The sequence below is a fragment of the Chanodichthys erythropterus genome, chromosome 20 (genome assembly GCF_024489055.1).
Source record: "Chanodichthys erythropterus isolate Z2021 chromosome 20, ASM2448905v1, whole genome shotgun sequence".
NCBI lineage: Eukaryota > Metazoa > Chordata > Actinopteri > Cypriniformes > Xenocyprididae > Chanodichthys > Chanodichthys erythropterus.
The window spans coordinates 19,027,941-19,136,679 of record NC_090240.1 but is presented as its reverse complement, the minus strand read 5'-3'; the positions used below and the strand labels follow the sequence as shown (position 1 = coordinate 19,136,679).

The 108,739-nt window shown below is 35.8% G+C and overlaps 6 protein-coding genes and 2 non-coding genes across 25 annotated transcripts; 4 read left to right on the top strand and 4 right to left on the bottom strand.

Annotated features, from left to right (window-relative positions):
- Positions 1 to 5,207: 5,207 nt before the first annotated feature.
- Positions 5,208 to 13,571, bottom strand: hmgn3 (high mobility group nucleosomal binding domain 3). Of its 2 annotated transcripts, none has more exons than XM_067372023.1 (6): positions 13,411 to 13,570; positions 10,457 to 10,507; positions 10,242 to 10,271; positions 9,878 to 9,925; positions 9,480 to 9,587; positions 5,208 to 5,926 (listed from the first exon to the last, which is right to left on the bottom strand). In XM_067372023.1, exons 1-6 carry the CDS (start codon positions 13,423 to 13,425, stop codon positions 5,888 to 5,890), a joined length of 291 nt encoding a protein of 96 aa, XP_067228124.1. In that variant the 5' UTR covers positions 13,426 to 13,570; the 3' UTR covers positions 5,208 to 5,887. The 2 variants fall into 2 exon arrangements, with proteins under 2 accessions (XP_067228124.1, XP_067228125.1); XM_067372024.1 differs by lacking the exon at positions 5,208 to 5,926 and adding an exon at positions 5,941 to 7,352 and having other exon boundaries at positions 13,411 to 13,571.
- Positions 13,572 to 14,756: 1,185 nt separating this feature from the next.
- On the bottom strand, positions 14,757 to 29,624 carry lca5 (lebercilin LCA5). The gene is made up of 8 exons (XM_067371254.1): positions 29,314 to 29,624; positions 27,242 to 27,589; positions 24,954 to 25,489; positions 24,018 to 24,155; positions 23,822 to 23,918; positions 23,369 to 23,502; positions 20,740 to 20,980; positions 14,757 to 17,731 (listed from the first exon to the last, which is right to left on the bottom strand). The coding sequence occupies exons 1-8, from the start codon at positions 29,342 to 29,344 to the stop codon at positions 16,941 to 16,943; spliced, it is 2,316 nt and encodes a 771-aa protein (XP_067227355.1). The 5' UTR covers positions 29,345 to 29,624; the 3' UTR covers positions 14,757 to 16,940.
- A 5,745-nt stretch (positions 29,625 to 35,369) lies between these two features.
- On the top strand, positions 35,370 to 48,875 carry sh3bgrl2 (SH3 domain binding glutamate-rich protein like 2). Its single transcript, XM_067370962.1, has 4 exons — positions 35,370 to 35,584; positions 44,626 to 44,811; positions 47,259 to 47,330; positions 47,520 to 48,875. Exons 1-4 carry the CDS (start codon positions 35,540 to 35,542, stop codon positions 47,532 to 47,534), a joined length of 318 nt encoding a protein of 105 aa, XP_067227063.1. The 5' UTR covers positions 35,370 to 35,539; the 3' UTR covers positions 47,535 to 48,875.
- Positions 48,876 to 48,922: 47 nt separating this feature from the next.
- Positions 48,923 to 53,502, bottom strand: zgc:153284 (uncharacterized protein LOC751696 homolog). 3 transcript variants are annotated; one of them, XM_067370851.1, is made up of 4 exons: positions 53,277 to 53,498; positions 52,709 to 52,876; positions 51,877 to 51,951; positions 49,860 to 49,906 (listed from the first exon to the last, which is right to left on the bottom strand). In XM_067370851.1, exons 1-3 carry the CDS (start codon positions 53,319 to 53,321, stop codon positions 51,913 to 51,915), a joined length of 252 nt encoding a protein of 83 aa, XP_067226952.1. In that variant the 5' UTR covers positions 53,322 to 53,498; the 3' UTR covers positions 49,860 to 49,906; positions 51,877 to 51,912. The 3 variants fall into 3 exon arrangements, with proteins under 3 accessions (XP_067226951.1, XP_067226950.1, XP_067226952.1); XM_067370850.1 differs by lacking the exon at positions 51,877 to 51,951 and having other exon boundaries at positions 48,923 to 49,906; positions 53,295 to 53,502; XM_067370849.1 differs by lacking the exon at positions 51,877 to 51,951 and having other exon boundaries at positions 48,946 to 49,906; positions 53,277 to 53,496.
- Positions 53,503 to 54,078: 576 nt separating this feature from the next.
- Positions 54,079 to 58,683, top strand: rps12 (ribosomal protein S12). The gene is made up of 5 exons (XM_067370848.1): positions 54,079 to 54,263; positions 55,207 to 55,323; positions 55,517 to 55,619; positions 58,067 to 58,168; positions 58,592 to 58,683. Exons 1-5 carry the CDS (start codon positions 54,250 to 54,252, stop codon positions 58,652 to 58,654), a joined length of 399 nt encoding a protein of 132 aa, XP_067226949.1. The 5' UTR covers positions 54,079 to 54,249; the 3' UTR covers positions 58,655 to 58,683.
- Positions 55,060 to 55,133, top strand: LOC137010343 (small nucleolar RNA SNORD101). Its single transcript, XR_010893363.1, has one exon. It is a non-coding gene; the product is annotated as a small nucleolar RNA SNORD101 (small nucleolar RNA).
- Positions 55,362 to 55,446, top strand: LOC137010348 (small nucleolar RNA SNORD100). The gene has a single exon (XR_010893368.1). It is a non-coding gene; the product is annotated as a small nucleolar RNA SNORD100 (small nucleolar RNA).
- A 2,880-nt stretch (positions 58,684 to 61,563) lies between the features above and the next one.
- Positions 61,564 to 108,426, bottom strand: eya4 (EYA transcriptional coactivator and phosphatase 4). Of its 15 annotated transcripts, none has more exons than XM_067371387.1 (20): positions 108,081 to 108,426; positions 104,348 to 104,419; positions 87,358 to 87,407; positions 84,415 to 84,590; positions 81,569 to 81,652; positions 81,278 to 81,355; positions 80,081 to 80,147; positions 79,802 to 79,944; positions 79,471 to 79,620; positions 77,714 to 77,790; positions 75,489 to 75,669; positions 74,606 to 74,742; positions 73,936 to 74,019; positions 71,424 to 71,513; positions 71,241 to 71,299; positions 70,908 to 71,068; positions 67,228 to 67,342; positions 66,993 to 67,114; positions 64,752 to 64,852; positions 61,564 to 62,414 (listed from the first exon to the last, which is right to left on the bottom strand). In XM_067371387.1, exons 2-20 carry the CDS (start codon positions 104,378 to 104,380, stop codon positions 62,334 to 62,336), a joined length of 1,989 nt encoding a protein of 662 aa, XP_067227488.1. In that variant the 5' UTR covers positions 104,381 to 104,419; positions 108,081 to 108,426; the 3' UTR covers positions 61,564 to 62,333. The 15 variants fall into 15 exon arrangements, with proteins under 15 accessions (XP_067227488.1, XP_067227487.1, XP_067227490.1 ...); XM_067371386.1 differs by lacking the exon at positions 64,752 to 64,852 and adding an exon at positions 64,595 to 64,695; XM_067371389.1 differs by lacking the exon at positions 64,752 to 64,852 and adding an exon at positions 64,595 to 64,695 and having other exon boundaries at positions 75,489 to 75,666.
- Positions 108,427 to 108,739: the final 313 nt, after the last annotated feature.

Genomic DNA, 108,739 nt, shown 5'->3' with positions numbered 1-108,739 from the left:
GTTTCACAGACAGGGCTTAGATTAAGCCAGGATTAGGCCTTAGTTTAATTAGGACATTTGAGTAGCTTTTATAAACGTGTCTTAGGAAAAAAACATTACCGGTGTGTATCTTGAGACAAAGCAATGACACTGACATATTTTAAGATATGCCAGTACAAGTTATTTTCAGTTAAAATAGCTCAAACGTGTATTTTAGTCTGGGACTAGGCTTAAGCCTTGTCTGTGAAACGGCGGAAATATCATAAAAAACTTTAATAGACTATTTTGTAAAAGCTTTTCTTTTCATAGTATTTTATAAATTTGTAATGTTTTATATATATATATATATATATATATATATATATATATATATATATATATATATATATATATATATATATATATATATATATATATATGCATCAAATGGGATGCATCAAAGTCAGGCATTAAACAAGGGAAGTGTTTGAGGTTTCTCTGAGCTAAAAAGGTGACTTTGATACAATCTTTGACTTTTCATTTATAAGGATGAGGCAAATTGTTATGTGCCCTTGCTAGGAAAATCCCTGTTCAACAGTTAGTCTTAACAGAATTTGGTGATGTAACACTTTCTAAACTACTGACACTAAGAGTAAACGTGGAGGAGAAAAGCAGTCAGATACTTGAGAAGTACATGAATATAGCAGCTTTAGCTTCGAGGCTACTTAAGCAGAACTGATGCAACTTATCACACTTTTGAGAAACGGTGGTGATCTGGTGAAGTGGCTGAGTAGGCACAAAACTTCATATGTAAGTTCAGACAAAAGCAAAAACCGCTGAAAGAATGACTCATCTTGATTCAGAATACTAAAAATAAAAATCTTAAACACCTTCTTAAAATATATTGGATTAAACATTATAAAATGGACACATTGTGTTATTTTGTGATCAGTGGTGTGCAGTATTTCTTCTTGCCACTGGAGGTCAGGACTAACATTTCAGATGATGAGTTCAGGGGCCAAACATGGGTCAAAGGTTATAAGGGTAAATAAATCAAGTTGGAGTTTTTCTGGATTCATCTGAACCTTCCAGATTGTTATACTTTTGCATAATAATTATTATTAACAAAAGCTTTATAATTTAAAAAGATTTCTGAAAGAGTAATCTCTAATAATAATCAGAAAAAAATAGGATACAATTGGCCTTATAAAAATATTTAAAGTGAGGAAGGCAACTCCTGAATGATGGGGAAAATGTATGTATTTGATATATAATATAATAATAATGTTAATAATGCATCAACAACTTAGAGATATATGTATTATAAACTAAATCACAGAATTAAAGGTGCTAAAGAGGATGTTTTGTTTTATATATTTTTGAAATATTACTTGAAACTGTCTTTACTAACTGATAAAAGACTATTTATTAGGTGCACTAAAAGGAATAATATTAATATACATCATCTGTGCACGAGGCAGGGCCTTAAAAACATCAGCCAATCGTTTGGCCCTCTGGCTTGTCAATCACTGCCATTACGTTCCTTGTGAGAGACGAGCACGGCTGCGTGCTCCAGTAACTTTCCACACTCCACAGGCGCCGTATGCAATGTTTTTGTCAGGAGACAGGAGTAACAACTGCAGATTATGAGTTACCTGCGGTGAGTCCGACATAATGAATCCACTAACACGACACAGCGAATGCTGGTGGTAAACACTCGTGTTCCAATACTCCTGCACGAATTTTGGGATGTGTTCCCTCGAAATGAGCTCTGAAGGAGGGGGGTTGTTCTTACGCATGCGCTCATTTCAAAAACTCACTAACAGTCTTTGGTTTTTCAGTCAACGAAAAGATCCTCTTTAGCACCTTTAAGGCCATATTTTTGATATAGAATCAGTGACAATTTGGACTCAAATGTATAAGAGTTTTCATGGTATTTACTTTAACTTATGCAATGTGGATAAATATAATAATAATAATGTGATCAGTTTCATGTTTCATTTTATTCAGACCTCATTTGGACTAATAATAACTAATGTCCACCATTCCTAACAAGTGTATTCTCTGAAAGTGTATTAAACTGTTTTATTACTATATGAGGCTTTTTATCTATTGGCTGGATCTCCAGAAAGACAGCAGGCCAGACCAACGAGGGTTGTCAGTCCATTCATTTCCTCTTCTCCGTTCCTGCCTCCCCGTGGCATTGCTGACCTTTCACTTTCTGACATCAGCAGTTGTATTTAGTGAGTGTATGCGTGTGTGTTTAGGGTCACATGTGTTTGTGTATAAAGAACTACACTGAAAAGCTTTTGTAGCTTTGGACTAAACACCCTGGACCCTCAAGAGTTTTCCACAAAGTTAACTCTTTATGGTACAGTGTTGTCATTATTTTTCTTCACTTACTCTCTAAATCAGAAAACAACAAGTTGCATTGTTGGAATTAAAAGTACAGTCTTCAAAGAAACCAATAATATGCTGTTTTAAGTCACGTGACATTTAATTTTCTCTCTAAAATGAAGACGTGCTGAAGTGCTCGATATTTCTTTTACATCTGTATTTTTAAAGCATAGAGATGTTAAATACATGTTTTTGTTCACAGATGTTTATCTAACATCAATTTTACAATAAATTGAGGAAACCTAAACCACAATAGAAAAATATTCATGTTATGACAATTGTGCATTTCCCTATTTTTTAATAGATAATAACATCAGTTGTTACAGAAATTATTTTATTTGCAAATGCGCTTAGTAATATAATTATGCATAAATAACACAATTATGATTTATATTTCATGTGTTAAAAAAACATTAATATTATACAGAAAAGCCAACTAAGGGTGAGCTATACCTTTATATTAAAGGATAAATTATAAGGCTTTATTAAATTCTAATTTCAAATGTAAAAATATATAAGTTTATGAAAGACATGGATACTAGTTTTTGTTCTGGTATTAATTTTTTGATTTTTCATTGTTGTACCAATATTTTATTTTATTATATATATGTATATTCTTCCCCAAAAACTTTAATCTGAGCTATATATATATATATATATATATATATATATATATATATATATATATATATATATATATATATATATATACACAGTGGGTACAGAAAGTATTCAGACCCCCTTAAATCTTTCACTCTTTGTTATATTGCAGCCATTTGCTAAAATTATTTAAGTTAATTTTTTTCCTCATTAATGTACACACAGCACCCCATATTGACAGAAAAACACAGAATTGTTGACATTTTTGCAGATTTATTTAAAAAAGAAAAACTGAAATATCACATGGTCCTAAGTATTCAGACCCTTTGCTCAGTATTTAGTAGAAGCACCCTTTTGATCTAATACAGCCATGAGTCTTTTTGGGAAAGATGCAACAAGTTTTTCACACCTGCATTTAGGGATCCTCTGCCATTCCTCCTTGCAGATCCTCTCCAGTTCTGTCAGGTTGGATGGTAAACGTTGGTGGACAGACATTTTTAGGTCTCTCCAGAGATGCTCAATTGGGTTTAAGTCAGGGCTCTGGCTGGGCCATTCAAGAACAGTCACGGAGTTGTTGTGAAGCCACTCCTTCGTTATTTTAGCTGTGTGCTTAGGGTCATTGTCTTGTTGGAAGGTAAACCTTCGGCCCAGTTTGAGGTCCAGAGCACTCTGGAGAAGGTTTTCGTCCAGGATATCCCTGTACTTGGCCGCATTCATCTTTCCCTCGATTGCAATCAGTCGTCCTGTCCCTGCAGCTGAAAAACACCCCCAACAGCATGATGCTGCCACCACCATGCTTCACTGTTGGGACTGTATTGGACAGGTGATGAGCAGTGCCTGGTTTTCTCCACACATACTGCTTAGAATTAGGGCCAAAAAGTTCTATCTTGGTCTCATCAGACCAGAGAATCTTATTTCTCATCATCTTGGCAAACTCCATGCGGGCTTTCATGTGTCTTGCACTGAGGAGAGGCTTCCGTCGGGCCACTCTGCCATAAAGCCCCGACTGGTGGAGGGCTGCAGTGGTGGTTGACTTTCTACAACTTTCTCCCATCTCCCGAGTGCATCTCTGGAGCTCAGCCGCAGTGATCTGGGTTCTTCTTTACTTCTCTCCAAGGCTCTTCTCCCCCGATAGCTCAGTTTGGCCGGACGGCCAGCTCTAGGAAGGGTTCTGGTCATCCCATTTTAATATTATGGAGGCCACTGTGCTCTTAGGAACCTTAAGTGCAGCAGAAATTTTTTTGCAACCTTGGCCAGATCTGTGCCTTGCCACAATTCTGTCTCTGAGCTCTTCAGGCAGTTCCTTTGACCTCATGATTCTCATTTGCTCTGACATGCACTGTGAGCTGTAAGGTCTTATATAGACAGGTGTGTGGCTTTCCTAATCAAGTCCAATCAGTATAATCAAACACAGCTGGACTCAAATGAAGGTGTAGAACCATCTCAAGGATGATCAGAAGAAATGGACAGCACCTGAGTTAAATATATGAGTGTCACAGCAAAGGGTCTGAATACTTGGGACCATTTCAGTTTTTCTTTTTTAATAAATTGCAAAAATGTCAACAATTCTGTGTTTTTCTGTCAATATGGGGTGCTGTGTGTACATTGAGGAAAAAAAATGAACAAATTATTTTAGCAAATGGCTGCAAAATAAATTTAAGGGGGTCTTAATACTTTCCGTACCCACTGATTATATATAGATATATATAAATATATATATATATATATATATATATATATATATATATAAAAAAATATACACACACACACACACAAAGGAACAATACAGTTGAATCACTTTCAGAACGATTTTTTTCCAGCTGATGAACGATAAAAACATTGACAGCCAATCAGAATCCATCCAACTTAAAAGAGCTCGAGCATTTTAAACGCTCTACGTCATAACTGCAGCGCGCGCTTTGAATAAACAGAAAGATCGTCTGCTGGTGTGGATGCTAATATAGTTATTCATTATAGTTATTGTTCTTGGTGTGAACGGGCCTTAGATTTTTGTATCTGTGAGAATAAAGACAACCCAGCACTTGTCAGAATCTATCCAACTTTAATGAGCTTGAGTATTTTAAATGCTTGACGCCATAACTGCAGCGCGTTCTAAACAAAACGATAATGTCCGCTGGTATGGACGCTAAAATAGTTATCGTTCTGGGTGTGAACGGGCCTTGAACTTTTGTATCTGTGAGAATAAAGACAACCCAGTTCTTGTGGAGCATTAAAGAAACAAGCACACAAGAGTCTACTGACCGTTTATTTATCTTTATTTGAAAACATTTTACAGAGGAGTATCTCAAACCAGTTCTGTGGACTTTTACATTTGTCTGAGATTCAGTTCTTGTAGAATTTTCCTAACCTTCTAGCACAAAGCACCACTTGTTTATTGCTATGGATATCTGCCACTGTTAAGGGTCATGTTTAATTCAGCAATTTTAAAAGAAAACACTTGAATCTTAAAATGCTACAAAGGAGATTAAAAAAAAGCTAAGGGTTACAACTCAAATCTCTCATCCCCATTTGCTCCCTCTCTTTGTATCTCTCATTTTTAAGATATTCAACCAATTAAATAACAAGACTCAAAGACAATACACACCAAAGACCTTAGTAACCAAATACATGGCTCTAAGGCTATGCACTCTGGTGGCAAAAGATGAACCAGGATGTGACATGTTCCAAGTGGCTGCATTTGGCAGGCGAGCTGCTGGTGAAATATTCAAGAATAATTGTTGCTTTTCCTCAGAATGAATCTATCCTTCTGTCGGATGAAAGAGAAGGAGACGGGTACGGTGCTTCAGCGGGGAGTGTGAGTCGACTTTTAGCTAAGGAAATCTAGTACGGTAAGTCTAAAAAAAGTTTGCATTTTACAAAATACTCAATAGGAATAAAAAATGTTCTTTGTTATTCCAGAAAACAACTTCAATCACTCGGCCTCAGCCTCGGTATTGGGCGTCTCAGTTTCCTATACAGAGAAAAAAGCACAAAAGAAAAAGGTATATGACTTTTAATATGTTGAGGACAGAGTATTGATATGATTTATGAAGTTTTTCCTAAACTGTTAGATGATCTTATGGGAAGTCAGACAGACACAACCAAAACCACTCAGTTAGTATGAGTTAGCCTACATACAAATGATGACCACAATTTACCCTTAAAAAACACATTTACGTCTCAAAGGAAATCAATGTAAATTTTAAATTCAGTGTGTAATTTTTAAAAAATACTTTCTTCTATCCCAACCTAATATTGATAGACTGATCAATGTGTTTATCTGACAAATGAATATTCAGCGAACCTACACTAGAAAAATGTTTTGTACCATTTGGTGAAGATAGTGGCTCTGAAATAACACTTCAAAATATTTTTGATGCAATTCCTAATATCAAATTTATTCAGGGGACCTGTTACCCCAACTTAAATAAATGCATGGTTGCAAGTTAAAAATTCTAATTTATTGGTTTAATTAAACCTTTTAAGTTGTAAACATTATTTTGTAGAGTTCTGTTGACATAGTAGTGTTGATCATTACATCATCTTAATATTGTCTGTAATTTAAACTCAAATTTCTGTGTTGGCTTTTTTTTTTTTTTTTAAATTAGGTCGTAGTAACTTAATGAAATTGTCTTGATAACTTCGGAAATTAGGCAGTGGATTTCTAGTTCCCAGAATACCTTGTATAGGACTGGATAAGGAGAATAAATGCTGAAATTAATTTTTAATTTATTTGTTTTTAGTGAATGGAAAAAACATGTTAGTGTTTAACACTGTTACATGTTTTTGTGGTTACTATTGTGCTGAAGAGTAGATACATGAAGGTAAACACTCTATAAGCAATGGTTGCGCTAAAGCCAGTGACAAGTAATATCTTACTTGTTCATTAAATATACATGTTAAATAAGTTATGTTAGCATGTGCTATGATAGCTGCTGAATTGAACTGAAATAGATAAGATTAATTGGTTCCAGGGCTACAACTTAAAAATCTGTGTTTATGCTACAAATTATTAAGTTCCTCTAACTCAATGTAGCTTGATGGTTGAACGTAAATTCACTCTAACTTGTCATACCTCAAATTGATGCAAACTGTTGTGTTATTTTTTTGTTGTTGTTGAGCCAACACATTATTTTTGGAGTGTATGTACTGAACATTCTGTTAACCTTGGTTACCAATCATTCACAATGTAATTAATTCAGCTTTTTTTTGTATAACATCAAGAGACGGTTGAATAAATCAAGACTGTACAGTGACGAGCACACAAGCACACACTGCACTCTTCAAACTCTCGTACCCTTTACTCTAACACTTTCACTCTGCCCTCGGATGGACAGGAAGGAGGGGGCAGAACTTCTCCATGATGACACACTGACAGATGAGCGTGAGACACAGATCTGTATGTGTATGTGTGTGTGTGTGTGTGTGTGTGTGAGAGAGAGGGTTCAGGCACATGCAGGTGTTTGAAAAGCCATTGAAAGGGATACAGGAAAAGATCATTAGATATTGGTCAGTATACTGTAATCCATGCTAGTACAGAGTGCTGAACAATAATGATCGGTCATGTTTCCTTAATCATTTTGTCACAAGAGGATTAGAAAAGCAAGAAGGAAAAAAGGACAAATTATATTAAGATGGAGATACAATGATCGTGACAATCCAACGAAATTGGCCATTATCTAAAAGGTCAGAGATTCATGACTAAGAGTACAAGCTGGTTTACAGTACTTCATTTGTTACAACAACATATTAAAAATAACAAAGAATATTACCCTTAAGTTGTATTATTTTTTAAAGCAGTATTATACTCATTGTCAGCGTCAGCCCTTCTAAACTTTTCATGAATGCCACCAATTCACACTCAGTCATTTTAGTGCAAACCGTACAGAATGCACATCACCACAACATGTTTGTAACTAGGTCATTCTTTCCCACCTCACATGTCTGCTCTTTCATTCTTGTTCACACAACAAATGTTCTAAGTAAACATTTTTTTGAATAATCTCAGAGCGTTTTGAGGAAGGAAAGACCACTCTAGTGACAAAATGCATGCAATTTGCTAACAATTTTTAAATAACTTCAATATTCTGCAGTTGTTGCACTGTATTTAATTTTAAATTTTACCTTAAACCATTTATTAAGGTCACATTATAAAGTGTTCACAGTTATTAATTTCACATCTCTATTATTCCTTATCAGCTCTTTGAATCAATAACGCTTTATTGAAACCTGTTGACTGAAAGTCCCATTGATATGTCTATGTATGAATTGCCTATAAAGCTAATGCTTTAAAAATTGCAAACAAAATGTGAAAGAGCAGGGTGTCAAGATGTGCTTCTAACTTCTAACTTGATATAAATGCAGCACGAGAAACTGAAAAAGCAGACGAGGCAAAACGGTCAAGACATCTGTTTGACTGTAACATATTATGTATGCATCGAAAAAAAACTTTGCTCTTTTTCCATCACCACTAGGCTAGGGTGAACAATGGGCAAGAATTAATATTAAAATATATATTACTTGACATTTTGGAGCTTTCAACAATATAGGGCTTAGCCACCAAAGTAGCTACTCACCAGTTGCAGATTACAAAAAGACAATACGTCTCTTGTTATCTTCTGAGCTATTCTGAGATGTGCCTGAAGTTCGTTGTCTTTGGCTTAATATTTAATAGCGATCCTTTATGATCGCAGTACCTGAGCGTGGCCTATTTGACTCCTCCCCCTATCAAGACCATTGTTAATAAATATAGGCCCATTAAAACATTTATTTAACCATAGAATTTTAATGAATTTTGTTTTTAATGAAAGTGCCAGGCATATAGCCCCAGCAAGCTTTGGGCCACCTCTGATGCCGGACTCAGAAGTAGACATAGACACCACTGTTTCAATTTTGGGGTCAGTAAAAATTTTTTTTTAAAGAATTTAATACTTTCATTCAGGAAGGATGAATTAAATTGGTCAAAAGTGACAGTAAAGACATTTAAAATGTTACAAAAGAAAAAAATGCTGTTCTTTTGAACTTTCTATCCATCAATGATTCCTGAAAAAAAGTATTATGATTTTTACATAAATATTAAGCAGCACAACTGTTTTCAACATTGATAATAAGAAATGTTTCTTGAGCACCAAATCAGCATATAATCTGATCATGTGAGACTGATAACTGAGTAATGATGCTGCAAATTCAGCTTTGCTATCACAGGAATAAATTGCATTTTGCAATATATTAAAATAAATAACATTTATTTTAAATTATATCACAATATTGCTGTATGTTTGATCAAATAAATGCAGCCTTTGTGAGCATAAGAGACTTTAAAAAACATTGAAAAACTTTACCAACCCCAAACTTTTGAATGGTAGTGTATATACATAGGTTTTTAGGAGTAAAGTATCATTATGATCATATTTTATTTGTGTTCTTTAATTAGCCATTTCACATTTTTGCCTCTATTAAGACCACATAGATGAGTACTGAAAATGCTAGACAATGGTATTAGCAACCAAAAAGAGTTAGCGCACCTCCTCTGGCTTGGTCTCTCCATTTGCAGTGGGTGCAGATTCTTTCTCCTCTTTCTTTCCTTTGGCTCCGCCCTTCTTCTCCTTTACAGCTTTGTCATTGGATGGCTTCTGTTCATAGAACACAAATGGAACAACGAAAATTAAATAATTCTGCACCGAACCAATTTAATTGCTCCAAAACACCAGATCACACCAGATCTACTGCAAAAATGCTACTAAATCGGCTTCAAAAAAAGTTAATACTGTCCATACAATACACAAACTCCACCAAATGTGCAAAATACTTTCATATATGGAGGAAAGAAATTACCTACAATGCAAAGTACATGCAAACATATGCTAAAAATGTAAAATGTCATAAAGACAGAGACGGATTGTAATAAAGAGAGAGCTGTTACCTTGGCAGCTGGTTTTTTGGCCTTTGGTTCAGGTTTAGGAGCTGGTTTCTGAGGGTTGAAAGAAAACAACAGGATGAAGGAAGTTAAAAATAGTGTCATAACACAAAGGCCACAATGAGTGGTAAATTATTTTCTTACAATAATATAGTAGTTTAAGAACAATTTTAATTAAACCAAACACATCTAAACTGTACAAGCAGATAATGCACTATCAATGTGTTTGTAGTTCAGGATACCCAGAGGGCCACAGCACTATATGTTTATGACAAACCCGTTCCTAAGACTGGTCTCTAATGCTCACTAACCCTTGTGGGGAATATGCAAGTGAGATCTGGGCATATGGAAAGAGGGCAAAGACACTTACTGAGGAAAGACGCTCTGACCTCCGAGTGGGCTATAAGAAGGAAAAACATTAAGGAAATGTACTTAAATGTGCTATAGCTAAACCATGTAAATTAAAAGGCAAGTTACTTTAATGGTATTAGGAATGTCGATCAAACCAAAATGTACATGAAATATTATTTCTACAACTGTGCTGTTAGCAGTTTTAGATTGGAAAAAGAAATGAATTTGAATTACCTCATGCTTAGTAACTTTGGTGGCGTCTTTGGCCTCCGCTCCCTCGGGTGACTGCATAGACACAACAAACATGCAAAATTTGTACAAACGGACATTTCTTCACACAAATACATTTCTTATTCAATGTGTGACAGGTACAGATTAAATACGATTTAAAAAAAAAAAAAAAAAAAAAAAAAAGAGTACTTCTGAGACAAAGTACTTTGAAGAGATATTTACTGACAGTGACACTTGCAAAGATCTGCTAATTCTTCTCAGTTCACACACAATGTTCATTATAAGTAGCTTTTGCTTGTCAGACTGCATTATAATCAGATACACTGCTGTGTTGGTCATAGGCCTATGGTGTATGTGGTAATTTAGCTCTGGTGGTTTGACTTCTTGTTTACTTGTGCTCTAGGCACAATTTAATATAACACATGTGCACACTGGTTGCCAGTTTAGATCTGTGTATAATGCATTTTATAGTATAATCAATGTACGTACATGTGAAAGCCTGAAAATGTTTTTTTAATCATTTTATGTCTAGCACTTTCCACAAATTGGTATTTTATTTAATTCTTTAAAAAAAATAGATGTGAAAACTACTAGATATGTTTTAAGAACCATTATTTAACAAAGTAGCTTGACTTCTGAGGTCTTGACCTTCTGTCTCCAACATTTACAATCATAAAACAATGTTGTTTTGACATCACCTGTTGATATTCAATTCATTGAAAGTCAAATATTTTTATGAGCTTATTATAAGTACAAAAACATACTATTTATCTATGTTCCATATTTTAGCTGCAAAACTGCTACACACAATCTTGAACAAAAAAAAAAAAAAGACGAAAAAACTGACACCCAAAAGGTAATATTTATAACACAGCCAAAAAACATTTAAATGATATCATTCAAATTTTTACACAAATTCAATCAGTGTAACTTAAAAAATGTATTTATTCTCTTTATGTAACTTATACAAGTTTATCAGCAACTAAAAACCAACATTTTGTCCCAAACTAGATAGCTATTAAAGGATTAGTTCACTTTAAAATGAAAATTAGCCAAAGCTTTACTCACTCTCAAGCCATCCTAGGTGTATATGACTTTCTTCTTTCTGATGAACACAATAATTGGAGTTATATTAATAAATATCATGACGCATCCGAGCTTTATAACGGCAGTGAACGGGGGCAATGAGTATGAAGCTCAAGAAAGTGCTTCCATCCATTATAAACGTACTCCACACAGCTCCGGGGGGTTAATAAAGGCCTTCTGAAGCAAAGCGATGCGTTTGTGTAAAAACAATAAATAAATAAATATCCAGCTTCTGCCAGACCGCCTTCTGTATTCAACTTAGGAAAAAAACAGAACTGGCGTCGCGTCAGTTACACTTGTTTTGTAAGTTGAATAGGGAAGGCGCATGACGTAGCATAAGCGCTTTGAACTGCAAGAGTTTTCGTAAGTTAAATACAGAAGGTGGTCTGGCCGAAGCTAGATATTTTAATTCATAACTTGTTAAATATCGCTAAACGCATCGCTTCGCTTCAAAAGGACTTTATTAACCCCCCCTCCCCGGAGCCATGTGGAGTACGTTTATGATGGATGGATGGATGTGGATGGAGGCACTTTCTTCAGCTCATACTCATTGCTCCTGTTCACTGCCATTATAAAGCTCGGATGCGTCAGAATATTTACTAATATAACTCCGATTGTTTTCATCAGGAACAAGATACACCTAGGATGGCTTGAGGGTGAATAAAGCTTGGGCTAATTTTCATTTTAAAGTGAAAGTATCCTTTAATAAGTTTTTTTTTTCCATTTAAATCAATTTCGACTTTCTATTTTGTTTATGTACGGTTCATAAATAGGAAAAATAAACATTTGACCATCTGTGGTTGAACATTTTCTGAAAAACAGGTACCTCAATTCACTGACACTGACCATTTATTGAAAAATTATTATTAGTTTTTTTTTTTTTTTTTACTTTGTGAAGTTCTGGACTCTATTCTTGGAAAGAGTCCATTGTTTGTTTAGCCTCACTAATTGAAGAGACACTCCCCCTAGAGAAACTCACGCTTCGGTGCCTCTATCATCAACATATCTGGCTGACAGGAGTGAAAATTCAATTATTTTTCATTCTGATAACAACAAACTTGGAAGAAAAAAAAAAAGGTTTAAACCCCTCATTGTTAGGCATTAGTGTACGCCCCCCACTGATGTTGGATAGCGAAGCTCGGTGGACTTTGAATCATTTATCGATAAAGCATCATTTCACGTGCAAACGTGCTGTTATATTAGTACTATTTTATTCATTCGGCCTTTTTTTTACCACAACGACCACAGTTTAGCAATGTTTTGCATTGTTTACCGTCACAAACGCCTCTAAATATGCGAGAAAGAGTTGTGTGACTGATATAGTGCGCTTTGTTACATACGGGTCTGCCGTTCCGCAATGGGGGTGGAGGAAGAGCCTGTCGGTTCAAACATGGCTATAGAAAAATAATGGGGACCTCTATCGATCGACGAAAGTGAGCCAATAAAAAAACGAACATCTTAAAATGGAGGTTAGCGAGTGTCAGACACATTCGGCGAGAGCAGAGCGCTCGGTTTTGAGTCTAACCGAGGGAGACTGAAGCATCACCGCAGAGTGACATTCAGCACAAGTGCGCACGGAGTGGCGAATTCACTGCGAAACAGACCTCGGGTTTTTAAACCGCCAACTATCATGGAGGAAATCAGCAAGTGTGACGATGATCGAACGCGAAGATGATCGAATGTTCCATTGCTTTTGCAGGATTCCATAATCCAGCCCGCGGATTAGAACAGAACGCGCTAAAAACTTGATCCTCGTCTTACCTGCTCGACGTTGCGTACGTTCTCATCGTTGAAACGCGAGCCGCTATTTCTTAAAAAAAATGGTGGAAAATCGAGGATAAGTGAGAAAATTAAAACATAAACCGACTTACCTTCCTCTTGGGCATTTTTTTAAAATTTCCTGTCACTTGTCTTTATTAAATTAGTAAAGCAGGTATGGACCTGTGAGATGGGGGAATGAGTTTAACTACCACCGAATACAGGATCAATATCTAAAACACCTCTGGTAATAACATGTTAATATTATGCAGACCTCAGACTCTACCCTCGTCTTCGCCCATTGGTCAGTTCGGTCCACACTTAACCGCCATTCCACAAACCATTGGACTGCGAAGCAAATATGTTAATATAACGCGCTCAGACATTGGTTTGAATTGAGGAAAGCTCTTCAGCACGTCGTCCTCATTGGTTACGCGCTCTCTGTATGCAAATCAGGGCGCTTTGTATTGGATGGGTTTAAAGGTCCGCGTGAGAGGGGGATAAAGTGACGACAAACCAATCCACGCTTGACACCACACGCTCGGCTGTATGGGAAACGTATGCGCGGCCTCTAAAGAAATGCAAGCGTACACTGAAAATGAGACATTTTCAAAATAAAGCGAATTACAAAATAATATTTACTCAGTTAATACATCTGTTAAATAAACATGAATGGATAAGAAATTAGATTATGAGGTGATACAATAAATCTCAAACATTTTACCTCAAAAACAAATGAAAAATTACTTAAACTGCAGTAAAAATGACTGTAATACGATTATTTCTTTATTTAAACCAGCATAAATTAAAAGTAGAACTACAAATGCTACTAAATGTTAATACATAAATATCATTTTAAATTCTAAATTGTCATGGGGGAAAAAAAAAAAGTTTGTCACAATAAAAATACCTTCATGATACTAAAATAGTTTTCATTATGGGTGAAATGGGACATTTTCCATTTTCTTGGCAGGTTTCATGAGATTCATGCTATAAAAGATTCCTCATTGATTTAGCTGATTTACGTGTGACAGTCGTGTGATTTCAGCATTCACCCACAATAGCCTCCCTCCACAATGACCTCACCTCTGCCATGACCTTACAATGGATGACATTCTATAGTAAGTTCACAATAGTTAACATTCTACCATGCTTCACAACACACATGCGTCTCTGGAAGCTTGCTGCACTCAAGAGAAGACAATCAGACATTTCCTGTTAATGATAGAGGATGTTCACATATATTTCTAGGCCACACATGTCTATGGATCCGATTCTGGAGATCACTCCGTACACAATGTCATGTGCTGACTAATGGTCTTGCATATTCCAGTGTGTATGATGTTTCTGACAGTGCTCTTTTTGAAAGCTTGTGAAAAGATGGAACCAAAACACTTGAACCATAGAAAAACTGTATTTGAATGATCATTGAGGATCACTATTTCAAATTCAACCTTACAATACTAAATCTGATTACAGAGACAGACAAATAAAATGAAGTAAAGCCACAGAAATCCACCTCATATCATTAAATAATAGATTTTTTTTTTTTCAAAATGAACCCTTTTTGTGCTATAGTAAGATGTTGCTGTGCTTTGGAAAAGATTAAATGTCAATCATAGATCTCAGTCAAGTTGCAGTGGGAATTATGGGAGAGAACAACAAAACTCGCCTACTTTTTTTAAATGCAAAGTGAGTACAAGATCCTTTTCAATCTATTGATTGATGTGTTCAGGTGGGTGCCGGATTGTGTTCTTTAAAAAAAAAAAGTAAATGTGGCCCTGAAGTGAAAACATCTTTTGTAATTAAAACATAGTTAAATATTTGATTTGTGTGCTTGTCTCATATTTAAATCTGTCTTTTCTTTGAGTCCACATATAAATTGTGTGACATCCCTCATTAAAAAGTCACAATAAGCAACAATATTAAGCACACTGTTTCTATTTCATAACAGATTTATCAGTAATTGAGATTGAAATGAACTCTGAAATGCTTTATAAATAAGGACCAAATCAGTAAAAATTGTATAGAGCTAGTAAAACATATCTGCCTATTACACACACACACACACACACACATTTTTTACACAACCACCTGACAAAATCTCACCCATGAGTGGTTTTACATTGATGAGCCTGTGTTTTATGAAACATCCAAAATGGCCAAGTAAACATTACCTACTTATTCATAAAAAAATAAAAACATCTCATTATGTGAAAGCAGGCAAATGAAGACACTGTATTAACTGTGAATTGAAGTAGAATTCAAATTATGTGTTTTATAACAAAAACATATACAGTGACCCCCCCAAAAATTTTTGTTCACTTATACCACACATAGAAATACAAGTATCACTGTGTTAAATAAAAAATTATCGAACCAAATGACATTTATCTGGTAGCACGAGTGCAATTTTCAAGAAAACATTTTAGATATAATCTATCGTTCACATTGGGATCAGTTAGTTTGATCTGAGAAAATTCCACTTGTGTGAAAAAAAAAAGAAAAAAAAAAGGTCCATATTTTTGGGTTGCCCTGTATAGAGATACAGTAATTTGAGTATTTGGCTCATAGTTTAATCTATAAACTTGACTATATCTTATAAACCAGACTCTCTCCTTTATAGCATAATAGACAATAACAGTTATCTAAAGTGAGGTGAAGGGGGAGAGACTAAAAGTGCTGTGTGGGAGGACTGGTTCAGAGAAGACACAGCCCAGACCTGAGTCAGCCAAGCCGCAGCGTGGCTCTCTGAGAGGGTAAAGCTGTCACAGTCATATCAGTACTGAAAGTGCAGAGCCGTTACCTTTCAGACGAACACATAAACTGAACCTTACAAAAGACTATCGGCTAATGCACACCACCCTCTATCTCTACTTATCACGCTCTTGTAAATTGGTAAGAAAATCTGAATACATCATTAACTATAACTACTTTCCAAGTGGTATGCAAGGGAGTTTCTCAGCGATAATAACAACACGCAGAGGTAGAGTCCAAAATGACCTTGTCTCCCATACGTAACAAAGGAGCATTGAGAGGATTTATTGTCCATAAATATTACTTTTCCGAATATGAAACTGATTAATGAATTTTTTTTATTAAAAACAAAATGCCTGAAGTTTTTCCCCTGTCAAAAAACTGAAAACACATTGTGACCTTGCTGATTATATTTTTGTTTTGGTGGCTGAAAATGAGACATATTCCACGTAAGTGGTGAAAACAAATCGTTTGGAAGATGTGCAAGTCTCAACAGTTTCCTCTACTAAGACAGATCGTATGTTCTTGATTTGAATCACTCACACTGATTACATCAGCGAGGGTCATATTATCATTATCATTATGCTGTGGTTCCTAAAAAAAGATACTGGCCAACAAGCAAGGTTTTTTTTCCACATTTGGTGCGTAGTGAGTGTTAATTTTAGTCCCTTTGCATACCTAACCATGAAAATAGTGTAACTGAGAAAGTCTTCCTCTCTGGTTTTGCTGGAAGTGTTAAAAAAGAAGCATGCTAGCAATCTAAGCATTGTTTAATCAGAGATGACTTCATAAGGGAGCACAAAACCAAATATCAGAGGTGTTTTAGATTCTCTCCTTCTGTTTGCAAGAAACAGATTCCTTCGTATTGACTATAAAAGTGCCCTACTCAGAGTGTGACTTCCTCTATGTCATCATCAAATGATGTAATGGCCCTGACCGTGGGTCGGCTCTCAGAGACTTGTAGAGTGCTTCTATTGTTGGGGAGAGAACTGATGTTTAGTCCATTTGGTGTGTCTGTGTCCCTCCTCCGTCCGCTCACTGAACCTGAAGGGAACTGGGTTGTTAGAGGGGGGCTTAGAATCTCCATCTTGCTGGATGGATCTGAAGGAGATGGAGTGGCAGTGGCACCAAAAAGCTGCTGCATGAGGTTGGACTTCCTCTCTTTGACCAGGCCACTCAGATCCAGCCCTTCATCTGGTCCTCGAGGTGACTGATTTGTGTTTCGTGTGCCCAAACCTGTACGGGGGGCAGATTTACCGAAAGAAGGGGCATAGCTGCCAAAAGCAAGATCAAGATCCTCACTAGGTCCTTGTGCTCTGTGACCACCTCCTCTTCTCCCAATCCCAAATGAGTTTGTGTTCTCTTCTGGCTCTGTGAACTTAAAAATACCGTTGTGGTTACGTTTCTCGGACAACCGCGGAGGAGAGCGGACACTTCCTGTGTCATCAGAGAAGAAGTCTGAGTCCTGACCCTGAGTCTGCATGTCGATCTCATGCATCTTAAGCAATAGCTGCTCTCTGCGCTGACGTTCCTCTTCCGCACACTCTTGATTGGGATGGATCTCCAGATTTCTGGCTTTATGTTGTAACTCTTCCGGTTCACGCTGCTTCCTGCTCTCCTCCTCCTTTGGAGATATAGACAGGCCATTCCTCCAATCTTCTTCCTCTCTGCCCAGGCCTATTTCATAAGAAACTGAAAGATTAATAACTGCAGTTGCAAACATGCATTTAAACAATTACACTACAGTTCAAAAGTTTGGGGTACGATTTTTTTTTTTTTTGGAAAGAAATTAATATTCTAATTCAGCAATTCAGCATTAAATTGTTTAAAAGCGACTACAGACTTTTCACATTGTTATTCAAACAATCCTGAAAAATGAATCACAGTTTCCATAATAATTAAAGGTGCCCTCGAATGAAAAATTGAATTTATATCGGCATAGTTAAATAACAAGAGTTCAGTACATGGAAATGACATACAGTGAGTCTCAAACTCCATTGTTTCCTCCTTCTTATATAAATCTCATTTGTTTAAAAGACCTCCGAAGAACAGGCGAATATCAACATAACACTGACTGTTACGTAACAGTTGGGATCATTAATATGTACGCCCCCAATATTTGCATATGCCAGCCCATGTTCCCAACATTATGAAAGGCATTACACAAGGGCAGCCAGTAATGTCTGGATGTGCACAGCTGAATCATCAAACTAGGTAAGCAAGCAAGAACAATAGTGAAAAATGGCAGATGGAGCGATAATAACTGACATGATCCATGATTACATGATACTTTTAGTGATATTTGTAAATTGTCTTTCCAAATGTTTCGTTAGCATGTTGCTAATGTACTGTTAAATGTGGTTAAAGTTCCCATCGTTTCTTACTGTATTCACAGAGACAAGAGCTGTTATTATCATTATTAAACACTTGCAGTCTGTATAATTCATAAACAACTTCATTCTTTATAAATCTCTCCAACAGTGTAGCATTAGCCGTTAGCCACGAATCACAGCCTCAAATTCATTCAGAATCAAATGTAAACAATATAACAGTATAGAATACTCACATAATCCGACGCATGCATGACGAACACTTTCTAAGGATCCATTTGAGGGTTATATTAGCAGTGTAAACTTTGTTTAGGCACTGTTTAACGCAAGCGCGAGCTCCGTGGGCGGAGAGCACGAGATTTAAAGGGGCCGCACAGCATAAATCTGCTCATATTTAATGATGCCCCAAAATAGGCAGTTAAAAAAATTTATTTAAAAAAATCTATGGGGTATTTTGAGCTGAAACTTCACAGACACATTCAGGGGACACCTTAGACTTTTATTACATCTTGTAAAAAAAACATTTCGATGGCACCTTTAATAATAATAAATAATTAAGCAGCACAACTGTTTTCAACATTGATTAAAATTAAGAAATGTTTCTTGAGCACTAAATCATGCCATCACAGGAATAAATTAAATTTTTAAAATATACTAAAATAAAAAACAAGTATTTTTGATCACATGAACCCAGCCTTGGTGAGCATTACAGACTTCAAAAACTTTTAAAAATCTTACCGATTACAATCTTTTGAACTGTAGTGTACATAAAATATGGGACAAACATCTATATACATCTGTACATGACTGAAAACTTTAGTTAATTGAGCTTCTGTTTTTAGCTATATAGAGTAGTGGAAGTATGACGCATTTTTGTAGGCCAAAACCCAAAAGCACGTTAGCATTTTAGCTCTTCCGGTTCCATCGTTCTAAAGTCAATATTTTTTTTCAATGGGTTTTTAGTTAAATGGCTGAAATAAGGTCAGTGGTGAACACAAGCTCAAGATAATTTCATGTTTTATTCTTCAACATAAAATACTTAAATATTAACCTACCAGTGATTTTTTTTTAGGCTGTTACATATCTTAAAAATGAAGGCTGCTAACAAGTGGCTAAATGGGACTACAGAGGCTGTCGGCAACAATAAATGTCATCACGCCGAACAGGCATAGGCGTAATTTGCGGGTGGGACGGGTGGGTCATGTCCCCACCACTTTTTGAAATGGTCGATATTGTCCCCACCACTTTTTGAAACATATCTCGACATCTCGCGGATATCTAATACAAAAGAAACACCTGTAGTTGATTATCAATTTGTGTTAATAATAGGCGATCTGGCGCTGGGATATGTTGTTTTTGAAATCATGTTGAGTGCTCGTTGTCGCTGTTATCAGAGGCGCAACAGTTTTCTCTTGGCGCTCGTGCACACTGCGCAGTGTTCACACGGACGAGCGCTTCAATCTAATGCTTAACTGTTGCAGAGACTCTCTATTCGTTACGTTGAATCACAAAGCAAAATACACATAAACGTGTCCCTGCTCTTGATATACAATCACTGACGAAAATATAAAAAAAAAATCATACATGGTTGGATTTGAACCCAGAATCTCTTGCATGCTAAACGAAAATGATCCACGTATTTATTAACTAATATACATACTCTCGAGACATATTGTATTATAGCAGATGTAAGGAAGAAACTATCATATTAGTTTTAATATCATATCATTATTATTGTAATAATACAATTACAATACCCCCCCCCCACACACACACACACATACACATTTCTGTCCCACCCACTTTTTAAAACAAAGTTACGCCACTGCGAACAGGTAAGCTCAGTCCGCTTTCACAGTCTAGTTATGCTTATAACTGCACTCTAACAAACTATTCTAATTCAAACTTTCAGGGAAAATGTCTTTAGATAAAGACTGAAAGAGTTGTCGGAAGCTTAGTGGTGGTGACGCTGAAATCATGCGAATGTGGTGTAGTTCGCTTATAGCCTACCTTGTGCTTTTTGCTTCTGGTGACTTCATTTAAGCTTCAAAATTCATAAAAGTTGTGTTCATCTATCGAAATGATCTTGATGGACAAAACATTTTAGTATCATAAGCTTTTTTTTGTCTATAAATCAAAAGCCTATGGGAAAATCCTATTGGGTTTTTGTCGAGGGAACCAGCGTGATGCTAACTGCTGATTGGCCTACAAAGTGACATCATAGTTCCACCACTCTATTAACAGTACTTAATTTACTCATGGAGTTTTCACTCAAATTCTTAATTCAGTTTTTGTATGTCTGTATGTCTTTAACGAAGACAACAATATGGCATCTATGACCGGTTACATTCCTACCTCTGTTTCCCTTTAAGTTCTTCTCACTTGAGCTGGGCTGTTGATCTAGTCTTTGCCTCTCCTTGACTTTCAGCAGCTCCGTTTCTCTTTCTCTGTCATGCAGCATCTCTTTTCCTCTCTCCCTCTCCCTTGTCTGTTCCATCACAGATTCCATGCCTCTTTCATTCTCCCTTTCTTTCCAAAACTCTTGGATCTTCCATTCCTTTGCTTCTCTCTGTCTCTGCTCTCTGCCTTGCTGATCCTGCTGATGCATTGTAGAAAAAGAAAATGGATGACAAACAAAGGACCAGAAGAGAGTAAAAAAAACAAAGTTCATAATTTCTTTTAGCCTTGCTCACTGAAATGTTAACTTATGTAAGGGATAGTCTGCACAAAATTATAATTGTCAGCATTTTCTCACCCTTGTGATATTTAAATTTGGCATTCACTTGGCATTTCTCAATTAGTTAAAAAATACACAAGAACTAATTACATTCGGCATCACTGACGTCAAACCTGACACCAAATATGTACGTCAATACATCAACAGCAGCTATTGTGGAGAATTTGTCTACATTTATGATGCTTTATGTGTTATTTTTTTGTCATTTTTAGAGCTTGACCACTCCTGAATCACAATTGAATTTAACTGTATGGGACAAGTTCCACAAAATAAAGAATGAGGGCGAGAAAATTCTGACAGAATTTTTTTGGATTAATTCGACCTTCAATCTTGTGTTTAAAACATCTCTACCATAGACAATAAATAAATATTCTCTCAGAAATTCTTTATTCAGACTATTTGGCAGAGGTTAAGAAGTCAGCATTTCATGCAGCAATGCAATGCTCAATTAAAGATGTGAAGATTTGCTTTGGGAGCCAGCATATGAACTACTATTCAATTGCATGCCGCATGCTGGTATACAGAAGGACAGACTTTCAAGGCCAACCTTTTTTACTTTGTGATTCACAGCAGGCTTTTGAACCTGAAAGTCAATAATTAAAAATTACTCTGAGATTAATTAACAAGGAAATTCATGGGTATGTAAGCTAACTAAAAGATCGATAAAACCAAATGAGAAGGAGAGACAGAGAGCACGAGCTAAATCAAACATCAACAAATAAATAACTGCAAACAAAGCAGAGTGTTAAATGAAAGAAAATGAAACAGAAACATGTATAAAGATAGATTTTCCTATGAGGAATCAAATTTTAGAGACATTGTATAATATGCTGAGGTTTCTAGCTCATTATGCAGCATTTATGTGCTCCGTTCCAAAATCTAGCGAGCTGTCGACAGAGGCGGCATTTTAAAGGTGCTAAAGAGGATGTTTTGTTTTATACATTTTTGCAATATTTCTTGAAACTGTCTTTACTAACTAATAAAAGACTATTTATTAGGTGCACTGAAAGGAATAATATTAATATACATCATCTGTGCACGAAGTAGGGCCTTAAAAACATCAGCCAACCGTTTACGCAATCATCACGTAAACGATTGGCCCTCTGGCTTGTCAATCACTGCCATGACGTTCCTTGTGAGAGACGTGCGTGGCTGCGCGCTCCAGTAACTTTCCACACTCCACAGGCGCTGCATGCAGTGTTTTTGTCAGGAGACAGGAGTAACAACTGCAGATTATGAGTTACCTGCGGTGAGTCCGACATAATGAATCCACTAACACGACACAGCGAATGTCGGTGGTACATACTCGTGCACGAGTGTTGGGAGGTGTTCCCTCGAAATGAGCTGTGAAGGAGGGGGGTGTTCTTACGCATGCACTCATTTCAAAAACTCATTAACAGTCTTTGGTTTCTCAGTCGACGAAAAGATCCTCTGTATCACCTTTAATGCCTTTACTTTCCAATGACAAAGCTGTTCCAAAAAGTTATTTCAGTCAAAAGTTATTTTAGGATGGCAGACAAAGACATATATGGTAAACATTAAATATGAAAATACTGAATTATTATTATTTACATTATATTTATTGTTTTAGTATTCATTCTGTAATGAAAACAATAAAAAAATAGTTCATTAGTAATAATAAATGTATTATTTTACCCAGTATCTGTGTGATGTATTTTCATGCTTATTAGAGTACTATTACTATTGCACTATTAGTTATATTAAACATAACATATTAAAACGATAGTTCACCCAAAAATGAAAATTCCATCATCATTTACTCAATTTAAAGTTGTTCTAAACCTGTATGAATTTCTATCTTCTGCTGAAGACAAAAAAATATTTTTTTTTTTCCATATTATGGAAGCCAATGGGGCCCATCAGCTGTTTGGTTAACCACATTCTACAAAATATCTTGACAAGAATTTTAATTTTTGGGTGAACTATCCCTTTAATGTGAAAATCTGAATGGGGTGCTATTTGTGAGTTGCTGACTAAGTAGAGCGTTACAAATCAGTTCCATGACAATTTGGATGATACCCATGTAAGCAAGAGACAACAAGGCAGCTCACTAGATTTTGAAACAAAGCCATAGTAAACACTGGTCTAATTAATGACATACAATAAACTGAAACTGTTTGCAGTTAAACACAATTTTATGAACTAGAGGGCTCTTATGTATAATAAATAAATAGGTTTAAATAGGCATCTAATTTATAAGTTCTTTATTAAGCAGACTGTACGTGCCTTCAGAGAGAGGTAGTCATCGGTCTGGTCGTCAGGTGGGAGTCCGTTGGTAAGAGCTGGAGGCGGCGATGGGAAGTCCGATGAGGACGTCTTGACATCTGTCTGTACTGCTTTAGTGCTGGTTGTATTGGAGCCTTCAACACATATACAAACACAAACTTGTTACAAAATACATAGATTACAGGCACAAATACACACATTAATTAATTAATACTGTTCCCTTTCAAGGCCCTTCAGTCGTTACAATATCTCTCATATCTAATTCATAGAACCACTGTAAAACACAGCAGAAGCACATGGGAATAAACAGTAATAATCACCATAGGAATATGTTTGTTATGGAATCATTACCTGTCTGCTAATAGACTGAATGTGTAAGTATCCTGGGAGGAAGGTGCATAGTACAGTTGTGTAACAAGACTTAGATGAGCCTATCAACAAGTGCTGATCTACCTTTTTGTTTGCTGCCATTCTCTATTTCTTTTCTGGAAGAAGCTTTAGGCATCCTGTTAGCGTAGATGTTCCGAGCATCCAGCTCCTTTTCTTTTTCCTAAAATTAGATGCAATAATTGAACATGGTGTGATGGGTTTATGATTTAACGCTTATAAACGCTTGTGGGTGTTCTAAGTGCACTATAGTATATGGTACCTTTAGTTTAGTGCAAAGTCTCTCCACTTCCTCCTGTAGTGCTTTAACTTCCTGTTGTGCATCGTGAGTTCTCCTCCTCTCATTAGCTAGCTGCCTTTGAAAGCTCCCGCTACTCAGCTCCATGTTCTTCTCCAATTCCTGATGACACATTATGCACACAAACTGACAGCGTGATCCTAGAGGATAAAGTCATTACAGCCATAACTCCTAAAAGGAATTAGTTTTCTTCTGGTAACAGCATTTATTTAATTCAAACTCATTTATCCTTCAGTTTCCATCAATATAAGGATGGAAAGAGTAAAAACCATGAGGAAAATAAGTGTGAAGTCAGGGCAACATTCAATCTTGATTATAATTATAATAAACATTTATCAAATTTAAATGATTAAAAGTTACAAATTTTATATTTACATTTTTAAAGTATACATTTGAAAATTATTATTTATTTTATTATTATATAACTAAATAATTATATAAATATAAATAAGATTGTTCTCATCAAATTTTAAGTTCTCTTTACAAAGAGAATTTGTATATACATTTTTTACATTTATATAATGTAAAACATTTATATACAAATTCTCTTTGTAAAATTTATAAAACAATAATTTATATACAAATTCTCTCTTATACAATTCTGATAATTACACAAGAAAATAGTTTTACTGAAAATGATGGCATACATGGTCAAACATTGCTGAACGGTTTGTAATTTTTCATCTGCTTTGATGTTAGCCAGTAGATAATTTGACTTGAGCTGAGTTGACAAAAAGTTGGAATCAGAATTCACAAGTTTGCAAGGCATACAAATGCATTTATATGATCAAAACATTTAAGATATACAGCTAGCCCAACAAGTTACAGTTCACCCTGGGACAGCTGGCCATCCTTATTGATAAGCCCTGCACTGTTGTTTGCTTGTCATTTTTTTTTTACCTTTACTCTGCGTTCACTTTCTTGAAATTTGGCTTGAGCGTACATCAGTTTTTGTGACAGTTCCTCCCTCTCTCCAAGATTCTGGTCATCTGCAAGGTGCTGCAGTTTCTGCAGCTGGCTGCGACAGCGCTGGAGCTGGGCGTCTGTTTCCCTGAGGCTGCGCTCTGCTGTGCGCTGGTTCTCCTGACTGCGTCGCAGCCTCTCGCGCAGCACGTGAGTCTCATTGTTGTGACGAGACAGCAGCTGTGAGATCTCGCTCTCTGTGTCATTGTAGCGATGCAGAGCTTTCTCTTGCCGCAGCTGTAGCTGTCGCAGTAAACGGTTCTCGCGCTGCAGCTCGTCTGCATGCAGCCTCAGCTCAGACAATGCGTTCTTCAACTCGTTGATCTTTAGTAGACGTGCAGACAGCATGCGCTTGGTGACCGGGTCCACTTCTTTGGATGGAGCGTCTTTACTCAAACTTCGGATGCCTCCTGATCGCTGCTGAGGATGATGGGAGTGGGGTGGGAGGTGGCGTGACACACCTTTATGTACACCTGAAAAGAACAACAAATAAAAGCAGGCATAAGTAAATAAGGCCACAAATAAAATCACAAATATGACCATATATCTGAATACATACACATATTAAAAATATATATTCAAAAAAATGAAATATATTTTACTGTATTTTTGACCTTCAGAAATCATTGTACTCTGCTGATTTGGTGCACAAGTAACATTTCTTCTTTTCATTATTATTATTATCAATGTTGAAAACAGTTTGAGCTATTTAATATTTTTGTGGAAAGCATGATACATTTTTTTCAGGATTCTTTGATGAATAAAAACAGCATTTATTTTAACAAAGTAAAAGTCTTTATTACTTTATTATTTAACACTTTGGATCATTTTAATGCAACCATAGTATAAAATTCTTAAAAAATAATAATAATAATGACCCCAAACTTTTGAGCAGTAGCGTACAGCCCAACATTCCTATTAATACATTGACATTGATTGTGGTTAAACAAATGAAGTCATTTTCCATTCATATGATGCTTGATGCTAAATATCTCTTGTGCATTCTGCTGGTCATTATTGGTACTGCAGGATACAACATTATTTCCTGAAAGATGCTTTAACCTGTTTAAGCGTTAATATCCAGGTTATATTTCACTACAAATATGAAAAAAAAAATGAAGAAAAAAAAAATTAATTAAATTTAGCATAAAGAAATTGAAACCTATTACAGGACCATTTAGGATATTTTGCATCATTTATTGATGCTTTTTTTTTGACAATGAACTACATTTGGATCTTTTTTTTGTAATTATCATTATTCTCAATGATTCTCATTACTGTAATACAGTATTTTTCTATATGGTGTATACATATTTACCATTAAAATATATTATTTATTGTTTAAATCATATTAATATTACTATTATTGTTTTGTTTTATTTGTACATCTATTATTTTTCAAGATTTGTTTGCATTATGGTAATGAGAATTGGTCTAGAAATGTACTTAAATGTCATAAAAATATGTCATATTGCAAAAATCGTGATCCTCAAAAAAGGGCTTCATATTAAATTAAAATCTAAAATAGAATTATTAATATTTCTTTTTGTTTTTAGAGAGAAATATGACCTAGCCTAATTTATAAGACTGCATGAGTATCTTTTGTGTGAGAACATCACACTGCCGCCCATCACTCAGCTCAAGATGATTCACAGCAATCAGAGTGGCCATGCACAATCACCACAAGATTTAGATGCTGATGGCCTTGATCATCATGTTAATTATGTTACACCTGTAACTGGTGGATAAGAGGGGACGTCTGACTAATTTCATACGCTTCAGAAGGATTTGACCTTCTAGATTGCTGATGAATTTGTTCCATTATGGGTACTGGCTTGTAATAAATTGAGTGCAAAGGAGAGGTAAACAATAAATATGGTACAGTAAATGAGTTAAACAAGCTCCAAAAGTGCAAAACCTGATGATCACGTTATTCAATTCATCTTGTGCTTTAAAGTACATTATTTTACTATTATTATAACTATTATATATTATTAATCACATGGTCAATGTTACAAATTTACTTATTTGATCAGTGACTTACAAATAGTGCAGAATCTCAAATATTTCTTCTTCATTTTGCATCATCATGTTTCTTCATTTTTATTTAATTTTTTTTTCAAAATCCTAAAGCTTTCTGTTTATTTCCAGGTTTAAATGAAACTTTCACAGGGATTTCAGACTTTTGGACTGTATGTGTTTGCCTATATTGTGCGTGTGTATACCTGCTCGATGTAAGGGGCTGCTGGACACTCTCCTAGATCTCCCTTTTCTGTGCGGGGATGGAGAGGCTGACGAGAGAGACCGATCCGAGCGCGAGGCGTTTTCATAATCATCCGAGTAGAACGAGGCACTGCTGTGATCTCCATCCGAACACCGATCGCGGTCTGGGTCTCCAATCGGCTCTTGTGTTCTGGTTCGTGCATGATCCCCAGTCGAGCTCTCAATGTCTTTCCGGTATTTCTCCTGTTTCCCAGAACGTAGAGGAGATTCCAAGATCTTCGCATCACTACGGTGAGACAACCTGCTGTGCTCCGATTCCTGATTTTCGGCATGCAAGTCCATGTCTTCCCCTGCAATACAGTTCACAATGATCAAAACAACATCAGACCGAGAGTGAACTGAATATGCGCTTCACTCACAATTAATAAACAGCAGGCATACATCCAAACACACAATTCAAAAAGGCACGGTATGTTTGCAAATCAGGTTGTGAGTTAGTGTGTGAGCCCTGAGCGAATCGTGAGATAAATCCAGACACTAAACACTCAAGCTGTCTGAGAGGCTTCTTCAAAATTGTATCAAGACAATGTCACATTTATTGCTCATTCACGACAGTAATGTGTTATTAATTCTCAACTAGTACTTTGATTAGAGACACAGTGTCCAGCCAGGCGAGCCCAGGCACTAACATATATTCAGCCATAAAATTAGGTACATTACTATAATTTAGGCATGATTGAGCAAATCTCAAACACCAAGGCATTTAGGTATGCGTCTTGCCAGACACTTTTTTATCATATCATGGCATATATTGTGTTGTGATGTGAAATAGTTGATGAAGGTCTCAAGTTAGACATACAAATAAGAAATTGCAAAGTGTCACTAAAAACAAAGAGTCAACAGACCTGAATACAAGACAAAAAATTACCTACAGCAGATCTGTTGTGTATCGTCATAAAATAAGCAAGATTTATGACCCTTTTGTAAGGCTACTGACAAGTCCCCCTCTTTTTGTCCCTGAACCTGCAGAATCCTGATATCCTCTCTGGTCTCGGTCACCATGGAGATTGAGTCTGCCCTTTGTAAGCGGCCAATAATATCATTCACTCCTTAATGGCATGCTAAACACATTCAATTACTGCCTCACCTTTCACCTTCCTTTTTTTTGTAGTAAAATGTTTCTATGACATCTATTAAGGTGCAAATAAATAAATAAAAATAATTATTTAAAGTTGATATTAAAAATTTAGTTAATATCATACTAGTTAAAATCTGCATAAAGGAAATCTTGAATTTTATAAGGCCTTCACCAAACAAATATCAGCCATATTTGCTACTAGCAAATTACAGGCCTGTTTAAAGCTTCAGGAGCTTAGCCCAAAAAAGTCCTAATAAATTAGTTTTTAATTAAACTGTAATTTTTTTGTCATATTCTGACACAGACCTATTTTTGACTTTAGAAGGAATCTTATGCAAATGCAAAACTGATACAATAGCACACATAAAACATTAATTCATTGAGTCAGTCTAATGTTAAAAACCTTATAAACTGCCCAAAAGGAGCTTATTACACAGTGTTTTGTACACATTTGATACACTGACAAGAAGCACTGAAATCACCTGCTCTTGACAGGCCAGAATGGCCTTAGTAACAATCACAACAACAATTGTCAATCAATTTTGTTGATATTCTTATAAAATTGAATCAAACTTGAGTAAATAAGAACCTAAAGTGATGATACAAAAATATACAGGCTATAATTGGCAGAAATATATAACAAAATTAATAATGGAGACATTATAGTTACTGTTGCCAATTATCACAAAAAAAGAGCTTTATATGGATGCAGAACCGGGGCATCTACAGGTATCCATAACAGGAATGCGGTCAACTTGCTTCGTTTAAAACAAAACAATGTCTGACTGCATCTTAACACGTATCACTGTATCAAGGAAGAAGCTGCTGGTCTTTCTTGTTTACTAGCTGGTTGTTAGTACGTTATATACGTTAGTGTTTTCCGAGTGACAAAAAGAATAGCGTACGCTGAATGTAAATTATCTTAAAAGTACTCACCAGTTTCTTGTTCTTCGTTCAGTTTCTTCATTACATGGCTCGATTAACGGCTCGCAAACTCGCTAGCCAGCCACATGACGAGCTAGCTGGATTATATCGTGCAACTAGGACAACACACAACACTCTCAACTGTAGAGACGACGCCAAACGATTAGCAAAACGTTATCCGACACGGTAAAGAGAGCGAATGCGTTTGTTTGGTCGTCTATCTTTTAATAAGGCGTATTCTGAGTTCTGTTATGGCGGAGATTGTGGCTTTTGAAGAGGAATATATGCTTTACTGAAGGAGTTGGTGAAATCTCTGAATCCACGCCTCGCCTTCTGCTACTGGACTGGTGTCATAGTGACGCCTCTCCATGGCAACGTGCGCGCCCCTGTCAGTCCGTCAGCACTTGTTGAGCGCGGCTGATATTACAGTGACAGACAGGCTTCAGGTGTCGGTAATATTATTAAAAGGAGCAAAACTTGTCAGAAAGACATACAAAAAGTGACATCTGATTAGCATCACCTTGGCATTAATAAATGAAATAAGACATTAAAAACTCTACTTGTTAGCACTTAGTGATGATAGCACTTACATGATAGATACGTTTAATTTTAGTTAAATATTTTTATTTTTAAAATATACATTTTCCTTTTATACATTTTTTTTCAGCAGGATAGAGGTCAGTAAAGTGGACACCCAGATAGCAACTTTGTGCCGGCCCAGATCCGGCCTACATCTGCCACACATGGTATGATGATCTGGGCCACATGTGGCGTGGAATTTGGGCGGTCCGCTCCTGTTTGCCAGACCTGAGCCACAAGCAGGCCATAGCAATGCCACTTGTCAGCCAAGAGCAAAGAAATAAACCAGAACTGGACCTTATCTGAGCCACAAAATCTTTATATATTATTTATAGAATCAAAAAAGCCTGTTAACAAGCAGAATCACTGAAGGAAAGAAGAGAACAGAAAAAAAGACAAACAGAAACACAACTGACTTCAGCCACAGCCTTAAATGAAATCAACCTAAGATTAAATCTCTCCAGATCTCAGCAGAGGAGGATTAAACAACTCCACAAACAGCATTACAGCTTCATATATTACTAACCAGATTGACTTTATTTCTGTCATTCATCTACAGAAGTTCGTATTGAGAATTAACAAGTTCAACGCTCATGTTTGCTTAGTTTGAAGTCACCATAATGGTGATTGGTGTTTCCATTAGTGGGGCTCTTCAGTCTTATTATATGTTTGTCTTCTCTGGCTGCTGTCATTTGCAGTAGCAAAGAAAGCTGAAATGAGATCAGATGATGATTTTGTAATAGCCTGAATCACTGATGTCATTTGAAAGTAATAATTGTGCTGTGCCATTAATACATTTAAATTACAAACTTTGTTTTACTGCAACATGAGATGTGCAACATGTATTGCAGAAATCAGTTAGACTGAAGATAAAAACCATGCAGAAAACAAAAAACTACAATGACAAACACAAATATGAGCAATCAGCAAATGAAAAGACTGTAATGACAGTTGGTTTTGTTCCATTCTAACATTTCAATGACAGTCCATTTTGTTCCTTTACAAGATTTAAATAATGGCAGTTTTTTTCCATTGCAATATTTCAGTGCCACTTAGCTTTGTTTCTTAACGAGATATTAATGGCGGTTTTGTTCTGTTGCGAGATCTCAATGACGGTTGGTTTTAAGTGTCAGTCGGTTTTGTTCTATTATAAGATTTCAAAGACGGTTGGTTTTTCCAAAATTTCAATAACATCGGTTATGAGATCTCAATAATGGTCAGTTTTGTTCCTTAACGAGATTTCAATGACAGTTGGTTTTGTTCCATTAAAAGATCTCAATGATGGTCGGTTTTATTCCGTTATGAGATTTTAATGACAGTCAAGTTGGAAACGATTCAAACTGTTTTTTGTTTGTTTTTTTACTTTAATGATGGCCTGTTTTGTTTCTTTGTTTTTGTTTTTTGCGAGATTTCAAAGACAGTCAGTTTTGTTTTGTTACAAGATTTCAATGATGGTCGGTTTTGTTCAGTTGTGAGATCTCAATGACGGTTGGATTTGTTCCATTAAAAGATCTCAATGATGGTCAGTTTTATGCCGTTATAAGGTTTCAATGACAGTCGAGTTTGAAATTATTAAAACGGTTGGTTTTGTTTTGTGGCAAGATTTCAATGATGGTTGGTTTTGTTCCTTTAGACATGTGGCATTGTTATGGCCTGCTTGTGACTCAGATCTGGCAAACAAGAGTGGTCTGCCCAAGAGCCATCATTCCACGCCACATGTGGCCCAGATCATCATGCCACGCGTGGCAGATGTGGGCCAGATCTGGGCCGGCACAAAGTTGCTATCTGTGCAGCTATTAAAAAGCCATTTTCTTGCATATGCATGGGTTTGATGGCATAGTTGCACATCAACCACTAGTGGACATTAGTGCATCATCCTATACATTGCCAATGTATATGTTTTCTCCAAACCAGGATGTCCAATGGCCTGTCAGAAATGCCAAGTTTCTCCAGAATATCCATCAATTCCTTCCATCCTAAAAATATATATATATATATAAAACAAATATTGTGACGTCTACGGAGTCATTTCATTGTCAACTTTAGTAATGAAGTAATGATTTTAGATTGGGAGGAAATTCTGATTAATCATCTGTCCACTAAATTGGACATCATGCATCACTATACTATATTATATTATCACTATATACACTGTTCTTAAAATCTTGAAAAAAGTAACTTTTTTGGCTGTAAATAAACGTATTTGTGTTGTTAGATTGTAAGTTGCCGTTACATCAAAAAAGTAATCTGATTACATAAAGCATGTTACTTTCAATGTGTTACTTTACTTGAAACATCTAAAAAGTAATCTGATTACGTAATGCACGGTCCTAGTGCATTACCTTACATGTTCCATCCAAAAAGTAGTCTTACCACATAAGTCACGTTACTTGTAATGCGTTACTCCCAACACTGCTCATGTTTAAAATCTTTTTATTAGGGAATCTAACAATTTGACCATCATTGTTACATAGCTCTATATGATTCCTCCAACATTGATCATTTCAGATGAGATTTAAAAACAACTGATCACTAGTTCAATAGATCAATGTAGATTTCAGTTTTCTCAGGAGAGCTAAATTTGTCAATTTTTAACACAATCAGAAATATAGCTGTGAGGAGCAATTATTGGGGCCAAACACAGCAGTGGCAAAATGAGGAGCAAAAAAAACATCGCATGGAGCATCAAGAACAACTGTAAAATTATCAGTTTTAGACATTTTTACATAATTTTAGGCAAAATGGTTGAAAAAAAAAAACACAAATACAATCAATTGCTTGACACGTTGGACCAAAAGATGGCACTGTAACCAAATCGACGTGTTGTTGTGAGTGTGGCATAACAATGACACAGAGAGTTTGGTGTCAATATTGAAAATCATTGCAGAGTTACAACTTTGGAACTTTTTTTTATCGTTTTGCATTTAAAATGATGGCTATGTTTATCAAGGTACATCAGTATCATAATGAACTATGATAGCAACTGAGACAAAGACACTGCATGTCAATTTTGAAGTCAAATAGACCAACTGTACTGTAGATAGAGCCGATTTAAATTATAGCGCCACCAAGTGGCGCAGTCCCGCCGCTTTTTTGTGTGTCCTCAGAATGCCCCTCTTTGAGTTGTAGACATTTTAATGAGCACATAAAAATGACCCACATTCGACTTTGATTACTTTTTTTGACATCTTGACTTGACATTTGGCTATTAGCGTGTCAATCCACTATGTTTTTGATTTTCCTACGGTGATTCTAGCCCTTACGGTTCAACATTTATTAGCATAAACGTTAGTGCAAAGTTGGACAGTTCGTAGCGCTAGAGGGATTGAGTTAGGATTGGTGCTTGCCCCATAATTATCAGCTAATAAGGGTAAATTAACATACTCTGGTAGACTGGAGGCAGCCTGGGCATTTTCTACAGTCTGACTTGGGTTTCCAGAGAGTTCTACCGTTGTAGAGGTCTTTGATGGAATCACGTCCTCATTCATTCTGATATCAAAGACGTAACATTCAACTTGTATGAAGTTCTTCTCCGCTAGTCTAATGGGAACAATCTCAGTTGCGTTTGCAATAATTGAAGCTGTATTATTCTTTTTGTATATATTTTATAGTTTCCCCATGATTTTATATAATTTTATTTATTGATTTGCTAATTACACAAAGTATTATTGTGCTATTACTGTATTGTGTTTAATACAGTATCACTCAAGTGGACATCTGAAAATCTCTTTGTAAAATTTGTGTAACATTTAATGTTTAAAGGTGCCATCGAACATTTTTTTACAAGATGTAATATAAGTCTAAGGTGTCCCCTGAATGTGTCTGTGAAGTTTCAGCTCAAAATACCCCATATTTTTTTTTAATAAATTTTTTTAACTGTCTATTTTGAGGCATAATTAGAAATGCGCCGATTCAGGCTGCGGCCCCTTTAATTGCTCATGCTCTCTGCCCACTCCCGAGCTCTCGACTCTATCACTGCATAAACAAAGTTCACACAGCTAACATAATCCTCAAAATGGATCTTTACAAAGTGTTCGTCATGCAGCATGTCTAATCGAGTAAGTATGTTATTTATGTGTACGTTTACATTTGATTTTGAATGAGTTTGAGGTTTTGCTCCATGGCTAAAGCTAACATTACACACGGTTGGAGAGATTTATAAAGAATGAAGATGTGTTTATGAATTATACAGACTGCAAATGTTTAAAAATGAAAATAACGACAGTCTTGTCTCTGTGAATACAGTAATAAACAATGGTAACTTTAAAGCAGAACTAAGTAACTTTTTTTACTTCATAAATAGTTTTCTAAGTCCTTACGATGGTTAATTGACTTGTAGTGGTGTGTTTGAGGCGAGCACTAACCCCCTCTGGCACGTCTACGCCAGAATACAGCACTTGCAACTTGAGCTGCACCGACCCGAAACAATCTCGTCTCATGTTCACGTTCACGCGAGAGTGACAAAATGCTTTACGGTAATTCAAAAACAATGTATATATTATGTCTTTATAAGACAATTTCGAAAATTACCCACCTCCATCGAGTGTACTGTATTTGCAAATTACCCACCTCCTCTTTCTTGTACTGTATTTGCAAAACTGCTGCGCTGGCGAGTGTTGTAGTCGTTGTAGTTCAGAGCTGCGCTTGGAGTATTTATGACAGTGTGATTCACTGAAGGAAACTGTAGGGGGAGCTTCACGAATCTTGCTTAGTTCTGCTTTAACCACATTTAACATTAGCAACATGCTAACAAAACATTTAGAAAGACAATTTACAAATATCACTAAAAATATCATGTTATCATGGATCATGTCAGTTATTATTGCTCCATCTGCCATTTTTCGCTGTTGTTCTTGCTTGCTTACCTAGTCTGATGATTCAGCTGTGCAGATCCAGACGTTAATACTGCCTTGTCTAATGGCTTGAACATGAGCTGGCATATGCAAATATTGGGGCGTACATATTAATGATCCCGACCGTTACGTAACAGTCGGTGTTATGTTGAGATTCGCCTGTTCTTCAGAGGTCTTTTAAACAAATGAGATTTATATAAGAAGGAGGAAACAATGGAGTTTGAGACTCACTGTATGTCATTTCCATGTACTGAACTTATTCAACTATGCCGAGGTAAATTCAATTTTCAATTCGATGGCACCTTTAAGCAAATCCATTTAAGATGGTCACAACACTTCCTAAGCAGGGTTGCAAACACATGGTGGCAACATCATAACAGTGTTTCCCTATAGGCCTATTTCCTTATAGGCCACTCTGCATTTTGTCATATCATGAAATCACAATATTGACTTGGCAGCAACATCCTTCCTATGACAATATTTATGCTTGAGAGGAGGATTTACACAGTTTTTGACATTATAATCCCCCACGACGGATTAACGATAACAAGGATTGAAACTACATTTCCCATGATTCCCTTTTTGAGCTGGAGCTAAGCGCTGCGAGTGTCTCACGCTCCCGACGGTGGAGTGAAGTGCACTGATGGAGCGCGAGCGGCTTTATTATAGCTCACTGGGCGCGCGCACTCACTTTAATTTCAAAGGGTGAATTTGACGTCACCGCAGGTCCAAAGAAGTCTATAGAAAGGGAGAGCCCAACCTTTCCCAGGCTTCATTCTTTTTCGAGTGGGCAAGTGAGGATTAGAATGGTCATCAGAGTCTATATCGCCTCCTCGTCCGGGTCTGTCGCGGTGAGTAACATGTTTACATCGCGCCTTTCAGAGTTGCGTGTAGTGAAAGCTAGGAATAATTTCAAACCATAGTAATTGTTTATTCAGTGAGCTGTTATGTTATTCTAATCTAGTCAATATATTCATTATTTAAATATCACGTTAAACAGATAATGTAATAATATAGCTATTACATAGATTTTTATGAATAACTTTGCTGCTGTGATACATTTATGGCCCTCAGTAAGGTTTTTTACTTATATTTTTAGTTATATGCATATGTCAACAACAACAATATATTTGTGGCGTTTATTTTCAAGTAAGCCCCCCTCACTTCATGAACTTAGCCCACCCTGGCAAACCCACCCTCTATTGCAGGCGACACCTGGAGGTTGAGTCAAATGGCATTACCATAAACCATGGTATGGAGTTATTCATGTGAAATTGTAACATGGTGCTCTAAAAACATGGTGGTACATTTTTGTGTTTCATTATTGTCAAGCGCGCATCAATAAATACCTCTGGTCCACTTTTATAACTTAAAGTTGGAGCTGAGCCTGTTTTCAAGCAACACAATGCAGAACATTCTGGATAGATATGACTTATTATGAATCAATAATGAATTTCATCACATAATCAGTGTCAAGTTCAGTTCTGATCTATACGTTTAGCAACGATTTCTGTCAGATGCTTTTTAATCCATCTAATAGTTATAAAATGTGGTTTATGTTTTATTTGAGATAATCCAAAGCTGTTGTCCACCTCGGCACACTGAAACCAGTCATAAAGCTTAGAGGTTGGACAAAGTGCATGTTTACAGTACAAACCAACCCACTGCCAACTCCAATGCCACAATCGCTGGCGTGCATCAGCTCAGTTTTAATCGCTCTGTTGTGCAGCCTGCAGGGAAACACAAGAAATACCCTGATTCATTCAGAGCAGGGATTATATTTCAGCCTTATAGCTGGTTGCTCCAGTGACATTGATTTTTAGTTATTTAAATGAGGAGATCACAGTCTCTGAACAGGGATTGGGAGGAAGGAGGGGCCTGTATTTAATTCATTCATTTGGTGTTTGATGGTTATCAAATGATGTTTGTATAGTGACTGTATTTGACAGCTCTGATATGGAGATGAAGCATGTGTTTTTGGATGTTCGCAGTCAGAGAGGCAAGTACTTTCAGTATTGTAACCCAATAGTGCCAGAATGAGGTAATAGTCTAAATGAGTTATGCACTGATTTCCGCTATCTCCTTATTTCTACAAGACCCGGATTGTTTACCCAAAAAAGCTATTTTTAAGTCTCCATGTTCTCAGCACACACTGCTCTCATATATAGGCAAACATCTCTTTCACGCTCTTCCTCTTTTGTGGAAGGCAAACAAGATGATAATTCGAAAAGAAAAATGAAATGTGTCAGTTGCTGTACGTAATGACTGGGGTGTGTGTGTGTGAGTTTACTCAGATCACAGATGTGTTTGTTACATAACATGTGTTTTGTGTCAAAACAAAAGGATGTTTGTGTGAAGTGAGTGATGGTTGAGGATCTCCGGTTTAAACGACAGCAAATTTTAGGATGAACTGAGTGAGAGTTACTTTTATCACATTCAGCCACACAAACACACCCTGATTCTCACATTAGCTCTCATAAGCTTTGGTCAGAAGGGGATTATAAAGGTCATACCCCTGACTAACCTTTTCCACTCATTACACTCATCCACCTCCCGTTGCACACATGCATGTGAAGGACTGAGAGCGCTGAGTGATTTTCAGTCAGCGTGGTGAGACGGGTTCGACAGTGATATGGGCTCAGTAAGTGTGTTAAGAAAGTCTGAGTGGTAAGAGTGCATTCAGCTCATTGATTGAGAACAGAATGACACACTCAACCTCTTTCTTTTAAAGTGCACTTAGTCATTTTTACCCTGATTAAAAAGTTTTGCTCATAAAAAAATATGTACTTTTAAAAAATATGTTTGATGATGTGCATTCAGATGAGATTAAGAATCCAGTCATATCAGTATAGCCTAATAAAAGTTCAACTGAATGGAGCAGGTTGCCTCATGATCACATGACCAGCCAAATGCTGTTTATTTAAAGGGATAGTTCACCCAAAAATGAAAATGCTGTAATCATTTACTCACCCTCATAAAGAGATGGTAAAAGTAATCCATATTAATTGAGCGGTTTAGTCCAAATTTTCTGAGAAGACTAAACTTTCAATGGAAGCTCAAACATGCTTTCTTGACATGCGAGAACCAGTGAGGTTCATTCTCGTGTTACGCAGCACATTTGAGCTTCCGCAAGAACCAATGAGGTTTGTTCTCGCGCATCAAGCATGTACGGTTGAGCTTGTTTATGTTTGCTGATTTATGTGTTTTAAAATGGCAGCAATGACATTTCCTCTCTCAAGATCAATAAAGGTACTGAAAACATATTTAAATCGGTTCATGTGAGTTCAGTGGTTCAACCTTAATATTATAAAGCGACAAGAATATTTTTTTGTGCGGCAAAAAAATAACGACTTTTTAACAATATCATGAGATGGCTCATCATGGCTGATTTCAAAACACTGCTTCGGAGCTTTACGAATCTTTAGTGTCGAATCACGGATTCCGATCACGTATCAAACCGCTGAAATCATGTGACTTTGGCGCTCCGAAACACTGATTCGATTCGTGAAGCTCCGAAGCTTCATGAAGCAGTGTTTTGAAATCGGCCATTACTATATGTTGTTAAAAAGTCGTTATTTGTTTTTTTTGGCGCACAAAAAATAGTCTCTTTGCTTTATAATATTAATATTGAACCACTGAACTGATTTAAATATGTTTTTAGTACCTTTATGGATCTTGAGAGAGGAAATGTCCATTGCTCCCTATGGAGGCCTCACGGAGCCATCAGATTTAATCAAAAATATCTTAATTTGTGTTCAGAAGATGAACGAAGTGTCTTACGGGTGTAAAACGACATGAGGGTGAGTAATAAATGACATTATTTTTGGCTGAACTAACCCTTTAAGTCGTTGTAATTACCGTAGCTTCGATTACTCTCAGAAAATTCCTAGCTTACAAATTGTAACTATGAGATTACAAGGATGTGAATGCTTTTTACAAGTTGAAATCTCATAATTACGGTTATTACGACATGGCACGAGTGCACCTTTAACCTCTGTAACCTGTCCTGCTATTGGATACCAGTGTTGTTATTGTTAACTAAAATTAGCTAACTATTAAATTAATTAATTGAAATAAAGCTGAAATAGAATAAAATTTAAATATTAGATAAAAAGTTAAACTTAAAACTTAAACATTAATCATGTTGCCTTGGCAATCTAAAATAAATAAACTTAAAGGTACAATATGTAAAATTTTTGCAGTAAAATATCCAAAAACCACTAGGCTAGTGTTATATATTTTGTCCAGCTGATTACTAACAATATCTCTAATGTTTTCAACTACTTGTAAATCATGAGAAAATTCCCATTCTAAACAGTGACACGGGGCAGTGCAGTCGCCTCTCAATGACGTCAGTTACCTTTGTTAGCGCCTTTACTGACGTAGAAACCACATGACAACAGTGCCGTGGACAAATGCGGAAGTAGTGTCTAGCGTCCAGCAAACCACTAGTTGCTTCAAGCAGTTCCTTATTTACTTCTTGCACGTTTTATGGTGGATTGTGTTACTTATTTATGGCTGTCGACAAGGACAGCTCCCGTAAACTCATGACCGGAAAAGCGGAAGCGACGCCAGCGACTGTGTCATAATAAAAGTCCCGCTGCTTGTGAGGCGTGTGTTGATCAATCGCTCCAGCTCCTCGTTCAGCTCCCACAACCCTCGGTCCTGCTCTGCTTCACACTACAGTAACGTTAATAATCGCATCCACGAACATGAGTTCTTCCAGACTCCAATCCCTATTCTTTTGCACGGTCCGTTGAGGTGAAGACCACATGTCTCAAGATTCCACGCTCAAACTTGGTGTCATCAAGCTACGCCTTTGTTTTGAATAGACCTCTAGCGACCTCTAGCGTACAAAATTATTACATATTGTACCTTTAATAAAGTGAGATTAGTATATACATAGGCCTAAAGTATATTTGTGTAATTTAATATTTTTAATGATTACAGGTTTGTGTAAAATTCTGAGATTGCATTTCACAGTTTTTATTCATTTTGAGGAATACTGAATGTTTTTGTGCAAGTGAGATGAGTAAATGTAAATGTTCACATTTAGTCTAGAACTACAATAACCATCATGTTCACACAGCGCACACAATAACTCTACACTTAACAGATTTCTCTCAACATGGGGACAGGAGAGCTGTCGGTCAATAAATGTGAAAAAATAACTTGGATATTTTAAGTTTCCGCTCTAAAACTTGGTGTCATCAAACTACGCCTTTGTTTTGAATAGGCTTCTAGCGACCTCTAGCGGAAAAAATATATAAAAAATTGTACCTTTAAGTACTAAATGACAAACTATAACTGAAACATAATTACAAATTAAAATGAATATATAAAAATAAAGACTTATTCAGAACATTAATGAATACTGTAGAAGTATAAAAATAATAGCCTACTAAACTAAAATAACACTGATTATTTTTTTATTTTTATGTGTATATAAAAACAACATCATACAAGCAAAAGTGCTGTATTTCCGAATATATCAGAATGACTTTGAATTGGCCATAGTTAAGAGGCTGCATGGTATTAGGAAAAAACGGCACGATTGTTAGTGATATTGCTCATATACAGCAGTTCAATATAACAGAAGTTAAATTAAGTAACTTACATTTTAGATGCAATTTTGCCTGTTACTTTTTGTTTTTGATTTGTTTTTGAGCAGCACTCAGTTAGGCTAGTGGCATTTAATTCCCGATAGAATCTGCGCTTTTGAATGAAACGGTTGAACGAATGATTAAAAGACATAAAGGCTCATAAAGACAGATGACTTGTTTCATTTATAAACAAATCAGCATTTTTATAACAAAACGGTTGAATTAATAAAGCTCGCGCTGCTGGCCACCTACTGGTGAAACGATGTAACTTGCAGAAAGAGTCAGAAGAGAAGTCTTGATGATATAGACAGCATTTACACAATTCGTGATTATTTATTAAACAGGTTGTGGCAGAAAGACAAGTGGAGTTCTTAAAATAAATCATATGGACAGAGAATGTCTATGTTCTCAGTCTTTTGTTTTGTGGATAAAACAATAGCTGCATTGTCTGACTGTGCTGGGCTGACACAAGGCTAGAGCCGCTATTGTCCTGCTCTCTGTTTATCAGGGCAGGACTTTTATAGAGCTTTTAAAAAGCACAGACAGGGCTTAATAGAGAGCCGCTCTACCTTTTCTTTCTTTTTCTATGTGTATGTGTGAGAGATATGTGATTCGCTCATCAATGCATCACTGAGTATGAATCTTTATGAACAGCTCTGCATGCATTGCCCAGCAACATGGCCTGCAAAGTCAGCAGAGAGACAAAGATAGGCAAGGCGAGGTAAGGCAGGGGACTTTTTGTACTCCCATCTGTCCTCCTCCACAATTTGGACATGTCCAGAAACACTCTCTCTGGACTTTGATACTGCCAAACTATGGTGTGTAGGTGTGTGTATTTGTAAGTCACGCCCTGCTGTTGAAACTAGGCCTCATTTAAGTGCTCAGATTGAAAATGCGTCAGTCCTTGAGCCCGGTGAGCAATAAAAAATTGGTAATCAAAAAAAAACAAAAAACGTATGAAACCAAGTCCAAAATATGATTTAATTTTGCTGAATCAACCTAAATACTTTAATATATAGCAACAAAATTAATTTTTTGTAGAAAAACACCACTTTAACCCTTGTGCGGTCTTCATTTGGGAAGTACACTCAGGGTCTTTGGGGTCTCCACAGACCCCAGGCAACAAAATGCAATTTTGTAACAAAATACTTGTTTTGTTTAGTTTTATTTTGTAATTTTACTCTGTTTATTAATGTTTTTACTCCAGATTTGTACAGTTTTTGGAGGATTTATATTTTTTTAATTTATATAAATAAATAAATAAATATATTTTTTTAAATTTTAACTTTTTATGTAAAATTCACTTCATAAAAGACCCACATTTCTAACTTTCATTCATGGGGATAACATGGATAATTTGACATGGTTAAGTGTAAGATTTTTGCCCATCTTTTGGAAAATGCTGTTTTAAAAGTAAAAAGAAAATATAACTTTAACCAGTAGATGGCTGCAGAGCTCCACTATTTGCTATGTGCTATCTGCCTGACTGAAACACATCTTTTCACAAGTTTTTTTCATAGGAAATATTATGAAATCACAATTATAACAATAAAGGCTACTTTTTGTCAAAGTTTAGTATATTTTTGTAAAGAAAAAAATCATTTTTTCAATATTGTTACATTATGATGAGACTCCACTTAGAAATTTGACAAAATTCATCCTCAAAATCAACATTTTTGAAAAACTTTTTTTTTTGCAGTACAAAAAAATGCTAAACTTTGTAGTAAAAACATTAACTTTGTTGTAAAAACAAAGTAAAAACATTAATAAACAGAGTTAAATTTTTTTATTTTTTAAAACAATTATTTTGTTACAAAATTACATTTTATTGCCTGGGGTCTATGGAGACCCCGAAGACCCTGCCCTGTTTTTTTTACACTAATATAAAAACAAGATATCACTCCATTTTTTCCCCCTTTGTAGATCTAGAAAGTGTTAACAACTGTACAAAGTTTCATATCATTTGGACAAAGAGAACTTTTTTTTTTATTATTATTTGAGCAAACGTCGGTCGGGGTCTAAAAAGACCCCAAAGACCCTATAAGGGTTAAGGCAGGTTACCAGTTTTTACAAGAAGGGATAATGCATGTGTACCATCAGCTAAAGGATTACATTTACTAATGAATTAGCTTATGTGTCTGTGTGTGTTTATTAGTTTAAATATTTAAAGGTGTACACACACATTTTTATCTTAAAGAGATAGTTCAGCCATAAATGAAGATTTGGTCATCAGTTACACACTTGTTATTTTTTAAAATAATTGATATATTATTAGTTTTGTTAATATTTTGAATTAGATTTTCTGTTTTTAATTGAATTTAATGTATTTTATTTCATTTTAGTTATTTATTTTAGTACTTAAGTTTGAACAAAACAAAAATGATAAATGTTTTCTTGGCAACAAGCAAGTTTTTATATTTTATTTCATTTCAATGCATATTTTTATGGTTATAGTTTAGTTAACAATTCTAACCCTGTTTCTCAGCCTTGTGTTATCCAAACCTGAGTTTCTTTCCTCTAGGAAACAAAAAAAGGTGATTTTTTTTTAAAAAGAATATCTTAAGGCGAGACACCCCAGGTGAATAGGGTAAAAAAATTAACTAATAGATATCACCATATATCCCCAGGTGATTGATTACATTAAAAATTGCAAACATTTTTTGTATTACAAGTTTTCTAAAATGTAATGTTTAAATATGCAAACGAGGCATTATCTAATTAAATATGTGCTAATTTGCATACATTTCTAGAACAAAAATCGGAATATTGGATGACGTCAGGTTCACAGTTCTCGTTTAATTTTTTGGACATATTAAATTCCAAAGGTTTTTACAGAGGGAATTTTGGATATCTCTTTTTATCACTCCATAAATCAGAAAATATCAACAGCCAGAAAAAAAAAATATTTTTTTTTAGGAATAAAATGTTGTATAAAATCAGCCAAATTATATATCAACAAATCCCTCTGTAAAAACCTTCAGAATATAGATAGAAATAAAACTGTAAAGTTTGGTGTATATAAGTTCTGCTGAAGTGGACATTTCAGAGAAAAAACTCATTTTGAGAAAACGGCCTTTAAAGATATTTACTGTAATTGAAATCTATAGATGCAAATAGATAAAGTGCTATAAAATATACACTTAAAAGTGTATTTTGGATGTTTTCTTTCCACCAGTCTGAAAAAACACTTTATGAAAAGCCAAAAAGCGCAAAATCTCAAAATTGACAGGTGCCTGAAAAAACAGTGTTTTTGCCTGTAGTGTCTCCCCTTAACTGTATTTTCAAGTAATGAAAGAAGAAAGAATTTCATAAGGGTTTGGAACAATAGTAAATGAAGACAGAATTTTCATGTTTAGTTTTCATTAACCCTTTAAAGCATTTTGTTGGCTCTTTTTAAATGTTAAAACGAAAGCATCAATTCAAGTCTACTGTGTTGTTCTTATGAGGAAGGTGTTTTTAAAAGGAATGTTATTCTTCTCTCATATCTGTGTGCCCTATTCTTAATGCACTCTCCTAGCACTCGTAGTCTTAACTACGAGTGCTAGGAATTTTAAAAAGACATGTTTATACTTTGCTTGGCATTGTTGCACTGGATTGGACCTATCGAGCTTTTAAACATAGTACAAAGGCAGTCAGTGAGTGCAGACGGTGACAGACAGGTGAGTAAGATAAGGACACAATATTTGTTTAATGTTAACAGGGAATGATTCAGAACCTAACACAGGACTCCAGACAAAGAACAGATGTAAAAAAAAAAAAAAAAATCACAAATAGACATACACACAAAGTCTTTCATTGTTTTCTGTTAAATTTGACGTGCTTTAAATGTTTTAGGAATTTTTTTAAGGTGTGTGTTAAGTCTCAGTAGTATGTCTTCCATTTACTTTCAGATACATCCCTCTTTGTCGATCAATACTCTCCTCCTACATCTGGCTAATGGGAATGTCCATCTGTTTTTAGAATTGACATATGCACACAAAAATGTATAACTAATGTATAAAATCTGAGAGCTTTCTGTCCCTCCATAGACAGCTACACAACTACCACTTTGACGCTTCAAAAAGTTCATAAAGAGAACTATTCCATATGAATTGAGCGGTTTCGTCCAAATTTTCTGAAGAGATATTTGAATGAATAATTACTCAAATATTTATGCAAATGCATAAATGGTCATAAATGCTTGTTCTCAATTTCTAATTTGAGAGTAGCCCTAATAACCTTCATAACACACATCATTTAAGAGCTATCGCAGATCATTGACCAAAGAACTTCACTGTGTGATTCCTCAGGTGAAGAAACGGCAGCAGGCCATCGTGGGCTTTCTGGAGGCCAACCGGATCAGCTTTGAGGAGGTTGACATCACCATGCTGGAGGATCAGAGGTTCTGGATGTACCGGAACATTCCTGAGGAGAAACGACCCGAAAAAGGCAACCCTCTCCCCCCTCAGATCTTCAATGGAGACGAGTACTGCGGCGTGAGTCCGCCTCACATGTGCCATAAATTCTTTTAAGTAGAAACAAATCCATATGCTTGATATGTTAAACACTGGACAGGTGATGTACCCTCTCCCATTAAAACAGCATTAACTCGTTCAAAGATTAACTAATAATCAGAAGCAAAGTTATTGTTGGATAGATACTCGCACACTGCTTATATGTTCATCAGTATTCCTCAGACCTTCATTCACATGGTATTATTTGGCTCAGTAAAATGTGTCAGGGATTTGGAGGGGTCCGCTTAAGTGATACAGTTAAATCAATGATAAGCTAAAGCTCTCTGTCGGGCCAATGAGTCCACATTGGGTTAGTTTGAGAGGATGTTTATTAAAAATCAATACATGTTAACAAAGATCCATGGTGTAAGCTATGTGGCACTGCTGTCTTTTCCAACCAATTACATTCTAGTGTGGTATGTATTGTGTTTTCTCTTGCTAGCCAATCACATTACAGCATGAGATGTCTTATATAAGGTAGTGAAAAAGGGTAAGGCAATCTCATGCCTGATTCCTCCAAACACAAAGCTTCAAAAAAGACAGATTTTGCTGGCAAAACACCTTATTATTCACATTCACCTCTACACTCTATTTATTAATTAGAGTTGTAGTGTAATATGTCACTGTGACTCTCTTGCCATAAATGGCTGAAGTATCAGAAAGACATTTATGAGTTTGAATCTTAAATTAGAAATGATTCATCGCGTAACGCTTGAGTTATGGTAAGGTTTGTATATTTTGTGAATGACTCGTGGCAGTAATGGCTGGATTTTGCTGAGTGTCCAACTGATCTAATCTCACAATAATCCTGATTACTCTCAAACCCCGCCCCCAGCACCTCTTCTAGCCAATCAGAACAGCAGATCCACTTCCTTCACGACATGTCACAGTGATTAACTCTCATTAATAGAGGGCAAAACACATTTGACATGTATAATAGGTTTAGAGCTATTTATGTATTTTAAAAGGAATAATTGAAAAAACTATATATATATTGTTTAATTTTGTTTCTGGTTTATAATTTGATTTGAGAACATGTTAATGGATGTTTAATGGCATAATTTATATCATCTGAATCAGTAGGTTTATTGATATTAACCCTTGTGCGGTCTTCGTTTGGGAAGTACACTCAGGGTCTTTGGGGTCTCCATAGACCCCAGGCAACAAAATGCAATTTTGTAACAAAATTCTTTTTTTTTTTTTTTTTTTTTTAACAAATGTAATTTTATTCTGTTTATTAATGTTTTTACTCCATATTTGTGCAGTTTTTGGAGGATTTGTCATATTTTTTAAATAGGTTTTTATACAAAAACAGCTTTTTATATAAAATTCACTTTATAAATGACCCACATTTCTTAATTTCATTCATGGGGATATTATGGATAATTTGACATGGTTTAGTGTTTAGTGTTTTTGCCCATCTTTTAGAAAATGCAGTTATAAAAGTAAAAAAACTATCATTTTTACCAGTAGATGGCTGCAGAGCTCCACTATTTGCTATGTGCTATTTGAATGACTGAAACACATCTTTTCACAAGTTTTTTTCAGTAGGATTCATATCTAAATATTCTGAAATCACAATTATAACAATAAAGGCTACTTTTTGTCAAAGTTTAGTATTTTTTTGTAATGAAAAAATCAGTTTTTCAATATTGTTACATTATGATGAGACTCCACTTAGAAATTTGACAAAATTCATCCTCAAAATCAACATTTGTGAAAAGATGTCTTTCAGTCAGTCAAATAACACATAGCAAATAGTGGAGCTCTGCAGCCGTCTACTGGTAAAAGTGATATTTTTTTTACTTTTAAAACTGCATTTTCCAAAAGACGGGCAAAAATCTTACACTAAACCATGTCAAATTATCCATGTTATCCCCATGAATGAAAGTTAGAAATGTGGGTCTTTTTTGAAGTGAATTTTACATAATAAGCTGTTTTTGTATAAACAAAATAATTATTTATTTATTTATATAAATTGAAAAGATATGACAAATCATCCAAAAACTGCACAAATATGAAGTAAAAACATTAATAAACAGAGTGAAATTACATTTGTTTTTTAAAAAACAATTATTTTGTTACAAAATTACATTTTGTTGCCTGGGGTCTATGGAGACCCCGAAGACCCTGAGTGTGACCCTTTTTTTACACTAACATAAAAACAAGATATCACTCCAATTTTTTTTTTCTTTGTAGATCTAGAAAGTGTTAACAACTGTACAAAGTTTCATGTCATTTGGACAAAGAGAACTATTTTTTTTAATTTGAGCAAACATCATTTGGGGTCTATGCAGACCCCAAAGACCCAATAAGGGTTAAGCAGATAAAAGTGTCAATATTATATGAATATCCAATTTTAAGACAAATAGTGTAATAAAATCAGTTGCTAAAAACTCCTCAGTCATCATCATTCAATCATTTTGCAGGATTATGAAGATTTCTTCCAGTCTAAAGAGACGAACACAGTGTTCTCATTCCTCCGCTTGCCCTCTGTAAAGGTACAAACACACTCCCACTTCACTCTACACACACAGACACACATTCTTAAAACAAAGCAGATATATTTTACAGGACAGCCAGGCAAAATACTGATTACTAGGATGATTTTTTTGTCATGTATTTCATGTGTATACTGGCTATACTCTATTAGATTGACATCTAATTGAATTAAATTTTGTTCTCTGCAGGCTTCTGAATCCTAAACCATGTCATTGACATTTGCATAGATTGAAACACTGTGGTTTTGCCTCTTTCTCCTGTGATGTAACTCTTGTTTCCTGGTCTGAAGCCCTCACTGCCAGCAATGCATTCTGCCAAAACGGCCCAGCTATTCCTAAGAAACGTCTGCTCATTCAAACACACATACACAGGGAGGTTACAAATGTTTTCTATGGCCTAATGAATTATTTATGTGTTGCTGTTATGTTTTTTCATTTGGTGTACATGTGTTGCATGAAAAGCCTATTCTTCTTTTATAAATTGGATACAAGGATGGAAGTCAACCTATACCTATATGTTTGTGTGTCTCTGTGTGTTTAAGACTTGTGTTGTTGTAATCTACACAAAAAGAATCATAAGTATTCAAGGCTGCATGTACAAGTCTCTTGTAAGTCGTTCTTAGTTAAGAAGCTCAATCAGATGGCCAAAAGGAAATGTAGGGATACAGCAAAAGAATCTAGTATAATGTTTTCTTTTCCGTAGGCTTTGATCTGTTTGTAAAAAGAGATCAAAACAGGAAATAGAATCCTGAGCTGCATTAAGATCTCAGCGTAACAGTACTGACCTGAGCTCAGTGTTTCCACGCCTCAAAATGGCTTTTCTGAGAGTAAAACTGGTCCTAAATCAGTATTTGAAAACTTTATGATTTATTATTGGAATTTCAGATCTCATTCCTACAGCCTTTTGTTCCTTCTGGTGGAAAAAAACGCTAAAGAATGTGTCTTTTTTGAGGTTATGTCAGTCTTTCCTCTTCAATTGTCTGTTTAATGTGTGTTTTTCTTCTCAGGGGTATGTTAGCATGTAGCATGTAGCACACTGTGATGCCTCGACTTTCAGCTCAACTGTTTATGTAGCTTATATAGTCACTAATATCATACAGTGCAGGGGAGAATATTGGTTTACTCACAAAATTGGTTTTGTGGAACATGTTTTTATGGAACAACTCACTTTTTTTCCACAAACTACTGCCATTTTCCTCCAAAACCCCCCCAAAAACAAAACATAGACACTCTTCCAAACCTACTTTCTCTGCATTTTCATTGACTATTCATTATGATGTTCACTTCTTGCTCTGCTCCTCCCACCCTTTCATTAAATGATTCCACATGAATGAGCACTGCATTTATGTTTATGCGCACATACACACACCATTCTCAGGACACAATTATGTTTTATGCCCATTTTGTCACACACACACACACACACACACACACACACACACACACACATTCTGTAAAACAGAGTCATTCCTTTTATGTACAAGTTACTGTTGTTTACTTTCATAATCTAAATAAATTAATCTAATTTGTAATAAAGTATATTCAAAAGCTGATGGTTTCTTGTGTTTCTCAGAACAGTGGCCCCTTGACACTTATTTTTGAAACAAAATATCAAATCAAGTGGTATTCTGTAATTAAAACAAATGTTTTGCTTTTTTATTTTTAATTTAAATAATCAAGGTATTGTCATAGTATAATGTGGGTGGACAACATAACCTTTAAAGAAGACTAGTGGAACACCAGATATCCCAGCATGCCTTTGAATGTGGCAGTTTTGGATTATCTAGCATAAGTGGTTGAGAGAGCGTGAGAAAATATTGTTCCTCTATAAATAGATACAGATTTTTGCTGCTCACGAGTTGAATACTATTAAAAATGGATACAGTTTTCAAACAACACACACATTTTGACATATTGAAAAGAGGTCTTCAACAGGTCTGCCAAATATTGCTTGATCTCAAATTATTTAATATGCATAAACAATTATATATAAAATTAATTATAAATTAGAAAGCTAAAGTTCAGCTAAAACTTTAACCTTCAAGAATAAACTGTATTAAATAAAATGTACATGTCCAGTCTGTCTTGCCATGACTTGCTACTTTTATAATTAAGAGGAAAATCCCATCGACCCTGAATTTAGTCATATTATTTGATATATTTAACACTGTTTAGTGCATAATGCAAAATAAACTTAATAAAATATATTCATCTGAATGACAGTCACCTTTAAAAATGCAGCAGATGGATTAAATGCATCAATAATAATAGGGTGGATTTGCAAAGAGTATTTAAGCCATTACTGCACCCTAGTGGACAAATAGGGAAGTTGCTCAGCTTTACCCTAAAACGCGATGAGATACTCATAGATACAAAATGTAGCAGAGATACAATTGATAGAAAATCTTTTTTTTTTTTTTTTTCATTTAATGGTGCAAAATATGTATTTCCTTAACATATAAAATCTTCTCTCTTAAAAATGCAAGGATTTAGTGTGGTGTGCTTATAGTAGCTCAGAGTTTGAAGAACGCCTCTGGTTTCCCATCCTCCACCGCATCAAAAAACTTCTGATAGTCCTATGAACACAAACACAGAATATACTGATATACATAAAGTATACTTTTTTATGAATAATATTTTGATTTTGAAAGAATAATAGTCTAGATAAACACTTCAAGAGATGATCTTTACAGCATTTGCTCAGGCATTAGTGGTAAAGTACATCCAGACACACTGCATGTCTGGAATCTGAGCTGTGTGATTATTTGCTCATTTGTGAGCGGCATGTGCTGTTCTGAGTATCATAAGAGAATCTCAAGATGTTCCCCAGGGTGGCGACGATCACAAAACCACTGGTGCATTCCAAGCAATGGAAATATCTATAGTGGATGGGTGTGTTTTTGTTTAGAAGAAACTGAACAAGCCTGACAGGTCTCATGTGCCTATATGCAAAGGCTTATTGTTTGCGCAACAAAATTAATAGCATTAACGTTCGTTACAAAAACTTACGCCCTGTTTTGTGTCTCTCAGTTACAGACCCAGTGGTTCAAAACGCTTGTTGCAAAACCAAAACACTGCACTGTCAATTATTTGTTTAGAAGATTTCCATGCATTATTACAGGACACAGCCTGATCTTTGTGTGCTTTCCTTAATAACTGTAAAAGTGTCATTCACAGGAAATGTTTTATTTGTGTTCCCATGACTTACAACTGATATAATTGACAGACAAGTTCATGGATACTGAACTTAAAAGATTAGTTCACCCAAAAATGAAAATTGTGTGATTCATTACTCACCCTCATGTCGTTCCAAACCTGTAAGACCTTCATTCATCTTCAGAACACAAATTAAGATATTTTTGATGAAATCCGATGGCTCAGTGAGGCCTCTATTGACGGCAAGATAATTAACACTTTCAGATGCCCAGAAAGCTACTAAAGACGTATTTAAAACAGTTCATGTGACTACAGTGGTTCAACCTTAATATTATAAAGCGACGAAAATACTATTTCTGCACCAAAAAAACAAAATAACGACTTTATTCAACAATATCTAGTGATGGTCGATTTCAAAACACTGCTTCATGAAGCTTTACGAATCTTTTGTTTCGAATCAGTGGTTCGGAGCGTGTATCAAACTGCCAAAGTCACATGAACTATTGAAGTTTCTAAACACTTATGGCATAACGAAGCCTCGTTTACTGAAATCACGTGACTTTGGCGCTCCGAACCACTGATTCAAAACAAAAGATTTGTAAAGATTTGTAAATCACCATCACTAGATATTGTTGAATAAAGTTGTTATTTATTTATTTTTTTTGGCGCACAAAAAGTATTCTCATCGCTTCATAACATTAAGGTTGAACCACTGTAGTCACATGAACTGTTTTAAAGGTGCCCTAGAACTCCTTTTCAAAAGATGTAATATAAGTCTAAGGTGTCCCCTGAATGTGTCTGTGAAATTTCAGCTCAAAATACCCCATAGATTTTTTTTTATTCATTTTTTTAACTGCCTATTTTGAGCCATTATTTCATATGCACTGATTAAGCGTGCGGCCCCTTTAAATCTCCCACTCCCCCGCCCCTGCGAGCTCTCAATTGCCTTAAACAGCAAACACACAGTTCACACAGCTAATATAACCCTCAAAATGGATCTTTACAAAGTGTTCATCATGCAGCATGTCTAATCGCGTAAGTACAGTGTTTATTTGGATGTTTACATTTGATTCTGAATGAGTTTGATAGTGCTCAGTGGCTAAAGCTAACATTACACACTGTTGGAGAGATTTATAAAGAATGAAGTTGTGTTTATGAATTATACAGACTGCAAGTGTTTAATAATGAAAATAATGACGGCTCTTGTCTCCGTGAATACAGTAAGAAACGATGGTAACTTTAACCACATTTAACAGTACATTAGCAACATGCTAACGAAACATTTAGAAAGACAATTTACATATATCACTAAAAATATCATGATATCATGGATCATGTCAGTTATTATTGCTCCATCTGCCATTTTTCGCTGTTGTTATTGCTTGCTTACCTAGTCTGATGATTCAGCTGTGCACAGATCCAGACGTTAATACTGACTGCCCTTGTGTAATGCCTTGAACATGAGCTGCATATGCAAATATAGGGGGCGTACATATTAATGATCCCGACTGTTACGTAACAGTCGGTATTATGTTGAGATTCGCCTGATCTTCCGAGGTCTTTTAAACAAACGAGATTTATATAAGAAGGAGGAAACAATGGAGTTTGAGACTCACTGTATGTCATTTCCATGTACTGAGCTCTTGTTATTCAACTATGAACACATCTTTAGTAGCTTTCTGGGCATCTGAAAGTGATTATTAACTTGCTGGTGATGTAGGCCTCACTGAGCCAACAGATTTTATGAAAAAATATCTTAATTTGTGTTCTGAAGATGAATGAAAGTCTTAGGTTTGGAACGACATGAGGGTGAGTAATAAATGACATTATTTTAATTTTTGGGTGAACTAACCCTTTAATCACATTATTTGATAGATTTAACATTGTTTAGTGTGTAATGCATAAGAATTTTTCAAATTAAAATATTTTCTTTTTAAACATTCATCTGAATGATTGTATCAATATTAAAATGTAAATATTAAAATGTTAAAAAAATTATCACGACATCAATTGTCGTTTTTTAAAGATAGTCATAGCAATGAAGGTCTAATATAACAAATGATAAATTGGTTCAGGCTGTTTAAGAGGAATAAGTGCAGTAAAAGTGCAGAAGTCTAAACCATTTCCCTCGAGGTTGGTTTGATGCACTAAAAACAGAGAGCACTTTCTCTCCCTTGACCTTCAGGCCAGTATCAAAAACAAGACAGCACAATGAGACTCACCCCACAGTATTTGTCCCCATTAAAGACCTGAGGGGGCATCGCTGAGGGGTTTCCCACTTTCTTCCTCATCTCTTCCTTCACATCAGTGCTCGATGTGATGTCTAAAGTACGGTACTTGATCTTCTTAGAATCCAGGAACTGGAAAATCTCAGACTGATGTTGCTTTACCTGCAGAAATGGATGGAAAACAATAAATCTTTGACAGTTGTTAACACACTTTGAAACTATAGGTTTCACTTCCTTTTCTAAGACATGTGACAAGAAATGAACTCTCCCCAACTATCTCAGTTATTTACTTCAAATCTTGTAGAGACTTGAATTAATGTATTCAGCACCAAGGACATTTTTTATCCTTCAACAGACGCACATACATACAAAGAGAGGAGAGGACACATTTGATTCACTGTGGAGTTAACTTCACTAATGTAATTTGACACAAGACGACTGTCTAGCGCGTTAAAAAAAGTGGCTACATATAAAACATGTCAGTCTATATCAGCAAGTTAAGTTTCAAACAGCGATTATCAACAGCTTGACAGCCAGAGAAGTCAAAAACACAGATACACACCTCTCTAGAGCCACTCACACTGCTGAAATACACCGTGATTGACATCTTCTATAAGTTCAAAAGGTTTGTTGAGAGCAGAAGTGCTGCTGAAGTAGACTGGTGTTTCAGTCAGATGCGTGAACGTATAAACCAACAGCAAACTCAGCCAACTCAAGAAACAGGAAAGCAAGTTTTGACAGTTCACCTGACCGCCCCACCTACCGCCAGCAGAGACACTTTCTTCCTCCCACACGCCATAAAATATATCAGTGTGTGACATGCCTAAACTTGCATTTCTTCTCTCTCTTTTTCTCTCACAGAGATTACACAGTACATTAATTACAGTGCACCCTGGTCACTTAAACCACATGTATTAAAATCACTAGCTGGTTGGAAGCAGTCGCAAAAATGTCAAATATGAGTGTGAACAAATATACTAATATATATATATATATATATATATATATATATATATATATATATATATATATATATATATATATATATATATATTTAAATGTACAAAACTAATATTGAGAGGCTCGTATTATATGTATATACCGTGTAAATAACGCTCCCTAGTGGTGGATTGAGGTATCCATGCCATCGTTTTGGACGTTAAAATGTCGTTCATTAATATTTTTAAAAAATAAATACATTAAAAACACAACAATTATGAAACACAACAAGCAAACTCTATTCCCTGAAACCCACAAAAAGAGTCCCGCGTGGGTCTCCATGCAGGCAGTGAGATGGACACCTTCGGGGCCTTTTGCGCTTAAAACAATGTTGTCGACGTTATGACGTCCTCTTTACTCGCAGTCAGAGGAAAGGTAGGATGAGCGTCTGTGTTCTCTGACAGAATCGGTCTTAAATATTCAGCATCCTGTCTTTAAAGTGTTCAAAGATGTATCGGAAGGAATGGATATTAATATATCGATCATATTATGCCTTTATTTCAGAAGTTTATCCTCTCATCCATCGCTAATCTACAATGGCCGAGGAAGGGTGAGTGATTGTGTTCACTGCGCGCGCACACTTCCACATCAAAGTATGCAGTAGCTACACTACATTTTATAGAGGAAATATATAGTATTTTTGGGACTGTCAAACTTATTTTTTTGTTACTCGCCCACATGTTTTGAAACCGTGTGACTTTTCTTACGTAGAGTAATAAGTGCAGAATGAGCTGCGTAATGCAATGAACGTAACGGTGACCAGAGGCTGTTCAACTCAAAAGGGCACAAAACACCCTAAATGATGGTCTACATGGCCATTTTGTTAAATTCATTTTTGTTTTAAACAAAATTATTTGGTTTGTGCGAGGATTGGCTTAATTGAAATTGTTCACGCAATATTGATGAATTCTAATTCATTTTAATTGTGCAGTAAATAATGGCCCTTCTGTATCTAAGTTATATACATCCTTTTTTTTTGTGCCACAAAATGGTCATACAAGTCTTGGAAGTGACTTGTATATGACTTCAGATGCAAAAGCCTCTAAGTGCCAGTAAAACATTTCTTCTAAAAAGAGCATTTTTATCAAGCTTGTATGTTTAGGTTCAGTAATTTCACTTTAATGGCAATTAATAGGTCCTGTTCATTGCCATTTAAAGTGAAATAACTGAAAATAAACATACAAGCTTGATTAAAAATGATCATTTTAGAAAATTTCAGATGGCAATAAGAGGCTTTTGCATCTGAAGTCTATATATGTATATATATTTGCTCCTGCAATTTCTGTATGAACTCTGTCAGTCCCTGTTAAATTACATAGTAGTAGTGACTTCATAGGGTGACCTCGGCTGTGATGAACTTTAAATCTTTAGTCGGATACCCCTTCACTCTAATTATGAGTGAGACATCATTCTGAGAAGCCGCAGGTCATTAAACACATGCACACACCTGACTCTTCTTACACTGTAATAACTCTTTTGTATGAATTTCACAGCATCACTGCTGGAGGTGTGATGGATGTCAACACTGCTCTCCCTGAAGTGCTGAAGACCGCACTCATCCACGACGGTCTGGCCCGCGGTATCCGTGAGGCCGCTAAGGCCCTCGACAAGTAAGGAGTAACTTCTTTAAATCTGTAAGCTGTTGCTGTGTATCGATGATGATAATTTGGCTCCCTCTTCTGAAGTCTCTGAGGACAATTGCCATTTGTTACCCAATTTCTGTCTGAGATGCTGTTGATGTGTCAGTAATATTTATTGGAGGAGATTTAAAGGCTCATCATGATCTCTTTGTTCGTTTCACAGGCGCCAGGCTCATCTTTGCGTCCTGGCAGCGAACTGTGATGAGCCCATGTATGTCAAGCTGGTGGAGGCTCTCTGTGCCGAGCATCAGATCAACCTCATCAAGGTGGGAAAGCTGTCAAATTAGTATGAATGCAAAATTGTCTTTTAGATTAAGTTTGAGTTTTTATATATATATATATATATATATAAAATAAATAATAAGGACTTTAGTAATAGTAATGTCGGGGAAATCTTAAAGCAGGGGTCTCAAACTCAAATTGGCGGGGGGCCGTTTCTGTGATTGACACCCCATAGAAGGGCCATATTAACATTCAAGCGCAAGAGAGCGCAACATTTCAGAATTTCCTTTCCTTAACATTTTCTCATTTACATCAAATTTGCCTACTAAAATATCTTTATACCTATACTATAAATATTTTATTTACCATACTAAATGTAAACAGCAGTGTCTCTCTCATTGTTACAGAGTGTAATATAATTATATAATACTATTACTAATATAATACTACTAATATTAATTACAATAGTCTGGTGCAACTTCTCACATCCAACAAGGTGCATGGAAGAAAAAAAAAAAAAAGTAATTTAGGAACAAAACCATCAACACCTGTGGTGTGGAAGGGTCAGAAATATATATATATATATAACTTTATTTTGCCAAAATAAAAATCTCTCATTGTTACATGCATTATTTTTTAATATTTAGTGGAAGTATTTTCCCTTTGTTAGCTTAAATAACATAATTTTGCACTGAACAATACTGTAGGTTACTGAACAAATACAATACCTGAATACATTTGTACACTCTTCTGTTCCTTGACAGACACCTGGCAGAGCATTTGTCCAAGATGCCGTTTGAGCATCGGTAACGTTTAATGGCTACATCAGACGCGTTTCGGTGATTTAAATTGACGCTCGTGACTTAAAGTCGAGTGCTTTTACTGTAATTTAGGCAAGCGCGCTCATAATAGAAGCGATTGAGAGCGCGGCTCATGGTTGCATAGCAACGACAGACGCAACTGGAGCGAAAGCGCACTGAAAAGGAGAATGCGGCTCGGCCGCTTATGTGACGCGATATGTGAATGCCCCCATAGAACGGCAACTTTTTCTTTGCATATCAGACAAGTAGCAACTAGACAATAATAATAATTTTGCGGGCCGGATTGTTTTATTTTTGAGATCAGTTGCGGGCCAGGGGGAGGGCGGGCCGTAAATGGCCCGCGGACCGGCAGTTTGAGACCACTGTCTTAAAGGGTTGGTTCACCCAAAAATTCTGTCATTAATCATGTTTCAAACCTGTAATACTTTTGTTCATCTTTGAAACACACATTAAGATATTTTTGCTAATCTGTTTTCTGATCCCCAAGAGAAAGCAATATAATTACCACATCCAATGCCCAGAAAAGTAGTAAATGCATAATTTAAAGTCCACATGACTACAGTGATTCAACCTTAACATTATGAAGCAACGAGAATACTTTGTGCGCAAAAACAAAACTACTTTATTCAGCTATCTTCTCTTCCATGTTGGTCTCCTACACTGTTGACATTGTAAACACTGTGCAGCGCTTCCGGGTTCTACGTCAGAACGGTGACTCGTTATTGGACGGCTCTTGTGTCAGCATCACATGTCGTGCTGCTTACGTGAACGGTGTTGGGGAGTGACACAGAAGAGAATAAACTGTTGAATAAAGTCTTTTTTTTTTTTTTTTTTTTTACGCACTTTCTCATCGCCTTATAAAATTTAAGGTTGAACCACTGCAGTCACATGGACCATTTTAATGATGTCTTTACCTCTCTGGACCTTGAAAGTGCTGATTAAATTGTGTATGGAGGGATCAGAAAACTCATTTTATCCAAAATATCTTAATTTGTGTAAGAGACTTAAGAGAGAGGTCTTGCGGGTTTGGAAATGCATGAAGGTGAGTAATGACAATTTATTTTGGGGTGAACTAACCCTTTTACGATTTAACCAATATTACTAAAAGTCCTTATTACAAGCGATTTATCAAATTGAGCTGATATTTGCGGTTGGACTTATGATTTGTTTCCTGGCAGTGGTTTTCAATCCTGGGGACCCACAGCACTGCATATTTTGTATGTTTTTACCTTAAACAAACTTGATTCAGATCATGTTAGGAGAGCCTTCTGTAAACTCAACTGCATGCGTCAGATAAGTGACATGCGAAATGTACAGTGGTGTTGGTCTCCAGGATTGAAATTCACCGTCCTGGTGGTCTATAAAACTGGCAAAGAAACCCCACATGCTTGCATTGAAAGTAGGAACTGAGCCCTGGCATTGGGATCTTTTGAATTGGACCTCCCAGAACATTCTAATAACTGTTGCCAGTAACTAAAGCCTATTCTTGTGGCAGTTATCACTAGTGTTTTCTTCAGAAAATCAAGTTTTATTGCTCATTAAAAATCTTAATGCAAATTGTGTTCTTTTGGATATTGCCAAGAACTTATTTGGACTCATAATCTTGATTTGAGTTAAAATGCCTGAATTGGTGTGGAGTTAAATATAACCATCTGTGCTCTCTTCTGTAGGTTGATGACAATAAGAAGCTTGGTGAGTGGGTTGGTCTATGCAAGATCGACAGAGAGGGCAAACCCCGCAAGGTGGTGGGCTGCAGCTGTGTAGTCATCAAGGTTTGTATCCAGAGTGTTTTTAACTAACTTCAGGTTTCCTTCATCTAAAATATGATGCATTCTGTAATATGAGGGAGAAGCAAATACCTTAGACTTTACATTTGGTGTTCAAGGAACGTTTGGGCTTCAAATATAGGGTGTTTGAGCCAGGTCGAGTCCAGATGCTGGCTGTCTGTGCCCCGTGTCTGTTTTTTTTTTTTTTTTATGTCTTGGCAAGATTGAGTGCCTGAACACGAGCCTCATGGTCCTGTTTTGACTACTGAGGTCCCTAGAAGGGCAACATGTGCTGAATTTACTGGATAACTGGAAGATTTATATATATATAATATATATATATTTTTTTTTAGTTAATGCAAGGATTGAGTCTTATTTAAAGCTGATTTGTTCAAGTTTTATTTAATGCTTTCACGTCTCCATCTCCAGGACTACGGCAAAGAGTCCCAGGCTAAGGACGTCATTGAAGAGTACTTCAAATCCAAGAAATAAGGCGCCAATAAAAGATCTTTTGGAAATGATGTTGCTTGTGGTGGTTTCTCTTTAAATGACATGGGATTTGTAACCGATCATAAGAATTAACTCCATTCAATAATGGGTTCTCAGAGACAAAACCACTAAGGCTGCATTTACACTGCATGTCCTAATGCACAGATCCGATCTTTTGACCATATCCGTTTTTTTTTGTTTTTTGTTTTTTTTTGACGACGTGCTTGCATTTCTTTTAAAAGTGACCTGTATCAGATATCTCCTTTTTACACTGCACTTGGCGAAACGTACCAAAAATAACCTATATGACATCACAAATCAATTTCAATGGTACATTGAACTTAATTTATTGACATGAATTCATATAGAAACCCTTTTAATGCAATAGTTACGTCCCTACATAAAAATAATACAAATTTTTTCTTGACAGTATACGTACGCAGCTCTGCTGGAAGCGTGCGAGTTGAATAATACCAAAGACATCGGGTACGGTATTCACAGCTTCATGGGTTCGAATCCGCTGTCCTAGGCCTACTAGTTTTTTTTTTTTTTTTTTTTGTCATTAAAACCAATGCGTTCATCAGTGATTGTATATCAAGGGCAGCTGCAAGTTTGTGTGCTTTTATTTTGTGGTTTCAATGGAACGAATAGAGTCTCCACAACTGGACTGAAGCGCGCGTCTGTGCACGAGCCGTCGTCACAACAGCGGCAACGAGCACTCATTTCAACGTCAGATCGCCTTTTATTTAACAAATGAAATTAATAATCTACCAGTCAACTAGAGATGCTCCGTTTGTTATAGGTATGTCTGTACCGCGAAATGTTAAACCCTCACTTTTCAATGACGCAGGAGTCGCATTTACAGGGGAATATCCGATCTGTCCGCTTACACTGAAGGCGCAAACGCACATATCCGATTCATATCTGATTTATAACCACATATGAATGAGGCCTGAAACCGATCTGTGAAAATCGGAATCCATGCGCTTTTTTCCTGCTTACACGGTCGTGACTCATATCCGATCTGTGCCACATGGGAGGAAAAAATCGGAATTGGGTCACTTGAACCGGGCAGTGTAAATGGGGCCTAAGTGTCTGAATTTCACTACATTTAAACTATTCCAGCACTTTTACAGGGTTCACCCAAAACTGTCATTACTCGCCCTCATGTTGTTCCTAACCTGTAAAACTTATGTTCCTCTTCGGATCACAAATGAAGAGCTGCTTTTGGTGAAATATGAGAGCTTTTATCCCTTCAAGGTACTCAAGTCTGGGCTTAGTCTCATTTGGTTCTTGTGGAGTGTTAAAGGTGGGGTAGGAAATGTTATTCATAAACTTTTTGTTCTTCTGGTTAAAACTCTATCCTGATGACAATCAATAGAAGTGGTCTAAATATTAAATATACATGTATCTTCGAAGTCACAGGACCAAAAAATGTTTGTCCAATCATTATAATGTAAACATTGATTGGACCAAATACAAGGTTATGTGCTTCAAGACATGAGTTAATTTAAAGGGGTAGTTCATCCAAAAATGAAAACACTCATGATTTACTCACCCTCAAGCCATCTTGGGTGTATACGAGCATCTATTAGATGAACACAATTGGAGATGTATTTAAAAATATCCATGATCCTCCAAGGTTTGTAATGGTTTTGAATGGTGGGCTGCATTTTGAAGCCAAAAGTGATGCATCCATCCATAAAAAAAAAAGTAGTCCATACAACTGCTGGGGGTTAATAAAGGCCTTCTGAAGCAAAGCGATGCATTTTTGTAAGGAAAATATCCATTTTTAAAACCAAATTCAAGTAACTAGCTTCCGGTGGACGACCATATGTAGAATCCGCCAGTCAACTTGAGCCCAATAAGTAATCTTCTGATGTAGGAGTAAGCTTAGACCCCCTTATTCACAACCATTATAAACCTTGGAGGACTAAGGATGTTTTTAAATGTTTCTCCGATTATGTTCATCTGAAAGATAATCATATACACCTAGGCTGGCTTGAGAGCGAGTAAATCGGGATAATTTTCATTTTTGGGTGAACTAACCCCTTTTAAAGCGGAACTTGGTAAGATTTGCGAAGCTCCCCCTACAGTTTCCTTCAGTGAATCACACTGTCGTAAATACTCCAAGCTCAGCTCTGGACTACAGAAACTACAACGCTCACCAGCACAGTAGTTTTACAAATACAGTACAAGAAATCTCGATGGAGGTGGGTAATTTTCGAAATTGTCTTATAAAGTCATAATATATACATTGTTTTTGAATTACCGTAAAGCATTTTGTCACTCGCGTGAACATGAGGCGAGATTGTGTCGGGTCGGCACAGCTCAACTTGCAAGTGCTGTTTTCTGGCGTAGACGTGCCAGAGGGGGTTAGTGCTCGCCTCAAACACACCACAAGTCAATTAACCATCGTAAGGACTTTAAAAAATATTTATGAAGGTAAAAAAAGGAACTTAGTTCTGCTTTAATGCTTTGCAGACTCTGCTGTGTGCGTTCATGTGTTTTGAAGGAGGCGCGGCTTTGGAGAGAGTGCACTGAAGGGAGGGTGTGATCTTATGCATTCAAAGCTAGCTTGCTATTGCTAGCCTCTTCGAAATTGCTGTGCATTAGTTGTGTATGTTAAGTGCAAGCAAGGTCAGACTCTTTTGTGCATATAAGGGAACCACAAACTGGAATGTTCTGAGCATAAGGTGAACATTTTTTTTCCTAATTATATTGAAAAGTAGTTTTGAGTTGTGTTACCTGAAGTAAGAAACCTCAGCACTGTGCCTGGTTATGGCTTTGCAACCAGTGGTCCATCAGGATGAAACATGCAGCACAATACTAAATAGGAATAACACAACTAAAAATTAGCCAGTCCTATTAAAGCTTTAAGTTTTTTTTTTTTTTTTTTTTCTGATGCTTGACTTTTATTTTGCTTTTCTTTCCATCTGTCATGACTTGAATCAAAATACAAATGAGCGTTTCCTCACAAATTAAAAAAAAAAAATCTTTGGATTGTAAATGTCTTTCCTTCAGAGGCACCAGTATAGACAGCAGATTAAGTGTTTTTTAACATTTAGAAAATAGAGAACTCAAGAAAATCTCAAATGTTTACATTTTTCGTTTATCTACATACATTCTCAAAATAAAAACTGACACACGAAACATCTTATAAGGCACAACAAATTATACACAGACTTTTTTTTTGCCAAAAACTTACAAAAAAAAGACGAGATCAAAACGATACCATGTGAAAACACAGCGTCCTTTTGTGTTTAATCTAGTTCCTGTAAAATAATTTACATGAGTTGTGTGTCTATTCTAAATGCTCCTTGTTAGAGTACAGCGCTTGAGTTGTTTAAGTGGAGATGAAGTTCCTGTAGATGAGTGTGGATATATGCAGTCATCTTAACCCTGGAAGAACTCGCTTCATTCAGACATGAAATGCAGTGCGTATGACGTAAGACCATAGTAAGCTCTTTACAAGCCTGGTTTGACCATTATAATCCCATTTTCCCTTATACTAGTCTGTCCTAGTCTTCTTAAGACAGTGCAGAATTATCTTAAAAGCCAGAATTTTCTTAAAAATAATCAAAAAGACAACATCAACAACAACAACATAAAAAGAGATTGCAGTGTACTCTTGTTCTTAAATAGTTGTACAAAAAAAGGCCTATGATACAGGTGTCGAGTGTTACAGGTACTCGAACTCCAGTGCTTGATGGAGGGCAAGCAGGTCAGAGTGGCTGGATATTCTCCAGAAGGGCATGTTGTGCTGTGGGGACAAACACACAGAGTCATACAGAATATCTCTGCTTAACACTTTCTACCATTAATTCAGAGTCGGCCGCCAAGATTTGGTCTATTTTTAAAGTTGGTTATAGTTCAAAACACTCCTCTTCATTCATGAAAACAAGGCGAGAGATCCGAAAACCAGAACACGTATAGAAAGATTAATAATAAAAACAATCTCTGATACATTATTTAGTCCACAACCAGAGGGTTTATAAAGAGTTCAGTAAAGCATTTACAAACACAGTTTTGGGAACACTTTACAATAAGGTTCATTAGTTAACATGAACTAATAATGAACTGCACTTATACAGCATTTATTAATCTTTGTTGATGTTCATTTCAGTATTTACTATTATTATAATCAAATGTTGTATTAGTTAACATTAGTTAATGCACTGTGAACTAACATGAACAATGAACAGCTGCATTTTTATTAACTAACATTAACTATATAACGTTAGTTCATGTTAGTTAAAACTAAAGAACCTTATTGTAAAGTGTTACCACATTTTTTTATCAGATAGCTGAAAATAAGCCACACTTTACACAATGGTTCAATTTGTTAATATTATTGTATATTATCTTTAACAATATTTTCCATTATTTAATAATCTAGTTAAATGTACATTTTAATTATACTACAGGATATTGTTCATTCATATTTGTCCATAATACATTAACCAATACTATTTTTATTGCATGTTATTTTTTTAATTAATTTTGTTTTTTTTTTAATTGAAAAGTTGTAATACATGTAGAAATTAACATTAACCTAGATTTAACCATGCAGTAAAAAAATTATCCATAAAAATAATTTAACCATTTAGCTAATAATAATATATATGTATATATTTAATTATTATAAATACTAATTGCAAATTAACAAATTGAACCTTAATGTAAAATGCTTTCAGTACAATCTAAATATTAATTGTATATATTAATTATTCATTTTATATAAGTTTTTTTTTTTACTAATGACTAAATTAATTTAGAAATTTTAAATAAACCCTTTACAAATCCTTCAGCTTAGCAATCTAAAGAGTTGCGAAATAGAAAATCTTTTTCGCAAGTGTTTTTTTTTTTTCTTTTCTTTTTTTCTCCCTTTTTTTGCCATACACTATCGTTGAAAAGTTTGGGGTCGGTAAGATTTTTTTAATGTTTTTGATAGAAGTTCACCAAGGCTCACAAAGGCTGATAAAAAATACAGTAAAAATCCCAAAAATGTAATATATACAATACAGTATATATATATATATATATATATATATATATATATATATATATATATATATATATATATATATATATATATATATATATATATATACTGTACTATACTGTACTATATATACTATTATATATATTATAATACAAATAATATTGTGAAATATTATTACAATTCAGAATAACTGTTTTCTATATGAATATATTTTAAATTTATTCCTATGATCAAAGCTGTATTTTCAGCATCATTACTCCAGTCTTCAGTGTCACATGATTCTTCACAAATCACTCTGACATGATGATTTGCTGCTTTAAGGAATATTTATTATTATTATTATCAATGTTGAAAACAGTTAACATTTTTGTGGAAAGCATAATAGTTTTTTTCAGGATTCTTTGATGAATAGAAAGTTCAAAAGAACAGCAAATGTCTTTACTGTCACTTTTGATCAATTTAATGCATCCTTGCTAAAAAAAAAAAAAATCTTACTGACTCCAAACTTTCGAACAGTATAGTGTCAATAAAAACTGACATCACTGCACAAACTTTGTTTAGAAATGCTGCATAGTAGTTTCCTAGAACAAAAGTATTCAACTGGGTCTTTAGGTTCAGCATCTCAGCAGGTCATCTACACAATCTGAGTCGGTACTGGTGTCCTATGGGATGCGATCAGATGCCCGAGACCCCAGAGGAGCCTCAGTTGAATAGCTCTGTTCTAGATCGCTTGGGATCTGAGAAAGAAAAGCTATAGTCTCAGACGATCAGAGGAAAAAAGCAACCGCTACTGACGTCCACATTTAAACTACAGACGAGGAAATAAATGAAGCACACAAGCTGCCGATCAGTCTCATCTAAAGCTCTACAGCACACACAGGCAGGAAGTCCAATCTGAGAAGTCACACACTGCTTCTGGTTCACCTGGGGGTCGTTACCTTGGCAGCGGCCTGCTCCTCTTCTACACCATCCCCAATAACAACATACACTACCTTCCTGCCAAACCTCTGCATTACGCGCTCAAAGCAACTCTCTTTGCCTGCAACATAAACAAGGTGAGAGGTCAGAGGCTTGGGGTCAGAGGTGAGATTTTACCTGGCTGGCTGCATGCTCCTCATCGCGCCCATCGCCAATCACAACATACGTTATGTTAGTGCCAAACCTGGATACTATACGTTCAAAACAGCTCTCTTTACCTGCGGAAACAAGGCATAGACTTAACACGCACTGACAAGCACACACTCAGAACTGAACGAGCCGCATTACGTGATTACTTGAGAGCAGAAAGAAAAAGACGCTTTTTTTCCCCCCATTTGAAGATGAAAACGGCATGTCAGTCACTCTTGCACACAGACAAACCCTGACCTCCCAAAACATTTTGTTCTTGTTGTTACCATGACAATGAGCATGAGATTTGTGATTGTGTGGAATCAGGCTTTGGCTCAACAAGACAACTAAGCATTTTCTAGTAGTCACACAAGATGACCGATTAGATTTGAAACATAAGCTCCTTCGGTTCTGTTTCTGTATTACATTTGTGTAGTGGTAACATAAAACATACAAAAATATATATATTAATAACATTTGGAAAAAAAATAAAACCATTACAAACAACATTTACATTTTACATTCAATTAAATTAAATTGTAAAAGAAAATATGAAAAAGAAAAGAAAAGAGAGAAAAAAAATATTCAAATAATATTTGATAATAAAATAAAAAATGAAACAAATAACATTTTGAATTAAATTAAATTAAATTGTGTAATGGCAATATAAAAAGAAAAAAAATTACAAATAACATTTAGATTATCATTTATTGATGTTTTAAATAAAATAAAATGTAAAAATAACATTTACATTTTAAATTAAATTAAGTATTGGCAACAAAAAGAAAGCCTAAAAATTGCAAAAAAAAACAACATTTGCATTATATTTTATGGATATTTTTAAACAAAACAAAGCAAAACAAAATAAAATAAAATTGTGTAGTGGCAACATAAACAGAATGCATAAAATTTTACATTTTAATTTTATTTTATAGATATTTTAAATAAAATAAAATAAAAGTAAAAATAACTTAGATTTTAAATTAAAATAAAATAAATTAAAATTACTATATTACTTAATTGTGAAGTAGTAACATAAAAATAAAAAGTATAAAAATGTACAAATACATTTGGATTTTATTTTATGGATTTTATAAAAAAGTACAAATAACATTTACATTTTAAATTAAATTAAATTAAATTAAATTAAGTTTTGGCAACAAAAAGAAAGCCTAAGAATTGCAAAAAAACAAAAACAAAAAAAACAAACATTTGGATTATATTTTATGGATTATTTTTAAATAAAATAAAATTGTGTAGTGGCAGCATAAACATAATGCATAAAAATTTACAAATAACATTTTAATTTTATTTTATAGATATTTTTAATAAAATAAAATAAAAGTACAAATAACTTTTAGATTTTAAATTAAAATAAAATAAACATAAAAAGAAAGTATAAAAATGTACAAATAACATTTAAATTTTAAATTAAATTAAATTGTGTTGAGGCAGCATAAAAAGAAAGCATACAAATCTATAAATAACAGTTGTATTTTTTATATTTTAAATTAAATTAAAAGAAAGTTAAAATGGTACAAATTATATTCTAAATTGAATTAAATAGCGAAATTAAATTAAACTGATTAAATCAAATCAAACTGATACTGTATTTTTCTTTTCTTTATTTATATTAAATTATTTTTTTATATATTTTAGCTTTAGTAATTAGTTATGGAATGACTTGAAGAACCAATAGCACATTTTCAAGAGTTCAGGTTTTGTAGAAATCAGAAGAAATCACAATCACCGGAAGCAACATATCAGCTCAAAAAGGCTGTTTTGGAAGAAAGAGTGGAACAAACCCACTGTGAATGAAGACGGCTGTTTATGAAGGAGCGGAACGAAAGAAAAACTTAACGCTGGAAGATGATGAGAGATCAGCCAATCAGAATCAATTCCACATGATCAGACAGAGAGTGAATGGGAATGCTATGACCAGGTCAGTCTGATCTGTTTTGATTTATGATTTAATGCTACAATGTGAGCCAAAGCATGTTCCACACACACACACACACACACACACACACACACACACACACACACACACACACACACACACACACACACACACACACACACACACACACACACACACACACACACACACACACACACACAAATCAGACTGAACTCTACTTTACCCTTGACTGCAAAAAAAAGAGTATAATAAACAAAGGAAATAAAACATGATGAACACAAGGTGAAGTCTGCTGCAACAGAACTCACCTATTTTGGTTGCGCTGTATATGTTTTCAATGGGAAACACGGAGCCCAGGCTATACAACAGCACCTTTGCGAGCGCAGGTATTAACTGTGTCGTTGTCACCAAGACGTTAACACAGTTACTCCTGTGTGTGTATGTGTGAGAGAGAGAGATTGTGTTTTTTTTTGTTTTTTTGCTGTATAAGCTATAGTCCTCGATGTTACAATGATAGAGGCTGATGGTGCTGAAGAGACAGACCTGGAGCTGATGATTGACAGGGACTTGAGCGCAGTGGTCAGCCATGAGTCTGTGAGAGCCTCAACCTCTGCCCTCAGCTGGAGCCACGCCTCTCTCTTAGCCGGCCCCAGCAACCCTGAAAAAGATCATGAACAAAACCACACATTCATAACTAGTGTGTGTATTATGACATGAATATATATATGGCAAAAAAAACTGGTGTTAATAATTGGCACAATGCAGATAGTTCATGAGTTAACAATTAGGGTTAAGATTTGAATATTTAATATAACTTTAAAATTAATAATTATATTTTAAATATATATATATATATATATATATATATATATATATATATATATATATATATATATATATATATATATATATATATATATATATATATTGATTATGAATTGTGGGATTCCACAATGGTAGAAAAGCCCATACGCGGATGCTTGAATTATTATTCTCAAAGCTTAATAATTTAATTGAGTGAAATTGAGCAATCCATTGGGTACCCATGGAGCAGTGATGTTATTGTTAACTAAAATCAAAACTATTAGAAATCATGTTCGTTTAAACTAAATAAATCTTAAATTAAATAAATTATAAATATTATACAAAAAAAAGTTGATTTGGATTTAAAGGTGCCCTAGAATAAAAAATTGAATTTACCTTGGCATAGTTGAATAACAAGAGTTCAGTACATGGAAATGACATACAGTGAGTCTCAAACTCCATTGTTTCCTCCTTCTTATATAAATCTCATTTGTTTAAAAGACCTCCGAAGAACAGGCGAATCTCAACATAACACTGACTGTTACGTAACAGTCGGGATCATTAATATGTACGCCCCCAATATTTGCATATGCCAGCCCATGTTCAAAGCATTAGACAAGGGCAGCCAGTATTAACGTCTGGATCTGTGCACAGCTGAATCATCAGACTAGGTAAGCAAGCAAGAACAACAACAGCGAAAAATGGCAGATGGAGCAATAATAACTGACATGATCCATGATAACATGATATTTTTAGTGATATTTGTAAATTATCTTTCTAAATGTTTCGTTAGCATGTTGTTAATGTACTGTTAAATGTGGTTAAAGTTACCATCGTTTCTTACTGTATTCACGGAGACAAGAGCGTCACTATTTTCATTTTTAAACACTTGCAGTCTGTATAATTCATAAACACAACTTCATTCTTTATAAATCTCTCCAACAGTGTGTAATGTTAGCTTTAGCCACGGAGCACTATCAAACTCATTCAGAATCAAATGTAAACATCCAAATAAATACCATACTTACGCGATTAGACATGCTGCATGACGAACACTTTGTAAAGATCCATTTTGAGGGTTATATTAGCTGTGTGAACTTTGTTTATGCTGTTTAAGGCAAGCGTGAGCTCCGTGGGAGGGGAGCAGGAGATTAAAAGAGGCCGTAGCCTGAATCGGCGCATTTCTAATGATGCCCCAAAATAGGCAGTTAAAAAAATGAATTAAAAAAATCTATGGGGTATTTTGAGCTGAAGCTTCACAGACACATTCAAGGGACACCTTAGACTTATATTACATCTTGTAAAAAGATGTTCTACGGCACCTTTAAAGAGGCAGATGCTTAAGAGACTATGACTGGATCATTATTGCAGTAATTATTATGCTTCTAGCCTGTTATATGTTTAGCATTGTCAATATAAGAACTTGACCAAAAATTGATGCAACTCTTGATGAAATTAAATGTTGTGATGTTATTTCCATCAAGAAGATCTTGTATTGGCAAAGTAAGAGTCAAGCACTCTGTAAAGCATGCAGCGTCAACTGGCGGCCCGCGGGCCAAATCCGGCCCGCCAGAGATTTCCATCCGGCCCCCAGAGTAATACTGAATTCAGGAATAGCCTTGTAAGAGGAAAAAGTTTAGGGCTGGTTCGAATACCATTTTTTGAGCTTCGAAGCTTCGGTAGTAATGAAAATCGACTCTTCGGAGAGAGGGGCTGAACATATTTTTCTCTCTAATAAAGGCAGGAATCTGTGTCTGTATGTCCGTTTGCACTTTTATTATTTCGAGAACCGTTCATCCAATCGACTTCACAAGGGAGTGCAGTGTCGCATTTGGTGCAATATAGATGGACACGCGAGACGCGACACATTCAGAATTAATAAACTTTTAGTAAACTACAGTCAGAACAGCGCGAGCGGGAAGCGGCGCACCTCACACGGGCAGGGCTTATGCTCCGAGAACGGACACTGCACTAGTGATATAAAATGCACACACACAGGTCTGTTAAATTAAGCAATACTTTTAAGGTAGTCTAATATTTTTCTGACTAACAAATTGGCACAGTAAGGGTAGATTTAAATAAATAAAAACGAAATTTAAATAAATAAAAAATGAAATTTAAATAAAGAAAAAACGAAATTTAAATAAATAAAAATGAAATTTAAATAAAGAAAAAACGAAATTTAAATAAATAAAAACAAAATTAAGTTAAATTAAAAACGAGCTTAATTTAGATTGATAATAACGGGTAAAAATGCTAATACATTTTGTTTCTATTATTCTATTTTCCACAATGTCAAAGCAACAAAACACAAGCTCAGACATGCACTTCGGTCCATACAAACTCCGCTGTTCTGCGCTCTAGCTAGAGAACACTCTCGTTGCTGGAACCATAGGGCTGGAAGAACACGCATCGGTTCTATTTCTAGTGTGCACGCGTTTTCTGCGTGGCTCGAGCGCGCCTGAGACGCGTGTCTCAGTGTGCAAACTCCAACCTGTTAAATATGGGAGCCGAAATAAAAACAGACACGCCACGCAGCTGAGACGCTCACGCAGCCAGTGTGTCGCCGGCCTTATTCAAGGGGGAATGAGAACCGTTTCGCGGGGGATCCCAGGTGTGCAAAAAAAAAAATAAAAAAAAGAAGAATATTCGAATGTCAAATTTTCAAATCGAATACCAACCCACCGAACGAATATTCGAATATTCGGGTCCGTTCCATATTTATTTATTTTTAAATCTAACGAAAAAAAAAAAGCCTTCTGAAAAGTAGCTTGTGCCATAGCCTGCCTTCAGTCAAGAATGACGATAAACACCTTGCTCTCATTGAACATCTTTTATTGTTTCACGTGCTTATTTTTTCACAAATGTCAAAATTTTCCTTGCCTGGGATTTGCGCACAATTGCGTTTATGTGTGTTCCTTTAAATGCAAATGAGCTGCTGCTCCTGGCCACTTTCCAGAAGAGGGCGGAGCTTTAACAGCTCGCATTTCAGTTGTTCAACAACAACAAAGCTGGAGAATCTCACGCAGCCAAAATGATGACTGTCAGTAATGGTGATCAGTCTTACATTGTTCAAACCGGAGTCGGACACTGATGGAGAGACTCAGGAAGAAGTTACAACTTATTGAATGCATCTGGATGTTTCTGAATGGTTAGTGGATAAATTTATGTAGCTGCAGTAGAGTTGATTCAACTCATCGACTAGCATGTGCCGTCATGTTAATCTTTTGTGCAAATCCAGTGTTAAATTGACCCTTGTTTGTGAAGCAGTCCAGTGTAAAATGACGGCATGATAACAACACTAGCAACACTGTTCCCGGGGGCAGGGTTCATGTAAATTTTCGGGTTAGTGACGTCACTGGAAAATGTAGAATTAACCGTGTAAAAATTCAGTTTTTCTACTTGTAATCAAATCTCACCTCCCACATTGTTTTTGTAGGTGCAGTACAACTCCTTGACTCTTCTGTATCGGAAGGCTAACTTCCTCATCCAGTCGACTCCGCCCCTAACACCTGTTGCTAGGCAGAGACTTGCGCTTGTTGCAGCTGCATGGAAGCCATCAGTGGCAAAACTGTAAGTACTGTTGATAACAATAACAATCTTGTTTTACGTACAAGTAAAATACATATTCAGTCATATTTTAGGGCATATTTTATGACATTTTTCTGTCACAGCTGCATTGAATAAGAAATGGGTGTCTTTAAATGTAAGAATAGTTTGAAACAATTAAATTATACAGCAGATACACTCACCTGAGGTCCTGTCCGTTATCATCTGAAGAGGCGTCATCAATGTGCACCTGGTCACACTCCTATACAAACACATAGTGGGGTTAGTTACTACAGTTAACCAGCAGGGGGCCACAGAGTCACAAACACCCTGACTGGAAGAAAATTGACAAAACAAGTCAGACTGAAGGAGAGGAGTTTGCTTACCTCTAAATCATTAAAAAATAGATGTGTATCAGCAAGATTGAAGATCATCTCTTCCATCCTTAAACCAAGAGTCACAGCCAGAGGAGGGTCCTGAGAATTTAATTGTTAATTATTATTAGTACATTTGTACTTGATAACTATCATCATCATCATCAGCAGCAGCAGCAGCAGCAGCAATAACAAACCATGCATAATTAAAGTTTTAGGTAAGTTGGCATTGGAGTTGTTTTCCTGTTCTCGGGACACTCAGTATGCGTCTTCTGTTTTTAACATTTTAAGGTGTCATAGACACACTCCTTATGCAAAGGCTGTTCCTAAAGAAAGGCAAATTTATATTATGATGCCTCCTAAAATACTTTTTTGGTCAAATTTTAAGCTTTTGAATGCAAGCAGTCCAAGAATGCACTGCAACAAGCACAGCTCAACAAAACTTTTCATCAAAATGGCAAATGAAGCCATTGTCAGTGTAAAGGCAGCTATAACTGTAAAAGATAAAGCATATGCAAAGAACAAGTTAAGATGGCTCTTAACTTAATATGCAAATAGATATAAGAAAGAGGACCAATCACAATTCAGCATGCAAAAATGACATTAATGACATTACTGCTGGCAGTTACATTTTGAACACTTAAAATTCTATCAGTGTAAGTCAATGAGAGAAGAACTAATAACATAAGAACTTAATTTTAACCCTCATAATGCATTCAGATTTTAAAAGAGAAAAAACATGCCAAATCTATCAAAATACATATTTTTTTAGGTTTTTCAAGAGATAACCAAAGTATATTTCTGCAAAATACAACATTAATATGTTAAAAAACAAAAAATAGATTATTATTATTATTGAAATGAACTATAAAAACGGTACTTGGCTCGATATGAACAATTCAAATGTCAATTTGCTCGTTGAATATAGTGCTCCCCGTTTCAATCAAATGATGACAGATTCTACACTTGTCTCAGAACATCAGACTCTCTTACCCTTCAAACTACACACACACACACACACACACAGTGAAAGAACGAGAGAGGGGGGAGGGCACCCAGCTGTAAAAATCATCATATGTGATGGAGTTTGTTGGCTCAGAGGTGATTGGCTGAGACAGTGAACGAGAATAGAAAAGCACACACACACAAAGTTAATGGCGAAACTGACAGAGATTGGAAATGATGATTCAACTGTTTGAAAATGTTTAAACTTAATCTAAGCATATGTTAAAAAATAATTGAGGTGATTTTTTTTCAATCAAAATAAACAATTCAAGAAACACTGGCGTAGAACTGCTTTTCCCACTTTTGAACTCTGAGGTTTGGTAATTTCACAATCGTTGCAGTGATTAATTTATAGATCGGTGTGTGCTCATGTGCTGGCGCTTGAGCGTGACAGCATGTGCAATGTCTCTGACGGGAGTGCCTAAGAACGGAGGGTTTTCATCGTCACAGAGCCTGCAGAAATAGCCCCAGAGCCGTGAATAGCCACAGCTGTCTCTATGTCTCTCACCAACTGAACGACAAGAAGTGAGGGAAGGTGTCAGAAGAAGTCTGACGCTTCACACTCCTTGAGTTTGGCCATCACAGTGCTGAATCTAATTACTCTGTTCTTCTGCGCTCTGCTTATGATAGAAGCGCACAGTTAAGGGAGTCAAGATTCAAATTTTACCAATGTATTTGGAATCACTTTTTTTTTTACAGTGCTGTTCCCCATGTATACTATGTACTTATTATAGTACTAACCCTGAACCTACCCCTAAACCTAACCTTAACCCATGTTGTTACCTTATATTACCCAGTACTTTCTTAGGTAAGTAAGTGCACGTACTGAAAAATAAAGTGCAACCTTGCATTTGGGAGATATACACTGTAAAAAGTTGTAAATAAAGACTACTGAAATACGTTTTACAAGAAAATACTATTTTAAAATTTCATGTTTCAGTGCATTGTTTGCCATTTCTTTGTTAGTAAATTTCACAAATAATTACAATTTCTGAGTAAAAACCCAATAATAGAAGAAAACTGAGTTGACATGACCTTTAAAATCAAGGTTATGTCAAACCATAAACCAATATGTAACATTGAGAATGTCACCAGAACGCTGTTAAAGTCAAGCTCTCATCAGACGACTCTCAGGTGACTCAACGTCTACCTATAGACTTACCTAATACACATATAAGCTTCATCAGTATTATCAGCAGCTATCATGTTTCTCAGGAGCTAATTACCCTCCTCCATCCCCAGCTCCTCCTCCTCGTCCAGTCAGGATTTGGATTTCCCCTTGAATCAGACTAATTTACTTTGACGATAGTTGTCCTGACAATATTCTGTGTGCTGATCGGTTTTGCTTAAAGCATTTATGGCTGTCATCAGATCACTGACACAACATTACACACTGTTGGCTTACTAAGAATAATCAGGAATCGCAGGAGGACACTTTTACTCACCCTCGTTTTCACTTTTACTATAGTGAAGGGAAGTGTGTGTTTATTGTGTTCAGAGTATGTGTGTTTGCTCTCACCTTGCCATATTTCTGTGCATAGGAGCCTGTGAGGAGTGAGTGAAACACAATGATCGTCTCATCCAGATCCCAGACAAACACCCTCTGTAAAAACATGTAGACACATATTTGATCTCCGTAAACAAACAGTGATGACACAAGGATTATGTAGTGAGAGTATTTATATAGATGGTGTATCTATAGCATCTATCAAAAGTACCGACTTCGGTACCAGTCGGTACTGAAATTTTAAAAATGTGACGCTTTGAGCTCTGTTGAGTGGATTTGTGAACACCTCTGATCGGCCATTGTGTTTACACGCTCAATGATCAATGATCAAAGTACGGGAGCGTTTGAAAGCACATGGAAGTGTTTGAATTTGAAAGCAGGAGTGTTTGAAAGCAGGCGTCTATCAGTGGACTGATCCGCGATAGATGTCTGCTTTCAAACAAGCCCTCGTGTATCTGTGTCAGCCCTTGGTGAAGATCGTCATTGATGACTATTTACAAAGTTTTTGAAGCGTTGATAATTGAAGCCAATCACAGACATATCTGATGAGCACGTCAACACAATGGCCAATCAGAGGAGTTTACGAATCTGCTCAACAGCGCTCAAGGCATCACATTTTTAATATTTCAGTACTGACTTGGTACCGAAGTCGGTACTTTTGACAAGTCTAATCTGAACATACCTCAAGATCACTGTCAGGTGGTGGGGAGGGGTTATTCTTTCTGCCCCGCCCTCTTGCTTTAGCCCCACCCCCTCGGCACGCCCGGTCATCCATCTCCTTGATAGGCGTGGACGGGCTCTGCCCTGCCTCAAACTCACCTGCAAATGGATAACCAAGAAACATCTATGAGACACAAAGCTTTTAAAAAAAAGTCAACCAAATACTTTATATTCAGAAAACTGTCCTGTCAAATGCAGAAATAAAGATAATGATTTGCTTTCACAGTATTTAATTTTAATCAAGGACTGTATCAGTGGATCTAAAATGACAATTCTTGTGTATGTACATTTTCAAGTCTGTTTTTTATTTTATGTATTTTAAAAAAACCTCACATTTTACATAAAAGTGGGACACTGGCAAGCCTGATAGAACATAGTGTGTGTAAGTATGCGTGTGAGCAAGTTTACTGTAATGAGCTCTGCTGAACTGCAGCCAAGCTAAATCACTGAGAAATGCAGCTCTAGGACCCCACTGAATTTTGGGCCTGCTGGACAAAACCCCCAATCACCACCGCTCTATCTAACATAATCAACAACTACAGTACACGACACATTCGTGCCAAAAGCCCTGTAACAGAACATTCTAACTTTCAACTGCGTCATTTGCTGCTCTATTGGAATGATTAACTTTAACTACAATGGCAGTTTTCCCAGGTTTGACAGATAACAGACAAGAGTAGAGATGTTTAGAATGTAACATTTTATTTTTTACACTTTCCTGCGCAAAAGTCGCTGCCAATAGAGTTGGTGCCAGTCCATTGCTAAGAGGTTGCTAGGGTGTTGTGTGCAGCTGCTTACTGGCTCAAGTGAAGGAGAAAACAAACTTGAAACTGATTTGTGTTTACCTGGATTCAGGTCAGCTGCTTGCCCTGTGATGATTGGAGTGGAGTCTTGCAGCTGATAGGTGGAGACTGAGCCTGTGCCATCCAATGAGCTGTTAGATGTCATGTAGGAACCGTAGGAGGATGTGGAGTAATACTGAGCATACTGATTCTGCCCAAAAGTTGTATAGGAGGGATATTCCTGCTACAAACAAAGAATTATTTTATTATATTATTATACAAACATTACAGAAGGACAGTAGTAATCAATAATAATTAATAATTTAACTAATAATAATAATTTGAATGCATAAAACAAGTTCTTTTAAAATTAAAACAATAATTTCTCTTTTCATTAATTACAAATCTGAACCCAACCCAAACCTGAAAACTGACTGGAAAGTGGACAGGGTATTTTTAAGACAGGTTGGTGCAAGTTGTCATGTTAAAAATGTATAGGATTTAATAATTAAAGGTGCCATCGAACGTTTTTTTACAAGATGTAATATAAGTCTAAGGTGTCCCCTGAATGTGTCTGTGAAGTTTCAGCTCAAAATACCCCATAGATTTTTTAATAAATTTTTTTAACTGCCTATTTTGGGACAACATTAGAAATGCGCCGATTCAGGCTGTGGCCCCTTTAAATTGCGCACTCTCCGCCCCCTCCTGAGCTCTCAACTCTATCACTGCATAAACAAAGTTCACACAGCTAATATAACCCTCAAAATGGATCTTTACAAAGTGTTCGTCATGCAGCATGTCTAATCGCGCAAGTACAGTGTTTATTTGGATGTTTACATTTGATTCTGAATGAGTTTGAGGTTTTGCTCCATGGCTAACGGCTAATGCTACACTGTTAGAGAGATTTATAAAGAATGAAGTTGTTTATGAATTATACAGACTGCAAGTGTTTAAAAATGAAAATAACGACAGTCTTGTCTCTGTGAATACAGTAAGAAACGATAGTAACTTTAACCACATTTAACAGTACATTAGCAACATGCTAATGCTAATGATTCGGCTGTGCACATCCAGACATTTTGCCCTTGTTTAATGCCTTGAACATGAGCTGGCATATGCAAATATTGTGGGCGTACATATTAATGATCCCGACTGTTACGTAACAGTCGGTGTTATGTTGAGATTCGCCTGTTCTTCGGAGGTCTTTTAAACAAATGAGATTTATATAAGAAGGAGGAAATAATGGAGTTTGAGACTCACTGTATGTCATTTCCATGTACTAAACTCTTGTTATTCAACTATGCCGAGGTAAATTCAATTTTCAATTCGATGGCATCTTTAAAACATTTGTTGTCTAAAATAATGCTTTAATGTTACATTTTATGTTTTTGCTAGTTCATGAGTAGTTTTATAATAATTTTACTGTTTAAATGTTGCTGAAAAACCATTAATAGGCTGTTTAATGGCAAATTTCATTGTGACAACTTGCCCCATAATAGTGTGATGAGTTGGAAGCTCACTATTGGGGTATGTTGTTACAAAAGGTCAAGGTATAATCTCTCTCTCAATAATGGTGGAAATATTCAATAACTTTTTTTGTAGACAATGTATACTCAATCTACCCTGAGAAATAAACATTGGAGTGTGACAACAAGCTCCGCTCTCCCCTATTATTTAGCAAAATGTTGAAAGAATATAGATTTTATGTTCTTCTTAAATGGATGAAAAATACAGAGAGAGGGAGTTTATCAGGGGAAAAATAAAGAGAGAAAAAAGATAAAGTAAAAGGACTGGAACTCACAGACTTCTGGCCCATCCACACAGAGCTTTTTATCACTTCTCTTGTATCTTTGAAAGAGTTTTACATGCACAGACACAGATGGATCTCTTACGGGAGATGACTCTAAAACTGTCACTGACTCACTCGCTCAAGAACATGAATGCTGCAGTAAAACGCTCTCAGCGAAACTCCACTACTGCTTTCACTCTCTCATTTCGTCCTAATTCCGCTTACTCCTTCATTTCAACCATCGCCAGAAACTCACTTTGTTTACACAGCTAAATTCATCAGTGGGAGTCTGAGTGTAGTTGGGTCCTTTTCTTTGGCAGCACTTTTAATCATAAAAGTTTAGGGAAACATTAAGTCCTAAAAGCATAAATTCTCTCAGATGAAGGATGGCGACCTGTTTTCAGAGGCCTGGGCTGTTTTAAAAAAGACTGTCGGTCCTTTGCTGAACTCTGACGTTATTGGTGCTTGTGTGCGTTCATCTGTGCACGTGCGGCTGTACCTGTTGTGTGGTGAAGTTGCCTGGATTGGAGTTGTTGGAAGTGTAGAGACCAGGAGAGGTTGTGAAACCTGACCCTGCTGAGAGAGAGAAAATCCAGTGGAGTCAACGTCAAAATAAATGTGACTCGTGATGTTGACTAACAGATGTCACCCAAAAGTGAAACCTCCAAATAGTAAAATACTATTTGGACTATAATTACTATCATGTCGTTCCAAACCCATACGCTGTTATTTTTTTCTGCAGTACACAATTTTTTTGAAGAATCGATAAACAGCTCTAGCCATACAACCACAGTTTATAGGGACCAACAGCTGTCAAGCATCAAAAAGGACTGAAAAAGCATAATAAAAGTCGTCCATAAAACTTGTGCACAATATTCCAAGTCTTCTGAAGTCATATAATAGTTTTGTGTGAGAAAAAGGCTAAACTTTACTACATTTCTCACAGATTATCACCAGTGATATTTTAGTATTTAAATGATATACTCTTATAGTTTTAATAAATATTTTGAATTAGATCTTATTTTTATATTTTTATTATTTAGTCATATAATTTTGTAAATTGTATTCTTTTTTTCTTTTTGTGTATAATTTATTTTTATTTCCTAGTTTTAGTTTTTATTTATTTACAGTATTTTTCCCCCAGTAATTTTACTTAAAATTACATTTCTTTCATTTAGTTGCCAAGGCAGCATTTTTGTTTAGTTTGTTTTTTGTCAAATATTTTTATTTCAGGTATATTTCAACTAACAAAAATATTTTTAACAATTTTAGTTAATGATAATCACCTTGATAATCACGTTTGGAATTCAAAATAGTATGGTGCATTACATTACATATGTTAGAGCTAATCAAATGGCATCAAATCTGAACTAGATGCAATCACATGGTTTTTATTTTTACATATCCTGGTCACTATGAACTGTTGGCAAGCGCTGCATAAAGATTCTCCAACAATTTACTGTCTTGAGTAAATAATAAATATATAATGTAAATAATGACAACATTTTTACAATATCTCCTTTAAATATGTAATTATGACACGTGTGCACATGGAAGCTTGTTTCCGCCACAGAATAAAAAAAAAAAGGATAATTGTGACTTTTTATCTTAGAATTCTGACTTTTTTCTCAAAATTGTGTAATATAAGTCAGGATTGCGTGATATAAAGTCTCATGCAGTTATAAAGTCCAATTCTGAGTGGAAAAAGACTCTGAATTGAGAGTTTTTATCTCACAATTCTGACTTTATAACTCACAATTGCTTGTTATAAATGTATATACTATTACAGTTATCAATCTATATCAATCTAGATTTTTTTTATATTTTTAGTTTTTTATTTAGTCATTTTGTTATATGATTGTCAGTTTTATTTTTTTTTTCTTTATATCATGCAATTCTGACTATATAACTCACAATTGTGAGTTTATATCATGCAATTGTGAGAAAAAAAGTCAGAATTGTGAGATAAAAAAAGTCGCAATTACCTTTTTATTTTTATTCAGTGGAGGAAACAAGCTTCCATTCATAGTGAATCATTAGATGATCTTATACCTGACATTATTTTTGTTACATAACTGCATCTTCTTGCACAAGGGAGGCACTCAATGAATTTGCTTAAGAACATTACTTGAATGGAAATTTGTGTCCTTAATTTTTCTTTATTTACCATTTTATAAAAGTAAATCAGCATTTGAGGTGGTGCAATATTATTAATAGAGTTACCTTGTTGCATAAATATATAATATGCATAATCACCTGGCATCTGATAGGGTGAGTAGGCTGTCTGTCCGGGCTGAGGGGTGGTAAAGCCAGGGCTGTAGCTGAGCCCTGATTGGAGGGTAGATTGGGTCTGTGACAAACCTCCTTCTGTCTTTATGCCTGGTAACATCACCCCCAAATCTGTAGCTCAAGATCAATAGAGCGGATCTGTCAATCAAACTGGATTGATACTAAATGCCTTTTCACATAACTTGCATATTCTATAATAAATACTAGTCTATGTTAGCATCATCACAGAACCGCAAACAGAATAAACAACATGCATATATGTCATCCATCAGCATGTAAACAATAGTAAAGGATCTACCATAGGTAGAGAGGCTGTAGGGTGGAGTAGTTTGAGAGTAGGGCGTGTAAACTGTCGACTGCTGCATGCTACTGAACTGTGATTGGCCTGTGTAGGCAGACATGGGAGGAGCCACGGGAGTAGACAGGATATGGGGGTAAGGCCTGCCAATCAAACACAAAATCAAAACATTCAGCTTTCATTTGAGTAGATCAAATGTTCATCACTGTGCTGACCAAGAGAAGTTGGTTAGATGTTTTTACGTGTACATATATAAGTCAAAATGTAAAGGTGTCTTACTTTGAGGGGTAGAGAGGAGGTGAATACTGGTGAGCTGGCCGGGGGCTGAATCCACTGCTGCTTATAACTACACACACACACAAAAAGTAATTGTCAAGAACTCTGGTAGAGAGACAATCATTTTACATGAAAAATGGCACACACATAGTTTACTGAGATATATCCGCGGTCAGTACCGCACTTCAGTTGTCGTTGGACTAAATATGTAATTTATTACATATCACAACCATAAAATGAAACGCGTGCTGGACTTCTTCCATTTAAAGCGAATTTGCCAAGAGCCTTCAATTCAAATCCAAACACACACATGCAGCTCACAGTTTTGATTGACAGCTCACAGTCTTTCTCACCAGCTGGATTCAATTTACCAAACAGCAGAAGAAAAAAAAAACAGGAACTATTCTCTCAAAAATCTTCTTTCTACAAAAAGAATGTCCTCTTTTCTTCCTCCTGCCTTCCCTCTCTTCCTCTTCTCCTTGAGATGCAAAATCAAAAACATTTTTTGCCATTTGCTTGACATCATTCCCTTCCTGAGCTTAAGCATTTCCCAATCCTACTCAGTATGTTTGCCTTATTGTTCAGAAAAATGTCTAAACAAAATTTCTAAAAAGATAAGACTTGTTTTTAGAGAATACACTGCAGTTATAGATATATTCTCTTGATATAGAATTTCTATACAGATATACTTTCTATAATCTCTTAAAAGGTTTAAAATGTATATTAATGTAAACCTCATTTGTTTATTACCAATTGATATATATATATATAATATGCTTAAAACAAGAAAAAAGATTACTTGGTATTTACATTCTCTGAAAACGGGTCTTACTTTCTTGCTTTTGCTTACCTAATAAATCTTGCCTTAAAAATATTTGGATATTTTTACTGGAAAATAAGAACGAACATGCAGTTGTCTTCTCTATAGAGACATCACACTCCACTGTCAGCTCAAGCAAGGGCCTCAACCTTCTCTGCAGGGGAGCGCATGGACAGAGGGTTTCTCAGTCTCTGAGCGTGTGTGTGTGTGTGTGAGCACACTGATCTAAATAAAGAGTTTGTGGCTCTGATGACGTTAGCTCAAGGGCAGTACAAAGATTGAGGGCTCAGAGCTTTCAGCAACTTCCCAAGCGGGATTACAGCAGGCATTCTGAATGCAGTGTGTGTGTGTGTGTGTGTGTGTGTGTGGGGATGTCTTACCTGACCCAGTGTAAGTGTCCAGCCCAGTGTCTCCCGCCGAGCTCACAGCCTCGCTGCTGTTCAGAGGCTCGGACTTAACTTAAAAAAAGGGAGACCAAAAAAGATATGAGAAATCCTGTCAGCTGTCAAACTCCATTCAAACCTCTCAAAATCAAATTAACGACAAAGTAGTGAAGCAACACTTTCTTTTAGATTTAAAAAATATCAAGAGCCTCCAAAGCACTGCACCCAAACACTCACACACGTGCTATCATATACTGTATGTACACTCCACAAACACATGCAGTATACCATCGTTCTTCATACTTGGGGCAGTGGGCGGGGTACTGCAGCCCAGCAGCCAATCAGCCGTGTTTAGAATTGTCATGTTCTCTCCTGGGGGCGGAGTCAGATGTATAGTGGACTGTGTTACCCAGTTATTGTTTAGTATTAATAATACAGTTACCCCAATAACTATTTGAGCACTTAAGTCACAATTAAAACATACAGGCCTGGTTTCATAGACAGGACTTAGGCTGAACCAGGATTAGGCCTTAGTTCAAATTGAGCATCTAAAGTAGCTTTTATGAACGTGCCCTAGAAAAAAACATTACTGGTGTGCATCTTGAGACAAAACAATGGCACTGATATATTTTAAGATATGTCAGTACAAGTTACTTTAATTTAAAACAGCATAAATATGCATTTTAGTCTGGGACTAGCTTAAGCCTTGTCTGTGAAACTGGACGATAATGTCATTAGACTGCTTTTATTTTAAAGATTTTTAAAAAGAGAAAAAAAGAAAAATAAATAAATATAGTTTATATAATTATATTATAATAATATAATTTAAATATTATATAAATAAATATTAATATATATCAGTTATATTAAATCATATTATTCAATTGAATTGAATTGTAATTATATATTTATAATATATTTTATATTAATATATAATAATACTATAACATATATTTTTATTATGTAAAACATTTTAGAAGAAATATTTTAAATATTTTAATTTTAAAGCACACTTTTCAAGCAAAACAATAAGGCATTTGTTAGGTTTTAAATGCCTTATTGTTTTGCTTTGATAATATAAAAGCAATTGTTTTGAATTATAATATATTTTATATTAATATGTAAAGCATTTTAGAAGAAATATTTTAAATATTTTAATTTTAAAGCACACTTTTCAAGCAAAATAATAAGGCATATATTATTAATATATAATATATTTTATATATTAATATAAAATATATTATAATGAAAAAAAATGCTTTTATATTATAAAAGCAAAACATTTGTTAATATATATCATTTATATTATATTATATTATTCAATTGAATTGAAATTATATAATTATAATATATTTTATATTAATACATAATAATACTATAAAATATATTTTTATTATGTAAAGCATTTTAGAAGAAATATTTTAAATATTTTAATTTTAAAGCACACTTTTGAAGCAAAACAATAAGTCATTTGTTAGGTTTTAAATGATAAAATAATAGTCAAAAGTGTTCAAATTTAATACAAAGTATTTGGATACTTTTTGGTTGTCAAACGTAAATAATGTTCATAGTTTATATGATGAACTCCACCTGTGGTTACTCTGTTAGGACACCTATGTGAACTGACTTCATGCATTAACTAAAATGTAACATTTACTTTGTTGGTTAAAAGTAATTACAAAACATGGTTCAGAAAACAGATGTTAACTGCAGCATAATTTGTTTACAAATGGAAATTCATACATTTTAAGTGTGATTTTAAGTGTCCAAAAAATACATTTTGGGGCCATTGAATAATTTAAAAATTTGCCACACCATAATTTATGAATAGGAATTTTTTTTTTGAATGGGAACTGATAACATTTTACAAATAGTAAAGAATACAATCATTATTGAAAAGTGAAAAGTTGATAAATTCCCATTGAATTCCATTATAAAGTAATGCACTTCTTTTAAAACAAACATTTAACATTCAAATAAGAAAGAGTTCATATAAATCATTTAAGGTTTCCAAAACCATATTTTATCACACTGAGTTTATGACAGTTCTGTCAAAGTCGCACTTGCAGAAAAAAAACAACATTTTGAATCAATGTGTGTTTGTGTTTGCCAGGGAGACAGCGAAATACCTCTAAAGTAAGATAAATGAGGCTTCATTGGCAGTGGGATTCACGTCGGGATGTGTGTGTGTGTGTGTGTGAGTGGGTGGTTGTGTGGGCGGCTTGCGTGCGTGTGTGTGTGTGTGCATGGAGGGATTCAGTCTAGGCTGTGAGCTGATGAGGTAGACAGAGGAGAATGTTGAATATGTCGTTGTTTTGGCAGAAGCACAATCCCAGAGTGTGTGTGAATGTGTGTGTGTCAAGCTGTTAAAATCATTAGCTGAGCTCTAATCTAAATGATTTACTGAGTTCTGCTCCTTTTACTCTCTCTGTCTTTTGCTATTGTTTTATTCCGGCTACATGTCAAAAACAGATGAGCTCACACACACAACACGCACACACACTCTCTCTCTCTCCGGGGTCCCTAAACTTTACTACCTCTCTTGTGTATCGCACAGTCATAGCCATACATCAAACGCTCACTTGCTAGAGTGTTGAGAGTCTATTTAGCCTTGTGTATGTTTGCCTAGCGTCCTCTCTTAAAACGTTTGTTCAGCGTTTCCCTCAAGGAGAGAAAAGCGAGCGAGCGCGTGTTGACATCAGAGAGAAAATGAGAGTTTAAACGCAGGAAATAGTTTTCTGCGCACCAGGCTCTTGCTGAAACACGCACGGAGAAGTGCTGGGAAAGGTTTCAGCACAAAGACGCTCATACACTTTCTTTTATTTTAATTAGGCCTGTATGCAGCGTTTGACCTTTGAGGTTAGCGTGAGCTTAGAGCATCTCGGCACACAACATCGCCACTAATCCACAAACCCGCTCTGGACGGCACCAAAACCACCAGAACAAAAAACGCTTTATCCCTGCAATCTGGACATCACACACCAGGACTGAACCCTGCTTTCAATTATAGCAAGAAACTCCAAAGCGATGAACACGGAGTGTACGGCAATGAAGCTGATTTCCTGTACTCAAAGCAATGCTTTGGTTGAAATACCCTATTTATCAGCTAATATGTCACTCGCTCACTCACGTACGTTGGAAATTTCTTGTTTTTTTTCTTTCTTTCTCTTTGATTTGACGTTCTTTCATACCTCCGGTTCCATTGGTCGTGATGTTGTTGCTGAGGATGTTCTTGTCCAGTTTGGATGTGCTGTCACTGCCACTATTAACAGAGTGCTGGGGGTCTGTTAGTTCCTGCATCTCCAAGGCCCTGAGACAGACAAATGTAACACTTGAATATATTATATATATATATATATATATATATATATATATATATACACACACACTAAAAATGCTGGGTTAAAAATGTCAAGGTATCTTTATTTCGTACCCGCAGGTAAAATAGTTTTGCAGATAAATAGAATTTCGTTGTCCAGAGAAAACACATACAAGACACAACAATTCACAACAAATATACTGGTTAATAACATCATGACAGGCTGCACCAAACACATGCATATCCCTTCTTGCATTTAACTAACTATGGCATACTAAAACAACCCAAGTTGGGTTGAAAATGGACAAACCCAGCAGTTGGGTTAAATGTTTACCCAAACTGCTGGATTACTTTTTTTTTTTAACTCAACTATTGTTTAAACATTACTGTGTTGCTTTAACCTTTTGCTTTAAAATGAACTCAAAGTCCACTGGAAATGAACATTTATTATTATGTGTAATACATAATAAGTTTAATGAATAAACGATAAACATTTATTGAATTGCTTAATAAATTAATAAATGTTCACCTTTTGATTATTATTGTTACCTCTAGTAATTATGTGTCTGATTTTGGGTTCATTTTAAGTCAGCCATATAGTAATTTTTAAACAATAGTTGGGTTAAATAAAACTGCCCAGCACATTGGGCAAACATTTAACCCAACCGCTGGGTTAAAACAACCCAGTTGCTGGGTTTGTCCATTTTCAACCCAACTTGGGTTGTTGTTTTTAGAGTGTACCATTCAAAAATTTGGGGTTGGTAAGATTTTGTTATGTTTTTGTCTCTTATGCTCATCAAGGCTTCACTTACTTGATCAAAAATACAGTAAAACAGGAATAGTGGGGAAATTTATTACAATTTAAAATAGATGTTTTCTTTTTTTTTTTTTTATATATATATATATTTTCAAATACATTTTATAGCTGTGACGGCAAAGCTGAATTTTCAGCATCATTACTCCAGTCTTCAGTGTCACATGATCCTTTACAAATCATTCTAATATGCTGATTTGGTGTTCAAGAAACATTTATTATTATAATGTTGAAAACAGTAGTTGCTTATTTTTGTTGAAATTGTGAAACACTTTTTCAGGATTATATGATGAATCAAGTTCAAAAGAATAGCATTTATTTAAAAAACAACTGTAACATCATACACTCTAAAAAATGTTGGGTTAAAAACAACCCAAGTTGGGTTAAATATGGACAAACCCAGTGATTTGGTTGTTTTAACCCAGTGGTTGGGTTAAATGTTTGACCCAACCTGCTGGGTAGTTTTATTTAACTCAACTATTGTTTAAAAATTACTATATGGCTGGCTTAAAATGAGCCCAAAATATGTTGGAAATTAAAAATCAGACACATAATTACTAGAGGCAACAATAATATCAAAAGGTAAACATTCATTAAAAAGCAATTTAATTTTTAAACATTAGTTGAGTTAAATAAATCTACCCAGCAGGTTGGGTTTAAGATTCAACCCAACAGCTAGGTCAAAACAACCCAATCGCTGGGTTTGTCCATTTTTAACCCAGCATTTTTTAGTGTATATGTCTTTATTGTCACTTTTGATCAATTTAATGCGTCCTTGGAAAATAATAAAAAAAAAAAAATCTTACTGACCCCAAAATGACCGTAACACTCACCAAGCAGAAAATGTGAGCAAAAATTGTAAGAATGATAATATGACACTCGCTCATGTGTCAAACCATCTGCTAAAGAAAACATCTGCCCCAACTTGTGCATCTTCTATGAGGTTTTACCTCAGAAACCTGGAAAGCAGTTTATCTAGGTCATGTTTATCTAAAATCTAGTTTTTTTCCCCCCAGAATTCCATGTAGCAACACGGATATGGAATATTCTTCACATTAAGCCACCCACATAAGGAGGAACAAAATCACAATGTGCCTTCAAGTTGTTACAGGTACAAAGTAACACAACTACCTGCGCTGTTTAACACTAATGCTTAATATTCTCAATGTCATGAGGACTCAAATATAGATTTTCAATAAAAACAATTAATAAAATTACAATTTCATGACCAGTAAGAACTATTTTTGGCATTTTAATGATGAGATATTTTTAATATGCAAAATTCAATGTTATTTATAATAAGGATGGCAAATGACAATTTCATATCCAGCAGGATTTTAGGTTAAAATATATATAATACATGTGTACATACGCTTTCTTTTTTACCATTTGATTAAATTTTTTAGTAATTGACTTAAATAGTCCCTGTAATGTGACACATTTTTAAATACAAATATTACATGTATCTATCAATCCATCCATTCACCTTAATATAAGGTCTAAACTATACAAAAAGTAAAAAAAATCCACAAAAAAAAAAATCGAATAGTTTTGCATTGGAGCATTTAGCGGACACTGTAATCAAAAAGACACATGTACAAAAACAGCTCTTATGATAATGTAATGGCAATCAGAGATAAAAACAGAGTTGCTCCTCAGACGTTTATGGCATAAACATCTGCATAAAATTTCTGAATGAATCCCAAAGTACACAGTGCTCTAACACGCACAGTGAGACAGTCATGTTTTAACCAGGTGAAGCCGTCTGCTTTACACCCACTCACACGCTACAATGACTTTAACATCCTTCTCTCTTTATCTCTCCCTCTGTCTTTATGTGTACAAAACCACTCGCTCCCACAGTCCACTGTCATTGGCACTCATAAATAATCCCCTAAATGGATTTCAGTGGAGAGTATGTGTGTGAAAGTGTGTTCACCTTACCTGTTGTCTACTGGGTCTGGAGCATGGGAATCAGTGGTCAATTTCTTCACCTGTGGAAAGACCAGAAGAGACGGTTGATGCTGATAGTTTCTCATTCAGTGTATGAGGACAACATTGTTTTTTCCAAATCTGGATTGATTGTTCAGCTATGTGACTCAATGTGATGTCCTCACTGTACATGATTTTTGAAGCTACTGTTGCCTTTTGAACATGAATATTTGCAAATGCTGTCCACTGAATGAGGTGAATATGAATAACAAAAAAGGATTACACAATATGAGGTGAAGTTAGGGGTCAGTAAGATTTTTTTTTCTTCTTTTAATTAATGTTTAAAAATATATATTTTAAATAAATGTTTGTTTGAACTTTCTATTCATAAAAAAATATCCTGAAAAAAATCAAAATATTACCAAAATATTAGGCAGAACAACTGTTTTCAACATTGATAATAAAAATAAATGTTTCTTGAGCAGCAGATCAGCATATTAGAATGATTTATGAAGGATCATGTGACTGAAGACTGGAGTAATGATGCTGAAAATACAGCTTTGCATCACAGGAATAAATTACATTTTAAAAGATATTTAAAATGGTAATAATATTTCTTTTTTTAATAACATTAAAAAATTACCAACCCCAAACTTTTGTACATGTGACATATGTATGGAAGCCCATATTCATCACTAAATAAAAAAATAAAAACAGGAATTGCAAAATTTTTTCTCACAACTGCGAGTTATAAAGTCAGAATTCTGACTTTTTTTAAATCGCAATTCTGATTTTTTTTCTTGCAATTGCGACTTTTTATCTCAGAATTGTGAGATATAAAGTCACAATTGCGTGATATAAAGTCACAATTCTGAGATAAAAAGTCGCAATTACTGTTTTTATTTTTTATTTAGTGGCAGAAACAGGCTTCCATACATGTTTGTGTTTCCATACATATGAGTTTATATCTCGCAATTATGACTTTATATCACGCAATTGCAAGTTTATATCTCAGAATTGTGACTTTATAATTCGCAATTGTGAGAAAAAGTCAGAACTGTGAGGAAAAAAGTCAGAATTGTGAGATATAAACTCGCAATTGCGTGATATAAAGTCACAATTCTGAGATAAAAAGTCGCAATTACTGTTTTTATTTTTTATTAAGTGGTAGAAACAGGCTTCCATACATATGAGTTAATATTTCAGAACTGTGACTTTATAACTCGCAATTGAGAGTTTATGGGCCCTATAATACACCCGGCGCAATGCGACGCAAGGCGCAGCGCAAGTGTGTTTGCTAGTTTGCGTCCGGCGCCGTTCGCGTTTTCCCGTTCAGCGCCACGTCCTTAAATTAGAAAATGCATTTGCGCCAGTTAGTGCGCCCATGGGCGTGCTGGTCTAAAAAAGAGGTGTGTTCAGGCGCATTGCCGGCGCATTGCTATTTTAAGGAGCTGAAAATAGACTGCGCCATAGACCAACTCAAACCTGGTCTAAAGTCTAAAGTCAGTGGCGCAATATTTTTTTGTTAGAGCGCGTTGGTAGAAACTGCGCCTCTGGGCGCGTCCACAGTGCGCGTTGACTTTGCTTATTACACACAGGGATATGCATCACACAAATATGCCAAATATTAAAAACAAAAGGATTACAGTGTAAAAGAATATTATTGTGTAGGCTACATAAATATAAAAATGTAATGATGAATAGTCATTGTGTGTATTAGAATTAGGATACCTATTTTCAATTCAGCCTATTACTACTTATAATGATGAACGAAACTGGCTAATTAATTGAACAATCTTGCCAATACACACACATATATTAACTGACTGATCGCGCGGAGCTATATGAAAGCCTGCATCCAACACAGACGACTGAAAGATTGACTGGCCACTTAACAGGTAATTTCAGCAAAACATCACTCGTTGAACTATATATAATGTTATATCCTGCTTGTCCCGTAGATGATCTGCTCGCGCGCTTTAACTTCGCGCACGAGCACATCAGTTTCTTCGCTTGAAAAGCGTTCAGCTTTTCCGCCAACAAATTCCGGCATGTAAATAGCAATCCGCCATGGCGCGAGTGCATCTCGCTCTTAAAGGGAAGGGGAGATGACACTCTGATTGGTTTATTGAACGTTACGCCCATTACTCATTAAGAGAATAGGGACAACCCATTTCAAAAAGGCGCCCCGGCGCACGGACCGTTTTTCCATCGTTAAAATAGCAAAAGTGGATTTGGACACGCCCTGAGTACACCTGCGCCGTGCGCTTCACACTTTGCATTTAGATCGTTAAAATAGGGCCCTATATCTCAGAACTGTGACATTATAACTCACAAATGTGACAAAAAAAGTCAGAATTGTGAGATATAAACTCGCAATTGCGTGATATAAAGTCACAATTCTGAGATATAAACTCGCAATTACCGTTTTTATTTTTTATTTTGTGGCGGAAACGGGCTTCCATACATGTTTGTGTTTCCATACATATGAGTTTATATCTCGCAATTCTGACTTTATATCACGCAATTGCGAGTTTATATCTCAGAATTGTGACTTTATAATTCGCAATTGTGAGAAAAAAAGTCAGAACTGTGAGGAAAAAAGTCAGAATTGTGAGATATAAACTTGCAATTGCGTGATATAAAGTCAATTCTGAGATAAAAAGTTGCAATTACTTTTTTTATTATTTTATTTAGTGGTGGAAATGGGCTTCCATACATATGTGTGTGCTTCATGGATATCGAACATTAATGTTAGGGCTATCAACCTCTTTCAGAAAACAGAGTGTTTGGGTGGAGGAAGAAATACCACAGACAGAACACATCTGAAAGGATGATGATAATGACGCCTGTTAATAAATACGGTTGTCAATCTAAAACACCATGTGAACGTATCATATTTGACACATTAGTTTCATCCAATATTACTAGCTTACAGCATTCTCTTACTCTTCAGTAATATACATAGCAACTCTCACCCTGCCTTTCTCTCTCCTACACACACATAAAATACATTCTTTCCCATTCTGGCCGTTTATCTTGGTTCTTACTCTCTGTCACGCTCAATATTACTCAGTCCTGAGTTAATAAAACCACGACTGCAAGTTCTTTCTTTGAATTTGTCCTTGTGACCAACTCTCTCCATATCTGCTCAGTTTCTTTCTTTCTTTCTCAAAACAGTGCATTATTCCTAGCATCTTACATTCATACAGAAACTTCAATTCATGCATTTTTTTTTTTTTCACATTTCACACTTGAATATGTATATGAATATGTAAACAGTGTACTGTAAAACAAAAGAAGGGATCAAAGAGTGCCACAAGTCTATAAACTTCTCACAATCAATTTACACTGTTCACCCCTCCCAAAACTGCTTGTAGTCATCTGGGTCTTAATTGAAAACACACATATGGACCTGTGAGCACACATGCACGTATATACATGTGTGTGTCAGATGTAGTGTGTGGTTTTGGGGAGAATGTTCACACATACACTACTATTGAAAAGTTTGGGGTCGGTGTTTATGATTCCTTTGCTCACCAAGGCAGTCAAAAATGCAGTCAAAACAGTAATATTGTGAAATATTATTTCAATTTAAAATAACTGTTTTCTACTTGAATATATTTTAAAATGAATTTATTCCTCTGATGGAAAAGCTAAATTTTTCAGCATCAAGACTGGAGCAGTCTTCAGTGTCACACGATCCTTCAGAAATCATTCTAATATGCTGATTTTCTGCTCTAGAAACTGTTCTCATTATTATCAATGTTGAAAACAGTTGTGCAGCTTCATATTTTTGTGGAAATCATGGATACATTTGTTCCAGGATTCTGTAATGAATAGAAAGTTCAAAAGTACGGCATTTAAAGAGAATCTTTTATCTTTACGGTCACGTTGGATCAATTTAATGCCTGTTTTCTGAAAAAAACAACAACAACATCATATGTGTATACATACTATACATGTGCTATTGGACAGATGACTTCGGAGCATTAAAGCTCCTCTCAGAAAAATGTCTGTGGTTTAGGCTCATCTCTCTGGTTCTAGGTTCTTATTTGTGCTGAGTATGGACACACCCAATATGATCTCCTCAAATTAGCCTGACACATTCAGGGACAGCAGGTGATCGGTCAATCGTACAGAGCTCTAAGCCTACTGTAAATCTCTCTCTGACTGTAACTACTTCCTTGTCCAGCAGCATCTGTGCTTTTAGAGCAGTTAATAGAGCATTTGAGAGCAGCCCAGCAGGATCCAGCTCCAAATGAGGCCTGCTGGTGTACAATGATCTAAGACTGTTTAACTGTACACCGTTTATAGATTTATGAAGTGAAATTTGTAATTCTTTGGCAGGCGGTTCGAAAAGCAACTAGAAAGTGTCATCTTAAGTCAGCCTAAGCTGGTTTGCTGGTCTTGACTGGTTCAAGCTGGTCTTATAGTACTCAACAATTAAACGGGCTAAACTGTATCTAGAAATCAGAAACCCTTGTTATTAGTGACACCGGTGGCCGTTAAGTGAACTTCAGCCAGACATTTAGATCAATATGTAACTATCCGCTGTGCGCGCACAACAAAAATGACAGCATTGAGAAAGCAGTAGTTAAGAAAGCATCTGATCATAGCGATGTGAATATGTTTGCACCAGCTCTGCAATTCACCGGCATCACATCGACAGACGAGGTAATTTAAATTATAACAGCTTGATAGTATATTTGAGATTATAGACTACACATATCTGAGTATAGTTTGAATTAATCCATTTTCTTTGCATGATACATTGACATTATATTACAGAATGGCTCTTTTGGCATGGCAATTTGGCTCTTTTTTTCCTGAACATTGTATAAGTATTCATTTCATGTGTCATTGAATGGAAGAGAGCATCTCGGGAGCGTGTGTAAATGTCACATTTTTTTAAGTCCTTCATATAAAAATCAGTCTACGTGCTTTCACAGAGTACCTAGGAAGCTGGGGAAGGTCTTGCTTTTTAAGTTTCAAAGCGATTAATGAAAATTCTTACATATATTCAAGATGAATTTTTAATGGCCCTACCACAAAATGATCTATTTTGTTATTTTTATTTTTAATTAAATATATCCACCTTATTCATGACTAGCCTACTGTGTTTTGAATTATGGGTTGCACTTCTCGTTTGGGGAACATCCATTTAAAAAGACTGAAATGAATCGTTTCAAATTGTAGGCTGCCCTACAAATAAAGCTTATCCGTCAGTTTGACTGAATAAGCTGTACATTTTTCTTTCATGTTTTATTTTCAGACATCATCAGAGGTGGGTAGTAATGAAGTACATTTATTTTGTTACATTTACTTGAGTAGTTTTTTGGAAAATTTGTACTTTTTGGAGTAGATTTAACTTGAGTACATTTTTAATGAAAAGTATAATTTTACTTTGCTACGTTAGGCGACGTTCCTCTCGTTACATTATTTTAATGCAATACTGTACATGTTAAGAAATGCATAGTTTATTCCAAGCGCGCTGTCTCCTTTTTTCATGAACGATGCCCCATTCACAAATGAATCACTCTTTTGAGTCGATTCTGTTCAAAGACTTGGTCGAACAAGTTGACAAAACTGTCTAAATTGGTTCGCGAATCAGTTTGAATGATTTGTTCAGTTCCCTGAATGCACTGAATCGTCTGAAGCGGTTTCTCACTCGGAGCGTTGGATGAAGTGGCAGTGGACCGACATCGATTAAAAGCAAATCTGCAAGATCTCTATTAGCTGAACTGCGTATGCTGTCTGTGAACAATTCCACACAGGTATCGATTTCATTTGATTTCAATTCATACAGACAATAGCTGACATTTTACAACCAAACAATTACGCCACGATAACAAAGTGTAGCATTTCTTTATAGTTTTCATGGACATATATCTTAATTTATACATTAAATAAGCTACCATTGTTCAGAGAGTATGAAATGGTAATTTGTCGGTAGCCTATTGCGCAATGCGACCTGTTCGTCTTGAAAATTAACGCCTTTGCTTTGACACAGTTAACCAGTTTACACGCGCCTGCAGAAATATACATTTGATTACATTTTGAAAAACAGACAGAAGAAGATCCGTCAATGTGCATTTGTTCATTGTTCATTGACCATTGTTTGTGTGCGCGAGCACATGAAGAGTTTTCTCTCTTCTTTCAAATGTAGATTATATGTTGTTATTATTATACAAAGTAAAGGACATGCAATGATATTCAGGTTACAGATGCCAGAAATAATGCTTGTCTCTTCCGTGTTTGTTGCAAAGATATCTAAGTATGACAATAATTTAAATATCTATCTAAATAATAACATGCTATTGTATTGATAGTATTGATAGTAACAAGCTACTTGAGTAGATTTTCAATGGATACTTTTTTACTCTTACTCTTACACTCTTACATAAAATTCTGGGTTGAAAATGGACAAACCCAGCGATTGGGTTGTTTTAACCCAGCAGTTGGGTTAAATGTTTGCTCAACCTGCTGGGTAGTTTTATTTAACCCAACTATTGTTTGAAAATGACTATATGGCTGACTTAAAATGAATCTAAAATTAAATTAAACTGTTCATTTATTAAACATATTAATAAATGTTAATTTTCAAGATATTTTGGGTTCATTTTAAGTAAGCAGTACAGTAATTTTTAAACAATAGTTGAGTTAAATAAAACTCCCCAGCAGGTTGGGCAAACATTTAACCCAACTGCTGGGTTAAAACAACCCAATCGCTGGGTTTGTCCATTTTCAACCCAACTTGGGTTGTTTTTAACCCAGCATTTTCTAGAGTGTACTCAAGTAACTATTAAGATTATTACTTTTACTTTTACTTTGAGTAAATATTTCTATAAGTACTTGTACCTTTACTTGAGACAGTTTTTGGATACTCTACCCACCTCTGGACATCATGAGAATAATGTAATGCTTGGTGTTTTAATGTAACGTTATAACAAGAATATCTATGGCAAGAGCTCTTTTCAGTCGCTGATTTCTATCCTCGTGATTATTTTCTTTTGTCCCTTTGCATTCCGCTGTAATAGTATGAAAAAGGACAACATATATTGCACATTTGTGGTCTGTTCACCCGATATAATTTACAATATACCCCATTAATAATTCACTGGAATACACAAAGAATCTCTAGTTTTTCTCCTCAAAGCCTGACGTCTCTTTCCATGTTTGTTTTCACAGGTAAATAGGTACAATTTATTATCTGTAAAAATGACAGAAATCACTATGAAATAGTATTACGCAATGCTAAAGTTCATTAAAAAATTTTATTAAGGCAACGTATATTATATAATACAGATATATATATATCAGTATAGTTATATTTAATCACATTTTTTTATGGCCTGTTGAAAGTATCTTGTTGATGCTTTTACACTTTTGTGTCCTTTTAATGTTTGTTGGTTGAAGGGTGAGTAAAATAATGTCATCTCGTACCCCGTTTTTAAAAAACAAAAACGTATTATTGCATTTTTTTGTAAAACATTTGCAGCTGGAAATTTAACAGCTATAATATAACTATTTTTGCCAGATGGTGCAAAACATTACTGTGTTGAGCTGTGAAGATGGTCTTCGAGCCTGACCAGGTGAAATGTGGCCAAGATCCCTCTAAAATCATCCAACAGACCACCATAATCAGGCTGGGAAACCAGCTAACACACAGACAACCAGGTGTTTTTTGGCAGGTGAAACATTTCGCATACAAGCAAAGTTCTGATTTTGTATTTTTTTAAGCACCTGACATATATCCAAAGGTGAAATCTGCATTATTTACGCTGATTTCTGCTGAAAAACATGTTAAGAATGTGTTAAATGGAACTGAGAGTAGTAGACAATAGCCAAGAGCCTAATAAACATTTAATAAATGGGCGTTTCTGCTGTGTTCTATATGCAGATTCCAGGCCTGCTTATGGATACAGAGGCTTCACACACACCAACACACAGAAAACAGTCCCCCTTTTCTTGTTCTTTTTTGTGCTTTCAGTATTATGGTTATCAGCGCTGTAACTTTATACTCTTCCTTTCATGTAAAATACATTGTTACCTGTGCCCCCCACCCCTCCGCCCCCCAGCACACACACATTTCAGCATATGCCCCTGGGAGGTGTAAGATTATCTGATGTGTCCCCTCCCTGAAACACTCTTCTCTAAAGGTAGGGGAAGGCAATAGAGAGAGGAAGAGAGAGGAAGAAAAAGGAAACAGAAAAGAACAGAGAGTGTGTGACAGGGCAAAGGGCTGTATGTAATGCGCACACACACAACATATGTGTTTTTCAGGGTATTCCGATCAGGTGACAGTGGCTTATGTTGTTATAATTTTTGAGAACATTTAAACTCCCTGAGGACACTGAAAATTAGAAATAGAAACTAAAATTAGAATGAGCGCACACACACACAAACGCAAAACCTGTTCCTCTGAACCAGCCCATTCAACATTCATGTTCTCAATTTTAAACTGATAAAATCATGCCAACAAGATCAATCTTATAAAGTATATGTAAACACTGTCAAACTTAAACAAGGTAGTGCATGCAATAAAATACAAAAATATTATAAAATAGCAGTTAAAGAAATTACAGTTATTCTACGCACATATATTTTACAAAGTACATATAACTATATAACTTTTTTTGTTCAAAAATGAACAAAATTTAAATAATGAGTCAATATATCATCAATCCTTTTTCCAAAATGTGTTTTTGTCTTACCCTGATTCACTCTGGTAAGCCTATGTTGAAATTTTAGACCTGATGGGAAGGTTTTCACGGGAAATTGCGTACATGCGTCACTCGTCCGCCCATGTCTCGTCATGTCCGTAAATATAGAAAAGTTGCTTTGGCTACTTTGACGCGTGTTTGGTGTGGGAGTGACATAGGTTAGTTAGCGAGAAAGGTTGACATGGAGCACGCTAAATCTCGAACCCCCGGGGAATGCAGAACAGAGGACCTTCTGCTTAAAAAAAGAGAATAAAACGTAATAAAACAAGAATCAACACTGGCTTGGCTTTTAAAGGTGCTAAAGACGATCTTTTCGTCGACTGAGAAACCACAGACTGTTAGTGAGTTTTTGAAATGAGCGCATGCATAAGAACAGCCCCCCTCCTTCAGAGCTCATTTCGAGGGAACACCTCCCAAAACTCGTGCACGAGTATTGGAACACGAGTGTTTACCACCGGCATTCGCTGTGTCGTGTTAGTGGATTCATTATGTCGGACTCACCGCAGGTAACTCATAATCTGCAGTTGTTACTTCTGTCTCCTGACAAAAACACTGCATGCGGCGCCTGTGGAGTGTGGAAAGTTACTGGAGCGCGCAGCCGCGCACGTCTCTCACAGGGAACGTCACGGCAGTGATAGACAAGCCAGAGGGCCAATCGTTTACACGATGATCGCGTAAACGATTGGCTGATGTTTTTAAGGCCCTACCTCGTGTACAGATGATGTATATTAATATTATTACTTTCAGTGCACCTAATAAATAGTCTTTTATCAGTTAGTAAAGACAGTTTCAAGTAATATTGCAAAAATGTATAAAACAAAACATCCTCTTTAGCACCTTTAAAGGATTAGTCCACTTTTAAATAAAAATTTCCTGATAATTTACTCAGCCCCATGTCATCCAAGATGTTCATTTTCAATGTTCACTGGCATCATTCGGTATGATGTTCAAAATCTGTCATTTTCGAAAAAAAATACAACTGTATATGCTTTATAAACACATATTATCGCCTTACACGTGCTTCCGCTCTCCACATTCTTCAAAAAGCTTATGCTGTATGTCCTAAGACCTCCCATATTCTACTTACGGAAAAAAAAAACGAAACTGCCGCCACGTTCGTTTCGTAAGTTCAATAGGCGTAGGACATACAGCGTAAACGTTTTGAAGAATACGGAAAGCGGAAGCACGTGCAAGGCGATAATATGCGTTTATAAAGTATATACAGTTGTATTTTTTTCGAAAATTGCCAATCGTTTCGCTAGATTAGACCCTTATTCCTTGTCTGGTATCGTTTAAAGCCCTTTGAAGCTGCACTGAAACTGTAATTTTGACCTTCAACCGTTTGGAGGCCACTGAAGTCCATTATAAGGAGAATAATCCTGGAATGTTTTCATCAAAAACCTTCATTTCTTTTCGACCGAAGAAAGAAAGACATGAACATCTTGGATGACATGGGGGTGAGTAAATTATCAGGAAAATGTATTTAAAAGTGGACTAATCCTTTAAGAGATGGTGAGAACTGAGGGATTTGAAATGTTGTAAAAGAGATGCTTTTTTTTACTTAAAAAGTGCGTAAGATATTTTATTGAACGTATAAATTGCCATATGTAGCTCTCTAACAGAGTTGTAAAGCATTGTGAAGGGTCATTATGTTTGTTGTAGTGCTTTTCTGGAATTTATTTTCAAGGAAGTACTTTGTCTATTAATGGGTATAACTATGGTAACGTCTTCAGCCAGTCAGCTTGAGATCTTTCACAACTAGGCTTAAGAGATATAACCAGTTAGATGGAATGTTTTATGAGCAGTAGGATAATCTCTGTCTCTTTTAGTTATGAAAAGGAACCAAAGTCATGCAGAGCCAAAGCACAACAAAAATAACGTTCTTCTGCAAAACGCATGCAGTTTTGTTTTTTTAACCGCTAGAGGGCCAGAAGTTACATAAGCTGCGTTTCCACCAAAATTATCCGGAACAACTTTTCCCCCCAGACCTGTTTCTGTCTGCAATTCCATCGAGGTATAAAGTACTGTGAAGACTAGACAAATCCTCCACATATTAGCTCAATAAAGCTTGAACCTCGTTGTTGGCCCATCGGTCGTATTTTTTAAACTCCATTGTTGATTCGAATAGCAAACAACTCTTACTGCACGTACCGCAACAGTCCCACCCCCGAAAGAACTTTGGAAAAAGTACTACCTCACGAGCAGAGACTTTCTGAGGGAGAAATTTTTACCCGGAACTTCATTTAGACCTTGGTCCTTGTGGTCGAAACACACCAAGTACCACCCAAAGTCCCTACTTCCTGGGGAAAGTTTCTGTGGTGGAAACGCAGCTATAGTGTACTTTTAATTTTCTTAGTAATTTTTTATTTTTACATACAAAAGTATGTGTAAAACACTAACATTAGAGTATCTAAACTTATTAAAAGCGGTTTTATTGTGCATGAAGCGGGTCACTTCATGGGGGCACACATATTGAGGACACATGACCAGCCAAATATGACTAACTTTATGTTATAACCTCCTGTTAATGAACACTTTTAGGTCACAGAAATAAATAAAAAAATGGCTGAATAGTGTTGGTGTTTCTGCAATGTCTTCAGCAACTGCAAATTTTAGAATGATGCTACATTGCCACCATTAGACATCAGTATAAGTCACACCAGCCAGCACAATATAGCCAAAAATTTGTATTTGCATAAAATTAATGTGTTAACACAATAACTATAAAACAATAATGAGATTAATTGACAGCCCCAATAAATAAATGGTTGTCACAGTCTTAACCATAATCATAGGGCTGCAAGATTTTATCATTTATTTATTTAGTCATAGTCAGTCATGTAGCAACGTTTAGGAACAAATATGTTTTTGATCACTAAAATGACCAGTTACGGCACCGGCACATACGTTGGACTGCTCCGTTTCCATGTCAACCTAGTGTATGAAGTCTGAATGGTATAAGCCGCCAGGGGAAAGGGGTCAGAGGGAAACTGGACACCAGGCCAAGCCCTATAGACAGACACACCTTCGCAGCTTTGAATGAATGTGTGTGCGTATGTGTATGATCTTGTGTGCAACAACATCTTTCTCTTCCACTGGCTCACTGATTCACATATCTTTGTACAGCAACCAGAGTGTTTATACACACACGTCTCCATACATGAGCATTGTAGTGTGTGTATCATCTTAAGAAATGAGCTGAAACTTTATATAAAAAAGCACTCTAGCATTAAAGTGCTCCCTTCCCCTCTGATTGCAGCAGAAAAAATGCTGCTTAATTATTCATGAGTTCTTGTGCTTGTGTCAGCTTTTCGTTAATTATTTAAATTAATCTCATTAACGAAAGGCCAGGTTTCAGGAGCATTTAATTAAATGATGAATTGCTTCCCAGATGTCGACGTGCTTGTTAAATAATGTGCTCAGGCTGGACCCAAAGCTGTCACAGCTAGACTCAACCCAAAGCTGCACACAAGGAGCATCATAGTGCACATTAGTGCCATTATACTCCACAACTTAATACAGTTGGCAAGATCAAGCGGAGAATTATCATCAGTGATTCTATGTGACTATAAAAACAATCTATAACCATTATTGCTATGCACAGCTTCAGGAACGACACAGTCTGCTCAAACTCGCAGCTTGTTTTGACAGCTTGTACTGATTTAAATGAGACTGGATACAATTTAGTCTCATCAAACTCAATGCCAGTACTTGAATACTTAACATTTATATTAAAATGCAAGAATCGAAAGGATCCTAAATAAAAACATTACAATGACTGCACCATAGATTACCATTTTATGTTTATTTCTATCAATTCTATTCTTCTTCCTCAAACTAAAGGGCCAAGTGTTCAAAAGTTTGGAGTCAGTAAACTTTTTTTGACAGAAGTCTCTTATGCTCACCAAATTTAATCAATTGATTATTACAATTTAAAATAGTTGTTTTCTATGATATATTTTAAAATGTAATTAAAGGGTTAATTCACCCAAAAATTTAAATTATCCCATGATTTACTCACCCTCAAGCCATTCTAGGTGTATATCTTCTTCCAAACTAACACAATCGGAGATATATTTAAAAATATCCTGAGTCTTCCAAGCTTTATAATGGCAGTGAACAGGGGGGCCTGATTTTGAAGCCCAAAAAAGTGCATCCATCCATCGTAAAAGTACTCCACACAGCTCTAAGGGGTTAATAAAGGCCTTCTGAAGCGAAGGGTTTTTGTAAAAAATGTCAATTTTTGTAAAAAAATATTCTAAATATACTTTATTAACTATAATAACCAGCTTCCTGCAGACGGCTGTACATATCGATTTGCAGCAGAAGAGTAATCTCTGACCCGACGAATGACATAATGACGAACACGGAAGCGCAGAGGAGAGAGCAAAACAAAACACCGGCCACAAATTAGAGAAATTTTAATTTCGATATGAGAAAAGAAGAGCACAGCCCTATTTGTTTAAACCGTGAGAGGCGTCTAAGCTTACGATAGTTATAAAATATGTTTTAAAAATGGAGATTTTTCTTACAAAAACCCATAGTTTTGCTTCAGAAGGCCTTTATTAACCCCCTGGAGCCATGTGGATTATTTTTTACGATGGATGGATGCACTTTTTTGGATTCAAAATCTGGCCCCTCATTCACTGACATTATAAAGCTTGGAAGAAATGAAGCTTGGACAAATCTCCGATTGTATTCATTTGAAAGAAGATAGTCATATACACCTAGCATGGCTTGAGGGTGAGTAAATCATGGGCTAATTTTCATTTTTGGGTGAACTATCCCTTTAATTCCTTTGATTCTTCAGTGTCACATGATCCTTCAGAAATCATTCTAATATACTGATTTGCTGCTCAAAAAAACATTTTCTATTATTATCAATGTAGAAAACAGTTGTGATGCTTTATATGTTTAAGGAAACCATGATTCGGATTTTTCAGGATTCTTTGATAGAAAGTAAAGCATTTATTTAAAAATAGAAATCTTTTGTAAATTAAATTAATCTTACTGACCCCGAACTGACCCATTTTCTGTGATAATACAGCTTAACTTGTGTTTAACCCATCTTTTTAATACCCTAATACCTAAACTTAAAATATCATGAACATTCAGCATAGATAAACACATATGCTACAATACAAAGCTGTAAAATGTGATGTTGTGTAATCTTGAATAGTACATTGTCTTAATATGTATATCTTCTGCATAGGACCAGAACAAGGGAATCAAGACATGATATATTTTCAGTGAGATGTGAGTCGATTTACAGTGTAAGACACAAGAAACAGGTGTAAACAACAGATAACCATCAGGACGATGAGACTTCAAATTTTTACTAACAAACAGAAGCTTGTTCACTTTCACCATACTTTTCATATCTGCGTTTGAGTTGCCACTTGTTTGTTTTGACATTAAAGACAGAGTGCTTGTTTTGCTATAAAGCAAACCCACAACTTCTTTCTACAGTCTAGAAGATTTATAAATATTACTGCGTCGGCTCGGCAGCTTTCAACACAATCGCAACTTGTACTCTCCGTTATTTGTGGTTATTTGCTGATTACACTTAAATTGGGAGGTGTAAATATGTGAATGTGGTGAAGCCTTGCTTTCTGTTCTCCTCTCTCTGCCTCGACCCCTCTTCCTCCCTCTCTGTAGGTGTGTGTGTGAGTGAGTGTGTGTAACCTGAGTCCTCTCTCTCTGTCTGTGGTCTCTGCTCTGGGGCTCTGGGGCACAGACTGCACCAGAGGAAAAGGCTGCAGCTACACCCCCCTTTTCATTTTACTCCTCTGCTATTTTTCTCCAGAACCAAAAGCATTGATCCCCTGAGTCGCAAAATACCCCCCTCCACCCACACCTCAATCTCCCTCTTCCTCTCCTTCCATTACCCCAAACACCCCCAGATCAGTATCTGTCCTCATCTGGATTATGGACGCCTGTCTGTCTTTTTCAGAGCACTTGTGTACATATACGCATATAATAAGCACGAGCCCGGAAAAGTGTTGCAACACAAACGCAGGACTGTTTTAATCATTAATCGAATGTTATCGAAATGATAATATTAAAACATTTTTAAAATCTTTTTCCAACAAAAAACAGAATGGAAGTATTCGACTGACTCCTAACAGTTAAACACAAACACACTGAAAAGGACTGAAGTCATTTTAGCAGAGGGTGTATGTCACTTTGTATGCGTATGTGACACTGCTCAGACTTGTGGTGGCCATATGGCTACTGTGCTCAACACTTCAGCTCACATCTGTTGTGTATTAAAGAGCTAACGCTGCTCAATACACACCTGGGTGGCCTTTCCGCGCACACACTCATTCATGCACACAAACACACTTCAAACCGCACAATCAAACTGTTCAATTATCACATAGTATAGACCAGAGTTTCCAACCTTTTTGCCTTATATATATACGCCCACAGCAACAACAAACCAGAAATGAGTTCCTTAACTGGAAATCATTCAGCATTATCATAAAAAGTGGCCATTATTCATTTTTTGCAGGGACATTTTGGATAAACTTCCTCAAGAAACAAACACAAGTACTTGAATATCTAACATTTGTATTTAACCAAAGTATCTGGAAGAATCAGGAAACACTGCTTGATTTCTGTTAATTCATTTTTTTTGTTTGTTTGTTTCTACCTCAAACTGATGGACAAGTCACAATTACACAAAAGCGTTCAAAAGTTTGGTGTTGGTAAGGGTTTTTCCATGGCTGCATATATTTGATCAAAATACAGCAAAAACAGTAATATTGTGAAATATTATTACAATTTAAAATAACTTCTTTCTGTTTTAATGTAAATGTTTATTCTTGTGATGTAAAGCTGAATTTACAGTATCATTACTGCAGTCTTCAGTGTCACATGATCCTTCACAAATCATTCTAATAGGACGATTTGCTGCTTAAGAAACATGTATTATTATCAATGTTGAAAACAGCTGTGCTGCTTAATATTTTTATGGAAACTGATACATTTTATTTTTCAGGATTCTTTTTAAGGTCAATTTTGGAGAAACGTTCTCAAAAACACCTGTCAATGAATATATTGGGAAATTATATCCAATAAAGTACTTTATAATACAATACAATATAATTTATTTTACAGTTAGTTCTGGTCCTCAAATTACATTGGCTTAGCAACAAGTGCTGATATAGTAAATATAATATAACAAAAAAATGACTTATCTATCTTATTTTTCAACACTCTAAAAAATGCTGGGTTAAAAACAACCCAAGTTGGGTAGAAAATGTACAAACCCAGCAATTGGGTTGTTTTAACCCAGTGGTTGGGTTAAATGTTTGCCCAACGTGCTGGGTAGTTTCATTTAACTCAACTGTTGTATAAAAATTACTGTATTGCTTGCTTAAAATGAACCCAAAATATGCTGGAAAATAACATTTATTAATATGTTTAATAAATGAGCATTTATTAATAAGATAATGAATAATAAACATTTATTAAATTGCTTATTAATAAATGTACACCTTTTGATTATTATTGTTGCCTCTAGTAATTATGTGTCTTGTAATGTGTATTTTGGATTCATTTTAAGCCAGCCATACTGTATAGTCATTTTTAATCAGTAGTTGGGTTAAATAAAACTACCCAGCAGGTTGGGCAAACATTTAACCCAACCACTGAGTTAAAACAACCCAATTGCTTGGTTTGTCCATTTTCAACCCAACTTGGGTTGTTTTTAACCAAACTTTTTTAGAGTGAACGTGGAAGTAAGCTATTTCTTCTATTTCTTCTAATTCATTAGCCACTATATAATAACTACAAAAACAAACAAAAAAGCACAGTAAAGGTAAAACCAAATGCGCAATAAGCTAATGTGATTATGATTATGATAATAAATTAAAATACCAGTCTGCAACATCAAGGAGCATAACAGACTGTTTTTGTACAGCTAAAATAATTGGAAGTGAATGACACCGGAAGCGTCGCACATTCAAGTTAAAAATGGTCGTATAAGGTGGATAGGTTTAACAAAACAAAATCAGTATTTTAGGATGCACACACCCTTGGCTGAAAATCACTAGTGTAGAGAGTCATTTTGATGGTATGTTATCCACACATATCCACACATACACACTCTTCAAATGATACTGCATAATACACTGACAAATTCTCAATTTTCTACATTTTTGGAGTGTTAAATTCAATACACAGACATAAGAGAAAAAGGTATTGAGATAATCCTCTGACATATAATGTTGTAAAACACATCTAAATAGGGTGTATTGTAGTTCACTTACGCTCTGTTCATTCAGCTCCTGTGTATTCTCCATCAGTTGAACTTCCACTCCCTTTAACTACAGTCCAGACACCTGCAAATGAAGGATGCTTTTAAAATCGCCATAAACACAATACAACGCATAGGCATCCCTGTCTCGTTTCTGTCTCTCTCTCTCTCTTCCTTTGTGTCTGTGGGTATGTGTGTGTAGGAGGGGAAGGAAGAACTCTGGTAACTTCACTGTATCATAACCAGCCAGACTGAAGTAAATATAATTTACAGAAGTAAACATTAAACAATGGGCAGAGAGAAATGTAATCAATGTAACACACACACACACACATACACAAATGCACTCATTCAGTACACACAAAACACCAAGCTGTCCAGGTCATGGTGATGCCAGCATGGCAGTAGTCACTTAAAACATCTAACCATGACTTCTGAGTCCCCCCAGTAAAGCCCTTTCCACCCCATCCCACCCTCCATCCTTATCTTTCTCTTTTCCCATCCTTCCTCCATCATTTAAAACCTTGAAACTTCTGCAAATTGCTTTGAAACCTCCTGAGGCCTCAGTAATGAAAAGCACTCTTATTCAAAAACTCTTTGAATGGCACTGAAAGCCTCGGGATCAGGAGAATAGGTTTATTTTCTGTCCTGCCGCAGGTACCAGACCTGTGGTTTGCAAAGCTGCCTGTATTTTTAACATTAATTTTGTGTTTGGATGTGAGAGGGTGAGTTTTGCTAACCCTGAAGAGGTTTGTCTAAACAACTGTTAAAAATGTTTTAAGTAACCTTAAAAAAAAGTGCTTCATAATAAGGTAACTTTGAAATTAACTGGTTATATTTGATTCAAATATATAATATTTAATTATTAATTACTAAATGAACCTTAGTACATGAGATTACACTAACAAAAGTTATTTTAAAGGTCATAGTTCAGGTAGAAAGTGGAGCAAATTCTCTTTATGGAAATGCACAAGGAAAAGGTTTATATATTGACCAAATAAAATCATGGGCATCATGCATATATTTATTTATTAATTTACTCTGACAGTCCTGCCTTAATACCCTAGTCAAGAAGAAAAAAAAGACTATTTAGTATTTTTATTTAGCTGAAAGTGAACCAGTGATCTAAAGCCGACAGAACATATTGTTTTTTCCATAATAATCTATTTATGAGTTTTCTGGACAAAGTAAATGATCTGAGAAAGTTGTACCTCAATTGAACAGCCCAAATATACAAATATATGTGAATTGGTGATTTCTCTCAAACACCTGTTTCTACCAACAATAATTATAATGTTCATTGAAACAAGTTTTGACTTGGCTTAAAAACCTGAGGTCAGCTTGAAAGGTCATGATGCTTCTGTTTAGGAATACGATATAGATTACAGTGACCTATAAGATGTAAATGGATGTAAATGGGAAGTCTCCACAAGCTTCTGTATAAAGGCTTGTGTGTGTGTGCGAGTATAAGAGAGAAAGAGAGTTGAAGGACAGTTTGAAGAGCAGATCATTTGAATTTTTCATTTGCTTGGTGAAGCTGTGTTCTGAAATTCTAGCCTTTAATGCTCAGGCGGGGGAATGAGCTGAGCAGCATTGATTTTTACTGTTATCACTCAGTGCCCTCTGAGCCTACTGTCCTCACACACACACACACACACACACACACACACACAAAGGAAAGAAGCTGAAATTTATTTCCCTTCTGTCAACACTACATTTTCAAATCAAAAGCCACTGTATGCAACAACTGTCCCAGATCAAAACATTAGATTTCACCAAATAAGAAAGACTAAGTAAAAAGACAGCAGTCTGGGAATTGTAAACGGTCCAATTAGAGCAGATCATTCCGTCTCAAAATAACAAAGAGCGCCAGCCCGCTTTACTGTTATTGTCATGAAAGCACGCGGAGCGTTTACTGGCGCGGCATTCTGCGCGCGACTCGACACAGCCGCGGCACGAGCACAACGCGCAGGAAAGCCAAATACTCCAAAGCTTTCGTTTTCCTCCCTTTAAATCATCAGAGCTCACTCCACTGACAAAACACACCGCTTATTAATAAATAAACAAAGCTGGACAGGGAACAAAGAGCAAAAGAATTTTGTCTTTTATGAATTAATGAATTGAGTAGATTCATTATTTGTTATTAGCCTTTTATAAACGATTTCACTATTCAATTTATACAGTCAGGTCCCATAAGTTTGATGACAATGCCTAAATTGTTTTCTTATCCAACGTGAAAAAACACTTTAAAATCAGAGAGCTTTTTATTGCTCAGAAACCGTCTGTTCTGGTGCTTTAAAGAACCCAGAAAGCAATATACTGACTAAAAACCTAAAAATTTAATAATCAAGATCTCCAAAGAACCACATATCTCATCTCAGGAGAGAGATGCCAAATTGAAGAACCTTAATTTTCAATTGTAGGCTACTTTCCAAATTATGTTGACAAATTTTTACTAGTCACATGCAGTTTAATCTGTTGTGAAATATAAAATGGCATCCAAGTGAACAGATCTTAAAAAGCCATTTTTAACCCTTCAGGGTGTGATATTACATCCAAACATGGGTGATTACCTTTGACCCCTCTTATAGCCTATATGTAATTCCGTTTAATAATTAATCTACTAAAGAAAACTACATTTGATCAATCTACAGTCCCTATAATCTACTACAAAAAAGCGTTTAAAATGTTGCCCCACCATTCAATTCAAAACCGTGCACCGTAAATCCGTCAAACAAAGTGTCCTGCAATCTTTAGGAATGGATTAAATGTTAAAATGCTTACAAGTCTCGAGTTTTCCCCCAATGTTTGAGGCCTGGAGATGGCCGAAGCGGAGGTCACTGGTGTTCTCTTATGTAATTGTTGGCTAGTACACTCCATCTTATTACCATCCACCAGAGCGACCTGTGTGTTGTGAATTATTTCGTGTTAAGTGTGTAATCTAATCCGGGCTCCTTCTCCGGTATCGGCTCGAGCTGCTATCGACAGCGCGAGAAAGCGACCAATGGCCAACGCGCAATGAAGCTGCTTCAGTGTCGGGATGATATTCCCGTTTCCTCCGTATCAAATACAAACACAAACTCCACGTGCATGGGAAAAACGGACATGGCACGCGCCATCCAAACGGACACGGGAATCACCCAACAAACTCAGAAGCACTCTTTAGTGAAAAGTTAGGCTACCCAATAAATAAATAAATAAGTCTACTAAAGAACATATGGGCTAATGAATGCACTTCATGCATGAAAAGAAAGAGAGAGAGAGAGAAATCAATCAATGATGCGATTGTTTACCAAATAACTCGAAATTCGTGTTTAGTGATAAAAACCTCATCTTTGTTTTCCAACCAAGTTTGTAACTTCTTGTCGAGTTTTCAGATTCAATCGTTTTTCTTGATCAGTAAAAAAATTCAGAGGTCCAAAAAAGTGCAAAGTTTTAATAATTTTCAGGCAGCAGTTAAACTTCCCATTTTAGTGCGCTGAATTTTTTAACAGTGATAATTTGTAGAATTATTTTATTGCTATAGGTTTTATATGTGGTCTAATGTGGAAAGCAGAAATTACTGTAGAACTGTAACCTTCTTTATGAGTCCTAATTTCCCTAGACATGAAAGTGTCAGGCGCGAGCAGGTGCTCCAGCAAACTGGTTTGCGCGTTGTATGGAGCCACATACATTTTTAGCAAAACTTTTAAAGTTCCTGAATAGTGAGCTATTTTATGGCAATTCAAAATAGGTACTTTACTTACTTTTAGGAGTTGTGCGTTGTTACGATTTCCAAACTCTCAGGTCCGTCCGCATTCACACTGTTGACATGCTCATCCAAAAATATTCAAGTGGTCGAGCTGCGTGAAGCGCGAGGAACAGCTCGCGCCAGTCAGTGCACGCGCTGTCAGTGAAGCTCGCGGGGAAGTCCTCCCTAAGTTCATGAGAGCTGCACTGGCCGCACCGGAGCGGAACGCTCCAACCGACAGATCACTATTATAAGCCAAACTCCGAGTATATTTGCTGTCTTGCACTAGCCGTGTTTTCCCCTTTAATTTACGCTCCTAAAGTTATCGTGAGCACACGCGCACTCCGTGGTCTACTTCATTATTAAAGTTCTCTCGCAGCGGCGGGGCAAGAGCGCTCATTGATGCGCATGCGCGCAGCTGCCATGCGGGGTGCTGCTGTTGGCTCGCACCCAAGCCAGTAATGGGGCACAGCACAAGGGCCAGGATGAGGCTCTTATTAATAGTTTCGTCCGAGTGATCAGCTCAGTTTTATTTACCACAGCCACACAACAACAACCAAGTCAAACCCTTGTTTTGGGATCAGATTCACTCACACTTATGCAATCTTGCACTTGGACTTCCACTTCCACCCTAATGGACCAAGCAGCAAGAAAGGGGGAGCTCCTGTAATTAAC

Bases quoted from the DNA above. Each gene is read 5' to 3' on its own strand.
- hmgn3 (XM_067372024.1), bottom strand. The intron at 10,272-10,456 runs GTAATTCAAATT...TCCTTCTTATAG, and splicing joins CCAAAGTTACTAAGCATGAG to CCCACTCGGAGGTCAGAGCG. The intron at 9,588-9,877 runs GTAACAGCTCTC...TTCTATGAACAG, and splicing joins CCAAAAAACCAGCTGCCAAG to AAGCCATCCAATGACAAAGC.
- lca5 (XM_067371254.1), bottom strand. From the start codon at position 29,344: ATGAAGAAACTGAACGAAGAACAAGAAACTG. The intron at 27,590-29,313 runs GTGAGTACTTTT...ACTGTATTGCAG, and splicing joins GAACGAAGAACAAGAAACTG to GGGAAGACATGGACTTGCAT. The intron at 17,732-20,739 runs GTAGGAATGTAA...CTTATGAAATAG, and splicing joins GAACTTAAAGGGAAACAGAG to GCCTGGGCAGAGAGGAAGAA.
- sh3bgrl2 (XM_067370962.1), top strand. From the start codon at position 35,540: ATGGTCATCAGAGTCTATATCGCCTCCTCGTCCGGGTCTGTCGCG. The intron at 35,585-44,625 runs GTGAGTAACATG...GTGATTCCTCAG, and splicing joins CCTCGTCCGGGTCTGTCGCG to GTGAAGAAACGGCAGCAGGC. The intron at 44,812-47,258 runs GTGAGTCCGCCT...ATCATTTTGCAG, and splicing joins ATGGAGACGAGTACTGCGGC to GATTATGAAGATTTCTTCCA.
- zgc:153284 (XM_067370849.1), bottom strand. From the start codon at position 53,321: ATGTCAATCACGGTGTATTTCAGCAGTGTGAGTGGCTCTAGAGAG. The intron at 52,877-53,276 runs GTGTGTATCTGT...CCATTTCTGCAG, and splicing joins GTGTGAGTGGCTCTAGAGAG to GTAAAGCAACATCAGTCTGA. The intron at 49,907-52,708 runs GTGAGTCTCATT...TTGTGTTCATAG, and splicing joins ATGGGGACAAATACTGTGGG to GACTATCAGAAGTTTTTTGA.
- rps12 (XM_067370848.1), top strand. The intron at 55,324-55,516 runs GTAAGGAGTAAC...TTCGTTTCACAG, and splicing joins GCCGCTAAGGCCCTCGACAA to GCGCCAGGCTCATCTTTGCG. The intron at 55,620-58,066 runs GTGGGAAAGCTG...TCTCTTCTGTAG, and splicing joins ATCAGATCAACCTCATCAAG to GTTGATGACAATAAGAAGCT.
- eya4 (XM_067371387.1), bottom strand. From the start codon at position 104,380: ATGGAGAATACACAGGAGCTGAATGAACAGAGC. The intron at 79,945-80,080 runs GTAAGACACCTT...TTTGATTGGCAG, and splicing joins CCTCCTCTCTACCCCTCAAA to GCCTTACCCCCATATCCTGT. The intron at 79,621-79,801 runs GTAGATCCTTTA...ATTGATCTTGAG, and splicing joins CTACAGCCTCTCTACCTATG to CTACAGATTTGGGGGTGATG.